The 144,179-nt window shown below is 43.8% G+C and overlaps 1 protein-coding gene and 1 pseudogene across 3 annotated transcripts; both read left to right on the top strand.

Moving 5' to 3' along the window:
- The first annotated feature begins 14,955 nt into the window (after nucleotides 1-14,955).
- LOC109434645 (large ribosomal subunit protein eL8 pseudogene) lies at nucleotides 14,956-15,737 on the top strand (annotated as a pseudogene).
- A 19,467-nt stretch (nucleotides 15,738-35,204) lies between these two features.
- On the top strand, nucleotides 35,205-66,448 carry AZIN1 (antizyme inhibitor 1). Of its 3 annotated transcripts, XM_019711783.3 has the most exons (13): nucleotides 35,208-35,555; nucleotides 40,115-40,252; nucleotides 47,917-48,062; nucleotides 53,383-53,580; nucleotides 55,546-55,719; nucleotides 56,275-56,447; nucleotides 58,918-59,052; nucleotides 60,606-60,687; nucleotides 61,073-61,147; nucleotides 61,804-61,966; nucleotides 63,256-63,371; nucleotides 63,708-63,922; nucleotides 64,125-66,448. In XM_019711783.3, the coding sequence occupies exons 4-13, from the start codon at nucleotides 53,479-53,481 to the stop codon at nucleotides 64,234-64,236; spliced, it is 1,347 nt and encodes a 448-aa protein (XP_019567342.2). In that variant the 5' UTR covers nucleotides 35,208-35,555; nucleotides 40,115-40,252; nucleotides 47,917-48,062; nucleotides 53,383-53,478; the 3' UTR covers nucleotides 64,237-66,448. The 3 variants fall into 3 exon arrangements, with proteins under 3 accessions (XP_019567340.2, XP_019567342.2, XP_019567343.2); XM_019711781.3 differs by lacking the exon at nucleotides 47,917-48,062 and having other exon boundaries at nucleotides 35,205-35,555; XM_019711784.3 differs by lacking the exon at nucleotides 47,917-48,062 and having other exon boundaries at nucleotides 63,259-63,371.
- Nucleotides 66,449-144,179: the final 77,731 nt, after the last annotated feature.

Consider the following 144,179-nt stretch of genomic DNA (forward strand, 5'->3'; position numbering starts at 1 on the left):
CTCCCTTCTTCACGTAATATTCCTTGCTTTCTCTCTTTAATTTCAAATGCATAAAAGAAACAGAAAAACTGCTCTTCTCCAGAGCATTTGAGATCTTGCTTCCTGGCAATTGTCGTCAGTTTTGGCTCAAATAAACTTACACAGATTCTTTACAGGTTTGGGAATTTCTTATGTCATCAGTGATGAGATTTAAAGTGATGGGACTGGAAGAGATGGCCCGTGGAGAAAGTGTGTTTGTGGAAGAAAAGAGCCCAGGACAGAGCCCTGGGCACCAACATCTCCACGTCAGGAAGAGCAGGGGCATCAGTGGGCAGGAGGACAACCGGGAACTTAATGCCAGGAGGAGAAAGCCTTTTAGGAAGGTGGGAATGGTCACAATGTGCCTGAAAGCAAGATGCCATATGAGAGACCCAGAGATCAGAGGAGGGCACCTTCCTGCAGAGGAAAAAAGAATGGGCAGAAGTGACTGAAGAACTGTGCGAATCCATAACTCTCATCACCTCAGCTGGATTCTTCCTGTGTCATGATTAATCATCAACTCCAGACAGAAAGGCCCATGCTTTTCTTTTGGGCCAGTGAAGAAGGTGGAAACCTCAGATATTACAGCTCACTCTCCAGCCAGCCTCAAGTCCAGGAGTGGTGGTGGCATTGGAGGAGGAAAAGAAACAGATTCAGTTCTAGAAACTGGGACTGGAAGGGGAAATATAGGTAGGAAGCTATCTTGGGATTCAGAAATGACCCTGGATGGCTTCTCAGACAGGAGACCTGTGCCATTCTCGAAACTTTTCTTTCACCTCAAAGAAACATCTCTACTCCCATCCAAGAGCAATTCTTCACCCAGTGTTTGTGAGGCCTGGGCCGCCTGCCGAAGCTGAGCCCTGGCTCCACTGGCCGTCTCCTCCCTCGTCTGTATTTTTGATGGTTTCCTCCTGCCTGGCTCCTTCCCCTCAGACTACAATAACGCCACTCTGACCTAAAAGAAAGCTCTGTTCCTCCACCCTTCCTCTCCTGCAGCTACTGCTTTCATTGCTTTTACCCCAAACTTCCTACACTGATGCTCATGCTTCCTCACTTTCTTTCTCATCTGTACCTACTGGAATTTGGCTTCTGTCCCTGCCACTGTCTCCAAAGCCATGGCCAACTCCTAATTATCCAACACAGGGCATGCTCCTCTAGGTCCTCACCTCAGGCCATCTCTCTGCTGCGTTTCAGTCAATGGCCACTCACTCTTTCTGGGAGCTCTTGCCTCCTTCTCTCACAGCCCTCACCATCCCACACAAATGCTTTCCTCTCCTCAGTGTGGCCCCAGGGGTCCATGATCCTCTGAGTTCTGTAACTGGTGGAGGTGCCTCTTTCTCTGCCCTCTCCTGGATGATCTCATCCATAACTTTCCACAACCACCCGGCTATGAACTAATGACGATGACAACTTGTAGGTATTTGCAGCTGCCTAGATGACATGTCCATGTTTTGCAGTCATGTCAAAGGTATCCAAAACAAAACCTAGACCCACAGTTTTCACTTAATAAATGCATACAGCTGCTCCTCAACTTACAGTTGGGTTACATCTCGATAAACCCATTGTTAAGCTGAAAATATTGTGAGTCGGAAATGCACTTGCTACACCTAACCTGCCAAACATCATACCTTAGCCTAGTTTACCTTAATCATGCTCAGAGCACTTACATTAGCCTACATTTAGGCAAAATCATCTAATACAAAACCTATTTTATATTAAAGTGCTGAATACCTCATGTAATTTACTATGCATATTGCTTTCGGATCATTGTAAAGTCGAAAAATTGTGAGTTGAACCACCATAAGTCAGGACCGGCTGTATTAAGTACGTTTGTTGAATAAACTGTTTTCTCCTTGCCCACTCCTGCCTCCTACATAATAAAGAAAAAGTAAAAAACAATAAACAAAACACAAACACCTCCTCCCCTTCTGTCTGGGTTAATAGGATGACCTCACACCCTCCTTTCTCACTATACCTAATTGGTCTCAGAGGCTTGTTGATTCTAGCTCTAAAATGGTTCTGGAATCTTCTTTTTTCTTTTCCATTCCTACTCTGCTGCTAGCCTCATCTCTCCATCCGACTCACTGATCTTAATTCAGTGGTTCTCAAATTTGGCTACACATTAGAATCACCTGGAAGTTTTAAAAAATCCTGACTCCCAGCCCCAACAGACCAAGTAAAACAGAATACCTGGGGGTGAAGCTGGAGCACTGGTATGTCTAAAAAGCCTTACAGGTGATTATAATGTGCAATCAGATTTGAGAATCACGGATAGTTTCCTTCTCCAGTATCCACTATTTCCCTCAAAAAAAAAAAAAAAGTCAAGTCTGATCTTAACACCATCTGCTCTATAATTTCAGATGACTCCCTATATGTTACACAGGATTCTTAACTTGCAATCCAGTGTCAGGGGGTCTGTGAACCCCGTTAAACCATCCACAAAGTATTGTGCATAGGGAGAGGCTTTGTCCATTCTCAAAGAAGCCTGATTCAAAAAAGTAAAGAAATATTAGCCAGGTAGTAGTGAATGGTTATTCAACACTTACTGTGTGCCAGGCACACACTGTGCTAACCACTTTACATACATTCATTCATTAACATTCAAAACTAACCCATGAGTATGAATATTACCCCCATTTTATAGATGATGGTGAAGTAACTTCCCCAAGTCAACAAGCTCTTGGAGTCTAGACTCACACCCGCCAGATCTACTCTACCACTTCCCTGGTTTGCAGGAGGAATCCAAACCCTTTAGCAAAGCAAACAGGCCCTCCACCATCTGCCTAACTGGAGGTATCCCTCCTCCCCCACCCCTGCTCTAGCCACACACTTCTCTCCATTCCCTGAAGAAATCACGTAGTCTCTGCCTCTGTCCCCATATATGCTGTGACAACTCTTACACATATCCTCCCTGCACTTCCCTTCCAGGCAGAATCCTCCTTATACTTCAGGACTCAGCACCAATGTCCCCTACAACTCTCTGAAACCTTCTCTCCCCCTCATACTTTCGCTGAAGACATTATGGCACTTTTGGCATGTGATGATAGAGTTGCTCATGCCCCCCCCCCCCCCCCCCCCCCCCCCCCCCCCCCGCGACAAGCAGAGTTCCTGGAGGGAAGCGACCGTGTCTTGTCCATCTGTGGCTCCCCAGCATCTCACAGCACCCTGGCCCATAAGAGGGGCTCAATGAACATTTGTTGAAAATAATGTACTGTATATTGTCGTGTATAATGCACTCCCACGTATAATGTGCACCCACATTTTTGGCCCAAACTTTCAGGGGAAAAAATTTTTCGTTTTCATTTTTTAATTCAAATTTTTGTTTGTTTACATTTAGGTACTTGTTTCTTGTATTATAAAGGAATTTTAGCATTTATTTTTTTAACATATTATGGTATAAGAAGTTTTATGTAACAAATAATTGCAAAACACAAAAACAGATACAAGGTACAAGAAATTTTATGATAACAAATTTATGGTAACAAATTTGTGATATTTACACATCATAGAAGGCCAAGAACTCTTCGTCGTTACAAGTTCTTCCTAAGTTCAACAAAACTGATTGTCATATTCCAGGGTATTATTTTGCATACAGATATCATTATTAATTTCTAGAGTTACAGTTTTAACTCAAAAGCATAAATAAAAGAATTAAAAACAAGTATATAGCTATGAAATTAGTCCTACCCTTGTATAATGAGAGGTGTAAGTGGGCATCTGAGTGGACATTAGTTCATAAATAGTAACTTCAGGCGTATAAGTAAGGAAGAAGTAAAGTTCATTCTGCAAATATTGAACATCTATTATGTTCCAGGCACAGTTCCAGGTATGCATCCTTATTTTCACCTCACAAATTTGGGCAAAAAAGGACACATTATACATGGCAAAATACGGTAAGTGTGCTTTCTACTTACTAGGGAGTACCCAGGTTCCAAAGTAGGGAGAGTAGGACTTTGTCTTCTGACAATGACGTTTAGGATATTCGTATGTTGTCAGGCTGTCCCTACCAACCTCATAGAGTTATTGTTAAGATTCAATTAAATAATTATTTAGAAGGAATTTGCATTGTTTAACACACTATGAAAAAGAAAGCCTGATTATTAACTAACTCTCTGTTCATGTCCAGTGGGTAATGGTCCATTCTGAATGTCAGGAAGTCAGGAAATGCAGATTTAACAGCCACCAGCTAGCTACATGCTGTAAAAAAATGTCTGTCATCGCATTGGCATCTCCTGCTCTGAGACAATTTCCTCATTGCTGTGGCATTCTGCACAGCTGAAAGAACCACACCAAGAATGCTCAATTGAATTAATACTCACTTAAAATTAGTTTTATAAAACATGTCTTAAGTGGCTTCAGAGGTTCAAACAAAATTGCTTTTACAGGAATGAGAGAAAAGAGGCATCAGGAGTACAGTTGTACATACATGGGCTGTTATGAAGCTTCCTGATTTTGATAATATCCTACTGAGCTAACCAAATAGAGAACTTGGGAATGAATGAGATAAAACTGGTGTTTCAATGAAAATTATTAAATTGTAGCAAATTCATGAAATTTGATCCTAATTTTGACTGTTCTCATATTTTCTAAGTTCTCTAAAAGGTTACCCTACTTTGCCCCACTTGCTAACGAAAGATTGGGGAATTTCATTTGTAAGGAGTGATTTTCAAGCCCAACTATACAGTCTGGTGGCAGAGAAAATTATTTAACTGATGATGGCATAACATACAAAGCATCATAAAGAGTGAGGCTTTTGGCAACTTACAAGCGAAGGAAGGAAGAAAGGGAGGAAGGTAGGAAGAAAAAGGAAAAGAAAAAAGAAAACTAAAACTTGAAAGTCTATAGGGAGAGGATGACAGGAAACATGACCTGATTCCCCATCAATGAACAACGATATCCAAAAACTTTCACTGGAATAGATAAACTACATATTGAGTGTGTATGTGTGTGTGTGTGTGTGTGTGTGTGTGTGTGTGTCTACACACTCGTGCATGCTCATATGCATGTACTCAAAGTATAACAAGAAAGTTTCAAACTGTAGGGAAAGATCAGAACGACCTTCGCAACTCCTGACCTCATTTCATTCTTAGACCACAGTATGATGAATGCAGTGGTTTGGAGTTTTGGCCTGGAAGTCAAACTGCTTGGTTTGAATCCCAGTTCCTCTTTTTTTTTTTTTTTTTTTAACTTTTTATTTATTTTAAGTGTGTTTTTCCAGGATCCATCAGCTCCAAGTCAAGTAGTTGTTTCAATCTAGTTGTGGAGGGCACAGCTCCCAGTGGCCCATGTGGGAATTGAACTGGCAACCTTGTTGTTAAGAGCACCACACTCTGACAGACTAAGCCAACCAGCCACCCCAGTTCCATTTCTGACTGTGGTAGAGATCACTATTTGTCCTCCAGTATCCGTTCTCCCCTTCTTCCCTGAATGGCAAATGGACATGTGGCCAGAATAAAGACTACATTTCCAAGCCTCCTTTGCAAATAGATGTGGCCATGTGACCACATTCTGGCCAATGGAATATGAACACAACTTCCAGGTCATGCCCATAAAGTGGTGGCTGGATCCTACATTTCCTTTCTCTGTTGGAATGCAGTGACATTGCTCCATCTTTGACAAGGTGGAATAGGGTGGCCTGTAGGGAAGGCAGAGAAGCCTAAAAGAAGCAGTCTTGGGCCCGAACAAAGTTGACTGCCTTATCAGCCCTGGACTGCTCCTGATCAGACTGACATGACAGAAAATTACTATCTTGTCTAACCCATTATTGCTTTGGACCTTGTTAGTAGTCAAATTGATATCTATCAACTGAAAAATAATATTGACTAGGTGTTTTGTCACCAAAAAGGATTTATTTGGGAGAAGGAAAGGGTTGCAACCCAATGCATGCAGACATGGCAAGCCACGTGCCCTCTCTGGCCTGCCTGCCAAGGTGGAGGGGTATCATAGAAGAGAAAGGGAAATTAGAACCATAGAGCTTTATTATAAACATAGGGTTCTTCCTGCAGAGTTCTTGCATGTAGAGATAAATGTAGAGTGTGAGAACTTCCATAAGCCCTAGCTCCTCCCATAGACCTTCCCAACTGATTATGTTTGCTTAAAGTTCCAGTTAGTCTTTATCATATCCTAACAGAGTAACTGTGATTAAAAGCAAGGTACTTCATCTCCATGGACCTCAGTTTTCTCATCTATAAAATGTGAAAAATACAAACAATAACAACAACAGCAACAATTATAGCTTCCTCATAGGGAATAGGGAATGTCAAATGATTAGATGAGTTTCTGGCACACGACGAGTGTTAGCTATTATTATTAAAGTAAAATTATTGAATACTGATTACTATATGCATGGTGTGATAGTAGCCTCTGGCAGTTCTAAGTTCATCCCTTATTCAGCCATCCTTTTCTCATTGACATTTGAATATCTTTGTTTAACTATCAAACACCATTATAATTATGTTTGATGGGTATCAAGTTGTATCCCCTGAGCATTGCATGGTGTGTATTTTTAAACAGCTACCCTATATAGATTCCAGAATATGACTTTCATTACTTAAGACAATCCAGGAGATGCTTAAAGATAATCACGAAGGGTGGTATAGACTTGAGAGAATTCAGTGATGGGCAGCTTTGAAACTCCATTAAAATCAAGATTTATGTTTATAATAGGAAGCTGAGAGGTCACACAGATAAACTCATCATGTTCAGAATTGATTTCATCTCCCAGGCCCTTCCCAAACTCAATCCTCCCCCTTATTATCACAATATACTTTACCCACCAAAAGGAACTCAGCTCCAACCATTGAAATCCAAACCTATCTATGTCCCCAAGACCTTGGGGCGGAGCTACTTCTTGTTTGTACAGTGAGGTGGTGCTCCTCCCAAAGGCACCCTTCTTTGCAACCTGCAAAGAACTTACTAAAAGGAAACAGTGAGACCTAGAGCTTCTACTTTTAATGTAAGAGTTAATGTAACCTCCCCGCTGGACTCAAGGTGCGGACTGAAGTGGCTTGGCTGAGCTTGGCTGGCAGGAAAGAACAGCAGTGCCCCTGAAGAGGCTCAGAGTCAGAGTGGCGTTCTTTTCTGGAGAGCTGACTCTGGGAGCAGTGTCGTCCCAGAGCTGGTTGCCTGTGGTCCAGCCATCTGACCCCACTCGTGGGCCCAGGGAAAATGGCTACATGTGAACAGAAGTGTTAGTCACTGCGAATGTGGGCCCTCTTGGGTGTGGAGCAGTCACATAAAAGCATAGCACAGAGCCTGCACTTTCCACTGAATTCAGGGTCTCACCTGGATGTGTGGTGCTGGCCAGCATGTGTGCTCAATTACTGCAGTAGGTCCAGGGATGGAAGGGGCCTCCTGAAGAGATTAGGCCTTGCCTTAGCTGGATGGCCTTCTGCTTGGGACCCTTACATCTTAAGGCACTGCAGAGAAGGGCTTCTCAGTAGACATAATGGTAACCAGGACTGACTCCATAATACTGAACGAGCTCCGTAAGGGTTCCCTAAACTTATCCTAAGAAGAACCCCCAAGAAGAAAATGAAATAAAAAAAGGAAGAGAAGAATTATCATCATATTTGCTTGAATATACATTTAAAAATATCTCTGAGAGGATACATAAAAAAAATAGAAACAGTGGTTTTACTTTCTACAGGTCAGGGTGGGAATCGAGTGGATGGGGGATGGTGAGAGGAACACTCTTCACTATCTTCTTATACTTCTTAGATTTTTGAAGCATCTGTAAAACTGACTCAAAAAGTAAAGCAGAATAAATGAAAATAATAGTAAAATGAAAGGCCATGTCTTCAGATAATGTAGGCAGGTTAAGCAGGGGTGTGCTCGGGAAGAGGAAGGAGAAGGGGCACAGACACAGACCCCATTCCCATCGCAAGGCTGGTGCTCTCACAGCTTCGAGCAAGAAGTGAGCGTGGGAGGGCCAGCTGCCCTTCACGTCTGCAGGCTCACTCCACCTCACTATAAGTCCAAGATGAAAAGAAATGGGACCTCATTTTGGACCTCGATCTAGTACAATAGTTACACAATTATTATCTTGTCTCTGCTGCCTCATGAAATCCCTCTTGAATCTGGGCTTTCTCCATCTCGCAACTTGATTACTTCGACAACTTTCCAACTACAGTGGCCTCCTTGTGCCACACTTCTAATTCCTCAAATCCATCCACTAAACTTTAAATTTCTTTTTGGAAATGAAAACCTGATCCTGCCCCTCGAGGCTCCCTCCATGCTTAAAATCCTTCTGCAAAGGCCCATTGAGCACATGATAACATCTAAATTCCTTCTCTGTCCTCCCAGGATATTGTCACTCCCCACTTACCTTTGCTCTACCCACCCATGGCTGCTTGTGGTTTTCTGAATGGCCCATCCTGTCGTGCTTTGTGGCTTTGCATAGGTTGTTCCTTCGCCTGAAGTTCCCCTTTGTGTTTTGTCACCTGGAAAACTCGATTCTTCCCTCAGGATTTGGCGCAAATGCCATCTTGTTTCTGTGACCCACGATGACCCCTCTTTTTTCCCCCAACCCTGACCCCAGTCACCCCACAACACTTTGAACACATGCCTATTAACATTGTATTGCATCATCTGCATTTTTATTAGACTCTCAGCCTCATGAAAGCAGGAGTTATGACCTATTCATTTCTGTATTTCCAGCACTCAGAAGAAAGTTGGGATAGAAATGGATGAACAGTTTGCTCTGAATTAAATCCTTAGGATTGGATTTAAAACAACTGCTAAGGTACCCTGAGGTTAAACTTGCTTTCCAGAGTTCTATAAACTTGGCTCTGTCCCTGTCTAAATAACGATGAAGTTTAAACACTCCAATTGGCTCTGTCCCTGCCTAAACAATGATTGCAGTTGAAATTCCAGCCAGCAAAATGCCTAGCTCTTTTTTTTTTTTTTTTTTAATGCTTAAGTACTGGAAGGAGATGTGGCCTTATACCAAGGAGCACAGAGTAGTTGCATGCGCTATGTGAATGCTTTGAAAGTCAGGACATGTCACATTCCTTAGTAACAGCACAGTGATACTGTAGCAACAGGTAGGATCCAATAGCAGCCATGTGTGGACAGAGTCACCTCGGGGGAACCCCGAGTAGTGATGTTCTTGGTCCCAGCATGGGGAGCCAAGTGTGATTTTTGCATGGTACTCTTCTCTCTAGGGTAGTTGTAGTGAATGCTAATGAAATTGTAAACTACTGAAAGACTGAAGCCCACAAGACTTTTTGCATATTTTGGCCATTCCTTTGTAAATATATTTGGCCATTTCTTGGTAAAATATACATTATGAATTTTATCATTTTAACCATTTAAGGTATGTAATTCAATGGCATTAAGTACATTTACAATGTTGCATAACTACTATCCATTTCTACAACTTTTTCATCATTCCAAATAGAAACTCTGTACCTATTAAACTTCCCATTTACCCCCTCCCTCCAGCTCCTGATAACCTCCATTTTACTTTCTGTCTCTATGAATTTGCCTTTTCTAGGTACATCATACAAATGGAAACATATAATATTTGTCTTTTGGTGTTTGGCTAATTTCACTTAGCAAAATTTTTTTCAAGGTTCATCCATACTATGGCATGGATCAGGACACCATTCCTTTTGATGGCTGGATAATATTCCATGGCACGGATAGACCACCATTTGTTCATCTATTCACCTTTTGATGGCCATTTGGGTTGTTTCCATCTTTGGGCTATTGCGCATAATGCTGCTATGACCAATGATGTACCAGAATCTGAGTCCTTGCTTTTAATTCTTTGGGGTATATACCTAGAAGGAGAATTGCTGTAACATGTGATAATTCTGTTTAACTTTTTGAGGGACTGCCAGAGTGTTTTCCACAGCAGCTGCACCAGTTTATATTCCCACCAGCAAGGCACAAGGGGGAATACCTTTCTCCATACCTTTGCCAACACTTGTTTTCTTATTGCTGTTTTGTTTTTTGTAATAGCCATTCTAATGGTTTTTGTAGTTTTGATTTGATTTCCCTAGTGATGTGGGGCATCTTTTCCTGTGTTTGTTGACCATTTGTTTATCTTCTTTGAAGAAATGTCTATTCAAACCCTTTGCTCATTTTTTAATTGAATTTCTTTTTTCTTGTTGAGTTGTAGGAGTTCCTTCTATATTCTGTTTAATCCCTTATCAGATATATGATTTGCAAATATCTTTTAAACTTCATCCAAAAGAAAGGAGTAATATTATAATTAATAGCGGTCAAAGTGGTGATATCCCGCCTTTCAAATGCTAAAATGACACCTGTTGCCAGCTGGGAGACAAGCTTCCTTCCTGTCAGCACCTCGGAAATGGGGGCAAGTAACCACCAGCAACAGGTGGCAAGAATGACAGCCCAGCAGTGTTGGGGGAGGGGAAGGACCACCAGAGCTAGAGCCTTGTTTCAGGGACTTGGAGACCCTGGGTTCTCCTTCCCCACGCCCCCATTGCCATGGATGTTGACTGGGAATGCCCCTTCTGATTCTTCCTCCCAGTACCCACCAGAAACATCACTTACTGAGTTTACCACCTTGGGAGATCTTGTGTCAGCTCCTCCCCTCCCGACCCTGTTCCCCAACAGGGAGTCAAGCAGTTATTTCAGGCCAGGCTTTCTTTTTACTTTGTTTCTAGAGCCTCATTCACCTGAGGCTGACAATGGAGCAGGCAATCAAGTGGCTAAAAGGCCACAGCTCTCCAAAATAGAGCTGCGGCTAAGAACACGGGCGCAGGAGCCAGTCGTCGCGCCATGTTGGAGCTCAGTCTTTGAAGCCACTGTCTGCATCTGAATCCTGGATCCCCTGTTTATGAGCCCTGTGATCTTGGGAAACCACTTCTCTGTGCCTCATTCTTCTCAACTGCCAAAGGGGGATAATAATAGGATCCACATCAGAGGGCTGAGGTAAGGATTAATGAGATAGTTCCTGGAATGTGCTTAGACCAGGGATGGCACATTGTAAGGGCTTAATAAACCTTAGCTATTATTGCCCTCCCTCCCTCCGAGTTTCCTCTGAAGCTGTGGAATTGGCATGTTCCTGTGAGTGACCCCAAATGTTGCTCCTCCTATGATTTTCTGCCATGTGCCTTTCTTGGTGGCTGACTGCATGTGCTACAAATAGGCAATGGTGCCGCCAACGTGTCCAGCACCCATAGTCGATAATATTAGAAACTGAATCGTGGTGCCAGATTCAAAGCAAGAGGGTGTCCAGAGGAAGGTGGATCATTCAGAGCCACCCTGCGGAGAGTATTGACAATACTATGTGATGTTTTCCTTGACTGCCTAAAATAGCATCACGCTCACCTGGGAACATGATATCATTTCAGTGTTGCAGCCAAGAGCCAGTCATGGCAGCAGCAACCGAATCATGGATAGGCCTGGCATACCCAGGAAGGGATGCTTGAATGAACACTCTGACTCACTCCAGAATCACTGTGACAGGGCAGCTAAGAGCATGGGTTCTGGAGTCACAGTCTAGATTCCTAAGCTGGCTGTACTGCTTACTCATCAGCTGTGTAACATAACATAAGCAAATAGCTTAACCTCTCTGGGACCCAGTTGTCATCACTTGTAAAATGGACATGCTAGTATTACCTGCTTCATACAGTTTTATGATAGAAAGAGTCCACATGTGTACAGGACGTAGAACAACAGTGCCTGACATTTGGTAAGCACTCTCAAAAAAAGTGTATGTAATATTCGGGATTCATCAACCACCAAAAACACAGTAATGGAAGTGAAATGTAATAATCGAGGAGAGGCAGATAGGGAGAGTGACCCCCAGATCCATCAAGCAGTATGTGTGGCTATGCAGGGAGAAGATAGCTTGGTGCTATGCCCTGGTGTTGGCACTGAGTGACTCCTTCACTGTTACACAGAGACACCTGCAGCCCAGTGGGGTGGGGGCAGGAAGCTGAGGTGAGAAGGATATAGAACCCTCACTGGGGCTCTTTTAGGGAGGTGCCCTGGCGAGGAGCACTCATCACATTCAAAACATCTTGGAATGTTTGTATTTGCTCATGACTTAAGCAACATTGGCTGCTTTATTTTATTATTTATTTATTTATTTATTTATTTATTTATTTATTTACCAGCCTTTAGCTTGGAGGTTACGTTAAAATAAACTCCAAAACCCTTCCATGGCTCGCCATACCTCTGCAACTTCCAAACTGGGTTAGTATCAGGCAGTGTGGCCAACGGTACTGCCTTTTTATGCTTCTGTCAATTGAACTCAAAAAGTCTGAAAGTTTTAGCTAGAAATAAACGATAAAGATTTATGCAAGGGTCTTAGTTAGTTTGCACACTGGGAACACAACCAAACAAAAACCCAGAAGTGTTCCAAAGAAGAAAGAATAGTTAAAGAATTCTTATAGGCAAAAGTATACTCTTGAGAATTACCAGTCCTGTCTTCTTCGCCCTAGGATTGGTCCAGGATGGTTATCAGTCAGATGTCAGGTGGTCTGGATAATGGATGTCAGGTGACTGTCAGGTGGTCTGGATGAGTGAGCCCTTCAAGGGGCATAATCAGAATGTTATCTGGAAGTCTGATCCACAAGGCTCAGATGTATATCTACCTAGGCACTGACACCAGAATAGAAAGTTCAAAAAGTTTAAGTTTCCCAGCCAGTAAGAACAAGAACAGTCTTTCCTCATGCGTCAACCTTCATGTTAATAATTGTAGCAGCTCGGTTAAAGTGACTTCATTTCATATATTCCCTATCTTCACTCGTACTTCTAAACGGGCACGCAGGGTCTGCTGTTTGTGTTCCCACTCAGTGTCCCAGGAACACCTCCACTCCCCCACTGCATGCCCCACACTGGGGTTTCGAGGAGGTGAACTGCCAATTCTCAGGTTTCAAACCCTTTTGGTTTGGCATTTGGCAAGGCTCCCTTCCTGGCTCAACCGGCATTTCCTGGCGCCCACTCTTGTCGGCTTGAAGCAGCAGCAGGAGAGCGTGATGCTTAAAAGCACAGAAGCAGATGACAGTTCAAACCTGTACTTACTGGCTGTGTGAGTTTAGGCCAATGACTCTTTCAGAGCCTTAGTTTCCCCATCATCAAGAAGGGGAATCACCTGCCCTTTCCAGTGCTGTTGTGAGAATTACAGGAGATAAAGGAGCAGTGCTTAGCACGGACCTAGCAGAGTGAGCGCTAGATAAATGGGAGCTATTATTAGCAGGCATCTGATAGCTCAGCTAGGCCCTGCAGCTGCTCTTTTGAATCCCCACTCCTACTTCCTCCTTCCTCCCAGTCACCAGGTTTGAGCAGTATAATTAGCAATGTGTTGAAATTTGGGTGGGGCACAGGTATATGTAAAATTACAAACCAGTTTGTGACAAACCATTTCAGCTGCACAGATTGTAGGGCACCATTTGCTCCAGGCAACCAACTGTTGCTGTTTTGTGAAGTACTCTAAGTTGGGGGCAGGAGTGGGTACACCAGGCCGCCATGGTGGCAGAGAGGAACTGACTCTCCTTTTCACACGGGTGTGGGGACACCATGGCAAGGTCCCAGATGCTGGGCTCTGTTGTTAGCACATCTAGGAAAGAACTCTAATGGGAGCCACCCACGTGAAGAGGAGAGTCAGTCCCTCTCTGTTCTCTATGTTCCGACTGGATTACTTGTGAGGGCTGGGGACAATTGAGCCAGAAACAGGAGGTACCAGGATTTGTTGTTGGCACCAAGGAAACCACACTAAACTGCTCACTCTTGCAAAACAAAACAAAACACATAACAACAACAAACTTTGACCAGTATTAAGCAGAATGTTGACCTCTGAGGCGAGTTCACAGAACAGTTACTATAAGGGGGAGTGAGGTATTTGGTGACCTTTTACAGGACTGACATGAGCTCTACTTGTCTTCCAGTCAGAAACAAAACAAAACAACGAGATCTTGGATCCTCGAGCCCAATGGAAAACAGTCTTTGTCTCTTAGAGGTCAGCCTCTTCCCTTCTCTTCCGGCTAAGTTAATATCAAATGAAGGACACGAAAGGGTCAAAGGTGCCCATGCTTATCTCAGCCAAATCCAGGCTTTCCTTGCTGAAAGCAAGCTTTTAGAACAGGCCCCTCTTCACCAGTTGCAGGTGAACCAAAACATTCTCCCTGGAGTTCCCTGGGGCTGCTGAGCCCCTAAATGTCCTCTTTGGGAGACCAGGAAGTATGAGTCCCAGCCTCCCAGCTTTATGAGAGCTTGTGTAATGTGGTGTGTAGACTGCATCACACTTCCTGTATTGTGTTTGGAATCCAAACGGGAGCTTTCTGCTGAATGGGAGGGGGACAGAGTGAGAGGGAATGGGGGAACGGAGAAAAGGCAAAATTCCTGGTGGCATTTCTAAGTGGGGCTATGATTATTCATACACAGATATATTATCTGCCCTAAAAACTAAACTTGCGGAGGTGTTTTGGTCCTGATTAACCGTCCCTGAACTAGTCCTAAGAGAGTCCTTGGTATTGGTTTCTCTCTCTCTCTCTCTCTCTCTCTCTCTCTCTCTCTCTCTCTCTCTGTCTCTGTCTCTTACTTTCTTTCCCGTTCCCTTCATCTTTCCTAGTTCCTTCTCCTTTCCTCCCCTCCATGGACATTTTTGGAGGAAGGCAAATTGGCTTTATCAGCCAATTGCAGTGCTCGAATATGGAAGTAAAGATGGCGAGATATGCAAACCGTGCCATAGCTCCAAATCTCACATTCTCTGACAGCCACGCCTCAGAACAGAGCCTTCCCAGAAAAGCGAGAGAAGTCTTGAATGACTGGCTTGCGGGCTCTTCGTGTCTTAATCCTCAAGAGCACCAACTATCCCCAGGTCCCTTGGGGCTATCTCAGCTGCCCGTTTGACCCATCCCTCTCTGCTCTGTCCCTCCCACAGTCACCCAGCAGCGCCAGGGGTGTCCTCGAATGTTGACATTGGAGCAGTTAACCTCTCCCCGCCCACTACCCAAGATGCTGAAAGGAAAGAAGGCTAAGGGGAAGAAGGTGGCACCAGCCCCTGCTGTCCTGAAGATGCAGGAGGCCAAGAGGGTGGTAAATCCCGTTTGAGAAAAGACCCAAGATTTTTGGCATTGGACAGGACATCCAGTCCCAAAGGGACCTCACCCACTTTGTCAAATGACCCCCATACATTCGGCTGCAGAGGCCAAGAGCTATTCTCTATAAATGCCTGAAAGTGCCTCCTGCCATTAACCAGTTCACTCAGGCCTTGTACCGCCAGACAGCTGCTCATTTGCTGAAGCTGGCCCACAAGTACAGACCAGAGAAGAAGCAGCGATTGTTGGCTTGGGCTAAGAAAAACACTGCCAGCAAAGGGGATGTCCCCACCAAGAGGCCATCTGTCCTCGAGCAGGGGTTAATACTGTCACCCCTTTGGTAGAGCACAAGAAGACTCAGCTGGTAGTGACTGCATGTGATGTAGATTCCATCAAGCTGGTTGTCTTCCTGCCTGCCCTGTGCCATAAGATGGGGGTTCCCTACTGCATTATCAAGGGGAAGGCCAGGCTGGGGCGTCCAGTCCACAGGAAGACATGTAGGTTCTCACTGGTTAACTGGAAGGCAAAGAAGTGCTGGCCAAGCTGGAAGTTATCTGGACTAATTACATCACCAGATGCGCTGAGATCCCCGTCACTGGGGGAGGGTGGGAGGGCAACGTCCTTGACCCCAAATCGGTGGCTCGCATTGCCAAGCTGGAAAATGCAAAGGCTAAAGAACTGGCCACCAAGTTGGGCTGAGTGTACACTACTGAGTTTTCTATACATAAAATAAAAATTCTCCTTCAGCCAGTGTCGATGGGGCATTTGGGGTTGAAGTTCATTTGCCTTAAAAAAAAAAAAAAAAAGACTGTAGCAGTTACAACACCGTGGGTAAGTGTAAGTATATAAGGCCCCTGGGCCTGCAGCTCCCTAATGACCAGGCCATACATAACGGAGCCCAAAAGGACTAGGAAAGGAATCAAGGGAACCTCAGAGTCTCCACTTCCACAAACCCCTAGGTACCTTCTTTATGAGGCTGCGCTCCCTGCCTTGAGGTCAAAAATCAGTACACAAGAAAGCAAGACCTGGAATTTCCCTGGGGCTTCTCTTGGGTCACTCAGTCTGTCTTGCCTCAGCTTTGGAATTGAAGGGGAGGTACCAGAACAGTGGAAAATCCCTCCCCCCATACCTGGCCCTGCCCAAGAAGGAAAAAGCTTTCCTTCCTTTACATACAGGAGCTTTGAACGTAAGTGATTTTAGTTTATCTGTTTTCTTTGTTTTTCTGTGTGTGCATGGGAGACACACACACACAAAACCGGGAGGGTTATTGCTATTGCTATGGATTTTCTTTTCTTTTTTTTTCTTTTTTTTACAGTGAAACAAAGGCATAAAAGAACTCTAAACTTCGTTCAGAGGACCAAACTTGAACTTCAATCCTTGAAGGATTCCTGGAATACTGTTTAGGTGAGCAGAGAATCCTCACTTATCCCGCAGGGTGTTTGACCTTTGCTGCCCGGCCCCTCCACACATGCCAAATAGACAACGTGTCCTAACCCAGAAAGCTGAAAGTCTTGTGAAGTTCAAGCAGAAAATTTGCTGAAGGAGGCTGAGAAGAAACAGAAAGAATAACAAGGCTGCAGAGAGGCCGTGACGAATCACACCAACGGGAGCTCACACTGTTTTGCTTGCAGGCACCGTGCTCACACTGTGACCCGATTATCCCACCTGAATATCGCAGCAGCCTCCAAAGGAAGCGGTACATTTATGCCCATTTTACAATTCATGAATTAGAGGCAGCACAGGATTGGTGGCCCCATGCTCATTTTCTAGAGTCACACAGCCAGGTGCAAATCCTGACTCCATCGCTACCTGGTTGTGTGACCTTCAGCAAAGTTTTCCGCTGCTATAATCTGGGTGAAATAACAGTGCCTACAGTTGCTGTGAAGAGTGAGATAAGAAACACAAAGTGCTCAGGGTAGTGCTGTGCACACACACACACACACACACACACACACACAGTAAATTGTGTTTTATCCTTGTGACCTTGTTTACCCAGCTGGGCAGCCACAGAGCCAGAATTAGAGCCACGTCTTCTGGCCACCAAGGCCTCTGGTTGTGCAGGTGGAGTGTAGGAAGCAAGAAGCCAGGAGCTGCTGACAAAGCCCTGGGGACATGGCCTTGCTTCTTTTGCTTCAGGTGCCTCCTACTCCCGCAGGTCTTGGTTTTCCCTTTCACCCAAAGGCTGAGACGCAGTTCAGACACCCTCTGACACGTCCATCAGCGGTGAACCACAGACAGACAAAACCTGCAAACTCCCATCTGTCCCTGCAGTGGCCAGTTTGTGATGCAAAATCCTGCTCTGAGAATCAGTTCTGGGAGGACTTTGCTGTACCTTTCAGGCCTGGTGTCCTGCCAAGCACTGTGTTTGAGGCAGAGTCATTCGCCAGGCCTGGCCTCTCTGGCACCACTTGTTTCCATGAACAATTCAATGAACTCTTTCTTCAGCCCAGTCATGCATCAGCAAGGCATGACACGGGCTTGGCTCACCACCTCCAAGCAGTGGGATTGCTGCACTCCAGTCGTGATGGCAGGCCTCCCTTTCCCAGGCTGCTCTTTCCCAGGTATCCCCATGGCTCATCGCCTCACCTTGGTAACCACTCCCAAGGGCCTTCTGTGATTGTTGCTAACACAGCTCTTCAGCCCCACTCTAACACACACACCCATTGTCAGGCAGGGCCTCCCTGAGCTCAGGGAATAGACCCAGAACTCAAACCCATCTGCTGCTTAGTGGAGAGGCTCCAAGGACACCAAACAACTACTGACCCAAATCCCTTTCCCACTGATCAACTTTCCAGCCCAAGATTCTTTCATTACACGCATTCTTTTAGGTTATATTTAGCTTAAATCTGTTGTCCAGGCCGCCAGGACACACCTACTTTACACCTGTTATTCTGCCATAACTATTAACAGGGCTCGTTTCCTTCTTGAAAGTGTCATGGTTTGGGCCTAAACTATCGGGTCCTTGTGTCAGTACATTCTCTCTCTCTGGGAGGTTCCTGTGAAGATGCACGTGGCCCCTGGGCACTTGTGCTAGTCCAAGGTACAGAAAAGTACTTATGGGGACTTGGAGGAATTGCGCTAGGTTTGTTCATTTAGTGCGGGGGTTGTGCTAGGGAGAGCTGAAGGAGGGGAGAGACTTCAGATCACACAGGCATAAGACAGCCTGCAGCTTCTATCCTCGACGCCCCTACCAACCTCCGTCTGGTCAGGTCAGCTGCCATCTTCTGTGTTTTCTTACCTTCCTTGGATCGCAATTTACTCCAGCTGGCAATTGTCTGTTGATCTGCCAGATTCTCCACCAGACAATAAGTTTCCTAAGGTCAAGGACTACACATGTTATTCAGCTTTCTTTCCCCAGGGTCTAATCCCATATTTGTCAAATAGTAAGCACTCATTAAAATGTTTCCCTGAATAATCAATAAATGACTCTGAAACTCAATCTCTTTATCTGTAAAAGGGAAAACCTAGCTTTTCAAGGTGATTGTGAGGCTTAGAAATATTTATATAAACTGCTTAGCACATGCCCGGTGAATTATAAACTTTCTTAAAATAATACCTTAGATGCTGTGTTATTATTAGTCATGCAATCATCCTAAAAGAATCCCACTAAAACCAAGCTATAAGACTGGAACTGCACCTCCCAGAGTGTTGCCATCTTACTGTGATGCACTTTTCCTTCTCTAGGCTGTCTCTCAAGTTCAATGTCAATTGAGTTCTGCTCCAGGGACTTGGCGGAAACACACAAGGTGATTTGTTCCACAACTTACAGCAGTTCTTAGAATAAAAGGCAAATAAGTTGAGTGGGTAGGGAGAAGCACCAGGTGTTTGGGAAGCATCTATAACATTGTTGGTTGCAGAAAGTGGGGGTGAGGTAAAGAAGGGGCAGGGTGCATATGCAAATCGGGAAGGGTGTTCCAAGGCCACCTTCATCTGCTTTGCAGGACTGTGCAGGACCAAGATGACAGCTCCATCCCCTATTTCATGCTCAGAAAGTCCTATTTGGTAGGGCATTATTACCCCACTTCCACTTGAGAACAGAGGAGAGTGGTTAGATAACTTATCTAGGCTTCAACAGCAGTTGAGAAGCAACACTGAGCGCTGCAATTCACCAAGGTCTGCCTTGAGCTTACACACACTCCTCCCAGTTTGCTGCCTTTCCCACAGTGGTCCTGGGGTAGGGAAAGAAGAAAGATCTGGGATGAGGTCCCAGCATAGGGCTTGGCACACAGTAGGCTCTCAGCAAATATTGAATGGAGCCAATGAGAACTGAATTCAGGTAAGTTCTTGCCAGGCCATGGCAGTAGGGCAAATACCCAAACTGGAAGTATCATTTGCGTCATTCCTAGATGCTGTTTATGTCCTCCACAAGGATCTTGAATCAGGAACCAAGAAATGTAAGTATATGTTTTGCTTAGAAACCATACTTTTAATTTTATTAAATAGGAGAAATAAAATAAGTGCCCATTAAATGCCTATAAAAATAAAATTGGCCTAAATCACGTATATATAATTTACAATTCATGCTTAATGACTTTTCATTCTAAGACATTTAAAAATTAGAATTTATACTTACAATATTTTGGAGCTGGAAAGTATCTTGACATTTATCTGACTAAACACCCATTTTTCAGATGAGAAAGTTGAGACACAGTACGTATCACGTGGCTTGTCTAAGGCCAGGCTCTATCGAGCTAGTTAGAAGGACACCAGAAGTTTTCAAATTGTGGAGTGTGAGCCTTTCGTGGGTAGTAAATTCAAGTTTATAAGTTACAACTAACTTCAATTTTTATTTTACTTTTTAAAATATTTTTTAATAAAGTTAATTTTTTAGTGTAGTTTTAAGTTAGTGCAAACATTGTACAGAGGTACATCTGTTACATTGATGAACTGATACTGATACATGAATATTAGCTGAAGTCCATAGTTTATGTTAAGGTTCACTCTTTACGTTGCACATTCTATGGGTTTTGATAAATGCATGTCATGTGTCCATCATTACAGGATCATACAGAATAGTCTCATTGACCCCAAGGTCCCTGTGCCCCACCTATTATTCACCCCACCCCCACATCTCCTGGACCTCTGGTTCAATTTTTTGTATTTAAGATAGAATAGAATTTTTTAAGGATAGAATTTTAAAAAAATCATAGCGTATGCTAGGCACTGTGTTAAAAGCTTTACATTTTGTATACATAATGTACATAAAGTAATTAACATAAGGTTTGGTATATAGAAAAGATGTCAGTGTTACTATATGTAAATATATGTGTATTTATATTGAAATGTAAAATGTATTTCTTACTGTGGACTGAAGGAAAAAAAAAGTTTGAGAAGCACTGCCTTAAACTGTCTCTTTCTTAAAATTCTAGGGAATCCAGAAAATGAATACACAGATGAAACATTTCATATATGAAATCAAAACAAGAAAAAAACATAACCAAGAGACATTAAGAAAATAAACAAGCATATAAAAATTTTCTGAAGAGGGAGTACAAAGAGGTCAGAGAGTTTTTCGCTAAATTACTTTTGATTTTAGTTTCCTTGTTGAGACAGCAAATCACTCAGATTCAAAGATTTTAATGTTCTCAGAGTACAAGATATGGAAAGTTTGGGGGGGATTGGGGGAGCAAGGGTTCCATCCCTGCAAACTGATTCTGTTCAAAGTTTCCAAAAATGTTATCTCTGGATGGTAATCAACAAAGAAAAATGTCTTTTCAGGACTGTTTTTTGAGGCTTGGCTCTACAGCTTCACTTTTTTATCAGAAATATCACGGAAGTAACAGAGATGCTGTTGTATTTAACTTCATGTCATGCCAAATGTCTGAAGATTTCTAAAGGATTTGAATTTACGCTTGAGTTAGATTCTTGTATTCTTAAAACTCTCCCATGTGTATTGATGCTTCATCTGTCCAGGGGAGATGTGGAATCTATACACACCAGTGTATCTCAGAGAAATCTTGATTTCAACCTTTGAATTCATTGGCCCATCGTATGGCCTAACTAGGGTCTGAATCCCAGCTTCCAGTACCGCTCACTGTGTGAGCCTGACAAGGGATTGTTTTTAAAGCCTGATACATAAAAATTCCATGTTAAATGATGCTAAGATCATATTAGAAGCTTCTCCTGTATGAGTAGCATGCTGGGCTAACCCCTTTGCATATGTTTAGTCCTATCAACAATCCTATGACACAGAAATTATTGTGCTCTTCTAACAGTTGAATGACTCATCTAACAGTTGAACTCACAAGGCTTAAGGAGCATGCCCAACGTCACCCAGAAAGATAGTGGTTAGCTGGATTGAAACCCATGTCTGAAAGAGCCCGGGCCTATTCTTATGAGTGTCCCCAAGTCCTAACATAGTGCTTGGTACATGCACAGTAGAGGTTTCCTGAAGGAATGACTGATGGAAGAGCAAAGGATTAGCAAAGATGAGGATACATAAGATACTACTACTACAGTACCTGTCACTCATTGAGCACTTAATTCGTGCCAGGCACTGTGGTAAAGGCTTTGCATGTTTTGCATACAGAATGTACATAAAGTAATTAACATGAGGTGTGGTATATAGGAAAGATGTCAGTGTTTCTAACATTATTATTTGCCACTATCACGGTAGCTGTCATCATTATTGCAAAAGAACTTAACATTATGAACACTTCCAACCCACACATCCAGTGCTTCTCTCTGAGCTGTACTGAATAGGCCCAACTGAGGGTCAGCCCTTTCAGCAGCGTACCAGCCCCAGCCTGGTTTCTCCTTCCATCTCTATTTCACACAGGTGTAATTACATTGTGCTGTGTTGGTTGACCCCTAAATTACATAAGGAGCCCCTGGTGTGCTTTTGGTGTGAGGGTGGAAGAGGGGGCTGTGTTCTCGTGCTTGCACCTAGTTTGCAAGAGAACAATATGTTCTCTTTCGGGGTGAATTGAGAAAGAAGCCATGTGGTCTGGTGGTGGCAACTGGGAGGTAAGTGTGGTGACTCAGCCGTGGCCTGCACGGAACAGTGCAGGACAGCTCTGAGGAGCAGCACCCCTGAGCCACGATGGAGGGGGCTGCATGCTCTGAGCGGAATCAGCCCAAGAGCAGCCCTGGCAGGGAGGAAGAAAGCTCTTGTGGTGGGACCTGGTCGGGCTGTGTCATTGGTCTTGGGGACACTGTGAAGAAGCCATGGGGAATTGGATGATGTGGTATCATCCTAGTATCAAAAGTTCTTTGTGACCTGAGCTAGCATATTTTAAGGTGGAGAAGTACCAGGTATTGCCCGTGGTCTAGACAAGGTCTTGAGCCCACAGTCCTGAACTTGGCCAACTTCCAGGTGGCAGCTGGAATCCTTCATGAAGCGCAGGCCACAGACATATTATGCATATTTTTAGAAATATAGCACGTTATTATAACACTAGATCTCTAATCTAATGGTCCAGCTATTAAACTGAGTATCAACATATTTTGAAGCAGGATTCATGATATGTAAAATGTAATACCTTTAATGACTTGAAAGTCTTTCACCAAAAATTCTCATGAAGGAGATCCTAGAGTTTATTCAATCAGTCAATTTGCAATTTATCACCCTTAAAAAATATATTTATGTTCTCTGAGGTAGAGTCGATGGGGACTTGAGCAGATAACAATTAGAAGACTGGTGTTTGAATCCGATTTTCACTAGTACTTAACTGTGAAATCTTGGGAAAGTTTGTAAAAGGTGAATAAAAATTCTTTGCCTGTATTCTAAGAACGTTTTAAAAATTCACATGCAATAATGTATGGAAAGTGATTAGTAAGTGGTAAAGCACCATATGAAATTATGGCATTTTATCTATTAAAGAAACCAAAACATGGAGTGAACAAAAAAATTGCCCCAAATCATAATCAGCTAGTAAGGGAGGGTCAAAGATGAGATATAAATTTGGGTGACTGAACACATTACATGCTGGAGTTATGATTCAGCAAAACAATTTCCTTTTTGCAGTCAGGATGCATGTGACTGTAAGAAACAGTCTACTGAAGTATAAAGGGGTTCTCACTGGGAGGTTACAGGGATCTCACAGGATTCAAGGACAGAACATTAAGTGTGGCTGGGCCTCATTCTGATTGGCCAGAGGCCTGGGAGCCCTCAGGAACAGGGTGGCTCTTCCCTGTGTCTGTGTCTCTGCTTCTGAGCCAGCTCTAGCCTTTCTTCCATTTTACATGCTTTCCTCTGCGTGTTCATTTTGCACGAGGCACAACATGGCGGTTCATCCAGCACCTACACCATGACCTCTAAGCTCCAGCACCCACCCTTAATTGGCAACACACACTGATATTCTAGAGAGGAAGGAACTAGCCTGGCTCCTCTGCGAGTACTGGAGCCACACAACATTTTTCCTGAACAAGTGATTGATGCCTCCTGAGTCAGCTGTGTGCTTACCCTTTGTCCAATCGGCTCCAAGTGTCCCTATCCCCACCAACGCCATTACCCATCCCTAGAAGTCACATTATCGCTATTACCTTGTGCAGCTATAGCTTCCAGACAGCTGTGGGTGGCAAGGGTGCTAAATTGCCAGTCTGGATGTTACCACATAAATAAAGGAACTACCATAGGGAGAGTGTACTTGGAATGACTTTATGATGTATTTCAGTTATGAAATTTAAAACCAAATTTCCTGGTCAAAAAAAAAATCTATTCAATTTAATAAATACTGTGTTGGGTTCTGAAGACAGAACATATGTCCACAAGATATACCTACAAATAACTGTAATATAAAGACAGTCTATGAAAATTTCTTAGAACCTTTTAAATTTTCATAAAGTCTAATTTGTTTTTTTTCTTTTGCTGCTGTGCCTTCGGTCATATCAAAGAAATCATTGCCAAATCCAATGTCATGAAGATTTTCCATTTATTTGGTAAGAGTTTTATTGTTTTAGATCTTAAATTTACATCTTTGATCCATTTAATTTTTGTATATGGTATAAAGGTCCAACTTCATTCTTTTGCATGTGGATATAGTTTTTCCCAGAATCATTTGTTCAAAGACTGTCCTTTCTCCATTGAATGGTCTTGGTCCCCATGTCAAAAATCATTTGACCATCCATATTTGTGAGGGTTTATTTCTGGGCTCTCTATTCTATCCCATTGATCTATATGTCTGTCCTACACCAATACCACACTGTTTTGATTACTATGGCTTTGTAGTAAGTTTTAAAATCAGGAACTGTGAGTCAGTCCTTCAACTTTGTTCTTTTTCAAGGTTGTTTTGGCTATTCAAGGTCCCTTTAGATTCCATATGAATTTCAGGGTAAGTTTTTCTATTAGTGCAAAACAAACAAACAAAAATTATTGATTACATTTGAATCTGTAGATTGCACTGGGTAGTACTTACAGAGCATTATGAATGCACTAAATGCCATTGAATTGTACGCTTTAAAATGGTTAATTGTGTTATGTGACTTTCATCTCAACTTAATAAAGATTGGGTGATTATACCCGAAGTGCTGGTATTGGGGTGGCATGAAGCAGCTGGAAGGGGAAAGAGGCTGTGGTGAGCAGAGGGCGCAATGCTGTGCTTTAAGATCTCTAACACAGAACAGTTTAGGGGAGGTAAAGGAGTTGAGCAGAGTAAAAGGCTGGGAGGGTAAGGTACTCCGAGGTAATCCACAAAGTCTCCCACTTCACAAGGAGAGTCAACACTGCCGTTTCAGGGGGATGCATGCCGAGCTGGCAATTGTGGTCATCACTGGAGTGAGGCAGAAATAGGATTATAGGGGGATTTTATTATGATAGTATGTCTTTAAGGAGAAAGAATGATGAAAATTGTTTTAAAGTTGTAATACAGAAACTTTAATTTAGGAAAAGAAGACAGTGAACTAGGTGCCTCTCACTCTCTCTCTTTAAATCATTGTGAGAGTGGCAGAAAGGTGTTAGATGACACAGGCACGGATAGGGGGTGGGCATGCCAGCTGGCTTAATCTCTTTATTTATTTTCAGTGTAATAGTCTGGCAATAGCATTGTGGAATTGGGAGAAAACCAACCCTGCCTCTTGACCCTGAAGTGTATGAGGCTGGGTAGAATAAACACCCCTCAATTCAAGACTGTGGCAGAGGAAGCCATGTTCTTGTAAGACAGCCAACTTTCAGTTAAAGCAAAGAGGAATGTAGAAGGGTTTGTTCGCCATGAAATGGAGGCTCCCCAAGGAACAGAAGGAAGGTGTGAGAAGGAAAGGAGTCGCAGGGGGAGGCACAGTGTGGGCTGGGGACCAGTGTGCCCATAAAATCTAAAGGGACTTACATTTTATGTGCTTCTGCTTCCATAGTATAGGAATAGGGGAGTTCTGTGGGAAACACTTGCCCGAAGGGCCCAGAGAGACCTCTGATGTCAAATCTGGGAACAGTGGAACAGGCCTTGGGGATCTGAACAGGATGTTGTACTTGAGCTGGGATACCATGGATGGTAGACTTCAGGTAGACACAACCACAGCACTGAGCTCCAGAGGCAGACACCAGCATGGATAACTCAAAGGCCCATGAACAAACCAGACAAAGCGAAGCTGAAGGGTGGTGTCAGGGATTAGAAGGCTGGCTCCCAAGGGTGACGCCAGGTTCTGGAGAGCCTTTTAAGCCAGCACAGGAGTCAAGGCATGATTGGTAAGAAGCAGAGAGGTTCATTATGGACTTTTACTGGAGGGACATATGAAAACAGCATTTAAGGAAGATGAGTGTGAGAAATATCCATGCAAAGTGGATTGGGGCAGGAAAAATTACACTTGTTGCGGATTCTGCAACTATCCAAACATGATGTGGTATAGGATTGGACTAGGGAGGAGAAGAAAAAGACAATTTCAAAATAAAAACAAGCAGAATTTGTTTTATACATAAGGGAGGTGAAGAAACAAAAGGGTGAACATTTTTCAAAATTTTGAACCTGGCTGAGAGTTATATCACGAACACGGGCAGGGCACCTGCAAAAAGAGGATCAGTTTAGGAGGAAGGAGTAGACAATGAGAAATTTAGTTTAGGACCTCAATTCCTTTGAATCTTACAGCTAAATGATACTTTGCATCTGACCATTTGGGCAACTACCGTATTGCATACATGAAGAAATCTTGAGTTTGCGATGACACAGATCATCCTGGTAGAGGTGTCTTAGAGGTAGCTGGCCATTCATAGCGGGACTTTAATGACAGAAACTAGCGATACCAATTTTGGAGTCATAGTAATAGTCTTGTCAAACAATTCTGTAAGGATGGACGAGCTATCCAAGAGAGCGGGGACAGAGTGAGAAGAAAAGACTAAAGACATGGAGGAGACAGCAGAGAATTGAAACAAGAGGCAGAAAAAAGATAGGAACTTTGGTTTTGCTACTCGTATTTGCTAGCTATATAAACTCGACCATGTATTGACCTTTTCCGGGTCTCAGGCTGCAGTCATAGCAAGGTTTGATAGGAGGGTAGGGGATCTGGGTGGGGCGGAGAGTATCTGTTTCCAAACTCATGCACATGGCCGCTGGTCCTTGCTGACTGTTGGCTGGAGACATCAGTACCATGTCATGTGGAACTCTCTGTAAGGGCACTCACAATGTGGCAGTTGGCTTCTCTCATGGGGGGGGGGGGGGAGAGCAAGAGCACTTAAGATGAAGCCCCAGTCTTATAACCTAATCTCCAAAGTAACATCTCATCACTTTTGCCAAGTTCTATTCATTAGAAACAAGTCAGTAAGTGCGGCCCACATTCCCAGGGAAAGGATTATACAAGGGTGTGAATACCATGAAACAGGATTATTGGGGGTTATTTTAGAGGCTACCTGCCACAATATTTAACAGTTATAGTCTTAGACACTTGTTTCTTTATTTTTGTAAGTAATTCACCTAAATTGGGCAATTAAAAATATTGAATCCAATGAGCTGGACACAAGCACAGTTGGGGCACAAAGAAGGCAAAAACCAATTTTACCTACAAGGAAAAGTCACAAAAATCTCAGAGAAAAATTATGCTTGCGTTGATTCTTACAGAATAAACATGAATTTAGCAGGAGACGTGATGGCCAAGTTAAAAGTTTATTTAATGTTTATAATTTGGATTGTGGATTTTAAAGCTGAGTCAAAATATGTCAGACATCAAAAAAATATTTTATAATTTAAAAAATCTCCAGTCTTATTAAAGTGTAAAATAGTTAGCAATTCATAGGATTTTATCATTTGATTTCAAATATATCCTTAGAAATCCTAAAAGTTTAACTCAGTCTACCAGATCTTGATAGCCATGTTACTAAATTAGCAGTCCTCAATTTCATCTGATTTCTAGAAGTAATTTATGAGCCCCACCGATCAACTAAAAAACTCACATGAAATAGAATTCTTTAAGATTACAATTTAGAATGCACTTAGAAAAACATGAAGGCTATAATCTCATTTTTAAGGCTATTACTCTATTATGATAAAGCCAAAAGCCTAGTTTTATTTTTCATTGTTAACTTTACTAAATCTGTGAGCTTTGTAGGCAACCCATAGTTGCCCCACATTCTAGTACCTTCTTGCTTTCTTTATCTATAGATTTGGTACTTTGGATGTTTAGGATTAAGAGTATGAGTGAACTTCATATAAGCTGAACTTCAAATAAGATGAACTTCAAATAAGTTTCCCAAAGTGACAAAAATGACAGAACATTTTAAGCAGGATTTTTAAGGGCTTCTCACCACACGACTAGGGCCGTCAATGTAGAATCGGTTGTCCCATATTCTTTTCTGCAAGTCTGGATCACTGTGGGAATATCTGATCACCTCCCACCCGAAGCTAGCCACTCCCTCCCAGATCTAAGCAACCAGAGGGCAGAACAAGCAGCAAAAGGAGGCCCTAAGCAACGCCAACTCATAGTATTTGGGGAAATGATTGGTTTTGATTTTCTGACCATTGTTCTCTATCAACTATAAAGTTTGGTTCATCATTGTACTGTCGTATTAGCTACCAAATGTTGGATCCCAGTGTTCAATAGTCATGTAACTCTGCTGCCGTGGGCACGGTGCCTGGGAAGCAGGAGGCAGGCCCCAATACAGACCCTCCGCATTAAATCATCTCCCATTCAAGGGCTGCTGCTGGAAGCTGGAAATTTGATTTAGGTATCAATACGTTGTTAAGCACCATTGTTTTTGTGTACAAAGAACAATGACTGAGACCTTTTTTAAGCATTCTTCTTGTTACACTATTGTAATGTCCCTCATTTTCTAGTCACTCACGTTCTTTAAATAGCAAACACTCTTTTCTTGTTAATTAGGAACACAAGTAAACATCAGACATCCCAGTTTTTGTTTGACAGTTCATTCCCACTTTTATGATTGCAATTTAAAATTTATAAAAAATGCTATTCATTCCTCAATTTTTAATTTTTTTTATACTGTAGGCTATTGATTTCCCTAGGAAGGAGGAGGAATCAATAAAATGGCCAATCACAGATAAAAAGCATCCTAATTTTAGTTTAAATACGTAAAGAAGTACAAAAAAATAGAACTTCTTTATATGTTAATAAGCAATCATTATATTAAAGTCAAAATAATGCTAAATTCTGCTGGTTTTTAAATAATATATAATGAATAGAGATACATATGTTTCACCTCTACACCGTGGTTAAGGAAAAAAGTGTCTCAGAGATCTCTCTAGTCTAACATTCTCCCAGGACAGACATCTCCTCTGTATCTGAGTAAATCTAGTGACAAGCTCCATGACACATCCTATGGCGTTGCCAGTTACTACACTGTCAGGAAGTTATTAGGGTCTATGAGCAAGACACTGTACTGAGTGTTCTATGAGAGTAAAAAAAAAAAAAAATTAAAATCCTTGCCCTAAAGAAGCTTAGTATCTTGTTCACAAAGTTCAGACAATAGTTATAATAACATAAGAAATGAAAAGGGACATAGAAAGGCATAAACCAAACCTCATGGAGACACAGGGAGGGAAAGGCAGCATGTCCAGCCTGGGAACCCACTGGTCCTAGCTTGGTCACCTGGACTGACAACTGTAGTTCCTCTCATTTACCTGTACAACTTGACATACCCTATAGACAAAAGTTGTCCAATGAGGCAATATAGGTGAGAGATTTGAACCTGGGGCTTCGGCATTAGGCATCTTTGGGTATGAATCTGGACCTTGTCTTTTTATCTGGGTGACCTTGAACAAGTTCCTTAACTTCACTCTACTTGTTTTCTCATTTGGAAAATGGACATAGTAAGACCTACCTGACAAGCTCATTGGAGAATTAAATAATAATATAAAGGATTTAGCATAGTGCCTGGCCCTTGCTTGGTATGTAAAAAATAGTAGCTTTGTTTTTAGAATATTCCCTCCATCTTTTTCCTCAGCTATCTCTGGCATTTTTAACATTCCTAACTAATAATATGTTGTTTTCTAGACCTCCTCACCTTTATGGCTATCCTCTAAATTGCACAGTTTTCATTCTCCTGTACAATGTGCTACCTAGAACTTGACAACAAAACTTACCCCCAAAACAGAAATCTACATTTGGGGTCTGACCAAAATTAAACCAAACCACTACCTCCCCTCTGACCTGTACTTTTCTTACTGCAGCCCCAAATTACTGCATTCGAGTTGTTTTGTTTTGTTTTGAAGTAATTCCGTGCCTTTGTTGGTTCATGGCAAGCTTGTGGCCAACTATTTAGATAGTGAACAATCAGGCCTCTCCTGTCTTGTCCTTGTACAAATGGTGTTTTGAAGCTAAATGAAGATCTTTTCCTCTTGCTTGTGTAGGACTGTAGGACTGGATTCTTGGTTGCAAGTGACAGAAAGCTGGCTGGAACTAACTTAGGTAAGAGACGAATTGTCGGTATAACTGAAGAGCAAGGAAAGTGGAATGACTGGAATGCTGGCTCTCCCCTCTTCATGATGAGAATTGGCTTCATTTCTCACAGATTTCTTCTGGGACCCCGGTTGCTGGCAGCTCCTGGCTCATATGGTCCTAATTTGAGCCACAGAAGAAACGATTACCTTGTCCAATCCTCCTTTCCTCCAACAAAGGAAAGTATGATCTGAATCAAACATGTGCCAATCATTACAGAGCTGCCCCTGCCTGCAAGATAGGGTGAGAGGCTGTCGACTTAGACCAGTTACTGTGGCCTGGGAGGCCAGGGTTAAGATGACAGTTGCCAGCAAAACTCAGGGAATGGCAGGGGAGAAGTCCTTCCAAAGGAATAAGGAATATATTTTTAAAAAGAAATGGAGATGACTTAGAATTAAGGGATTTAACCAGGTAGAGCCAAGACTAAATGAAGGCTTTTTTGGTGGGGGGGAATCACACCATTTTATTGAGGGCTGTCGGGGGAGGGTCGAAGGGGTGGGAGGACTGTGAGATCAGATGTCTTTGCCCAGCTGGGATCTTTTCCAGCTTCACAACCACTGAAAAAGCTAAATGAAGGTTTTTAAATGACACAAAAAGATTATTTTTGTGAAAGCAAATAATTTATGTTTTCTCTCCCTATTTTGCTAAAGAAAGAACTAATCTTTTATCGTCTTTATTGCATGGACTTTTCTCCTTCCAGTTAAATTAGATAAAGCAAATTCAGATTGATACAAATGTTTATAAGAGAACTTGTATTTAAAAACTTCAAATTAAATGACAATGTTATTTAAAACTTCTCTTTAATGTTATTAAATAAAATGTAGCCTGCAGTTGCTGTTATTAACAATCACTTAGGTGCTCTTATGACAATAGGTTAGGTTATTTATTAAAGAAAATAGAACAAACTATAATTCAAACAGGACAAGATTAGATTTCAGAGATCCTATTTTCTACTCCCTTAACCAAAAGTTTAGTATTCCCGCCAGGCAAATGTTTTGAGAAAGAGAGATACAAATCTATCTTGCTATATATTACTCAATAAACAAAACACTTGTTATCAGATAATGCCTGGCAGCAAAGTGAAAATGAAATTAATTTTCTAAGTATTTCCTAACTTCCAAGGAGTAGATGAAGACGTAAAGTCATGTATTGTGTCCATTGATTATTTTAGTCATGTAAGTTACATTTAATTTGTAAAACTGGATTATTTCATTGACCTTTTATGTAAGTTTATAAAGCAGTCCTCTTAAATTAGCAGTGAGTAATTTGTTATTTCTTAAAGTAATAAAAGACGTCAATGCACTGCTTATGACTCGCTTATTATCACAGAAACTGTCCAAGTCACTCGGGAGAGGTGAAATGCTGACCTACATCTAATGACATACACAGACACTGAAATTTGAAAAATATCCTTTCTTTTCTCTCACACGTGGGTTTGTCTCTGGGCTCTGTCACCCTTTGCTTGCCAGGCATACCATTCTATAGGTTAAATCATCCTGTGGAAAAGCTATGGGTGATGGACATGATCAACTTCAAGTCAGTGCTGGGATGCAGGGCACCTGGATTAGAATTCTAACCCCACTTACCTGGCCCCTAAATTCTCTGAGGAAAAAATGTTAAAGATGACAATAAAAAGTCTTTCCAAATTCAGTGATTTCTCATCTGAGGTGAATATCAACCTTAGTAATTATAAATCTAAAGGATCTTTAACAACACATACTCAGCAAAAAAACATTTTGTATCTATTGCATTCAAAGAGAGAATGGTATAATCTGAACTTTGTACACAGCAAAGTAATTTGGAGACACTTTTACCTGATTTTACTAGTCTATAAAAGACATACCACCAAATTCTTGATAAGCAAATTAGCTTTTTAGAAGGTTATCAGTGCACAAAAATGTGGGGACAACTGAAATACCATGTTTTAAAATGTGAATGTTTTAATTATGTGAAACCTATACATTTTGGTTTTCTATATAATAAAGAGTACTCTAAGAATACACCTCAGCAACAAAAATTCTTACTGAGCTCTCTTTAAACATTCACATTCAGCTGGGATTTTTTACTCAGTTATTATTAGTCTTTACATTTGTCACATTTTTATATGCAACTATATTTCTATTATAGGCTCATGATTTTAGGTTTACCTCTTGTTTTTAGTGATTTGTCTTTATCAACAATCTAATTCATTCAATCTTTTGTATCTATTGGCACAAAAGTAAATGAGTTTGAATCAATGGACCAGGATGATCTAAGTGTGAATGGTTATATCATTTTATCTTAGGGCTCTCTATTTAATGATAATACTTTCTCTGGCACTACCTGTGTATTTGTGTATGAGTAACCTGACTTGGTAAAAAAACCAAAACCTCAAACCCCAAACACAATTAAATATGCTGTTCTCATTAGGACGCTATCGTTCTGTTAGTTACATACTATGCTGCCTATTTCACTGCAGTAGTTTTTAAGGTTCTATTTTATTCATTAAAAGCTAGCATTATCCCTTAAATTTGAATACAGAAATACTAATCATGAGGGCATATAGTTTGAATAATAAAAGTTGTTGAAGTGTTTCATGGTATAAATGATGTTGGATTAGGCTTTAGTCCAGTACCTTCCACTTGAAAGAATGGTCAACATTCACTGACTTCACTTCAGCTGCTCCTCACTCAAACCTCTGTTTGTGCTTCCCACTCCACTGAAATTGTTCAGTTAAAGGTCACACATAACTTCTTTTCAGGCCCTTATCATTCTTTTCACTGGATCACTACAATAGCTTTCCAAGCTATTGTTCTCCCTGCCACACACTTACAGTCCTTTCTCTTCCCATCCCCACATTTCCCCCTTTTCTAAAATTCACATCATTCCCATGATTGAAACTTTTTCAGGATAAAAATCCAAACAATAACATGAGATTGGATTTACCAGTGATTTGCCATTTGCCAAAATCAGCACCCTCTTTTCATCCTGTTTGAAGGGTATGACATCCTGATCACTCACCCCATCTTGAATGGCTTGACATTGTACTACTCCCCTCCTACTTCTCCAGCTGGTCCTCTTGGTCTTCTCTGCCAGCCTCCCTTCTCTCTGGCATTTCTCTAGGTCCTGCGTTCATATCCCTTCTTTCTGTAGACCTCGACATTTGCTTAATTACTATGTCTGTAGGACAGGCTCCCAAATTCACAGCCAAACCGGCTCCAGATCTCCCTATTTCCAGGGGTCTTTGCATCATTTTTACATGGGTATTTCATCAACAGCTCAAACTATGCTCAAAGCAGGCTCATCTTCTTCCCTCCAAACTGGGTCCTTTCTATTTCTACCCATTATGATTCTAAAATTCTCAGTGTTGATTAGCTTAATATATCCAAATCATTTGACACCTTCTCATCTCCCTTGACACTCAAGATTACTTCTCACCTTTGTATACCTTTTTCTTCCCATCCATTCTGAATTTCTTAGTACTTATCTGCTGTAAGAGTCTCCTTCACTGTTTCTCTCTTCCAAACTTCCCATTTTCAATCCCACTGATGCCAATCTTTTAAAAACATGTTTGCTTATATCATATCCATTTAAATGGTTCCAGAATAAAGTCTAAGCTCTGATCCCTTCTTGATCTCATCCTAACCTACCTTTTCAATCTCATTTGCAACCATGCCTCTATGTTGGAGCCAGAGAGCCCACTCACAGTTCTCCGAACTGGTTCATTTCTGTGCCTTCTTTCACCTGTTTCGCTTGCATGGACTATCTGCTCTCAAAATCAGTTGTTTTCCCATGTCTGGAAAATGTGCTCTCAAAAATCTATCTTTTCCCAAAAGCCTTTCTCTCACTTACCTGCAACCATTTCCTCCTGCCACTAGGTTCCATGCAGCATTAAATCTATTCATCTATCAACAATTTAGTTATTTTGTGTAGTCGTCTTATTTCCCGATAGACTGTAAGCATGATTTCAAGTGCATTCATTTCTTGCCTTCCTCCCTCCACCAGGGGGTCTAGTAAAGCGCTGTGCTTATAAATGTTCTGAATCAAAAGGAATTTTTTTAATGAAAGAGAAAGCCAAGATAGCAGAGTGAAATGTGGAAAAGAGTTCATAGCTTCTAATTTCTACCCAATTTCATTCAAGAGCCCACATTTCAGGATTGCTACCTTTCCACTCAGGAAGGCTCTCTCTCTTGCTTTTCATTTGATAATTTATCAACTACCCACAATACTGCTCACAAAGTAAGTAGACGGTGGGGAAGAACGAAAGAAAAAAAAACAAATCAGGATCTTAATCTCAAAGATCTTAATTTTGGAGGGGTGTGTCAATACAGATTTCATTTGTGTCATTCAGTCTGAGTTGCAAGGCGTTAGCAGGCGAGGACTCAGGGTTTCTAACCACTAATGCGAAGACATTTTAAAAAGATGAGACTAAATTAAAAGCTATGTAGGTCGTCCTAGGTCGCCAGGAAAAAAAAGTTTGTTATGGAGTAGTAACATTAAAATGACCGCAAAAACGAGACGTGGGGGGATTAAGGTAAAGTGCACTTGGAATATCAGTAATCCCTTCTACAACACTGGTACTTCACTAACAAGAGCTGAGTCTGATTGTACCAACACCTTTTTAAATAAAGACATTAAAGCCACATCCGTTAAAAAATATTCCTACTGCACCATATTGCACCGTACCAGCACTGGGGTCGGTTTTACGCGGTCACCAAGCTTCTGCAACCAACCCTATGTCGACCGGTCCTAGCCACTAGGAATTCGCTTCCATAAAGGAGCGCCGCAGCCTGCGGGGGCTGGAGCCTCACGCGGGGAGGGCGGTCACCTGGCGCAGGCTACAGAGACCCCACAAAGCGGAGTGCTCTCAAAGAGGGAAGCTCGGGAGATGGCCCCCACAGGCCTCCCTTACGCCCCCTCCAGGCAGTGCACGTGTTGCGCCGCCCCAGGCCCAGAACAACGCTCCGCGCCGCGGGCGCCGGGAAGCCGGGCCCAGCTCCCAAGGCGCCGGGGCCAGCCGCGGGGTGCCACTGAAGGTACCCAAAGGGCGGAGGCTCAGTGCAAAGCGCGCTCCCGCCGAGCCACCTCCCTCAACCCCGCCCGCCTACATCTGCGCGGCTGGCCCTCTGACAGCGGGGAAGCCACGGACCGCCGCTCGACGGGAAACCGCCAGTGGGTCAGCACCTGCACCGCGGGGTCGCTCCGCCCCGCCCCCTTTAGCTCCTTCCACGCCATCCCCCTTTCTCTTCCGTCCCCTCCCTTCTCCCCGGGAAGTAGTTCGGCTCCGCCCCGCTCGCGCGGCCGCCGAGCCGGCTGTGACGCCACCAGGCCCCTCCCCCTTGCTATAAATATTGGCGTCGCCGGCGCCGCCTTCCCACACTCTCTGGGTCTTCGCTCGGCTGCAGTGTTTCCTTTTTTTCGCTTTCTCTGCTTCTTTTCAGTCTTTCTCGCTCTTCTGCTCTGCGGTGTGACGAGGCCGAATCCTCTCCCCACCCAGTCCTCGCCTTTCTTCTTATTTCCGCGCTGTTCTATTTCTCTCCTTCGGCTGCCGCCGCCACTGCTGCACAGCTGGTGTCGGTGCCGCGCTTTCCCCCCCACGTCGTCCCTGCAGCTTATGGCCCAGGCCGCCTTGGGTATTTCTGCTCAAGGTAACCACATCCCTCTTTAAAAATTCCGCCGAAAAAGAGAAGACGCTTTACCCGACTCTTTGGGCCGTTATCTCACGTGAGTACCGCCCCGAGGGGTGCGAGCGGGCCAGCGCGTGGGGAGGGCCTCGGGGGGCGGTCGGGTGTCTCCCAGTTGGGCCCCGCCGCCTGGCCGGCGTCCCCGCGGCGCCCCGCGGCCGGCCGCCTCGAACATGGCGGACAGCGGTGTGTGTTGCGGCTGTCGGTTCCTCGGCGGCGGCGGTGGTGGGCGTTTCGGGGCCCTCAGGCGCCCGCCGGAGGCTCTGCGGAGCCGGAGCCGCCGAGGTTGGGGCGAGGGGGCGTGTGCGTGTGGGGGCGCGCGTGGGGGTCTCGCGGCCGGCGGCCGGCGTCGCCTCCGGCGGCGTGCGGCCTCCACCCCTCTCCCGTGGTGCATTGCTGTTTCCGGGGAGGGGGCCGGGCTGCAGCCCTGAGGGGCCTTAGTCCCGCAGCCCAGGCCCTGAGCGGCGCCGCACATTCGCCTCCGGGAGCCCAGCGGGCGGGCGACGGACAGCAACGGCCGGGGCCGTTATGAATGGAGCAGGGCGGGCCCGGCGCAGGCCTGTGACAGCTGCGGGAGGAGACCGGGTTCTTAAGGGTGTGGGGAGTGTGCCCCCCACCCCCCCTCCGCACACACACACGCACACACACTGGTGGAGGAAAGTTGACGCCGCTCGGGGCCAGCCGGAGGGGAAGCCCCGGTGTCAGGTAGCGAGCGAGAGGCCTTTAGCCCGTTCTGGAAGCCTCGGGGCTGCTGCTCCTCCCCCTGCGGCGCTCCTGATTGGGCCAGGTTGCTTTCACTCACCAGAGTCACCTCCTGGAGTCTGAAGATTAGTCACTATGGCTTCGTTTGCCCATCCGCGCCACGATTCCTGGGCACAGAGAGGGAGAACAGTAACTTGGGTGGCTTATCAAGTACTATTTTGACTGCCAACAAATAATGGTGGTGACGTGTTTTAACCCTTACCCAATATATATCCTGAGCGTATGTTTCGTAAACTAAACTGCTGGTTCAGAAACCTGAAACGGTCGGGGATACAGTTTACAGCCCCATAATGATTTCAGCAGATTAAACTGCATTTTGTGGCATCTTGGATACATTAAGTTGTCTTGTCCCGTCGTGTTTCCACCCTTGAGCTTTTGGCTTGGGTGGGAACCAGAGGGCACTTAAGGCAGAGAATTGCTGTATGGTCAGGAAAGGCTGATGTGGACAAGCCTGGCAGAAAAACGGCTGATTGTCGGGCAAAACCCTAGTGATCCTTTAATTTCTTTCACAAATGTAGCAGTGCAGTTGCTGGTCATGAAGACACATGAGCCCTGAGGAGTTTACATTTTGTGGGAAAGATAATAAGCTTCTAATGATTTACAGGTGATACAGTGGGTGCACTAATCTCCCTTGCCACCCAGATTTAACTTAAAATTTTTCAAACGTACAGAGAAGGGGAAAGAACTGTATCCTCACCTAGATTCAATTAACATTTTGCATTATTTGCCATCTCACCATTCATTCATCAGTCCGTCTTAATTTTTCTATTAAACAGTGTTCAATACTGTTTTTAGTCTTTAAAAAAACTTTGGATAAAATTTACATAACAGTAAAATGCACAAATCTTAAGTATACTATTTGATGAGTTTTTTACAAAAATAACAGCTATGTAATTTAAATCTCTATCAAGATGTGGAACATTGCCATCACCTTAAAAGTTCTTTTAGCCGTTCAAACTTCATACCCCTCTCACTGCAGAGGCAACCATATTCTGATTTTTTATTTTAAACCATAGTTTTGCCTGTTCTAAAACTTCTATATAAATGGAATTATACTGGATGCATTGTTTTGTGTAAAAGGCTGTAACTCAGCATATTTTTGATGATGATCATATGAATGCTTTGCCTGATTTTTAAAAATAAACTTTTGGGATATTAGATTTATAGAAAAGTTTCAAAGATAGTACAGGAGGTACTGCATACTTCTCACCCAGCTTACCTGCTTATTAACATCTTACGTTACGTGGTACATTTGTCAAAATTAAGAAACTGACTTGGATACATTAGTGTTATCTAGACTCCAGACTATCTTTGGATTTCACCAGTTTTTAATGTCCTCTTTCTGTTCCAGGATCCAATCCAAAGTACCATGTTGCATTTACTTGTCATGTCTTCCCCAGACATCTCTGATCTGTGACAGTTTCTTAGGCTTTCTTTGTTTTTCACAGTCTAGAGAAATGTTGGCCAGATGTCCAGTAGAATGTCCCCCCATTTGGGTTTGTCTGATATTTTTCTCATGATTAGACTGCGGTTTGCAGTGCTTGGAAAGAATACCACAGAGCAACTTTAAAAGTCACTGGTACTAACAACTGCTGTAAACCTGAAGTTAATATAAAATAATATTGACTTTCAACTGTAATTGAAAAATTGAAAAGGGGCGGAAAAGGTGAAGGGGGGAGTAAGAAGTCCAAATTCCCAGGTATGAAACAAGTCATGTTGATGTAATATACAGCACAGGGAATATAGTCGATAGTATTGTTACAGCATGGTACAGTGTCAGATGGTAGCCGGATTTATCATGGTGATCACTTCTTTAGGTATATAGATGTTGAATAATTATGGTGTACCCCTGAAACTTATATAATATTGTGTGTTGGCTATATTTTTCATAAAAATCTTTTTTAAAAAGTCATTGGTAAAGGCAATGTGACTTGTTCAGAGAAATAATAACTTGAGGATACTAGGTTTTTGGGTAGTTACTGTCAAAGAGATAGAAGTTTCTTTGTATCTTACTGGCCTACTGAGTCAAGTTGAGTTCTCCCTCTGCTGTTCAGCCAAGATGAAGAGACAGTCTCTTTAAACAGTTGTTAAGGAACTTGAACGCAATGTTGTACATGATCCAACTGATTTACACACACACCATTCAAAATGAGAATAATTTATCTTCTTCTGTAACTCCATTTCTTCACGTTTTAACTCCATTTCTTCACGTTTTAATCTTAAAATGTGCCACTGAAATTTTGGGGCCTTCATTTCCTACTTGTATCTTTTAATTAGGTGGAAATGTTTGAGAGATGGGCTAAAGAACAATCTTAAATGTCTGAAGTTTAATGTCCTTAAGCTTCACATCACTGCTCTTGGGTTGCTTTAAGCAACAAAATAGCTGTGGATATATAGCAGGGGAAAGGTGAAAAGTGTCTTGCTCAAGATAATTATCCTATTCCTTAGGATAATTGAGAATAAACTTCTGTCTCTGTCTCCAGCATGAGTCTTAATTTATTTTTAAAATTATCTTGGTATGAGAAGAATCAGAACCTTTGTTTTGGGGAGTACATTATTTGGAGTCTACTGTAAGGTTATAATCACAGTTACATGCTGGTACGGGTTCTTGCCTCATCATCCATAAGTGTCATTGAGAGTGAGTAAATTCGTCTGGTAGATTGAAGGAGCATTTTACCTCCTGCATGTGTGACCTCCATCCTGGTTGAGATGAGATAGGCTTTAGATACACCTAGAATGCTCCTGAAATCTCTCAGATTCTTGTCCTTATAATTTCTAGTTTCATCATTTTTCTGGTTTCCTTCTTACCCTGTTTCCCCCAAAATAAGACCTAGCCAAACAGTCACCTCTAATGCGTCTTATATTAATAAGACTGGGTCTTAACATTAATTTTTGCTCCAAAAGATGCATTAGAGGTGATTGTTTGGCTAAGTCTTGTTTTCAGGGAAACACGGTATCACCCCTTTTCTATAATGGCAAATGCTGTTAGGTTATATTACTTTAAAATAGCAACCACTGAATTATGAATGGAAGTATGTATAGGTATAACAGTTTAGCTTAGGTTGTATGTCCAACCTATCAAACCATAATAAGTAATAACCATTGCTAAAACTTATTTAGCATTTTTTAGTGTGCCAAGCACTTTCACATTCATATGTTGTTCCTAGTGCAGTAGAGTAGCCGTAAGTCTAGAAAGGTTGAGTATGAGGAGGAGGTAAACCTTTAGAGGTCACTTGCCCAATGTATAAGGCAGTTCTCAAAAGTTATTTCACATATATAATGTATTAGCTAAGTCATAAAATCTTCTTATCTTTTTGGTATGTAGTGTGATTTTACACTTTAAGCAAGGAAGAACTTGGAATTTGGAGAGTAAGAAGTATTCTGGGTAGTTCCAGACTATAGATTATGTGAGAACATTATGCATATAAAGTCTTACCCATCAGGTGGGCAAGGGTACTGGAAATTTTAAAATTTTAGGCCACTTAGAAATTTGTGTTTTGGGGGACAAATAAAAGCAAAAATGAAACTAGACGAAGGCTGGATGGAAACTGAGTAGGTAGGTAAAGCAACTTGTAAGATGACCATGACATCAGGTTCTGTGAATTTTGTTACTGTAGCAGCTTGGAAATGCTTACTGTTTAAAAAGTACTTCTTGATAAACCCTTTGAAACCCAGTAAACATTTTGTGGATTTAATTAAACATTTTATTAAAACTTCATAAAATTTAAAAAGATGATTCCCACATTAATCTTAGATTCAATTTATCCTTCTTGAAGCACAACCTAACATTGTTTTTAACGTAGAACTGTATGCTACTACTTTTATTTCCTTTTTTAGGGCGTACTTTCTGACCAAGTATACAACTACCCAGAGGGCCTAGGAGAAGTGCTGTACAGAGAGCAGTTCGACTTCAACGCTGAGCCACCTTGGGAACCTAGCTGATGATAGGGGGGTTCCATCTCCTAACTTGTCCATGTAAGTATTTTCACATCTGTGTTGGGGGCCTTGTAAAATTGAAGTAGAGTTCTTGTTGCTCAGTCTTTTTCAAAACTTGAAATCATACTTACCTCTTAAAGTTCAGTGACCCTTAAAGATCTTTAAAAGTTTTAAAATAGAGGAGTTACAGGTATGCTGATTCAGTTATATACATTGTTTACCAATGACTGGATTGATCAGTTAACATTTATTTTAAATACATAAGTATTAAATATATATTGTAGGCTAAGTTTTAGGAAATCGTATTAGTCTGAATTTTAACATAAGTTGTAGGGAGGTTTTTGTTTAGTTTTTCAATTTAAGGTGTGGGCAGTAGTTTATCATATTCAACCACTTCACTTGGTGGGTTCAATTATTTGGGCTTAATCAGGAAAAAAAATCAAAGACATTTTTGAATAAAACAAAAGATACTGCTCTCCATGCTACTCGCTGAAGCTAAGTCTCAGAGCATCCCATCTGAGAGGCGAATCTTCTTGTTTGTCTAATTATGAGTAACTTGCCAGACACAAAGTGGTTTCTAGAGTTTATGTTCTTTTTCATAAAATGACTTTATATAATGCCTAACTGGTAGTGGGAAATGGGTTGTTTTTAGAGTACTTAGTGAGAGATGAAATACGTATGTCTCCCAACACACTACCTTCCGAACAGATTTTCAAGGATCATTTTTTACTATATTTGATTTTCTATGTATGGATTTGACTTTTGCATTAAATCTCTGCAAAAGTAATTCCACAGTAAATTCTTTGAATTTGTGTTGTTAGGTTTGTGTGGTTCATTTTTTAAATTTATTTATAGATTTCTTGTTATTGAAATTTGGGTTTTGGTATTGAGGTTTGGATGTTTTTAAGTTGGTCAGAGACTTGGAGAGAGTAACAGTTGAAATTTTCAGGAAAGCTTAGGGTATCGATTTAGTGTTTCTTTAGTCTGATCTTGTTTAACAGATTTTATCAGAAGTGTTTGCTCTGTCAAATTAGGTAGCGTATGTTAAAGCAAACCGTTTCAACACATTTGATGTTACCCTGATACTACAATTTAAGACTCAGGTTTTTTCAAAGGCTAAAGAGAGAGGGCAAAAACAGTTTAAATAATATTAGGGTTTCTTGAAAGTTTCTGACTTAAAACCTATAGTGGCTTTCTCCTAGCTATGTGAATTTGAGCAAATTGCTTATTTTTTAAAAATCACATTTGTAAAAGTTGAACTACAGCAGTTCCTTTAGTCCTAAACTGATAAAATGATTTATCTTTGAGTGTATTAACCACCCCTTGTTAATGTAATGTGGTCTTTGGAAAAGCAGCATTAGCATCACCCAGAACAAAAATACAGAATCTAGGCCCCACCCAAACCTGAATCAATCTGCATTTTAACTAAGTGGCATGTATGCATATTAAAGAGAAGTACTGTTGCCAGCATCTCAGTACCAAAGTCGGTTATCTTTTAAATTTTTTTTTTTTTTTTTTTTATGATTTTATTGGAGAAGGGGAACAGGACTTTATTGGGGAACAGTGTGTACTGCCAGGACTTTTTCCAAGTCAAGCTGTTGTCCTTTCAATCTTAGTTGTGGAGGGTGCCATTTAGCTCCAGGTCCAGTTGCCAATGTTAGTTGCCGGGTGCCCAGCCCACCATCCCTTGTGGGAGGAGAAGTCAAACCGGTAACCTTGTGGTTGAGAGCCCACTGGCCCATGTGAGAATCAAACCGACAGCCTTCGGCGTTAGGAGCACGGAGCTCCAACAGCCTGAGCCACTGGGCCGGCCCCATCTTTTAATTTTTGTTAGTCATCTGTTCTGCTTCCAACATATTTGATGTTTTCCCCTAAGTTGGCTGGAAATTTAAAGCTTTCCTGGAATGGGGTCTAGTTGACATTGTAGTCAAAAATAGATGGAAATTTCATGTTTTAAGGAAGACCATATTAAAAGATAGGCTTCTTTTCATTCAAGTCTCTTGCTTTAATGGAAATGTCACATTGCATTATTTAATATTTCTAGCGATGTTTCCTCTTAGACTTGAAAAACTCATATCAGAGCTGATTAATAAATGATTCTGCCAAATCAGGCGAAAGTAGTCTTTACTTAGAATATTTAATAGTATTGTAAAACTTGGGAAGTCTGTAGTTTCCTCCTCTTTGGCAGTGGGTGGGCACAGATAGAATGAATATGCAAAAGATTATTTATTCATGTTTTGTCAGCCAGAAGGACTGATTTTTTTTTTTTTTTAATTTTTATTGGGGAACAGTGTCTTTTTCCAGGACCCATCAGCCCCAAGTCATGTCGTTGTTTTCAGTCTAGTTGTGAAGGGCACAGCTCACTGGCCCATGTGGGAATGAAACCAGTGACCTTGGTGTTACGAGCACTGCGCTCTAACCAACTGAGCCAACTGGCCGCCGCAGAGTGACTGATTCTTATTTATTATGCCCAAGTACAATATATATTTTGTTAAATGAAACTTGAGTACTTGATGCTGTGCTATAAAGCAATGGGTCCACATGTGCCTTATTCACATAATTCCAAAATCCAAAAAAATGAAGGAAAAAGTATTTTATAGATTCCTTGATATGACCTAAACTGATTTGGGAACAAAAACTTGACCTGAATCTGAGCTGATTTTTTTTTTTAATCTTGATCCCATTTAGTGCTCATATTCCTAAACTTTGATGCAGAAATACTGTGATTACAGGGTGTTGTTGACTCATAGCCTGGAGAGTGATACATAGTACATATGAAGTATATGTACTCTATACTACGGTTCTAAAATCTGAGCAATATTAAATCCAGAAAAATACCTAGCTCCAAATGTCTCTTGACTAGAACAAGTAGAAATGGCAAGAGAAAATTCTACATTCAAGAAATGTCCTTAGATATCAATGGCAGTTATATTGGACATTGAAATCCTGAGATTAATTTTCTGTGGAACAACAATATTGTTTGGAAAACTTGAAGTCATTAATGGGACTTAACACACTGGCCTTCGTGGAAAATACTTGGCACATAGCATTGCAGAGCGCATAACTATATGAACTGCTTAATACTCCAGTAGGATTTCTGTGCAAGTAGTCTAAGCTCTAGGACTTGGCTTCAGAATTAGCTTTTTAAATCAGACCACCACCTAAATTTTGAGATAGTTTATTTCATTAACTATTTTGGAAACTGAAAGTTTCGTACATAATAAATTTTTTTCGTTCAAAACTTTTCCTCAGAATATGTGTATGATGTATGTAATATGTGACCACTATAAAAATATCTTGACAAATACTTTAATGCCAATAATATCTCATTAACGAAGGACCTCTAATTGTGGAAAAGTTTTTTCCATGCCTTTTTAAAAATTCCTTAGGGCTCTATACTGGATTGATTTTGTCAGTGGGCTAGATTTTCAAGTTGTTTTAGTTATAGGTCTGATTGTAATTAATAAATTAGCCTAGTGGAAAATTTTAAAGACTAAATTCCAGAAAAGAATCTCTTTAAACCAACTGCTTCTATTAGCAGATCTGGTGATGAAGTCAGATTGAATTAATCATTAGCATATAACTTTTCATGTGGTGTGGTGTCAAAGTATAGAAAAGGGATTAAATTAATTGATTTGTTTAAATGGACTTCTAAAATTTGCTTGAAAATTTTAACTGGTTGTCATCAGTTGACTCTGTTGTTCATGTGGAAACTTTATAAGAGCATCAGCATTTTAAATATCCATGGTCTATCTCCTGGTGGTTAATATTTACATATGTTTTAATAGGACTTGCTGGGCCTAAATGGTAGTGTTATTTTAACTAGGGAAACAATGTTCTTTATGAATTTACCGTTCCTCATGGTTTGCTGTTAATTGTTAGTAGGAAAGACAGGTTTTTAACTCCTGGAGAAAAGAAATTTTAGTTTTGGTGATTTAAGATTCTGTGATGTAAGCAAATTCAACAGTATATTCCTTAATGGTTGTTGGTGCTCTTTGAACAAAAAGCTGAACAAAACTATCATTGAAATAAATACACAGATTAGGGGCCAGTTTTTAAAGTATGGGTATCCCCTTGGCTTATATATGGTGGTAGTTGATGGTTCCTCATTGCTTAGAAGTAGCAAAAATGTATTCACATGTACAAGCACAATGTGAACAATAGCATGTTAATGGATAAAACAGTTTTGGGGGACATGGTATTCTTTCTTTGGGCAAATTTAGACTCTTACCTGGGAGGGCCAAAAAGATTGGACAGCAGGGTAGACCAATTTTTAAAGGGGATAAAATAGTTCTTGTGTTTATTATAGGAGACAGTTGAATCTAGAGAATTAATAGTGACTACCAATCTGTGTGTTCATTACACTCCATTTGCCTGGTCTTAGTTCAGAGTTTTTCAGTTTGTGGTTCCCTCCCCGCCAAAAAAGTAATTTTTGAGACACTTAATTCCAGTTAGGAGTAAATGACGTATTGTATAAAGTGTATCTTGTAAACCATAACATCTAGGTAAATGTTACTTGGCTGCTGCCATTCTAGGCTGACCATTGTTAAGGCTAAGGAGGCTGTTGCAAGTGAAGTACTCTCGTGTACTGATAAGGCCTGGGAAACATTTTTGTTTCTATCCCAGGGTCATACATACACACTTCAGCAATTTGTCACAAGCTAACTGGAGTAAAGATTTGGTAATTTTTTCTCAAATCCAGAGTTAGCCATCCTTTTCTTTAATCCAGTGAATAATGTGAAGAACACGGCATGAACAGAAAATACTGTACAGCACACTGAGTTGCAAGGATTAGGCCAATGAAGTTCAGCCTGCCCAGGCCAAACCCAGCCCACATGAGGTCTTCGATGCCTCTGACTGACTCGCAGCAGGAGTCAGTATAACAAACTATTGGAATGCTCTGATCTAAAATTTTTGCCTTTTCTTCATTATGTAAATACATTTCAAATCTCTCTTCAAGACTTCCTTGCTATAGAGTTTTGTTACCTTTTGTTCCCTTAATATCTGGCTTTGTAGACTGGCATGGTGAATTGGTCTTTGTTGTCTTGAGCAAAGGTAATTGGGGTGGGGGGTGGAATCTGTAACATGTGTGGCCCTGATCCTTGGTTTAAAAATTTGTTGTAAAAACAGGATCCTCTAGAACTACTCTGTTCAATACATACAGTAGCAACTAGCCAGATGGCTATTTAAATTTTAAAAATTAAACTAAATAAAATCTAAAATTCAGTTCCTCAGTTGCATGAGCCACATTTTGAGTTCTTGGGAGCGATATGTGGCTTATGGCTATTGTTTTGGACAGTGATAAAGAAAATTTCAGTCACCACAGAAAGTTCTGTTGAACAGCTCGCTCTAGGATAATTGTTTTTGTGAATGTGAGTAATATTGGCATAATAATCTTAAAATACCTGTTAATAAGTATCATCAGAATTACACATTCTCTTTGTTCTTCGTAGATTTGTCTAATAAAACAAGTGTACCTTAACTGTAGGGACTTCCCGGTTTTATATTCTAATTGAATTCTTTAGTTGCCTAGCATGTTCTTAGGATACAATTCTATTAAGACTTTATGTGCTCATAAAAACTGAAATTAATATTAGGCTTATGTTGAATATATGACTAGTTTGGTTTGTCTTTTTTTTTTTTTTTTTTTTTTAACTATTTCTTGGTTCTTACGGCAAGGATCCTCTGATGGCCAGTTTATAAAGAGCTTCTGAATAAGTATAGTATCTTCTTAGTTCATCATCTGGGTTCAACATGTTTGGCACGACCAAAAATAGGATTGGATATCCTAGTATGTTCAACATGGACACAAAACATGTTCAACAAAACTCCCCTAAATAAGCTGTCCTCAAAATGAGCAGTATTTACTACCTTATATTCATGAAGAGCTCCTTAAAGGTGAAGAAGAAAAAGGAAAACAAGAAAAGACTTAAAAACCATTTTTCACTAACTTAGCAATTCTATTCTCAGGTATGCGGACCTAGACCCTGGTGCCTGGACCGATGCTACTTAAACTGCCAGTCAGCAGGATAGACTCTTGTACCAGAGTGTAAAGTAGCACACTGCCCTTTTTTACATAAATAATTGTAAGAAATTATATCATAAATACAGGAAAAAATGGGAAATAATTCCTAGGTCTAGTTTGGATAGATAAATGTGATATGTCTATACAGTGGAATACTAAACAACAATGGAAATTAATGGACTCCACTTACATCTGTCTGCGTGGAGGAATTAATGCTAATGTTGACCAAAAGTCAGTTATGGCAGAAAACAGTAGTGATTCTATTCATAGTTCAAAACCAGTAAAGCCAAGAATAGAACTTTCAAATGATAAGGGAATGATGATTAGAAAAGTATGAAAGAATATGGATAGAACTATTAAATAATAAGGGCACGGAAGAATAGAACTATTAAATAAGGGAATGATGATTAAAAAAGTATGAACATGCTTATTCTAGGGTAGATGCAACCACTGCCACCTGGGAAAATGTATAGGGGCTTCTAAGGTATTATTCAGTCTATTTCTTAACTTGGTATTTGCTGCAGTACTTGTATTGCACATGTGTTATGTATCATAAAAATAAGTTTTCCTCTTGGAGAGGTGACATCTGCTCTAAGGTAATCAAAATAGTAATTAAGTGCATTTGTTTAAAGGGTTATTCGCTTTGCTGCACCAAGAAAATTAGAAATTAATATGGTGATATATTTCCTGTTCATGTTGTTTTACAATAGTCATTAATGTTACATCTTAATTATCAAAAGGGATTTTTCTCCTCCAGAAAAAAATTTAGTCTTCACATCAAATACTTATATTTTTAAAGGGAGCCCAATCTGGTCAGTTCCACATGCAGAAGTATACTGCTGTGAAAATCCCATAGTTCGTTTTCTCATTAAGGTGTATTTTAGAATTTATTGTGAGGTGTTTCATGGGGCAACTTTATACGGGCGCTTCAAACTTAGCCTGTTGGGCTCATTACCTTTAGGGTCTTTTTTCCCTTTTATATTTACCCTGTTCATTCTTGTTCTCATCTGTCTTTTAAAATAATTCTTGAGCAGTCACTTTTAACATTCTTCCTCTAGGGTTTCTCAAGTTTTTTCCAACCTCATCACCTGAAAAATAAGTTTAGGGGTGTTTATTGCCACTAGTGACTTTCTTCTTACTGTCAATTGAAGCAAACCCCATCCTGATTATCCTCAATGTAGGTTATTACTATTATCCATCACTTATTTTGGGTCCAATATGGCAAGACTGGGACTTCTTACCTACCAGTTCCAGTATGTAGCTTCCTGAAACGACTTTTTTTTAGTGGTTTAAACCTGGCGTCACATCTGTAGTGCGAAAGTCATCTTTTAAAAGCCTCTCTTAATACTCTTTTGCCCAGTTATTTCTAAAGGTATTCTGTATGGTAAGTAACATTTTTCTGTTGGAGGTAGAGTGCAGAGGTGACTTGGATAGCATTGTGTCTATTTTTAAAACAGATGAGTGCTAAGTCATCAAATGCTGGTGTAAAACAAAAAGGTAGACATGCCCTTAGGCTTCTTCAGAGCAATAGTATAAATTTCCAAATATCTCAAGTTCTCCTTTTTAATAAGTAAAAGTCTTTTTAGAAAAGTGGTTGGTGTATTAAGGTTGGGTTTCCTGCTTAGATGTCTCTGAAACAGTACTCTCAACCTTTCAGCTCTCCCTGTTCTACTTCCAGGGAGGTCTTCACTTCAGAAATCCAAGACTCATATTCATCCAGCCTGGTGTCAAGTGGGCTGTTGCTGCCAGAATTATCTTGTGATTATTTGAGAGATGTGTCAGTTTCTTCTGAAGTACAATCAACTATAGAAGCCTTTGTAGCAGGTGTGTAACAAGGCAAGTGCCCAGCTGCTGCGGCCATTACTCTTGGAGCTACCTTCTCGATGAACATGAGGACTCAGCGGCCTCATGAAAGGCTCCGGGGAGAGCAATGTGCAGTTCTTTGGAGCCTTATATATCTTTGGCAGCTCTTCATAAAAAATGTATTATCAAAAATACCAGTATGGAGGTATATATTAGGAATGTTCAATATTTTTTTCTTCCTAGTTATAGTGTCCAAGAGGAAATTACTTACAAAAGTAGTATTATGATTATAGCAGTTGTACTAGTGTAAAGTACGCTGAGCTTTCTTTCACCATATATTGATAAGGTGTTGGGATGTGAAAATAGCTGAAAGGCTCTTGTGAGTGGAGAGTGCTTCCTACTTCCTTTTTTTTTTTTTTTTTCCAAATTATTGGGGAACAGTGTTTTTCCAGGACCCATCAGCTCCAAGTCAAGTCGTCTTCAATCTAGTTGTGGAGGGTGTAGCTCACTGGCCCACGTCGGAATTGAACCGGTGACCTTGGTATAATGAACACTGTTCTCTAACCACTGAGCAAGCCGGCCGCCCACTGGCAGCTCAGCTCCAAGTTCAAGCCACTATTTCTCACTGACCCATGTGGGAATTGAACTGGCGACCCCGGTGTTATGAGCACTGCATTCCAACCACCTAGGCAACCAGCTGCCCTCCTACTTCCTATTTTATCTTTTCATAAAAAAAACTTCAGAACTGCTGTAAAAAATTTGCTTTTAAGTTTTAAAGCAATTTGGAGAGAATGTAACATTTACATAAGGTAGAGTTTCTGCAATTTAAAGTAAATAATTCAATGTCCACCAGCACCAGACTAGGGTATGTAATGGTCCATAATGTGTTGGAGCCAGTAAGTCAGTCCTGGTTCTGACTTAGCCATAAAAAGTGGTGCGGTGTCTTGATAATTTTACCCAGGATGGGAGCATTGGGCAGCTTGGCATTACCACCTGGGTCTGAGTCTGCGTTCGTGATGGAGAGGTTGCTGGAAATTCCTTGTGGTTAAAATTGAGATGGCTTAACTTGGCAGATCTGGCATACAGTATAAACTCTGCTCACCCCCAACATGTGCACACTTCATTCTGGCTTTCTAGAACTTGTGCTACAGGTTTTAACATATCATTGCCAAGTAACTTTAAATGCCTCTTGAAAATATTTTAGCAAAATATTTCTTTAGTGCTTTTAAGTAAGGCAGACATGTAGAACATAAATCTTCCTTTGTGTGACAGTGGAGCTTTAAGTATTTCAGCTAAGAAATACTTAAAGCATGTTAAGAAAATTGTAAGCAAATAGTCCTGGAGGTATGATTCTGACTGCTGCTTGGGACTTCTTGGCGGGGTGGGGGGGGGGGTGAGATACAACATTGGGGATAGGAAAGGCTCAGTAAAGATCAGCCCACCCTTAGCCACCTACTTAATACTTAAGCCTTTTCAATTATTGGAAATACTTGGTTTCCAAGTGATATTTCATTTGAACAAAAGGGATTGTTGTCTCAGTATATTAGAAAACCTCTCTCCTGAGGGTCTTTCTGTTTTGCAGATTGTTCTGAGGAATTAGTTTTTTCTGGGCATAGCTTTTAGTATTTAACAGTATCTGACAGTGAGCTTTGTATTTACATATGGGTCACTTATGTATCAAGGTTTTGGGCTCCCTTTAAGAATGGAAGATGGACGATGTTTTTCAACAGACTTCAATGGAGTTTATTGCTGTTACCAGTATCCCTAATTTTAAAGAGGTGTGAAGTCTTTGTCTGTTTCTGAGCATCTGCTCTAGGCTAGGAATTATAGGAATGTCAAAACCTTCAGGGAACATCTAAGAAGATAAGTTGAGATAGAACTCACTTATTTTTACATTCACCATCTGTTAAGTATAGGCTTTATTAGTATTGGTTTTAATCAGCTTATTGCAGTGTTCAGTATAAGGAAGTCAAGTAATACTATATTACTACGTCTGTTTTAGTGATTTAAATGTGTTAGTCCCTTAAACCTTTTTGCTCTTTTTCCATTAGAGTCCTTTTGTGAATCAGCTAGGGATGGGTAAACTAAACCTATGGTTACTTCCGAATTTAGAGTTCCATTTCAATGATGATAATATAGTCACTCCACAAGCACTGTATCTTTTAGAGCAGGAAATGCTTTCTAATATTTTTATTCATGTTGGTAGTGCCATTATTTGTCAACTGTTTTAGCTTGGCCTTCAGTTAATGCTTAAAATTATTTCACTTCTACAAAAGTCAGATTAAACAGAAAGCAGATTAACAGTTAGCTGAGGTGGAGTTGGGGGTTTAGGGCAGAAGGGAGTGGGGGAACTTTATGGTGGTGGTGGTTACCCAGGTGTACACATTTGTCAAAATTGGATGCACATTATTGCATAGAAACTGTTGATAAGGTTGATTAAAAAAGGAAAAATAATTATTTTTCTTTAAAGTTTATTGGGGTGACAATTGGGAAAAAGAATTTCAATTTTGGGATTTACCTGAGAATTAGTCAAAAGATACGGAAGGAACAAGGTTAAACTAGAAAATAGTCATATGAGAAAAGGTTAAAAGGCTATGAATGAGTAGGTATGATAGGGTATTGTTATACCATATTTGAATAAACTTAGTTTACTAACAACTATGGGAATTTATGTCTGAGAAATGGTTAATAGATAATAGGAAAATTATAAAGCTCTATCAAAGAAACTGATAGTTGGGTTTCCAGAGAAGGAATCCTGTGTTTTCTAGGGATGGGATGCTGGGGACACAGGTGTTTCCTTTTATCTGAAACATTTCATCAGCATCTCTAAAGGCTAGCCTAATTAGTTCTGTGCCTCAGTGTATTCAACTGAAAAATGGGGCTACTACTTAACAGTGGTTTTTAAGGGTTAAGAGAATTAATATCATATAGATGATGTACTTAGAACACTGCTTGGCACACTGCTATAAAAAATATTGTCTGTGGATTTAAGCTCATTTAGCAGGCAGTGAGAGTTGAACCCTAGAGATTATGTAGATTGAAAATAGTTAACGGGAAAGTCTTTATCCCTGTGACCATACTATAGAAAAAGCTCTCTGAAGAATGGGCATTCAGCAGGTACGATTGGATGGAATAGGCGTGGCGTTTTTCTAAGTATTGAGGAATCGGATGTTAGAGGACAGTTACCCTTTCGTAAGCACTGTAGCTATAGGAAATTGAGATTGATCTTGTCCTGACTTTAAAAGCTAGACTTCTTGAATTTAGCAGCAGTCAGTGGTCCATAATTGATAACCCAAGGTCCCCAAGTAAGTACTACATATATAGTAGAATATACTTAGGACTCTCACGAACTAAGAGACTAGATTAAAGATCTTGATTAAATTATTTTTTATCATCAATAGGGTAAATAAGTGAAAGCTGTTTTGCCAGAAAGTTGTGATGCAACTTAACAAAGTTCCTACCATACTCTTTTTACAATTAAATATTTGTGTTGCTTAAAATAAAGATGTATTCTCAAGCCTAAAATACCTACTTTCTAGACATAGATTTACACCAGTCCTGCTGTATACAAACTTTAGGGAAAGTCCAGGCTACCATTTGATTACTACATAAGTATTAGGTCTCATGAAGTAAGCTTAAGTTAACTCCTTTGGTAAAATAAAAATATCTTCAACTTTTCAGTTTCTGCCATTTCATGAAGGAGATTGATGAGCTGAACTGAATGTAATCGGCTTTTTGGGAAAGAAGTTAGTGTTTTAAAAAATGAAACTAAGTGTTTGTATTTCATGAAACTTAACTAGTATTATTATGACTTATTGATGAGCTCGATGCAACCAAAAAACTGACACTTTGGGAAACATTGAAATGGTGTATACTTTTAAGATGCAGGATATTACCCAGGGTGAACACTAGTATAGAACGGGGTTTGGGGGATGAAAAAGAAGAGTCAAAGACAGGAAAGGCTGCAAGTTTTAAAATAGGTTGCCAAGAGCTGGTCTGTATCCCTTGTTAATGTGGCAAGCAGAACTCAATGAGTAAGTATCCTGTCTGGGGGACTTGCTTTGTTTATGGACTTGATCTTAAAAGAAATTCTTGCCTAAAGGAACATAAGGACCAGTGAATTCAGCAAAAAAGATAAGGCTTTATCTCTGTGTGTGATGCTCCAAAGGAAAATGGGAGATGGGGGGGGGGGGGCAGGGAAGGGTTGATTGGAAAGGGGTTGGATTTAGTCTGATTCCTTTTAAAAAGCAGTTCTTAGTAAATAGTTTAGGATGTACAGCTTATATACCTAGTTTCAAATTACCTTGGCATTTTTATGTTCATAGCAATTGGTAACTTAATTTTAATTCTATTCTGAGCCAACACTTAAACCTTTTTTTTTATTCATTTGCTATATAATTTTTAACCACAACTTTTCGAGAAAGTTAAGATAGTTAACTTTAGAAAAATTGACCTGGGATCACACAGCTGTTAAATAACACAACCAGGTTCTGACTTTTAGTTCAGTTAATGTTTTCACCAAACCAACCCATCTCATAAGAGACATACACGGCTAACTTGACCTGCTGTGTTTCCCTGAAAATAAGACCTAGCCGGACAATCAGCTCTAAAGGTGTCTTTTGGAGCAAAAATTAATGTAAGACCCGGTATTACATTTCATTTTATTAGACACGGTCTTAAGACTGGGTCTTACATTAATTTTTGCTCCAAAAGGCACATTAGAGCTGATTGTCCAGCTAGGTCTTGTTTTTGGGGAAACACAGTAGATAGGCAGTCTGTAACAAAGCTACGTACAGATTGTCCCCTAAAGTTACCCTCCACCCCCACCTATTTCTATTAACTTTCATTTCTTGAATTTTATTTAGAAGACATACACCTGCAGATACCTGGTAGTGTGCTGTTATATAGCTGGCAGTGTATTGAAGTTTAGTATTTCAATTTTGGGACTGCAGATACTCAATTCACTAGCTTTCTTAAAACTGGTAAAATTGTATGTGTTATGGAAGTGAGTAAATTTGTACGTTACAGAAGAACCACAAAACAAGATGAATACTAGGTCTGCAACTCTATGTAAGTAAGGTGACCATATTGACTTGCAATAAATTGTGCACATATGTAGCTTATCCTCTCAGAATTATATATTGAGCTTTTAAAAAATGTGTAAAATACACATTCACTTTAAAGTAGACACTAAAGGATATTAATGATCGAGTGTTTCTGAAACTGGTGAGTGGTCACACCCATTCACTAAATTAGGCACTTAGCACACTTTCATTGACAGCTCACCTTAAGTTTAACTAGTGAAATAATACAGATTTTGAAATAACTTCTATTTTGGCAGTTTGTTGCATATTCTAAGGACCCAGACATAAGGCTTGGTGGCCCTTCTCTTGTTTTTCCTGGTTTATGACTTTCGGCTTTGTGGAATACGGCTGAGATGAAAGGATTTATTGACGATGCAAACTACTTCATTGGCCTGTTGGATGAAGGAACAAACCTTGGAAATGTTATTGATAACTATGTTTATGAACATACCCTGGTAAGTGCACCGTCTCACATTTCTCAGATATTTGAAATCCAAAACATCAGTTCCAAAATGTTAATCTGATAAAAGTACCTTGTCAGATGTTACCTTTTCCAGGTTATCTTGCTTTCTAGGTTATCTTAACTCGACACTCTCCACCTCCCTTTAAATTTACACTGACTGCTTACACTCTACTGCCCCAAGTGTCACCTTCTATAGAATCATATTCACTGCTATTTAAGATCATTATTTTCATTTTGTACTTATTGAATTATTTTTGTTTATCGCCTTACTGATAGAATTTGTTTCTTTTTTGGAGCTTATTTCCTATATTCCCCAAATTGGTTGGATTGTTTTCATGTTACTCTGGTATTCAGGGATAGGATACCAAAAAGACTTCTCTCCTCTTGACCTTTACAGATTTGCTCATTTATCTACCACACCCCAGTAAATTTCCTTTATTCCTGTCTTCCTCTGCCATGAAAATTCTTGGGGGAAAGAAATCTGCCACTTGTCATACTGTCGAATCAGTGTTATGGTCAAACCATTCTTCAGTTAATTTTCTCGTGTCACTGGGAACTTCCTCCTGGAAGTGTGCTGACCTTTCTCTTAGTTACTTAACTTCCACAACATTCTTGGGTCAACTATGACCTTTGAAATACTCTTTTCATCCATTCTTGTCGTATAGTCTAAATTATCACACCTTCGGTAGCATTTATTGAGGATTAGGCCTCAACTCTGTTCTCTCCTAGCAATCTTGACCTAACTCTGGCCCGAGGGGAATTACAACTGAATGTCTTGGTGGTTTTTTTGTTTTTTAAATCCCAGTTCTCTTGCTGGAACCTGTAATTGCCTCATTTTTACATTAAAGTAAAAATAAAATTTCTGTCTCCAGAACATTAGGAATAGCATGTCTTGTAAGGATAAGGTAATTTCAGTATAACTCCCATATCTGCCACACATAACCTATAATTTCCAGTCATATCTATGGGGGATGACAAAAAAATGTATACATGTGACTTGTGTTCATCTTTTGTTAACGGTGGATATTGAGTATTACAATTTTAATGCAGTTTTTTCCTTTCTTAAAATGTGTATACATTTTTTTGGCACCCTCCATATTTCCTGGCCAGTATGTTCCAGTAATGTACATTTTCAAATAATGTGTTCAAAGAGTAGGAAGCAGTAGAATTGTCTTCATGGCTTTTTAAACGGTATTTGAATGTTGTATATTCTAAATAAGATTATTTTGTCTTCCGATCAACATTGAGTAATTGACATATTACAGTCATCTCTCTACCCCTAGAGTAGCCACAACTTTAAAATCATTACAGATCTCTCCCAAATCGCTACTTTAATTTTCTTTTGAGGGAAGAGTATTTTTACTAAGGTTTATCTAATATTTAGTACCTTGTGTATTTAAAATTTTATTTTGTCATTCTCTATGCACAACTTTGTCTCCTTAAAAATAGGTTCCCAGTATAGTTCCTCCCTTGTTTTACCATCTTGTCATTAGGTACAACTTATAATGGAGATATGTAGCTTGTTTTGTTTAGCATTCCTGATAACTCACTGTGTTAGGAGATTAGATCCTGAACTGCTGATGTAGGCCTATTTTAAACAGTAGCAGAGAGCATGGATAGAAACAGGTGATCTCCTTCCCTCTATTCCCAAAAAGTAAAATGGAAGCAATTCTAAAATAGAAAGTCACTATAATATTTTCAAATCAAAGTAGAGATTATTTATATGCCAGCATAGCACAGCAAAAAGTCAAGTTTAAAATAAACAGATGTGTTTAGATTTTCCTTTGTCATCTGCTCAATCTAGCTTAATAACTCTTCACATACCTTAAATGTAGTAGTGTATATAAATGTATGTTTTGGCTCATTTGTGGAGGTAAAAGGGAATTCTTTCCTACTTATTTGGTACTCTATTTTCAATAGTTCTGATTGTTTTCTTTTTTTTTATAACCATAATAAGACAGGGAAAAATGCATTTTTTGTGGGAGATCTTGGAAAGATTGTGAAGAAACACAGTCAATGGCAGAACGTAGTGGCTCAAATAAAGCCATTCTACACGGTAAAATGCAACTCCACTCCAGCTGTACTTGAGATTTTGGCAGCTCTTGGAACTGGATTTGCTTGTTCCAGTAAAGTAAGTAATTTCTGTGTTTTTTTAAAACTATTTTGTCCCTCAACTGCAACATTTTAAAATTCAGTTTAACTTTGGTTACCCACAGCAATAGGAAAATTGCAAGGAACTTTTTTTGGATGAGTTTTTTTGTGTGCGTGTATTTTTTTTAACTCTTATTTAAATTGGCAGCCTAATGGAAATTTATAAACTTTTAAAGTGTACCAAAGAAAGGAAAGTTTCAGTGATATGAAACTTTGAAAAGTTTTCTTTATCTTTAATCAAAAACCATTCTTAGGCTACAGCTAGCTAGACCAAGTTACTTCTGATGACAAGCAAAATAATCTAAACTATGAAATTTCTCTAATGGTAATATACCATTTTAAAGATTGTTAACACAGTGGTGTGGTATGTCTATGCTTACTACAGAATGTGAACTGTGACATTATGTAACCCTAATTGAACCTCATATAATTTGAATTTTAACCAAAAAATAAAAAGAATAAGATAGTCATTGAATGAAAAGTAACCGTAATTTTGACTGTTAGATGACACTGTTTAAAATCTATTTTTTTACAGACTGAAATGGCTTTAGTGCAAGAATTGGGTGTATCTCCAGAAAACATCATTTATATAAGTCCTTGTAAGCAAGTGTCTCAGATAAAGTATGCAGCAAAAGTTGGAGTGAACATGATGACATGTGATAGTGAAGTAGAACTGAAGAAAATTGCACGTAATCATCCAAATGCCAAGTAAGTGTAAAACTAAGTAACTGAGGAAATTGTTACTTGCTTAGGCTTTGGGTTTGTCTTTAGCCTGGGGAAAGGAGGCATTTATGTAGAACAATGATGTGTATTATTATTTTATTTCAAAGTTTCTATGTGGCTGCCTACTTCTGACTCTTCATGTGGAGTTGAGATAGGATAAGGGCAGTTTGGGGTATGAATTTATAATATTTAATTCAAGGAAGAGGATGTGGTTGGTAATAATCAAATTAGGGCCACAGCTGTATTTTCATAACCACATTAACCCTGCTAGTTACTTGTCATGTTGGGAATAGGATGTATTTGGTCAGCTTTTCTTCCTGGTTAACTTAGTGATTTGAGGCATTTCTTAAAGGCCCACACTGCTCTTTGAGCAGGAAGTATAAATTTTTTTTTACTTATTGCTGTATGCATCCCAAGATTTTTTTAATAAAATGTTTTGTTTTGAAAAGAAAACTTTTTAAAGGCAAAATTAATGTCATGAACTGGTATGTCAAGAGGACTTCAGAATATACTAAAAGTGTACTGTATTAGCATGACATTGCTTGCTTTGAATGAGTTATTGTATATGTTCTATATTCCTGAAAATGTATGTCACATCCATATTTTCTTTGTATATCTACAATTTTCTTAGTGACTTTAATAGTATTCTTAGAACGGTGTTCTGATAGAATTGACTACCCTGAAATTTTTTTTCTTTTTTTGGATAAAGGGCTCTTGGGGAAATTCTAGGGAAATACAAGGTGTGATCAATAAATACTGTGAATGTTTAAATTTTAAGAAATGTATTACAGGGGTGGCCAGGTGGCTCAGGTGGTTGGAGCGCTGTGCTCCTAACACTGAGGTCGTTGGTTCAATTCCCACATGGTCCAGTGAGCTGTGCCCTCTACAGCTACATGGAGAACAATGGCTTGACTTGGAGTTTGCAGGGGTGAGGGGGGATAAATAAAATAATAAAAAAATCTATTACTGTAAAAAGACACATTGCCATTAATCCCCCTCAAAATACTCCCCCTTGCTTCGAACACACTATCGCATCATTCTTGCCACTTTCTGAAGCAGTTCTGAAGTCCTCTTTCCTGAGTGTCTTTAGTTGCGCTGTCATGGTTGCCTTGATGTCCTCAATCAATTCAAAACGTTTGCCTTTCGTGGTCATTTTGACTTTGGGGAAGAGCCAGAAGTCGCATAGTGCCAGATTTGGTGAATAAAGTGGGTGAGGGTACACCGTAATGTTTTTATTTGACAGAAACTGCCATACCAGAAGCCATGTGTGACACGGAGCATTTTGTTGTGATTAGAATAATAGTGAATGCTGCTGCCGAGTGCCATCCAACAGTAAGGCAGGGATCTTCAATACAGGAAGTGGTTCATCGAACCTTAGTAACAGTGTGTGACAAGTTTCAACTTGTTCGCTGCAGTCAGTCGGGTGTGAGCTACGGTTGAGAGAAGGTGTGTTTGAAAGTGTGCTGTAACTCATCATCATGACAACGCTCAGAATCACACATAGCTTCTTGTATACAGCAATTTCTCTCAAAAACATTACAGTCTTTTACTGGAATAATTTTTTTTATTTGAACATTCATTGTATTGTTTGATCACACCTCATACTTGTCTCAAAAAAACTCTTCCTCTTTGATCTTCTGAAGATAAGCCCTGATTTGGAGTGTTTGCTGTGTTAAATTGTAAACTGAATGGTACATTCTTGGTAGAGTTGATTGTAACCATAGGTACAATAATTTTGCTTTTATCAGACTTGCCCCCTCTGATCATCAATCATTCATTTAGGACTTCCTTGGGAAAACTGTTTTACAAATAGCATTTGTATATTTACAGTTTTTAGTGGTTTGTAATTACTTAATGATCTCCTGACAATCTTGATCGTTTTGTCTAGATTGTCATGATTTGGAAGGAAATACCAAATAGGTTATTATCGGTAGTCTAAAAGGCTGCTGTTTAAACATAAAATAACTCAGAGGTGCCCAGTTTTTTTTGTTAAATGTCTGATTAATAGGAATATATAGAATAAGTGAGTGAAGGTTAGCTAGCTAGAACAATTTGGGAAATTTCAAACATGTAAAGCCCTGATACTTTTTATTGAAAGACAATGATGGCATTGCTATTCAATTTAGTCTTTCTAGGTGGATTTATAGACTGATGGACTTCATTTGAAAGTAATGTCGTCTTTCATTACAGAGCTCTACCGACTCTTGCTGCTACAACAGTCTTAACTTCCTGCATTTTTCCATATTCCCATCCTTGTAAGCTTCATGCTTTAGGCCCTAATTGCTAGTTTCTTCTCTATACAGGATTGTTTTTCATTAGGTTCACTTGATTCATCCGTCGCTGGATTTGGGAGCATTGGCAACATAATCAACACACTTCCTACAACCTTCAGGCTTCACATGTGCTGATGATGATGTAAACCAACTGTGCCCCAATCATCTTCCCCTTCTCTTAGGGTCTTACTACATATTGCAACAGAAGATAATATTGGAGGCGAAGAGGGTAACATGAAGTTTGGCACTACCCTGAAGAACTGTAGGCATGTTTTGGAATGTGCAAAGGAACTTGATGTCCAAATTATTGGGGTTAAGTGAGTATTTGTCTTAAACTTCATTTTATGGTGATAATCTATATCTTTTTAATCAAAAAGATTAAAAAGATTTAAGATACTGATTTAAGATTTCATTTGTATGAACTCTAATAAATTCAACTTTCAGTTTAATATATATATATATATTTTTTTTCTTTATTTAGGAAGAACTAAATGTGCTTTGTCCTTCATACTATTTTATACCTGTACCTCCCCTTTCCCCATTAAAGAGATAAAATAGTAAATAAAAGTTTCTGTTAAGTTAGTCATTTAAATCACCTTTTAAATTTTACTAGAATTCTAATGAATACCATAATGGCATTCAACTTGTAAGTTGTAGGTATCATGTTTTTTCTTTTTCCCATCCTTAAGACTTTTATCATCTCTTAATGACGGGGGGTAGGGGGGCACTTGAATAAATCAGCACTTTGTTTTACCCTCTCAATTTCATATGTGAGGAAACAGACCCAGAAAGATTTAATGATATGATCATCTCAGAAAGCCCCAAATTTTCTGAGTTGCCAGTCTATTGCTAGTCTCACTATAGTACAAGATTTTGCTTTTTAAAAAATTGTTCATAAGATTAATAAAGAATCATCACTATTAAATCACCACTTTGTGATTTAATATATATTTGAGAGTTTTCATATTTCAACTACATTCTATTTTTTAAGTTAACAGGAAAATTCACTTTCAGGGTGTGTACTATGAATTTTAACGGACTTGTTGTGTAACCACTGCCACAATCAGGCACAGAATCATATTTGAATTAAATTTAAATATTCTATTCTGAATCTTTATCACTTAAGTAATGTTAACAAGTATCAGTAATAGCTGAATTAATGTTCATTTATTTCGCAATAAACATTTTTATATTTTGTCAGATAAAATCATACATTGAAATTAAAGGTTTTGTAATCCAGTTTTTTTTTCTGCCCTTCCCCCCATTCAAGTCTTTGTTTCTAGTCTAGTTGTGTAGGACACAGCTCCCTGGCCCATGCTGGTATTATGAGCCTTGTGCTCCCACCAGCTGAGGCAGTCAGTCGGTCGGTCGGCCACTCACGGTGGCACATGGTAGCTCGTGGCAGCACTCAGCAGCCCACAGCAGCTCACGCCAACCTCCAGCTGCTCATGGTAGCGCAGCTCACTGGCTCATGTGGGAATCAAACCGGCAACCTTGGAGTTAGGAGCACGGCGCTCCAACCACCTGAGCCACCAGGCTGGCCAGATACCCAGTTTTCTTGGTGGTGCTTGTTACTTTACCATATATACACAAAAGTATGCCTCACCCCAATCTGATAGCTATGAATCGTGACTGATAGCTCATTGTTTAAAAATTGGTTATAAAATTACAGTATTATCCAAACACTGGCTTTTCTAAAAAGCCCAGGTATTATTACTTGATAATTAGAGGCTAGTACTTCTCATACTAAATACCTGGTATTAAGTTGAATACTTACTGTGTCAATATGGTGAATGAGAATTAAAAGGAATTATAAAAAGGACCTCTAAAACTTGCTGCTGCTTTAAATTTATTACTCTCTTTCTTTCAGATTTCATATTTCAAGTGCTTGCAAAGAATCTCAAGTATATGTACATGCTCTGTCTGATGCTCGATGTGTGTTTGACATGGCTGTAAGTTTTTCCTTAAATTATTTTTAAAGCCAGGATGTTGTTTAAGACTACGGTTCAGTGTTTTTCTACCTCTGAAGTATTCTCATTATAGTAAGACACATTATTTTTTATAATGTAAGCAGAGTTGCATACTGTCACATTTTTTAAGTGGGTGAAGGGATGAAAGAGTAATTTACTTATCTATAAGATAGTACAAACAATATCAGAAAGCTAATATACATAACATTGAATTAATCTGCTTCTGTTAGAAACCAAAAACTTGGCTGTACTAAAGGTCAGAACATATTTACCTCCTTGGGAGGGTTTTTTCCAAATGTCTCTGTATCCATTACAATTTGGAAAAGCATTTAAAAGTGTTTTTGTTTGTTTTTTTCTCCATCTCTAGGAAGAATTTGGCTTCACAATGAACGTGTTAGACATTGGTGGAGGTTTCACAGGATCTGAGTTTCAATTGGAAGAGGTAAACTTTGCTCACTGGGTAGACATACTGGAATAATCTCTCTTCTTTGCTACTTAAGTGGTAGATGCTTTAACTAGAGTTCTTACAGTGGCAGGGGCTAAAAGCCTGTAAGATTTGTTTAAAATTTTATTCTGAAAAAATGAATAGGCAGTGAGTAGCTAACTTTGAAAATCCATTCAGTTTAAAAATATTTTGTACTCTATAGCATAATTTTATCACAAAGTTTCTGTTCAGTTGTGCTTATACTTATATGGGGTGGTACTTCATGGCACAAATGAATTCATAACTTGGAAATCTTTACACCATGTTATTAGCCAGATGTACTTCACTCCTTACCTTCCTGCCCTGTCCTCCTTCCCACATTCTGTAATATCTAGAAACTGATGTGAAATTTTGCGCCTTTGTTGCTAGTGATAGAGACAGAAACATGACTTTAAATATTTAATCACCAGTAGGTATTTGCCTTTGGAGTTGTGATTTTTTTTTTTTAACTAATGCCATTTTGATAGTTACAAAGTAAATTCTGATGATTTGCAAGTCTGCTTAATTGCTTTAAGATAACTGCTAAATAGTAAACTTATTCTCTTTCATTTAAATTATCTGTGATTTAATTTAACCCAATATTGAAACCATACTGTGGGATTTAAAATCCATAGGTTAATCACATTATCAGCCCTTTGTTGGATGTCTACTTTCCTGAAGGATCTGGCATTAAGATAATTTCAGAACCTGGAAGTTATTACGTGTCTTCTGCATTTACACTTGCAGTTAATATCATTGCAAAGAAAGTTGTTGAAAATGATAAATTTTCATCTGGAGGTAAGTTTATAGTTTTGTTTCTGTAAATAGATAATTCCAGTTAGTTTGAAGATGAATTATCAGATTCTAAAGTGTAAATAATACTGTAGGACATTTTATGAATTACAAAGTTATAGGTGGTCTACAGGAAACTAGGGAGCTTTTCCAAATGCCAAAGCCAAGGTCCCACTCCATAAGACTTCCTGAATCCAGCTCTCTTGGTGCTGATGTTTAGGTAATGCATATTTTAGATACACTTCCCCCAGGTGATTGATTTTCGTTTGTTTCTCATTTCTGTTAAGAAAGAATGTTTTATTGTGATCTCTCTGTCATGTTCCTCTTAGTCAGACGAGTCACAGGGAGAATCCGCCCCATACTTTCTTACATAACAAGGGCCACAGAATCCTTTTAATCTGTCTTTAGTCAAACCAAAAAAAAAGCACTAGACGGTGTACAAGTTAAAACTTTTTTTAAAATGTAGGAAGTACTATTCTACATTAAGGAGACATATTATTTCCTGTATTTTTTCTCTTAAATGAGCAAGAGTAAGTGTTTTTTTTACTCTTCAGGTTTTTAATTTCTTAAACATACCTGTATATCAAAAGATGTGAATGCAGTATACCGTGGAGTGCATTCTGTTTTCCTGCAGAAAAACCATTTTAACTAGACTGTTTTAGGTTTAAGACATCACAGTAGAATATCTGAAACACTTTGTTTCTTGTTTATTGCTAGTAGTATACTGTGAATATACAGTTTATCCATTCTTTTGCTGATGAATCGTTCACAGTTTGGGGCTGTTATGAATAAAACTATTGATATTTTCTTAATACAAGTCTTGTGGACACTTCATTTCTTTTGGTGAAGTGACTAAGAATAGAATTGCTAGATCGTAGAACAGATGTTTTCAAAGGGGTTGTTAACCATTTTACCCTCCCACTGGCAGTGTGTATGTGCAGGTTCTGGTGGTTCCCCACCTTCATTGATTTCATGTTGTCCATCTTTTATTCATTCAATAGGTGGTGGGAGTGGTGGTTGTTCATTGTAGTTTTAATTTGCATTTATTTGGTGACTAATAAAGAGCACTTTTTTCATGTGTTCATTGGTTATCTTCCTTTGAAGTGTGTTGAGCTTTTTAGGCTAACAGTTTTATTTAAGGTATGTCAGTGTAATCAACTTTTTTAAGTTAAATATTTTGAGATGTGAAAGCTATATTAGTCCAATAAATATTCAATGTATTTGATATGCTTTACATAATAACTGTATTATACATTTTACTATAAAGTACCCTTCATTTTTCCCACTTATTTCAGTAGAAAAAACCGGAAGTGATGAACCAGTCTTTGTGTATTATATGAATGATGGTGTTTATGGTTCTTTTGCAAGTAAACTGTCTGAGGACTTAAATGCCATTCCAGAGGTTCACAAGGTAAGTTATTTGATATTACAAATAGTATCAAAATTGCTCTTTTGGCAGTTTATAAACAGCTGTTATTTTTAAGGTGCACCCCAATTTTTGGAGAAATATTTTAGGATGGGGAATATTGCCCTTTTTTGAGGATTTGCATTCCTCTGGCTTTAGTCTGAACCCTTTAGTCTGTTGCCTTAGATGGAGTTAAAAAGGAGCACCACTGCCTCTGGCTCTAGAGCTGCCTTCCCCGGGCACATTGGATCTGAGACAGTGAAAAATGCTCTTATCCACCCTCAAATTCAGTACCTGCGTGAGTTAACAACTTAATCTTTGAAAGGCTTTCCTTTCTTACAGAAATACAAGGAAGATGAGCCTCTGTTTACAAGCAGCCTTTGGGGTCCATCCTGTGATGAGCTTGATCAAATTGTGGAAAACTGTCTTCTTCCTGAGCTGAATGTGGGAGATTGGCTTATCTTTGATAACATGGGAGCAGATTCTTTCCATGAACCATCTGCTTTTAATGATTTTCAGAGGCCAGCTATTTACTACATGATGTCATTCAATGATTGGTAAGGTATTGTTCTTATTTTAAAGCAGATTGGATATTTCAAGTGACAGAATGTTGGCTAATTATAATTTTGTAATGACTGCATAACTTACTAGTGATAGAGAAATGTTCATCTTTTAAGGGTTTTCATAGTCTATTTGTTACGTGGTCGTGTGGTCTTGTGCTTAAATTGGAATTATGCTTATTTTTTTCTTTTTGTGTAGGTATGAGTTGCAAGATGCTGGAATTACTTCAGACACAATGATGAAGAACTTCTTCTTTGTGCCTTCTTGCATTCAGCTGAGCCAAGGAGAAAGCTTTTCCACTGAAGCTTAAGCAGGCATTAACGCTTCTTTAGATCTGAAGTTGCAGGTTAAGCTTGTCTGGTCTACATTCCAGTGTGGAAAAAATTCGAACAATCTTATTCTGTCAATTCTCTGAAACAAACTATTAGTAATAGCTGTTTGGGACCAGACAAAATCAGCTTTCATCTATAATTCATTGGGGGTAATTGGGAGATTTAGATAATGTATCCAGATTTAAACTTAATAGGTTGTCCCGCCCCTTAAGCGTTTAAAATAAAATATGCAACAAAATGGATGACTTAGTGGAGATGGAAGCCCATTAATTGGGTTCCCCATTAAATCGTTTACATACAAGTACACAGTTTTTATACTAAGGATTCATGTTTGAAAGTCTTGTAAAATTAATGTCTTTCACCCAGATATATCAAATGTCAGTGGAAGACCAGTGTGACTTCATTAGATACGTTTAGTGTATTTAGAATGTGTAAATTTGTGCTTTGAACTGTAGTTTAATAAATGTAAAATTGCATCATAGTATTTGTTGTATTTGACCTAATGTAACCCTTGTATGATTGCAATAAAATTTTGTGTAGATTTTACTGTTTTTTCAGGCTAAAACTGGGAAAGGGGCTAGCTAGCAAAGGTAGTTTTGAAATAGATGTGTATATGGACTGTTTGAAAGATATTTTCCTTTATAGCTCATTTAAGTTTAGTTGGCTCAGTACATTTTTCAGTTATTTAATTAGTAATTTAAATAAAATGTTTGGTAAATCATTGTGATGTTCCGATGCATCATGGAGAGTTGATGTGCAGTAAGCATGATGTTTAACAATTTTAACACCAAAAATGTTAATCCTGCATAAACCAATTGTAATGATAGGTGTTTCTGTATAGATAAGAATGCATAGAGTACCTTAGTAAATCTTTGAATCACAAATCTTTCGGCTGAAATGGAAGATTTTGTTAAATACTTTGAAAAAGCCTGGAGGGAGGGAAATAAACTTGCAGAAAACTGTAGCGCATTAAAACTTACAGAAGGGCTACATCTATATCCAGAAACCTGATGCTCTTTTGCACAGAATATTTAAATTCAGAGTTGTAAGGGAGGGGTGGGGGTGAAACACACCTATTTTCAATTATACAATTGCAATGATTTCAAACTTTAGGGGTTTGTTTTGTTATGTAGCTGCTTGCTTAGTTACTTATTATTTCCCATTTGTTGAGCTTAGTAACTACTTTTTAATTCTTTTCATACTGAAATTTTATGGTGATTGGGGGAAAAGGGAATTAGCGGCACTAACCTGACAGTTGTTGCCAGGAATTTGCATTGTTCACTGCTAGTGTATTAGTAATCCTAGATCTCAGAATCACAATAGTAATAAAATAAATAACAGGGGTCATTTTTTTCCTAACTTACTCTGTGTTCAGATGTTGAATTTCTGTCTCCCAAGAGGAAATGTGACTTCACTTTGGTGCCAATGGACAGAAAATTCTACCTGTGCTACATAGGGAAAGTTTGGAATGCACTTAATATCTGGTTTTTACACCTTGATTTCAAGGTGGGAAGAAATTGATCATGAATCTCAATAAATTTCAATCTCTTAAACCAGTAGGTGCTTAATATTTTTTGATTTGATTAATGCCATTGGAATTTTATGGGATCTACTGATAAAAAAATTTATAGGACCCCAATCCATTGTCATCTTATACCTTGGACTTTCCCAAGGTATATAATAGGGGTTTTATGCAAAATTCGAAGCTACCATGTAATTTTTTAACTGTAATGTGGAAGGATTGTTCCCAGCCTTCTTTACATGTTGTGCTTTGTGGTCCAGAAATGCCAGATCTTTTAAAAGATGGTACAATTTTGAGTCCTTGGCTTGACTATACAATTTTGAGCTTCATGGCATGTCAGTTTTGCCATATTCAAGGAGAGCTGTTCTGTGTGTAACAGCTCAGAATGATGAAATCACATGTGAATGATATGGTAACTTTAAGAAATGTCTGTATTGTATTTGAAGACTGTTTGCCATAAATCTGATGTTTGAACTTACGTATTTCAAATTGGTATGCTAAAAAAAAGTACTGAATTAATGTAACAATCTTTTTAATTTACAATATTGTAATCTCGGTTCAGAATTTAACTGAAAATATAAAACCCAAATGATTTCTATATAGTAAATTGAACTGTAAAGGTAACTTGTGTGATTCTGAATACACAGATAAAATGTTTTTATTCCTCATGTTTTATTTTGATGGCTTCTATTGTGAAAAAATTGAAATTGTATGTATCAGCTTTGTGTATATTAGCTTGCAAGCATTCTTGCAGAATACTATAGCTTTATTACAGAGCAAATTGAATCTGGTAAAATAATGCTGGGCATTACATACGGAACAAGGAAGGTTCTGAATATGTGAGCTCTAAAGTGTTTCTAGGGCCACATTTTCTGGACACATTAATTCACCAGCCTCTCAACAACTTGAGATTAAATGAAACTTGGATTAAATGAAATGATCTATGTAAATTAAGCTAGATATTCCAGGTAAATATGGGCACTGATCCCATTCAGTACAAATATTGGGTTGAAAAAGCCACACTGCAAATCTCTTCTGTCATTTGTTTAGGGGAGTTACTCTATTTTCTCATGGTAGTGTTAGCAACTTGACCAACAGCATAATGAAGAATGCTTGTTTAAGTGGCTTCAAATTTGAAATAAAAAGTCTTCCATATATATATATATATATATATATATATATATATATATATATATACACACACACACACACACACACACACACACACAAGTTGTGAATCCTACAAAAACATTTCTAATTCCTTTCTTACCCATCCTGAAGGCAGAATAGAAATACGGTATAAAGTATTCTCAAGTGCAGGCTTTCATAATGCGAATAAACCTGGCCTAGGAGTAAGAAACAGAAAAACAAGTTTGGTCTTTACTGACATTTGCTGGAGGCTGATCTCTATTAAAGTAATAAGCCACCATCTTTAAGGTGGCTGTATTTTGATAGCAAAAGTTACACCTATGATTTCTGAAGACTTTTCCCTGCTGAGACAAAATCAAATTTGAGTCATGGAGGGTATGGGCTGGACAATTTTCTAGTTCTTTGTGTTGCTAATTTTGGGCAGGGAGAATATAGAAATAGGAAAGTGCTTTATGTTTTATGTTTGGGCAAGTTCAAGCTAACCTGAAAAGGAGCATTTCCTACTCAAGTGTAAAAAGGAATTGTTTTTCATTTGCTTCCTACAGATTGTGGGTGCTGCATGTATCTCAGTCATAGTATGTCTTCCCGGAAGGGAGTATAGATAGGGGAACAAAAAACCACTCCAGGTTAAAGGCACTCTGACCTGATGTTACACAGTTGGATTTGGGTTTTATCAGAAACAAACTAAGCTAAAACTCCTTCGATCTACCCAACATACTCATTTTGTGCGTTGTCTTGGCCTTCAGCTTCAAAAGCAATTCCATTCAAATCCTGATTGTACCATAATAATGCTGTGCCTGTCAACACCCTCTGCAGTGGATCTGTTAAGGGAAATTGGAAGTTAATCTGCAATTGACAGGTAAAGTGATTACGCATTGGCAATACAAAAAAGGGTTGCATTAAAGTGCAAAAGGTGATCTTGCAGTAAGCTGGTAGGATCTTAACTGTTAAATGTAGTCCCAAGTAATAGTTACAGCTTTTCCTAAAGGTGCCAGACTCCAGTGTGTGCCTGTACCTACAGCTTTGTCACCACTCAGTTTTTTAGAAGCAGTATGCAGAGAAGGGGATACTTGGCTAAAGTTGAGGAATTTTAATTCTCTGTTTCATTGATTTCCTCCATCTTTTATATTTGGTTTCTCTAATTCTTGGAGATTTTCTCAGCTCCATATTCCAAGTATATTTTTTCACTTCAACTTTTAGTTTCTAAGCTAAGGGTGTAATATCTCTTAGATACTAGTATTTTGAAAGTTTCCCCCTCCACCCCTCCCCAATTCTAGACAGCCTGTTTTCTCCAAGATTACTTTTGTTTTTCTAATTAGTCTGTACCGTGTTTCCCCGAAAATAAGACCAGGTCTTACACAGTATTTCCCCAAAAATAACACCTGGTCTTTATTAATTTTGTTCCAAAAGACACGTTAGGGCTTATTTTCAGGGAATGTCTTATTTTTTCATGTACAACAATTTACAGTTATTTGACTACAGTCACGTCTTCTGGAACATCGTCATAATGTACTAAGTGCGTCCATCTATCTGGCTGATGATCTTAACGGGCTTATTTTTGAGGAAACATGGTATCTTTCAGTATTAGAGGTATCCCACAGGTGACTGGTAACCCTTGTGTCTAAATTGGGGACTGAAGAGATAATAGATAAAAGCTGTCAGTGCAGTTTGTCAGCTGAAACAATGTGGTTGTCCTGGTGGATTCGGGGAGCCTCGCATCACTTTGAAGTCTGCCTATTTCATGTCTCCTGCCTGAAGAGTGATGGGCCACGTGCCAGTGTCCTAGAAGTCAGTGGGGTAAGAAGGTGTCCATTCCAGAGGCCCATTTACCCTCTATAGAGAACAAATAGCGAGTCTCACTGAATGAGAGGCCTCTTGGCCAGCTGTGCAGTGTAGCAAAAAGGATCTGGGATTTGAATCAGACTTTCAGGAGATCCTAATTTGCCAAAGGCCAGGACTGCGGCCAGTTCCTGCACCTTTTAGAATGTGAGCTCTTCGTTTTCCCCACTGCTTGTGATTCTGTTTCCTCCAACTTCTAAGTAATTTACTAATCTGTCCATTTTCCAGCTTCCATTTTTTCATCTCTCCTGATCTCTATTGTGAGTTTTCGCCCTTGTAAATTTCCTTTTGATTCAGGAAGAAAAGAGACGTGTTTCCAATCCACCATTGTTACTGTACCTCGTATATGCCACATGCATAATCACTGGTGTCAAATTAAGATCCCTTTTGGATTTGGGGAGACCAAACTGTCTCCATCTGCCTCATGGAACCTAATTTGGGAGGAATTTTAAAGATATTCTGGTATCCAAAATATAAAGTTTTTACACAAGGTTACAGGAATAGGATATAACAGCGTTTGAACATTTGACCTGAATTGTGTGGGTTGTTGGTGCACATATACCAACAATCAGTTACCATAGTGACATACAAGAATAGAGTTTTAATTTCTGCATCTATCTAAAAGGTTCTTTTTAAACTTGAGTGCGATGGTTATAAGTTGTAACTTACGCAATACTTGGTCACGTATACCTGAGCTTTCGTTGCTACAAAGCAGTCTTAATGCACTTACGGGACTTTCTGTATGTCTTAGTAACGTCCCTTAGCATTACTTACTTGTTTATGACTTAAGCCTACCGTTTTAAGATACTCCTTACTATTCAGTTCTCAGCAAAACTAAAGGAAGCGAGAGCATTTTCAAAGTTTGGTTTCCTCCTTTTCTATTATCCTGAAAGAATGTAAACAATACAAAGAGCTTGCTGGCAGAGTGGTTCCCAAAAGAAAGGCATCATTTATAAATATTTCTTAAGAATGGGTTTGGCTTATATACCTTCATGTTGCTCCCATAAGAACTAGGTTTAGAGTATTTTAGATGGAAAGGTCAGGGAAAGGTATAAGAATGTAGAGCTTCCCACGTGGCATGATGCTACTGCCCCCTCTGAAGTAGTTTCGCTATAACAAGATCTGCTTTCCTGAACATCATTGCACTAAGTGAAGTACAATGAGCTCATGGGGAAAATGGGGTTCAGAGCAAAACACTGTCATTACGTTACAAATCGCTGTAACCAAACGTCAGAAGTTTTACACGTTAAGTGAGAAATGCATAAATACTACAATCACTAGCATTTTACCTTGAAAAAGGCCCACAGTTGGTGGAAGTGGAGGCTGCAGCTTGTGAGTTCCTGTGAGTGGAAGGAGGGTTACCTGAAATTGGATGGAAAGTTGTAACCAGTTGTGGGATGGTGTAGTTCCTACTACTTGGTGAACTGAGGTAGCTGGTAAGTAAGTAAGGAACGTGCATTTTGTATATTCCTGAACAGCTTGATTCAACTAGGTGCAGCTTTGTGTTTTCATTAGTGTTCTATAAGACAAAAATATATTGGGAGCCATGAAGTTTGTTAACATTATTGATCCCTAGTAAACCAATCACCTTGGAACAAAGTGGTTTCAAAACAGAGCTGATTTATTTCACACTGTTGGCAGTAGGGTTGAAGAGTGTATCGATAAAGGATTACTCTCAAGCCTTCACTATCAGCAACCTCACCCACTCTTTTTTTTTTTTTTTTTTTAAGATTTTATTGAGGAAGGGGAACAGGACTTTATTGGGGAACAGTGTGCACTTTCAGGACTTTTCTCGAAGTCAAGTTGTTGTCCTTTCAATCTTAGTTGTGGAGGGTTCTGTTCAGCTTCAAGTTGTTGTTCTTTCAGTCTTAGTTGTGGAGGGCGCAGCTCAGCTCCAGGTCCAGTTGCCATTGCTAGTTGCAGGGGGCACAGCCCACCATCCCTTGCTGGAGTCGAACCGGCAACCTTGTGGTTGAGAGGACATGCTCCAACCAACTGAGCCATCTGGGAGCTCAGCGGCAGCTCAGCTCAGCTCAAGGTGCCGTGTTCAATCTTAGTTGCAGGGGGCACAGCCCACCATCCCTTGCGGGACTCGAGGAATTGAACTGGCAACCTTGTGGTTGAGAGCTCACTGGCCCATGTGGGAATCGAACCGGCAGCCTTCGGAGTTAGGAGCATGGAGCTCTAACCACCTGAGCCACCGGGCCGGCCCTGCCCACTCTTGAATGACAGCAGTTTGATGGAAATAGAGCAAGAAAAGCAAAAACAGAGGACATAGACATTGGAACTAAAAGCTATTTTAGTCAAGGACCAATATCTCAACAGCCTCATCACACACAGAAATAAGGAGCTGTAAGTATCCTAGAGATTTTCTCATCTAATTTCTTTGTTTTATATTTGAAGCAATGGAGACCCTGATAGGTTAAGGAATGTGCCCCAAATTTTACAGTTAGAATATGTTCAGAACAGGGACCAATGACTTGATAAACCTCAGTCACCATCTGATTGGGTTTCCTGAACACAGAAGGAGACAACTGCATGCAGAAGGCTGAATGGACGTGCTCCTGGGAGATGGGAGGCAAGAGTGGGCAGAGGGAGAAGCTGGTCCACAGCACATTTCCAAACGAGGCCTTAGCTGATCCCTACAGGGAGTTCTGGAGCTCTGGCTGGCCCTTCAGAGTTGAAGCAAATTGAAAAGGGGAGCTGGGATTTGTATCCCAGTATCAGCCAGTCTGGCCACAGGCTGCACTTTGTAAGGAGGCTTAACCTTGGGCAAGCCGTTCCCTGTGGCTGAGGGCAATTATCAGTGATGGACAAAATTGTGAGCCAATTCCCAGTGAAGAATGTAGCCATAACTTCAGCAGCTGATATTCCTGGTAGCCGGGGAATAGCTCCATCAGCCCTGCAGAGAACCTGGGTGTAACACCACTGTATCCAGTCATTAAAAAGAAAAAGGCTATATCGTGTTTAATGTCTGTTTACGAAGGTCAGAACCACAGTTTCTGTTAAGACATGCGTATTAGTTTGCTAGGGCTGATTAACATTACCACAGTGGGGGGCTTAAACAACAGAAATTTATTCTCTCTCAGTTCTAGAGGCTTGAAGTCCATGATCAAGGTGTTTTTCCCCTTCTTCCACCTCTCCAACCTCCCACTCCAGTTCAAGCCATTGTTTCTCAATCTTGTTGTGTAGGACACAGCTCTCTGGCCCATGCTGGTACAATGAGCCTTGTAGGCTCCCCCCAGCTGAGGCAGTCGGTTGCTGGTCATCGGTCGGCCACTCACAGCAGCTCACGGCAGCTCTTGTTGGCTGCCAGCCGCTCACGATGGCTGCCGGCCACTCATGTTGGCCACTGGCCATTCATGGCAGCCCACAGCAGCACTCAGCAGCCCACGGCAGCTCTCACCAACCTCTGGCTGCTCACGACAGCCCAGCTCCAGGGAGAGCTGTTGTTCACAATCTTAGTAGAGGGCGCAGCTCACTGACCCATGTGGGAATCGAACTGATGACCTCGGCATTAGGAGCATGGCGTTCCAACCACCTGAGCCACCAGGCTGGCCCTGATCAATTTTATTTTTTTTTAATTTAAACATTCACTGTATTTTGTGATCATACCTTGTATCTTTACAGATAAATGTTTTCAGATTTTCTGGGTAGATACCCAGAAGAAGGATTTCTGGGTTGGATGGTAATTCTATTATTAATTTTTTAAGGAACCTCCATACTGTTTTCCATAGTGGCTGCACCAATTTACATTCCCACCAGCAGTGCATGAGGGATCCTTTTTCTCTACAGCTTCTCCAACGTTTGATATTACATGTACTGTTGATGATAGTCATTCTAACAGGTGTGAGAGAGTATTTCATTGTGGTTTTGATTTGCATTTCCCTAATACTGTGTTTCCCAAAAATAAGACCTAGCTGGACAATCAGCTCTACTGAGTCTTTTGGAGCAAAAATTTATGTAAGACCCTGTCTGGCTAGGTCTTATTTTCAGGGAAACAGGGTAGCTAGTGAAGTTGAGCATGTTTTCATGTATCTGTTGGCCGTTTGTATGTCTTCTTGGGAGAAGTGTCTGTTCAGGTCCTCATTTTTAAATTGGATTGTTTAGGTTTTTTGTTGTTGTTGAATTGTATGAGTTCTTTATATATTTTGAATATTAGCCCCTTACTGGCGATGTTGTTTGCAAATACCTTCTCCCATTCAGTTGGTTGCCTCTTTGTTTTGTTGATGGTTTCTTTTGCTGTGCAGAAGCTTTCTAGTTTGATACAGTCCCATTCATTTATTTTTCCTTTTACTTCCCTTGCTTTTGAGGTCAAATTCATAAAATCCTCTCTGAACCCAAGGTCCATAAGTTTAGTACCTATGCTTTCTTCTATCTTCCATTTTCCTACAAAGTTATGGATTCTTTGTTTTTTCCTTATTATAAAATTCTTTTTAATTATAAAAATTCCAATAATACAGAAAAGTATAAAGAAGACAGTATTTTTTTCTTAAACCACCTGGAAGTTCTCCAACAAAGACAATCACTTTTAATATCCTGTGGCACTGCCCTCTAGACACCTGTTTTCATGCCCACATTCCAGCCCCCTTTTCTCCTCCAGGGAAAAGTCTGACTTCATCATTAACACTGAATGTCCAGCATTTCACTTCTGCCACTTCCAATCGTTTTAAACCTTTGTTCTCGAATAGTGCTTTGAACAGCCTTCAGGTACTGCAAGGGCACTGCGACTCTGGAGAAGAAAATAAGGGAGAAAACCTGAAGTCAGTGCACCCCTCAGGTACTCCGCAGAGTGATTTGAGAGCCTGGAAATAGTAGATACAATTTGTACCTTCCAAAGGGATATGGCATTTTGCAACCCTCCAGATGGTTCTCTAGCAGAGAGTGAACCCCAGCACTTAAATCTCCATGGCCCCACCCCAAGGATAACTGATGGTATGAGATTCTTCAAAAACAACCCTGAGTAGCCCCTTTTTATTCTCAACGTTTTAAACTCTCTCTTCCCATAACTCAGCCCCCAGACCAGCAACTCAAAAGGCAGTCACCCATTTCTTTGTACTTCACTCACCTCTCCCAACTTCAGCCTGCTGACCACTCACACTGCAACAAGAGTATATGCAGCACCAAAGCCACCCAACACCCTGGATATGTGGGTGGGGGTGTGGGGTAAGAGGGTCTAGACCATGCCTGGTTCTAGAGCTTTGCCATTTGACACACACCCACCTCCTAGCTCTTACCTGGACTATTTCAAAGGTTTCTAACTGGTCTCTCTGCCACCAGGATCTCCCCTCTGGACACCATGCTTATGACTGCAAAGTGAGCTTCTGAAACTCGTCTGATTAAATCACTAATCTACTTTAAAATCTGTGCTTTCTAGGCATTGGTCGGCTTTCAAACAGAAGGCACTGTCTTGCTACTCATCCCCTTGGATTCCTCAGCACCTCTCAGCTTGACTCCACAGAGAAGTCTGCAGGAGAGTTCAACTTTATCACCATCCATTCATTTGATTGTTGACTTATTCTTCAAAAGGTATTTTTTGATATTTAGAAGCCAGGCACTATTCTAGCACTGGGATAGCAGTAAACAAAATAGCCCCAATTCCCTGCCAACATGTACCCTCCATTTCAGGGGACCAACTCAAGCCTTCGACTGATTTCTAAATTCCATCTGAGAAACAGGCCAGCCCCATTTGGACTTTAAACCTGGCATAGTAAGTGGTCTGCCCCTTTAGGTTCCCCATCTCCCTCATCCAGGATGCTAGGTTGGGCAGGAGTCAACAGCCGTGTACTGTCCACACAACACCAATCACATACCAACCACTGCAGATTGTTCTATGCCACACAGTCCCCCAGCTCCCTCTGCTGCTGAGGTCGTTTTCCAGCCTGTGACACTGAAACAGAGCCCCTCTTTTCCCTACTCTGGCCTCCACTGATGCCTGAATCAGCTCATGAAGCAGGAGTAAAGCCTAGTGATCAAGGACATGGACTCAGGCATCCTAACTCCATTCCTACCACTTACTAGCCATGTGACCTTGGACGAGTTATTAACCTCTCTGAGCCTCAAGTACCTCTTCCATAAAAGGTGTGTGTTATCTATCGCTGTGTGATAAATGGCCCCAAAACTTGACCTGCATTTCCTCACCTATAAAAATAGGATTGTAGGAATTCAGAGTTTTTATATTGAAAGTGCTTAGAACAGTGTCCAGCATATAGTAAAGGTTCAATCTGTGTTAGTCATTTGTGTCTCTTGGGTTCCTACTCACTGAATCTTAGCTTGATGCATCCGGGGCTCTGAACCCTCTTGCTCCTGATGACTCTTGAATAAGATGTTTTGGGAGATAATGGAGACTCTGTATGGAATTATTGATGACTCTACCTTCTTCCAAAAATTCTTTGAAATATTTTTCATATAAGAGAAATTAGATAAGAAAAATGTCAGTGAAGTGGGGGGTAAACCTTGAAAATGAAATAAAACGGGGATGAGGTTAGTACAAAAGTGATCGTCATAAGGTCCTGCTAAAGGTTGCCCCATTTTGGCTCTGAGGTTCCCAGCAGCCAGGGTTAGAGGGAAATACGTTTAATTCAAAAAATTTAAAAATGTTACCATAATTCTAAGCATTCGTAAGACACGAGTGAGGCTTTGTTTCTGTAGTGCAGAGCACAGCTCCAGAAACAATGAAGCTCAAAATGTTTTCTCTGACAAGGGCCCCAGGCGATCGCTGGCCTCCCTGTTGGTGCGAATAGCTCAGACATTTCCGCGGCCGGCTGCCACTCAAAAAGAGCTCAGGGATTGGGCGGCAGTGGCAGATTTTCCCACTAGATGGCGCTCATGGATTACCTTTACTCAGTGCCTCGAAAGTTGCCGCAAACTGTTCTCAGTGTATTTAGCTGATTTCACGTAGTATTAAATTCGTATATTCTATCATGTTTCTCAACGTCCCAAGTGCACGCGCTTCTCTGTCCTTTGCATGGCTGCAGTGGGTTTTGAGGTGGGGAGGAGCCAGGACGAAGGGGATTCCTACCACACCGCCACCACTCGCCCTCCCCCCAGCAACAGCCTTTGCCACAGCAAATCCCAAAGCGCAGGTTTCCAGAGCTCTGATCCCAGTGTGAACCCGTGTTCCTGGGTGTGAGACAATGAAACCAAAGGTGTTAGACAATGGAACCAAAAGCTAGAACACCTGGATGCTCAAGGGATGTGTTTTTCTCCAGGTGGATTTTAAACTCCTTCAAGTTGGATTATCAGGCCCACCAAAGCCATACCTATGGCCACACAAAGCCAAGGTTACTTAGCTTGATGCATCCAAAGAGCCCACACACCAGGTAAGCCTTCAGGGCCTGACAATCTGAGAGGGCTGGGATGGGCTTTTTCTTTTTTTTTTTTTTTCTTTAAATTTTATTGGGGAATATTGGGGAAGAGTGTGTTTCTCCAGGGCCCATCAGCTCCAAGTTGTTGTTCTTCAATCTAAGTTGTGGAGGGCGCAGCTCAGCTCCAAGTCCAGTCACTGTTTTCAATCTTAGTTATAGGGGGCGCAGCCCACCCTCCCATTGGGAATTGAACCAGCAACTTGTTGTTGAGAACTTGCGCTCTAATCAACTGAGCTATCCGGCAGCCCCTAGGATGGGCTTTTTGAAGGGTCACATGGTTGAGGCAGCTTGCAAAGCTGGGAAGGATTAGTACTCATTGGTTGGGAGAAAAGGGACATTTGCTGATTGGTTCAGGCTCAAAGAAGGGACATTTTTATCTGTGGGGAAATCTCCCAGTGTGGCTGTGCCTTTGCTAGATCCATGGGTCTGTCTTTGTGATTTAAAAATTAACATCTTGAAGGCAGTCAGTCAACTCGTTTCTCAGTCTGCCATCTTTCAGTAGCTCCTGAGAACACGCGCTGCATCTTTTTCATAGTTCCCGAGCCTGGCACTTAACAGATACTCTTTGTTGGGTGGATGAATGAACTCACGAACACCCGCTCTTTTCTATGCTTCTGGTTCTCCTCGTGGGCTTGTCCCAAGGCGGGTGAGCACAACACACATTATCCTAGAGGCAAGCAAACAGTGTAGAGTACTCATCATTTGTTCACCCACACATTCATCAAACCCATATTTATGAAGCACCTACTTCATGCCAAGTGCTGGTCCAGCATGGCTGGGCACACCATGATGGGCAAACCAGACACAACAGTGTCCTGAGGGATAGATGGATTCAACAAATACACGTAAGACCATGAAAGTGTCACAGCTGTGAAGGAGGAGCACGTGGTGCTGACGAGCTTTCGCTTGATCAGGAAGATTTCCTGGCAAAATGATAGTTGCACTGAGATGTGAATGAAGAGCGGGAGTCAACTAGGTGAAGAGCGGCAGGGAGACTGTTCCATGCAAGGGGGACAGCACGGGCAAAGACCACGGGATGGAAATTCAAGGGTTTGAGAAAGAAGGCCAGTGCCCCCGGAGAGTCATAACACAAACATGAGGCAGGACTAGGCCAAACCAGGCAGGGCTCTCTGCAGGCCTTTTCATGGATTCTATCTCAATCCTAAGAGAGATGGGAGAGGCGTTACTGCTTGTATAGTCAGGGGTGGGGTGTGTTTTAGAGCTGTCAAACAATTTTGCAGGTCCTGCACTGCAGAAGCCTAGGTGAGGCCATAAACCTGGACAGCTGCTCTTGGTGTCCCCTGGGGTATGTGTGTGTGACATAATTGACTTTGTGTTTCAAAGGGATTCATTAGGCTTCATTATGAAGAAAAGACCTGAGTAGGGCGGGGGTTGGAAGTGGAGGCTGGTTAGGCTATTGCACTGGGACCAGATGGTGGTGGTGGAGGTGGAGAGCAGGAAGGGTTGGAGGGCTGTTTCAGAGGAACATGGGCAAGACTTGAGATGAGTTGGATAAAGATGGAGGAGAAGGAGGTGGAAGCTGCCTCTGCATTTCTAGCTTGTGTAAATGGATAGCAGATGGGTTCGATCACTGACATGGGTCACCGTAGAAGAGTACCAGGTTTGAGGGGAGGTTTATGAGTATGATCTTGGACATGTTGCACTTGAGGTGAATTTGGGATGAGAATCAAGTGGGGACATCAAAAGAGGCTGGATATTCTGTCTAGAGCTTGAAAAGATATGGTTCTGTGCGTATGGTAACAGCGCAACTAATGACTGCTAGTTGAATGAATGCCTTCGTTCCCATACTCTTCAACAGTGGTGCCCTTTGGGTCACAGTAGTGGGGGTATTTGGGGGGAGTTTTGGGGGGGTATTTGGGGGGAGCTCTCTTTCAGAGTCCTCAGGTGGGGTCCACAGGGACAAGCATAGTCTTGGAAGTGAATCCAGGAAAAGGAAAGTGCAACCACAGAAGTGCTGACGTCTACTCATTTGAAAGTGGCAGCTGGGAGTAGGGAAGGAGGTGTGATCACATCCAAAAGTCAAACCCAACCAAATCCGACCCTTTCACACCCTTTGCCCTACATTCATTCATATCTAATGAGCCAGCACTTCAGTTACCTGGAGTTACCGTGCACCCCAAGTATGTAAGAGACTGAGAAATGGGAAAGCACATCTCATAGCAGAGATTCAGTCACATCCTCAGCCCCTTGGGTGTGCCAAGAGGGTAGGGCTGGTCCGCAGTCTCTTGGAATTTAAAATTCAAAATGCTCTGGAAACCCAGTTTTTTGTTTAGTTTGATGAAAACCCATTTGGCCTCAAAACCTGACTGAACTAACATGAAGCTGTTTATAGTGTTTATGTATTCTACTTGGTGTGACTAGTCCTAGTGGTACATTTTGTGGCAGGAATGTGGTGTGTTTGATTACAGGGTGTTGCCCAGACCCCAGTGGAGGGGGGTTACCTTATATAACTCCAGGTAACTGAGGTGCCCGCTAATTAGATGTGAATGAATGTGGGGCAAGGGGTGTGAAGGGGTAGGATTTGGTTGGGTTAGACTTTTGGATGTGTACTCTGAATAATTCGGAATTCCAAACACATCTGGCCTTCAGATTCTAGCTAAGAGGACTAGTTGTCCATTTTACCATCAACTTCCTATATATGGGGTCAGGGGATCATAAAAGAAAATTTTAGCATGCTAAAAATTATGATATTGACAGTGTGTAAAGAGTGATCCCTTGTCGGTAGAAACAAATGGTTTTGAGCACCTGGAACACTGCCAGCAGTGTTCTAGACACTGAGGATGGAGCAAGAAGAAAAATAAGGCTTCCGCGTTCAGAGCTGACAATATTGTATTTTTATTCTGTAAAGAATGCATACACACAGATTTGCAGATATTAAGCACTGAACGGGCAGACAAAAATTCTGAGTGTTTATAGATACGGGCATTATGAGTGATTTTTTTTTCTTCTACACATTTGCAAATTTTCCTGCAATGTTCAGAGCTCATTTTTGAAATAGTTTAAAGAGAGAGAGAATGACGATCTTTTAATTAACTAGTAATTTCTGCGGACCAAAACCCGAGCCGCTCTCGGCTTTCGCAGCCGGGTCCCCGCTGTAGCTGTGGGTGGGGTCTCTGTGCAGGGTTGAGGCTGGATCAGCAGAGGGCGCTGCGCCCGTGGGGCTGGGGCGGGGCGGGGCAGGGCCGCGGCCGCGGTGGCGCTTTTCTTCCCAGCAACGTCCGCCCACGCCACGGGAGGGGCGGCCTCGCGGCTTCCCCCGCCGGGCCTCGGATCGCCCTGTTCCCCGCCAGCGGATCGCGGAGTAGGGGCGGCAGCCGCGCTGCTGCGGCCTCGCCCCGTGGGCCGGGCTGACCCGGGCGCGGCGGGCGGGGCCCAGCCTCTCGCAGACCCGCCCGAGCTGCGCGGGAGGGGGAAGGGGGCCATTTCCCTCCCTTCCCCCCCTCACTGGCGCCGCCTTGCCCTACTACCCCCACCTTTCTGCGGGGTTGGCTGGGCAGCGGCTGACTCGTACTTTGAGCCGGATGGGGAGACGTGACCGCCGAGTCGCGGGCTGCGCCGGGAACAGGCGCGGGTGGTGTGGTCGCATTTCTGGGCACCTGGCGGCCGCGGTGGATGGGGGGCTAGCAGCGGCCGCCTCCTCCCCGGTGCTCGGGGCCCTGGCCCTTGGCCTCCGCGTGTGGGCGCGCGCGCCGAGACCGTTCGTCCTGCTCCTCTGCCCTGCCTCGCCCGGGGCCGCCCTGCAGCGGGAGCGCCTGGCCCTGGCGGACGGCCAGATTGCCCGGCCTGTCTGCAGTGGGTGGTCCGGCCTCCCCCAAGACGGGGGTAGGAATTTACACAGTCCCATCCACAGCTGAATCCCAGTGGTACCTCTGTCCACCCTCAGTTTCCTAATCTGTAAAATGGTTAAATGAACCTCCCAGTAGGCCACTGGGCTTCCACACCAGGAAGCTTGTGATGCTGCTAGGAGAGGTGCTGGGGGAAATCCCAAGGGAGAGCAGAATCCCTAAATCCAAGAAACAGCCATTTCCTGGCGCCTCTTCTGCATTTCCCAAGACCTTCGACAATCTCTTGCTTGCCCTCATTTTGCCCAGGAAAGACCTTCAATGAACACTGGTTACCCATCATAACTTCCTTTTCTGCGACGGGGATTCTGAGAAGAGAGCACACGCATATCATTGACACACTTTCCCTTTGGGTTTAATGCCCAAACCGTAGGATTAAGGGCTTTTTCTAGGGCTATGACTGCAAAGTATTAGATAAACTCAAAATCGCAGGATTTTAGAGTCAAAAGGCCCTAATTTTAACTGCTGCTCTTTCAGATTCCAATCCCAGCTCTACCACTGGGGCTACTTCACCAAGTTATTGAATGCCTCTCAGCCTCAGTTTTCTCAGCTGTCAAATGGGAACAAGACTGCATGATGGTGACAGGGTCAGGTTCTCAGTATGAGTCTCCCAACTTTCGCAGAATCTCATGAGTCCGTTAGGCAACACTATCATTTGTCAGGAAATCTTTCCTATAGTTCTAGATTCTCCTCAGGCTCAAGGCCATCATATTTCTGCTTTTCAGTCTTGGGAGAAGACAGCTCATCACCCCCTTGTTAATCCATGTCATTCCCCTTGCAGCAGGGAGCCCACTGCCAAGTTCCTCAGCCTGACCTTCCTTATACATGGTCTCAGATATGGCTTTAGAATCCTCTCCAAAACCTGTAGATTGGGGGAGTGGGGGTGGATAGATGCTGGAGAGTTGTGAGGGACAGACTTGGAGATTTTCCCTCAATTTGTGAAAGGAGTTAATTAGCAAAACAGAAGAAAGAATGCTCACTGAAAACTATCCCCATGCTGAGGTGCTATATCTCAAGACATTCACAAGAACCTTTGGGGCAGGACTCGTCACCTCCATTTTGCCAGTAAGAAAGCAGAGGACCTGTTGCTCAGGTCCCCAGTCTGTCCTTAGCTGGGTCCTCCTCCCCTTCTGAGAGCCAGTGTTGTGGGAGATGGTCCCACTTCCATCTAGGCCCCCTTCCAGGTACGCAGAGTTGATGGGAAATGGCTGCAGTTCCCTACTGACGCTTGGTTTTCCTGCAGTGAGGTTCGTGGTGTTATCACTGGCTTGAAAGGCCAGTTGGCTCTTGGGAAACCAACAGAAGCGTCACCCTCCCTTCCTGTTGGAAACTTTGGCCTCAGCTGCAGAATGGATGTCTGGGAAACACATTTCTAGTCCAGCCTCAGGGAGTCCAACTGCTCCTGGAGATCTGCCAAGGCCGCTCTCAGGGAAGTCTGAAGGCCAAAAGGCCCCAGCTCTGAGTGTGGGCCTGACCCTGACATTCTCGATGGTGACCATCTGCATTAGGGGATCTCATCCCTGGGTGCCCATTGAAAGAATGCTGATGCCTGGGCTCCACCACAAACCAATGAAATCAAATTTCCAGGAGGGGGCCCATGCATCAAAATTTTAGTTTTCCAAAGTACCCCCAGGTAATTCCAATGTGCTGTAGGGGTTGATAAACACTGAGGGAGATCAATACAAACAGTGACCAAAGGACAAAATAGGAAAATATTTGAAATCTGAACAAAAAAGGATTTGTATTAGACACCAACTAATATAAGCCATGCAAGGCAGGGAGGCTTCTGCAGCTATGACTGAGCAGGGCTGTGGAATTCTTGGAAGGACTCATCTGTCTGGGAACTGGCATGACTTGGTGCCCAAGGGCAGAGGGCAGAACCCCATGGCTCCAGGTCCCACTGGGCCACTGTGTCTATTTCTGAGTGGCCAGGCCACTGATGCTCCTGTGAACCTTAGTTCTTCCAGTCTAACTAGATTGCTTGCCATTCCCAGAACTCACCCTGCTCTTTCTTGCCTCTTAGGTTTGGTTCCAGGCATTTGTTTCTGCCTGCAATGTCCTTTCCCATCTGTTCAAATCATTCTTCTTCAAGGTCCCTGCCCTGATGCCAGCTCCACCAGGAAGCCTCCACAAGGGCTGTGTGCCCCTGCTTCCCCCTACCCCCTTCCCATTTTGTCACTGCTCAAGGTATGCCCAGGGTTGTTTCCCTGGCCAGGCTGGAGATAACAGGAAGCGTGAGGACTCATCAAACCCTTCTGTGCCTCTTCCTCCTCCACCTGTCACTGGGGGTGGGGGGCACCTTTCATAGAGGAACCTCACACGTTTCTTGAATGCAATAGAATTTGCCACCGGCCCAGGACAGAGTTGACAGTCACACAGAGAAATCCTTTCTGCTCATGTCCCATCCTCACAGTTCTCTGGCCTCTCTGTTCCATTTCCTGAGTACCAAGGGACCTTGTGGTTACCCAGCAATGATAGGAAAGAACTGGGGCCTGGCTTTGACCCAGCACCTGGTGTCTACAGTTTCTTCTGGAGAGGGGCAGGGTAGAAAAAGTGAGGGCGGGAATGAAAGCATCTAGGCCCTGGATGTTGCTGCGGCTTCTTCCCACAGACCCTAAGTCTTAAAGGGAGGGGGAAAACCCCGCGACTTCGGGTGCCACCGAGGCCACTGCTGATGCCGCCTACTCCCGAGAGCAGTATGTGCGCGACCCCGGGAAGGGTAGCTTCTCCCCACTAGCCACCCCCGGCTTGGGCCGCGCTGCACAGCAAGATTGCAGAACAGGAGTAGTAGGCCCCGGTGGCTGGGGGTGGGGAACTTGTTCCCTCCTTTTGTCGCCCGCCGCCCGCCCGCGCGCTTCAGGTGACCCCGGCAGCTGCCAGCCGTTCCCGCCCCACCCCCGGACGTGCCGGCCTCAGCGCCCCCGCAGCGCCCCAGTCGCCTTCTTGGGGTTTTCCAGCTCCGCGCGCCTCAGCGACCTGGGCCGCCAACTGCCCAGCCTCCCCCCGCCCCGCCCCGCCCCGCACAGCACGGCTTTCTGATGAGTCAGCGGGAGCCGGGAGCCCCCAGCTGCTCCGGGTTTCTGCCCCGGTGACGCAGCGTGACTCACGGGCGCCCGGGCAGCGGCAGCCGCAGAACCGGGAGCGCGCTAGGGCAGCCTCCCGCCGCGGCCCGGCACCCCCCAGGTCCTGCTGGGCGCCCCGCACCCCGCGCCCGGCTCCTCCGGCACCCTCCTCCCTCCCGTCCCTCCACACCCTGGGCCCGATTCCAAGCTGACGTCAGACGCTGGCCGCCGGGCCACCCTCTTGAGTCAACAGTTTCCGAAGTGGAGCATGCTGCCAGGGGCGGGGAGAAAGCACGGCCTCCGGGGAGGCGCTGTGGGTGGTGGGCGGCTCCGGCCTGGCAGCGGCGCGAGGGCGGGAGGGCGGAGGTGGGGGTGGGGACGAGCGGAGCTTTTACGAGAAGTCACGGGGGGGGGGCCAAGGGGGGTGTCGAGGGAAAAGGGTGAAAACCACCCTGCTGAGCAGCCTGGCAGAGAGGAAACCTGCCGCCCCGGAGCCACGTGCTGAAGCCGGCAGTGGGCTGGACCGCCCCAGAGTGGCTTGGGAGGGGTGGAGGAGGGGGAGGCCCTTGCTGGGAAAGGACCCTCGGCCAAGTGACTGGGGGAGGAAAAGAACCGCTGGTGGACACACTCGGCCCCAGGGCACCAGGGAACTTTGTGTCTGGATAATTCGGCCCAGTTTCCTCTAATGGGAGCAGCTCTGGCCAAGCCTGACAGCTGGCCTTGCCTGCTTAGGGTTGAACCTGAAGAAATGCACTGGTTTAACCTAACTCTGGAAACTGCCCCCAACCTCACACCCTTCAAAGAGGATGTATGTTCAAGGGTAAAGGGGTTTGAGAGCCTCAGGAAACCAAGGGTAGGTGGCGGTACAGTGAAGGGGGCAGGGTGGTAGGAAGAAGGAAGGAAGCATAAAAAGAGGAAAGAATTTTGAAAACATGCGAAGGACATAACGAGTTTTTGGAAAGGTGAGCTTCCTACTACCTGAGAATTTAGGTTAAAGTTCCCTGATGAAAAAAAAAAAAAAAAAAATGGATTAGCTGTAGGAAGGAATGAGGTGTTATGGAGTCTGGGCCCTTCCTCTGGGTAACAAGGCTAGAGCATCTCCGGGAGATGTAGACTGCCACTGAGTAGGTGTTCAGTAACAACTTGGAGAGGCTGCATCCTGTGGTTCTAGGATGCTCAAGGAGGGCAAAAGACCCTTTAAAAAGCACCCACCTGAAGTGGCCTAAGTGGAGCCTGAAAGCTTCTTTAACTCTGCCAGGTTTCTCTGCCCACATCAGAAGAGAAGAAAGGGAGAGAGAAGCCAGGAGGACAGAAGAGCAGCAGACCTCCACAGGCTCTTGGTTTTCTCCCCTCCCACTCCACCCCACCTCCATCATCCCGTGACCCGTGGATGAGCAAGACACAACTGTCATTGGTGGGCATCCAGCTGGAATTCATTCTCAGTCTCTTTCCGGGATTTGAATGCTGTTCTTTCCAAAGCCACTGCTCAACGAATGATGCCAGCCCAGGGAGGGGGTGTCTGTGTCTCATCTTGCAGGCAGAAGTAGCACAACAGCTGGGTGAACAAAACCCGTCCGGATCTGTCCAGAGCTGCTTGTCAGCACAGCCTCCACAGGGACCATGTGAGCTGCTTCTTGCCCCATATGACCCTCATTCAAACTCATGCAGAGCAGTAGCTCTTGGGCCCCTATCTCCTTGGGCAGCCTTTCCCCAAGTGTGCGGGTGGGCGGCTTGTTTCTGCCAATCTAATCCAGCTCAAAATAGCACTGAACCAGATTTCTGAGAAACCCTGTGCTTCAGGCCTCTGTAGAAGAGTGAAAAAAATGACAGCTCTTGGGAAACAAAGGGGTCTAATTTGCTGAGATGGGACAAGATGCAGAGCCCTGTGACATCAGAGGGCAGAAATAGTGGCCAGGGATTGGTATGAAAAGTGTTAGTGGTGGCAGGTCCAGGGCCCTATGTGGTTGCCCTTCAGGGAAGTTGGTGGGCTGGACCAGTGGGGATTATCCTGGGAGCTAAGGCCAGGTGAAGAGGGGGCTGTGGCCGGATACTGAAGCCACAAACACCGCAACCCTCAACTTCCACATTTGTTTTTCAGGCTGAGAACTCGATTGGTGGGGGTTGCCTTCTGCACTGTTTCAAATTCTGATTTCTCATATTTCTGGCGTGGGCCTGGATCAGGTGCCACCTTCTCTGTGAAGCTGCTTTCTCCCATCCCATCGTCTGAGTGCCCTTAGGCCCCACGCACCTCCACGTAATCCTTACCATACTTTGGCCTGAGAAATTTTGCTGTATTCAACTTCCCTCTCCACCCAGAGGCCCCTGGGAGGCCCAGAATTTTATCTTTGCAGCTCCTTCTCAGTGGAACTCCTGGGGCGGAGCATTAGCTGTCAGCTCTTCCCTTCTCTGCCCCATGTGTGGCCTGAGCAGGCTTCCTTTGTGTCTGTCAGGGCTTCCTGTTTGCTGTGTGTGCCTCCATGACAGCTTCATCTTGGGTTTTGACCCAGCCTGCTCTTTGCCTGACAGTTCAGCCCAGGCTTTGGGACCCTGACGGACTCCCAGCAGCCATTTGGCAGGAAGAAACTTTGTTCCCTCCCTTAGCGATTGGAACTGGGGGGGGGGGGGGGGGTCAATGGAATATGTAGGTGAACCTCACTAAAGCTAGCCTGTTTTGTAAATCCACACTAACACGTCAGGTGTAAATGTACTTTCATACAATCAACAAATCAGGGGCTTCACAAAATTTTTTCAAAGCAGACCATTGAATATAAGATTCCTCTCATGCATTTAGAGGACACAGTTTCCTTGCAACTTTTTGGGAACAGATGTATTGAAGGTGGGATACAAGATTAAGAGATGAATTAGCAGGTATCAGACTATTTTCAGGGGTCATGTAACAAATTTCTGTACTATTGCAGATGCCAAAAAAATTGGAGATGAATGTGAGCTGGACCAGGTACATTTGCCACAAACGGTTTGGCATACGTAACTCCCCAAAACATCTGGTGTCCCTTGGTAGCATTTATCACTCTGCTGAGAAGATAACCTTCTCAAACTGTCCGTGACCACATTATGGAGCAGAATGAAGGACTGCATCTTACGATATTTTGGATGCACCTCTGCTCTGCCATGGCTGAGTTCTGCTACCTTGGGCCACCTGCTTACCTGTCTGTGCCTTGGTTTCTTTACCTGTAAAATAGACATCATTGTACCTACCTCTTAGGGCTCTTGTGAGGACCAGAGGAAGTGACAACTGGTGGGCACTCAGTAAAGGGTAGTGTAACATGCTTTAGACTTTCTACCTATGGGGATAATAACTTCCTACACCTATATAATCTTCTCCTTCTGGGGTTCTTTAAACGCAGGTTCTGTCCAGGGTCAAGAAGGTCAACCTGAGAGAGCAAGTCATTCTTTCAGATTCCACTGGAGAAAAGACCAATTTCTAGGAGAAGTAAGGAATTCGATGGCAGCACAATCTGCCAACCAGTTGTGGCTTTAGGGCCTGAGAGAAATCTGATAAGGAATCAACCTGAGGCCTAATCAGTGACAAAGATGACCTTTGCCCAGATCCTAGGCATGTATGAGCCCTTGATTGAGGCTTTAATCCAAGAGGTGTTAAAAGAGCCTAATAAATAATTATCCCATTGAATCAAATCCAAGAGTTTGAAGAAAAATGCAAAGTTTATGTTTTGTGTGCCCTTTACCATGTGAGATGGGACCCAGAAGGAAGACACTAAACCAGACCCTGCTCTAATGGGTGATGGGACCCAGAGCCCCGTGCGGGGCCCTGGCCTCTTGCTCCTGCGATCGGGAGCAGGAAATGTTCCCAGGAAGGACAAGATTAACCGGCTGCATTGGACACCCTTCTGAGAGGGAGCACAACTTGCCTTTGCACTGCAGCTGTTTCTGGCCCAGCTGACACCAATTCAGGGAACATATGGTATGTTAGTATCCTAAGTCTACGTAACCACGAACCCCAAACTGGTATAAAACAACGGAAACTTATTCCTCAGAGTTCTGGAGTCTAGAGATCTGAAATCAAGGTGTCGGCAGGGCCACGCTCCCTCTGAGACTGGGTAGAATCCTTCCTTGTCTCTTCCTAGCTTACTAGCCTCAGGTAGCTGGCAATCCTCATCGTCCCTCGGCTTGTAGCTACCTTGCTCCAATCTCTGCCTCTGTTGGCACATGGTATTCTCTCTATGTCTCTGTGTATTCAGATGGCATTCTCCTCTTAAGTCATAGTAGATAAGAGCCCACCCTAAGTACCTCTTCTTAACTTGATTACACCTGCAAAGACCCTGTTTCCAAATAAGGTCATAGTCACAGGTACTAGGGGTTAGGACCTCACACTCTCTCTTTTAGGGAAAACAATTTAACCCATAACGTGATAAAAGTGATACCTTTGATAAACAGGCTGCAGCACAGGTGAGGGGGTAGTCAAGAGAGAGGTGTGCCACTGTATGCTGGGGAGGGGGCAAAATGAGGCGGCAAGTAGGTAGGCCATCAGGAGCCTCAAAAACGTTCATATCCTTTAATCCAGTGATCCACTTCTAGGAAGTCATCCAAAATGCTGATAAAACGACGCACAGAGAAATTCATCTCAATATTGTTTGTAATAATTAATTATTGGGAACAACCTTAATGTCCAACAGTTAGGGATGGTTATTAAAATAAGGCAGATCCCCATGAGGGGGATATCATATAGCCTTTAGAAAAGATATTTCCAGAAAAAAAAATTAGTAACATGAGGAAAAGTGAAATAAAATGATATATTCAGTATGTTGTCAACTTTATAAAAAATATACAAAGAAGTAAAAAAAGCGAATATAATGTTAATGTCTCCATCCCTTTTATGGAGGGGTTACGAGTGATTTTTTTTTTTCATTATGGCATTATGTAAGTTCTCTGCATTAGCTTTATAATCGAAAAGAAAAAACACCAATGATGTTTAAAATATATAAATAGTTTCCTGGAGTATAAATTCCAGGAAAGTTCAGGAGAGCAGCAGCTGCTGGGTGTCCATCTTATAAACCACAGCCATAACCCCTGCAGAGTTTCTCAACATGTAGTTAGTTGGGTGGCTACTTGCATCAGAATTACCCATGATGTTTATTTAAAAATGCAGAATTCTAGGCCCCACTCCAGACCCACTAAGTCATGTTCTCTGGGCCCAGGGCCCAGGAATTTGCATTCTCACAGGCTCTGCACATTCGAGACAGAATTTCCCCTGCCTCTGGACAGCCCACTCCTCAGTAACCCAGTGTAGTTTGTCACATCGGTCAGCTATGCCCTCTCAGCCTACACTGTGCTTTGAAGAGTAAAACCAAATAAAAAATTATTTTTATAAAATCCATTCTTGATTTTACTACCTAAGACGTGAAGCTGCAAAACACAATATTCAAAAGAATAGAACATTCGTAATTTTGTTCTGTTTTGGAATTCAGTGGCAGCAGATTGTATTTCCTCATTTATGCTAGGCTAATAATTAAAATGAGTTAACATTCCCAGATTCTGCCCTAGTTTGGAATTAAGAAAGTTACAGGAGGACATCAGCCCACAATGAAAGGTTTGCCCATTAACAAGGGGCTGGCTATTCCATGTACAGGTAGTTGAGAAACGTAATTATAGATGTGATTTCTTTTAACTCCCAACCTTTTAACTCCCAACCTTGAGGTTACCTTTATTGCCTGGATTAGGGGAGCGATATCGAAGGACAGAGGATGGTAGGAAGTTCTCCACCTTAAGGTGTGTCCTGGCTCGGGGCAGGGGTTGGCCGAGAGGCCCTTCCAGCCCTGTGGTGCTGCGACTTGTCAAGACCAAGGGGATTCGTAGTTTGCTCGGAGAGGGCCCAACAGCTGTGCAATTAGCCAGCTCATCAGTAGGTGAAATTCAATTCTGCAAAGGAGGCAAAAATTCAAGGTATTAGTCCACACTTGTTGCTTCCGGAGTTGGTCATAGGCTCTTAGATGAGCCATCCTGAGAATGAAATACCTGTCTACGTGTGGGAGCAATTAGAAAAAAGTACCAAGAAGAACAGCAACTGTGAAATTGTGAATCTCACCTCCTGGAAGGGGTCATATTCCCTTTCTACAATTTCATACATAATGGCTTCAGGATGTTTCGGGGAAGGGGGAGAGGAGGGCAAAAAGGTAGGCTCCAGAGGGGTGAAGTGCTGGGCACCTAAATAACACCTTCCATTTGTGCTTCGTCATCATCCCCAGCCCTCTGGCAGGAGTAGGAGCTTGTGCGGTTGGAAAGGAGACCGGGATGGGCAGAGCTGTGTCCTGCTCAGCAGCACAGAAAGGTCCTGAGCAGTCAGCAGCTGAGAGCCTGGCTTTGAAGGGCACAGGGCCAGAGGTTAGGCCAGCTGCCCCTCCCAGATGCCCCTCTTTCGGGCAGCACAGGGAGGAAGCAGAGGAAGGCAGCCCAAAGGGTTTTTTCTCATCAAGAAGAAAAAAATGTAAAAGGAAGCCCTGTATCTTTCACACAACATGTAATTAACTCTCAGCAGAAGATGCCACAGATTTATAATGGGAGCCGACAGCGGGGGAGGAAGGCTCTGACAGCATGAGATTTTTTTCCTGGGCTTTTAAGAAAAAAAAAATAATTTTTAAAGGAACATGAACAGTTGCAATTATAATCGTGGACCTTCAGTGAAAGTATCCCCCCAGCAACAAGCCAAATCATGCTGTATCCAACCCCGACCCAGGCAGGGTGAACAGGAAGGCTTTTTTGCCTCAGAGCTCTCTTTTGGCCCTGATGGCCAGCCATTTCTCGTCCCCGGTGTCTCAGGGTGGGCCTGTCAGCAGCCCCTGCTCTGTCAGCTTGTCGCAGCATGCCAGCAGGCCCCAGAGCCCGCCCTCTCCCTGAGAGCCGTCCTTAGAGTTACCTTGGTCTCCAGCCAAAGGCTCTCTGGGTCACACTTCTGGCAAAGCCCAGGCCTTCTCCTGAGTGCCCCGCCCTCATGAGTGAGGGTGGCTGCACCCTGCGAGGAAGGGAGGTGCAGCTGGAAAGGTGGGGAGCCCCTGGGCAGGTGGCTGCAGGTGGGCAGTGCCTGGACTTCCGCCAGGACAAATGGGGCCAACCCTCTCCCAGGCACAAAGGGCTCAGTGTAAGGGGCACGCCCAGCCCCGTGTGCAATCTGGAAGGCTTGTGTTTCTTCACACAAAGGAGGCCCATTCCCAGACCTACCTAGGTGTGGCCTGTAGGCTGAATCCTGCTGGGCAGGGCCCCATGGACTCCTGGTGACCCATCTGGGTGACTTCAGTCTTTACTATGATCTGGTCTGAACATGAAGATGGAGAGAGGCCTGGGCAGGCAGCTTAGCTTCACAGCTGCCCCTTCTTCCTCTGGGAAACAGCCTTCCTAGGTCCACCACATTCCATCTATCTATCATCTGTCTATAATCTATCTATCTATCTATCTATCTATCTATCTATCTATCTATCTATCTATCTATCATCTATCATCTTTTTCTCTCTCATACACATACACACACTCACATGCACACATTCACACTCAGAGTCCAAATGAGAAGAAAGAAGTTCCCCAACTTAACCATACTTAGACTAGTCAACTATGCTGTGCAGGCCCTTACCCCCACCCCAAACCCTTGCCACAGAGAAATGAGACTAGGCCCCGAAGAAATCAGGCTAGGAGGTGTGTAACAAGAACCGCCATACTGACCACAGGCATAATTACCATTTTCTTCAGAATTCACTCTCTCCCTGCCACTAAGTGCCTCCTGCTATGGATAACCCTGCTATGCAAAAAAATAAGAAAAAAAAGAAAAAGGCCTTTGGGTATGCAAAATAGTATGGAAGACATCCTGAAAGGGTCCATGCTATTGTATCTTTCAGCAGAGCTTGAGGTACACCTGGGGTGGCCATGCCATGGAAAGGGATGGGTCAGATAGTTACTGAAACCCTCAGTGGGACTTGTGGGCTTTGTGTTTTAAAGTGAAAGAGTTGGAGTAGGATTTCTACGGTCTCTTCAGCAATCAGTAATCGGTTCAGCCACAAGGCCACGTCACCGTCCACCAGAACCTGCTGCCCACACAGGTCCTGAGACCCAGTTGCATTAGGTGGCCTCTGCAGATGTCTGCAGGGGGAGTGGCACGCATGTTCCATACCCGACCGCAGCTGAAATCCATGGTGATGGATAAGAGTGCAATCTTTGAATGTAGGAACTTTCTCTGTCCTGCAAGCCCCGTGCTGTGAACTATGAAGAAGATACTTATTGAACATTTATTTCTTGAGTACCATCTATGTGCCAGTAAATAAAACAGACAAAATTCCCTGGTCTCAGGAGCTTACATCGGACACACAAGCATAGGAGCTTCCCCTCTGAATTCATGTCCTAGAGCTGCTGTAACAAAGTACCACAAACTGGGTGGCTTAAACAACAGAAATGTATTTTCTCCCCGTTCCAGGAGACTAGAAATCTGAGGTCAAGGTGATGGCAAGGTTTGTTCCTTCTGGGGGCTGTGAGGGAGAATCTGTTCCATGTTTCTCTCCTTGCTTCTGGTGGTTTGCTGGCAATCTTTGGCCTTCCTTGGCTTGTAGAAGCATCACCCCATCTCAGCCTTCATCTTCACATGATGTTCTCCCTGTGTGTCTGTCTCTGTGCAAATTTCCCCTTTTTATAAGGACACCAGTCATATTAAATTAGAGCCCACCCTAATGACCTCATTAACTTGTTTATCTCTGAAAAGACTCCATCCACCAAAAAGATCACATTCGGAGGTACGCGGGGTTAGGATTCCAACATATTTTTCCCCCCCTGGAGGTTGTGGGATGGTGGTGGTAGACACAATTCAGTCTATAGCACCGTTTTTAGTTAAGTATAGGAAGGTATGGAGGAGAGGGCCTAATGTCTCCTGCTTCCTCAAAGTCTCATGTGAATGCATCTGATTGGTGAAGCCTAGTCATGTGTCTGTTCTCCACTGCAAGGAAGTCTGGAAAATCAAGTTTCTGGCTTCTATCTTGGCGAGGCAAGGACCTCTACTGTGGGGTTTTCCCCAAACGCAGGAAGAGCACCTTCAAAGGATTCATGCAAAGGTGGCCACAAAACACAACAGATATCTATTATGCAGGTGACTTCAGGTTTTCTCCAAGGGGACCCAGAGCAGAAAATGAGAACCATGGCATCCATTTCTTATGTATCCTCTCTAGTGCCTAATATTGTGTGCTGCCAATTGTCAGTGACCAAATGTTAGTGACCACAGAGGACACCTAGCAAATCTAGATAATAGCCAAGATGTAACATTTAGTAAGTACTCATATCTGCGATGTGCCAGGCATCTTTCTAGACTCTTTACATGCATTGTCTCATTTAATCCTCACAACAGCTTTATGAGATAGGGATGATTATTAGCCCCCTTTCGCAAGTGAGAAAACTGAGGCACAGAGAAGTTAAGGAACTTAACCTAGTAGGTGGGAGAGCGAGGATTTGAATCCAACAATTTCAGTCTGAGACTAGAGAGCTTAACCACTGCGTTTCCTAAAAAATAGACAAAGATGCTGGAGGACGGAAGAAAAACCTCTCCAGCCAGGGCTCAGGGACAGTAGGTGAGTGCCATTAAGCTGTCGCATTGCTGGCAGAACTACCCTGAGGAGGCACGTACATTATCTCACATTCTGAGCCCAGGTGGGTGTGATGTTGGCCTGAGGCACCCTGACAAAGTCCTTGGGAATCCTGGGAGGGAGGCGTGGGAAGAGGTGGGAGGGAGGAGGGAGGAGAGATCCTGCAGCTGGAGCAGCAAGGCCGGCCCAGGAGGCTCTGCCTGGCATGGCTAAGGAAGGCCTACGTCAGAGGACTGGTTTCTGGCTTCCGGACTGAGAGGCTGTTTTTTCTGAGAGGGGAAGGAGGGCCCCAAGCTGGTCCCTTGCCAGGGTGCTGCCTGGAGAGGGCCAGGATGTTCCCAAGGGTTCTTCCGCAGTGACCTAGAGCAATAGCTGGCCCTCAAGGGGCCAGGTGGCTTCCAGGGTAGACCATCCAAGCTGAGGTGTATTTGGAATGTGGCTCAGGTACCTGCTACGTGCCCAGCGGCAGAGACCCTGGACCTGTGTGCCTGCCCTGGAGGAGTCCTGGCCTGGAGGAGGCCTGGCTGCTTCCTACTCCTGTAACCTTGGAAGCTGAAACTTTGTTATTTCAATTGCCCTGGGGGGAAAAGGTGGGAAAAGGAGCAAAAGGAGGCAAAAATAGAGGGGATACCATTCCCATAGCCCCAAACATACCCAGCTGGAGATTTCCCTGTGTCCCTGGCCCCTAGGACTGGGCTTCAAGCTTCCCACACTCCAAGTCCAGAGCACAATGTTAAGAGTATGAATATACCAGGGGTGTTTGTCACTTACCAGTGAGCCCCCCTCCCCGGAAAGCTGGGACCTGCCCAGCCCTTTCCAAAGGGAAACAAGGTGCAAGGTGCCTGGGCTTTTCTTAGAAAGAAAGTAAGAGAAAGGTAAAAGTCTTTTCCTTTAATAGCATTGATAATAAGATAAGAATAGGGTGGTTTCTTATAAGAAATCGGGCAATTAAGTTTGTGAACTTTCCACTGTGCACTTACAGGGTGGAAAGTTTGCGAACTTAATTGTCCAACTTACTAGTAGGACATTTCAAAACACGTGGGTAACAAAAAAGAGTGAAGGAAAAGAAATTATCACTGTAGGGTTTTATAACAATAGGTAGGTGACTATGAAATACAGAGCTAATAAAAAGTTCAGTTTAAGAAATGTTTGCAAACATCAGTAGTGTTCCAGAGGTTTGAAACCAGATTAATATTTGCAGTAACATGAAAAACACGAATCCCTTACCTGTGCCCTAATGTCCGAGTGTCTCCCCATAGATAAGAAGCAGAGGACATTCTTAGAATTTGAAGAATGAGGTGGGGCCAGGGTTGCCAGATAAAATGCAAGATAGCCTGTTAAATTTGAATTCCAGATAAATATTTTGTTAGTACAAGTTTGTTCCAAATATTGCATAGGTCCTACCTATACTAAAAAATTATTCATTGTTTATCTGAAATTCAAATTTAACTGGCTATCATGTATTTTTATTTGCTCACTCTGGCAACCTTATATCCATCCCAGTAGGGGAAGGCAGAGAACCAAATTCTGGAAAAGAGGCTGGCAGGCCTATGTCATGTGACAGGGACTCCAGGGAGACCAGGCCTCAGGCTCCGGAGCTGCTCATGGTGGGGCCCTGAGAAAAGGCTCTGGGAGCTCTGTCTCCCTGGAGGGAGCAAGAGGGGCTCCACAGCTGCAGAAGGAAGCCTTGCAAGCAATCTGGAAGCAATTCAGGTTTCTCTGGGCAGGTGCCAGCACAGGAGAAGCCAGTCTCAGAGTGGCAACATCTACAAGTGTACCAGGTTTCCAGACCACTGGCCTATCTCCCATGGATTAGAGGGGTCACCCTGACCTCCAGGGTATAGTAATACTGTGCCATGCCTCAACCGATCCTGTAAACTCCCCAGCCTGAGTTGACCTCCTCTTCAGGCCTGGCTGTGTCAGCCCTGCCTGTGTCAGCCCTGTCTCACACTGAATTCCCCCACATTCTCTGGGGCTGAGGTCATTGATTCTCCCCTGGGCCTTTCCTGCAAGGCAGATGTGCCAATCCAGGGGCATTAGCTGGTCAACTATTTGTGTACTGCCCAAAGGTAACCTGGGAAGTGGAAGGTAAGCAGGCACCTGCTCCCGAGGAGCCCTGGGGAAATCACGGAGGGGGGTGGTGGTGAGAGTCCAACAGTGTCTCCCCACGAGAAGAGTGGAGCCTGCCTGCTTGAGGGCTCCTGCTGAGCTGCAGACCCAGTATCATCGAAGGCCCCCTGCTGTGCTAGCTCTGATTGGGACAGGCCTTCCTCCCAGGGGGATGTGGGAGCTGCTCTGTGTCCTTTCCCAGTAAACAGGAAGGGAGAGGGATGTAGAAAAAGAGACAGGCCTGCCCTGGGAAGTTTCAACCTGAATGTTGGATCAGAGCCTTTGGAGTGCTAAGAAATGAAGGACAGCCTATGAGCAGAACATCTTGTTTACAATCTTGCGAGGTTCTTTTAGTCCCATTTTTACAGAAGATGAAACTGAGGCCCAGAGAGATTATGGAACTTTCCTCAGATTACACAGTAAGTAGTGGAGTCAGAAATCCCATCCAGACCACTCTGACTCTAAAACGTGGGCCCATTCTATTCCTCTTCGCTGCCCAGGAAAATTCTGGTCTAGTTCAGGAGGAAATATCTACTGTCAACTCTGTTATTCTATTATTGTCAGGTTCCTGCCTCCCCAGGTTCCTACCTCCAGCACTTGGCTTGTGTGACTGTGAAATTTCCACCAGAAAAATGACGCTGAAAGGAAACAGCTGTACTTCTGTCTGCACGTCAGGAACTCGTCTCCTGGGCTCTCAAATCTCCCTCACAGAGCTGAGTGAGCACAGCGGGGCGAGGCGGTGGTGGTCTCAGTATGTTGGGCATTGTCCCCAGTCCCTGCTCTTACATGTCCCATTTGGTAATTACTGACAAACTGAAAATCAACCTTATAATACTGGCCTGTGTGGTTGGTTAAGTTTGGTAAAGCTGTGGTATATAGGCCCCCATAATGTCACCTCCCCACCTCCCAAGGGCTGCTAGGTGTTGTCCCTGCCCCCTTAGCCCTCCTCAGATCTCTCCCACAGAGAGGGTCAAGTCTTCCTTATCTTCCCCTTTTGGCCCTGGGTATTTCTCATGCTGACACTCCAGTCACCTTGGGTCACTATTCCTCCCCCTCAACACCTCACAGCAGTAAGATGACAAGAAACTTTCAGTTTAGTGTGGTGGGGAGAGATTGGGCACTGGAATTGGGAAAGGCATGAGGAGGGAGAGCTGGGAGGGAAGAAAGAGCATTTGCTTTCTTCTAATTGTGAACTTCTGTCATGCAGGGTCTCAGCTCCCACTCTCCACATAAGAACGCAGGATATGGTGAGGCCAAAAAGGGACACCCACGGAGCCATAGGTAGGGGAGTCACACCACTATATTCTCTCTGGCAGCTGGGTTGGAGACATAGGGAACAGGAGCCACACGATCTGCAATCCGCCATCCACTTCTCTGCCAACCAACCAACCCCTTGCTAACTGCAATCCACCCTTGCGAGCTCAGCCACGGAGGTTATATCAGTGGCTAGTGGCTAACTGGTTACAGCTGACGGCCAACTAGTCACAGCTGATGGCCATCCACTACCCGAGCCAGCACCTTTCCATGTGAGGCCGAGAGCCTGGAAACTGCTCTCCTGGCTCAGTCCCTACAACTTCACTTGTGTATTCACTTATTTGCTCATCTATGTATGTGGGCTAGATGGGGAAACATGGAGATGGAGACCTGATGTGATGATACCAGCCAGAGTTCCACACAGCCCAGCTCTGTGCTCAAATCTATGCACAGAGGCACAGTCCCCCAACCAAAAACCATTAAAAAGGAATCCCAAGCTCTACTTGCACTTCCTGTGCCGAGGAGGGACTCTAGCATTTCTCAGAAGCACCTTTCTTCTGTCACATCTTGCAGCAACTCCAAGTTTCCAGAAACATCCAGCCAACACAGTGTCTTCTCTTGATTAGAGTATGGATTTCAGAGCCAGACTGCCTTGGTTCAAATCCTGGCTCTGAAATGATCAGAGGTGGCACATTACTGAATCCCTCTCTGCCTCAGATCCCTTCCCTCTAATGTGGGGAAAAGAGCATCTACTGCCTGGAGTTGTGAAGATTTGTAACGTTAACAGTCATAAAAGAGTTAAAATGGCACCTGGCACATGGTAGGCACTATGGAAGTGTTAGTAGCTCTCATTATTATTGCTATGGTATTATGATTATTCTCTCTCCCCTTCCCTTTCCTCCAGTCCAATCTTTTTTAATGTATTGCCCTTCCAAAGCCTTGGCAGGCTAGCTGAGCATGCTTAGAGGGTGGTGTGGGCGGGTTGGAAGACTGCAGACTAATGAACCTGTGCCTGAGGTTTGAGGAGGTGTGGGGACCCCTACAGATGATTCTCTGATGTGAAGGAACAAGTTGGCCTCCACTGTGCTGGAATGGAGGAAAGACTGCATGCCTGTAGCATGGGGAGTGTCTCCCGGTAGTGAGAGCGTCTGCTTCAGGTCCAAACAGTTTGGTTTAGAAGAAAACCAGTCAGTCAGATCACTACCTAGTGTGTCCAGACGGAGGTTGTAATCTGGACACTCATGCAACAGGATCTAGTGGGTTGACTGCTGGCTCCCCAAAAGATATGTCCATGTCTTAGCCCCACAAACCTGTGAATGTGACCTTATTTTGGAAAAGGGTCTTTGCAGATGTAATTCAGTTAAGAATCTTGAGATGAGATCATCCTGGATGACCCAGGTGTGTCCTAAATCAACCACAAGTGTCCTTATAAGAGCAGCAGATGAGAATTGACAGATACAGAGGAGAAGAGCACGTGAGGGCAGGCAAAGATGGGCAGCTGAAAACCAGAGAAAGTCTAGAGCCACCAGAAGCTGGAAGAGGCATGGAAGAGAGACTCTGGAGCTAGTGCAGCCCTGCTGACACCACAGCTTTGGATTTCTGGCTCCCAGAAATGTGAGTGAACACATTTCTGTTGTTTTAAGTGACACCGTTTGTGGTAATTTGTTACGACAGCTACAGGAGAGTAATACAAGGACCAACTGCAACACCCACCCCTCCTAAAAGGAAAAGATAAGGGGGCTACAGTCTGAAGTGGCGAAGACAGAGAGAAGTGAAGCCCAAGGGATCAGTGAAGTACTTTCACCAGCTTGCTCTATATGATGACGCAGGCTGCACACTGCACAGTGGGCTGTCATTGGCAGCATGGGTGTAGATTTGAAGATTTATTGCTCTGCTTTTTTCCTGCAGGGGTCAGTAAGGTGTCTTGAGGGACGGGTGCCTTTTCCTAAAATATACAAAACATCCCTTTGGCCTTGTTAGTTTTGGGATTAGAAACATATAGACTGTGTTGTTCAACAGAATTTTCTGCAAGGATGGTGTGGGGACAGAGTCCCAGAGAGCAGTTTCCAGGTTCTCGGCCTCACGTGGAAAGGTGCTGGCTCGGGTAGTAGATGGCCATCAGCTGTAACCAGTTAGCCATTGGCCACTGATATAACTGCCGTGGCTACGCTAGCAGGCGCGGATTGCAGCTAGCAAGTGGGGGTTGGTTGGCAGAGAAGCGGACGGCGGGTTGCGCATCGTGTGGAGCCTGTTTCCTGTGTCTCCAACACAGCCGCCAGCGAGACTACAGTGGTATGAACCCCCCATCCATGGCTCCATTGGTGTTCCTTTTTGGCCTTGCCATATTCTGCGTTCTTATGCGGGGAGTGGGACCAGAGACCCCACATGACGAATGGAAATGTTGTGTCTGCACCATCCAATACAGTGGCCACAAGTCACATGTGGCCCTTGAGCACTTAGAATGTGGCTTGAGCAACTGACTAGCTGAATTTTTTAATTTATTTAATTTTCATTAATGTAAGTTTAAATAGCCACATGTGGCTGGCGGCTGCCATATTGGGACACACAGCGCTAGGACAATAAAATAGAAGCTCAGAACTGCTTGATACAGAATTTAGTGACCAAAAGCATGGCAACTATTCATCTACTATTGTTCAGAGGCCCCTGTGACTGCATGTCTTGTTGAGTGGGGGTAAGAGGTCAAACTAGGACCAAGGTTGTAGAGGTGGTGGCACTCAGCAAGGAGTACCGGAGAGCATGAGAAATGCCCAAGTGGATCCAAGCAAAGGTCCACCAGCGGAAGGCGGAAGAGAGAGGGGCTTGCCTGAGTAGGTAAGAGGTTACTCTCCAATTTGCTGGATTTCCTCCCTTAGTAACCCTTTATGAATGTCAGTCATGAAGTTAGCTAAGTTCTTTTGAACTTATTTATGTTTTCATCTCTCAATTTGAAATAATTTGAAATAATAAACATTTATATGGAGGTAATTATAGAGATGGGCAGGAGTGCCATCTGGGGGCTATCAATCCTTGAAAGGGGGGCTTTTTGGGAGAAAGGTCTGTTTAAGCTCCCAGTCAACTCTGCTGTAACCGGACCTCCAGGTGAATTGGGTACAGCAAAGCTTAAGAAGCACTGATCTACAACAAGTCCCATTGCCTGGCATTAATTTAAGGGACTTAGTTAACAGAGCTGAACTGACCTTGCTGTTTCAGAATTTTGTTGGCTTCACGGCCCTGGAGAAACTTCCTATGAAATACAAATCTGCCAAAATGGTTTTCAAACACTATTATCCCAAATGGAATCCCCTTTCACGCAGTGGATGTTATTAAAACTGAGGGTTAAATGTGTTCCACATCCCAGTGGTAATGCTGGGACTCAGCTCCCGACAGGTGAACGCAGGATATGGTAAGGCCGAAAAGGGACAACAATGGAGGCACATATAGGGGGTTCATATCACTATATTATATTCTCCATGGCCGCTGGTCAAGACACGGGAAGCAAACATCCGCCAATACCCCAAAGGGGTCTTCCGGTACCATAGTCTCGATGGCGGCTGGTTGAGTCACAGGAAGTAGGATCCACAAGGTCCACATCATCCGCATGTGGTAACCTAGCTACGGCAGTTATGTTTATACAAAACAATAGTGGTTAATGGGCCACTGGTTACAGCTGATGGCCTACTAATAACCGAGCCAGCACCTTTCCAAGTGAAGCCAAGAGCCTGGAAACTGCTCTCCTGGCCTTTTCCCAACACAGTCTTTGGGTGGGTGACACTTTGGGGGTGGGGTGGAATCGAGAACCTCCTTTCAGGGCCTTCTGTGAAGCTTGGCTCTGCATCCATGCCCACTTTTCCTGCCACACCTGAGAAGACATGCCGTGCCCCATGGAGAATGGCTGTATCATCTCTACCCTCACCGCTGGGTTCCCCACACCAAAGCCTGGTAAGGAGGTGGTCCCTTTCAGGATTTTCTAAAAGGAGCCAGCAGCTCGTGGCCAATATCAAAAAAAGCAGACAAACTTACTCTCAAAAAACTTAAAGAAACATAGCATTACACAATTAGAAAGTGGTATTAGCGAGCCTGCAACATCCATACAGCAAGAGATGGGCTGTTTAAAATGATAATTTTCTGAAGAGATTATTAACTGAATAAAAAATAGAATGCAAAATAGAATTTTAATGTCTTCTCTCTCTTTTTTGTTTAATAGAAGTATATCTCTATGCATAGAACAAAACAATGCCTGGATAGATACGTTCCCAGAACGATCGTGTCTATGCTCTTTAGCCACCAAGAAGACATGGAGTTGGGTTTACAGGCTTATTGCAGGGAGGAGTGGTGCACCCCATGGACAACGCAGGGCATCACAGTCAGAGGATGCTAGCTAGAAAGGAATTCATACCAGGTTTGGCTTGTGGTTGGTGCTTTGGGGGATGGTTCAAGAAAGCGGGGCTTTGTTCTGGATTGGAATCTGTCAGGAAGTAAGGGCAATTTTAGATTGGAAATCTTAATTCTTACCAGGATGAATGGAATGAGGCCATGATTCGTAAAAATAAAAACAGAAACAACGGTCACTCATTAGCCAAGATAGAGGGATGTTTGGTTATTTTTGTGGTTTGGACAATGCTTTTGTTTGTCTCGTTCAGGCGTGATTACAGAATGGTTTTGTTTTTGTTTTGAACTTCACTGTCACAGTGGCCTTGGCTGATGTTGGCGTCTGTGGAACTGGTTATGCGCAACAGGAGAAGACCAGGCCCCAGGTGTGAGTGCCAGGCCAGCTCTTGGTCGTCAGGAGCTGCTTTGCTATTTCTCAATACGGTGCGGGGGGAGGGGCACCTCTGGGTGTTGGGATTAAGGGTGATTTTCACTTTTCTCCTTCAGATTCTAGAAAAAAAATTTTCTTGTACAACAATCATACATTACATTTATCTTTAGACAAGTAGCTATTTCCTTTCTGGAAAAAAAAATCACCTATAGAAGAAAATTCTAAACTGAATAAATCTTATGCCGGTGTGTTTGGTGGGAGGGGCAGACAGCTGAGCATGTTGAGTGCCCAGGAACAAGAGTTGCAAATGGCTGAGCAGCTCCATGTCCTGCAGAGCAACTTCACGCAAACATTCTCCCAGGAGGCAGTCTGGGTGTACCAGCGATAGAGTTTACATTGGATGGACGTTAGTGTTGCTCATGACCTCATTCCAGGGTCCAGGCGGTAAGAAACATGGCTGGCTTGTCAGCACTGGATGCAGGCCACCTGGCACCTTGGACACCTGCTTGGTGGGGCTCCCAGGCAAGAGGCTGTGGCCTGGCTTAGAGCTCTGGCTCTCAGCTTAGCCTGCCCATTAGAATCACCTGGGTAGTTTGACACCCCCTCAGCGACCTCCAGGGCTAAGCGGTCTGGACCAATTAAATCAGGATCCTTATGGAAAGTGCCCAGGTCTGAGCATTTCTTTCCATTTCCAGGTGATACCTCCAACTTCTCCTGTTCTGTCTTCACCCTGCTTCACCCTTGTTCATTCTACTTCTGTAATCTCTACTCTCGTCTTGCCTACTCCCATCACCTCTAGCCTGGGTCAAGCCCTCACTTCTGTCCCCTGAATCATCTCTGTCCTCCATACTCCTTGACTGATCTTTGTAAATAAAAATTGGGGTCACTATTTCTCAAGCCTTGGTGTATTAGAATCACCAGGGGAGATTGAAAAAGCATTCCCAGTGCCTTGGCCCCCCTCCAAGTTTCTGATTCCACTGGTCTTGGGTGGAGCCCAGGCACTGGTATTTTGAAAACATTTCTCAGGGGATTCTACTGGGCAGCCTGCTTTGAGAACCACAGCTTTAGGTGCTTTTACTCCTTACCCTGCCCTGTAAACTGAGGAACAAGAGTTCTATAGGGCTCCTTTTGGGGAGTGTGTCACAAAGGGGAGGGGACCTTCTCTTCCACTATGCCAGAGAAGGCCACGTAGCTCTGTCTGTTCCTGTCTGGGGCCTAGGTAGTGTGGTGGGGGAGGGAGTCAGCAGCTATAGCGATAGGACCTGATGAGGAAATGATCCCTGACGAGAAGGCCTGGAGAAGGAAAGGGGACAAAAGATGGGAATTTGGTCCCAGCTGATGTCCTGATACTCCTGAGGGGAACTTTGCAGTGGGCTGGCTCCTGCAATAGCAGATGGCATAAGCCGAGCAAACAGCATGCATCTCTATGAACACTTGACTGCAAAGAGCTCTGAGCCCAGGAGGCCAGTAATGGATGCTGGGGGGCTGGCAGATACCACTTTGGAAACAAGGTGCTCCAACCTCAGCTGCAGGAGTGCTGCCTACTGACAGCTTATAACTGAGTCCTTCCCAGTAACTGCCCGCAACTGAAGGGAGCTGCCAAGTTCAAGGCTGTGCCCCTTCTCTGAGGTAGCCTGCATACAATGACTAGTCAAGGAGAGGTACAAAGACCCAGGCCTGTTGACATCCCAGCTTCAGAGTTCCCCAGGGGATCAGCTCAGATATCTTGGCAAAGTGTCCCAGTTCAGTCCCTGCGCCTCCCCAAAATGTGCCATTTTGGCAAGTGAATTTGGCATAATTTGAGCTGAAGGCAATCAAGACCCTGTAGGCTCACAAGAAATTTTACCTCTCCCTCAAAGAATTTAAATTAGGGGTCCTGCCCATAAAAAGAGCTATCACCAGAAATAACATTTTTGGATCTATCTCTGTGGAAGAGCAAACTACTAATTACTGAACATCTGCTTTTTATCATCCTGCAACGACCTTCCCCTCTGAAGCCCCCAGTCACCTTACCTCGTCCTTAGCTCAGAAGGTCATATACGTGTATAGCTCATTTTCCCTTTCTGTCCCTGAACCTCTCATGCATGCAGTGTCCCTGACTTGCTCGTGTATGTGGGGTTTTCATGCATACATATGTAATTCAATTTGGTTATTTTTTCTTGCTAATCTGTCTCATGTAGATGTAATTATTATACCAATCAAAAGTAGAGGGTAGAGGACAGCTTCTTCCTCCCCCACAACCCAGTCCTACTTCCTTCATTCTGCCACAAGTGTTGCTCCAGTGTTCCCCACATTAAGTCACCCCACGTGCAAATCTCAACCTCAGAGTCTGCTTCCAGGGTACCTGACCTATGAGAAAGGCAATTAATATGTGTATGTGATTGAAGAACAAGCAGGACCAGAGGGGTGTGAAAGGCAGCTGCATTAATGCTACTTTTGGGGCCTCATGGAACATTTGCACATTCAAAGGACACGAAGATTTGCAAATCTGATCATATAACTCCTCTGTTTAAAATTCCTCAGTGACTCCCTACTGGCTATGGGATAACTTCTGAGCTCCTTGGCACGGCTTGTGAGCTCTTGTAATCTGGCCTGACCACCACGGCAGGTACCTCTTCCTTTCCCTTGCTCTCCAGGTAATCAAACTATCTGCCGTTTTCCAAACCACCAAGCTGTCCCCCCACCCCCACTCCCCAGCCTTCACACAACCTGCTCACGGTTCCCCTGGGTCACTTGCACTACCTCTGCATTGAGATTATCTGTCTCCTTGCCCCCCTTCCGGCCTGGATATTCTGTGAGGCTCAGGCCATGTTTTAGTCGTCTGCCTCTTCAGGACCCAGTACAATGATATCTTATGCTACACAACAATACCATGGTAGTGGCTGATGCATTCATTCATTCATTCGATAACTTTTTTATTGTGACAAGATACACATAACATAAAATTGGTTGTTTTTACCATTCAGTGGCATTTTACAATTTACATGTTGTACAACCATCACCATTATCTAGTTCCAGAACATTTTCATTACTCCCAATGGAAACCCCCTATCCATTAAGCTGTCAATCTTCATTATCCTCCCCGCCCCTGGCAACCACTAATTTACTTTCTGTCTCTGCATTTGCCTATTCTGGATATTTTACATAAATAGACATACAAAAGACCATACAAAGTGTGGTCTTTTGTGTCTGGCTTCTTTCATTTATGATGTTCATCCACGGCATAGCATATGTCAGTACTCCATACCTTTATCTGACTACATAATATTCCATTGTATGGGTGTATCACATTTTGTTTATCCATGCATCGGTTGATGGACATTTGGGTCCCCTTAGCTACTGTAAATAGTGTTGCTATGAACATTCACGTACAAGTTTTTGTTTGAACACTTGTATTCAATTCTCTTGGAAATACCTATCATGTTTCCCTGAAAATAAGACCTAGGCAGACAATCAGCTCTAATGCGTCCTTTGAAGAAAAATTAATATAAGACCTGGTCTTATTTTACTATAATATAAGGCCGGGTATAATAATATAATATAATATAATACCGGGTCTTATATTAATTTTTGCTCCAAAAGACGCGTTAAACTGATTGTTCGGCTAGGTCTTATTTTCGGGGAAACACAGTAGAATGGCTGGGTTATATGGTAACTCTATGTTTAACTTTTTTTATTGGGGAATGTTGGGGAACAGTGTATTTTTCTGGGGCCCATCAGCTCCAAGTCAAGTCATTGTCCTTCAATCTAGTTGTGGAGGGCATGGCTCAGCTCCAAGTCCAGTCGCCATTTTCAATCTTAGTTGCAGGGGCCACAGCCCACCATTCCATGCAGGAATTGAACTGGCAACCCTGTTGTTAAGATCTCGCGCTCTAACCAACTGAGCCATCCGGCCGCCCCTATGTTTATCTTTTTGAGGAATTGCCAGACTGTTTTCCACAGTGGCTGCACCATTATACATTCCCACCAGCAATGGATGAGGATCCCAATTTCTTCACATCCTTACCAACACTTATTTTCTGCTTTTTGTTCTTTTTTTTAGTATGGCCACCCTAGTGTGTGTGAAGTGGTCTCTCATTGTGGTTTTGATTTGCTCAATACATGTTTCTGACTCCCTACTGTGTGTCAGTCACTGCACTATGCACTGGGGATACCACAGAGAACAAAACAGGTGAAGGCTCTGCTTTTGTGGAAGTTCCATGCTAGTTGGGGGATGACACAGATGAATGGAGTTAGAAGATCTAACTCCATCAGTTAGTAGGGACATTAGTACCACTTGGTTGCAGTTGGGGAAGCAGGAAAAGAGAGCTCTTTGGGCTGCTTCTACCTCTTCTTTGCCCTTACAGGGCAGAGCAGACATTGCAAACTCAAAGGCACGGCCAGAGGAGAGAGACAGAGGGGTCTGTGTGTTGTGTGTTGCTGTCTGTGTGTTGAGGGTGGGGCACTAGCCCTACCTGAAGGGGCAGATGCTGCTTAGCAGGGGTGTCTTATTGCCGAGTGGTAATGTAGACCTGGGCCTGGCCCCACTCTGGATGGAAATACAATTTTTACATGAAATCTTCCAATTATTACATCATGGCACAGACATTTTTAAAACATTGCCCAGGGGCCAATTTTGACCACCATTTTGTGATTCTGACCTGGATTAGTCTCAGATGCAGAGTCTCATTCATAGGGTCAGAATGTCGGGGGTGGGTGGACCTGGGAATCTTCCTCCTTCACAAGGCTCCCCTCTGACACGTCCCTCTCACACCTGGTGGTCTGATACCCACTGGAGTTTGAGAACCACCAAACCAGAGTTGTAAGGAAGGCAGCTTCCCACATAGTAGTGGAGGGCAGGGCGGGCAGGATCATGTTCCCTGTTTGTGCTGGCCAGAGGGCCGTGGCCTGGTCCCAGTTTCTCAGGGCACACAGCCATCCAGAGTACATACTTTTCCCCATGTGCCAGGAACAGGGAGGGGCAGAGAGGGGCCTTGCAGGAAGAGCATGCCCCCTCCCCAGCCGGCTCTGGCTCTGCACATGCCCACGTGCCCGAATGCCCGGCCTAGTGGCTTTTACCCTAGTGGGCAGTTCAACAGCAAGTCCTAATGCCTGTAGCCTCCTGGTGAACTTTCTCTGGATGGAAACCCTTACCCTGGAGATGGCCCAAATAGACATGTCAAGTTCTAGGAGAAGGCAGCTACAGCCTACAAACAGCCTGGGGGCTGACACATGGGTGTTAAGCAATATGTTTGTCAGTCTCTTGCTTAATTGTCACAACTGTAGCAGTTCTCTGGCAGGGGAGTAGGTACTGAAAATCCCCAGGGTCCTCTTTCACAGCTGTGAAACCCCTGGCCCCTGTAGGTGTTTATTCTGAAGGCATTGCAACACTTCACCTGACAACTTGGCTGCTCTGTGGGGTTAGAGTTCCAACCCCACATTTACAGGTTCCTGTAGTTCAAGAACTCCAGACAGGCTCCTTCCCGCTCTGTGTCCCGTCAGCTCTTGAGAAGAGAGGCATATGGAAGAAGCAAGTAGGTTTGTTGGTAAAGAGAGTGACATGGAGGACAATAGAAGTCTGGGGTTTGTCTTTATGGGGATAATGATCAAAGGGATCTATTACATTCACCCCACCAGCCCCCAAATACTTGTTTACATGTTATACCTAAGGATTGAACTGTGGTTGATTTCCCCAACAAGTAAATAACAAAGAACAAACTAATAAGCTATGTTTCTATGTGTGTTTCTTTTTTAAAATTTAAATTAATTAATTTTTTTTATTAGTTTCAGGCGTACAAAACAGTATACTTGTTAGACATTTCACCGCTCACAAAGTGATAACACCCCTCCCCCAATCTATTGCCCCTCTGACATTGCATATATCTATTACAATTCCATTGACTCTATTTCCTATGCCGTACTCCATATCCAGTGACCATATATGTATAAAATTATAGTTGACATACAGTATTATTCAATTTCAGCTTCAGGTGTACAGTGCAGTGATCAGACATCTACACTGTCCATGAAGTGGTCTCCCCAACAAGACATGTTCCCATCTGACACCCTACAAAATCCTTACAACATTATTGATTATATTCCCCAAACTGTCTTTCATATCCCTGTGTCTATGTGCGTTTCTTATCTGAAGGATCTATTTAAGTCTTCTGCCTAGTTTACTATCAGCGAACATTTTCAGTTGTTAAGAACCATAATCAACATAAAATATAACTGCTGTAAAGCTATATAGTAGTTTTCATACCTGTTATAAACTATCAAACTTGAGATTATGGGCAATAACAAGAGCTAACTTTTACGAAGCACTTACTATGGGCCAGGCTCCTGCTAAGTGCTTTACTTGAATTATTTCACTTAATCTTTACAACCCTATCAGATTTAATCCTCAAAACCACACAGCCAGGGAAGCAACATCACCATTTTTCAGACAGAGAAACTGAATCTTAGTGGTTAAATGTGCTAGATGGCTTACATGGCAATCCTTAGGGCAATCCTGTCAGATTCCCGTCCCAACAGTACTATGGGAAGGTATTATTACCCTTTTAAGCATGAGGGAACTGAAATGTGGGGTCATTATGTATGCCCATGAGGTAGAAGAGATGGGATTTGAACGGAGGGAGATATAGTTCCAGACACACCCCTTAACGTCTAAGTTAAACCAGGCAAAGAAACACAGCTTAGACACGCAGACACATGCGAGTATGTTCATTCTGTCAGAGTTTGTAAAGGGGAAAAAGCTGGAAACCACCAAAATGTCCTTCAATGGGGGAAGGTCACACTAGTTAAGGCACACACTCCAGGTGGTACAGGCAGATATTAAAGAGTGAGGAGGATCTTCTATGTGCTGGTGTGGAATGATACACCTGACATACTAAGTGAAAAAGGTGAGGTGCTAAATAATATGTATAGCATTATACCACTTAAAACATGGGGCACATTATTGTATCATTCAGGGCACACTCATATTGGGTAATTCGAGGAGAGTTTAATAAATGGAGTATCTATAGAGTTGTGGGCAGGATAGAGAGGAATCACCAGGCATGGTGTCATAACCCTGGGCGCTCTATTACCACTTGCTGGAACCCAGAGGCAGAAAGACCGGTGTGGAAGGTCCCCCAAGAGGAGCTGAGAGGCAGCCAGGGAGGGAAATGGGGAAATCAGTCCCCTGACCTCACTCTCCTTCCTCCCTGTCGACTGGCCAAGAAGGAGCACGGACTCAACAGGCCAGTCAGAGCCCTCTTCTGGAAGGTTCCAACTGGGGGCACAGAGAGAGGGCCATTTGTTTCTCTGTGGGGACTGAATGTAGCTCTGGAGCTGCCCAGAGCCAGGTTCTCTTTGTGTGTGGAGGAAATCAGGCGGCTGTAGATGAGAGTTAGTCCAGCCTACAGGAAAGGAAGAACTAAGACCAGGAAGGGGAGTGGGGAGGGATCCTTGCTCCTGTCACCTGTCTTTGAGCCCCACCTGCATTCCACTTCCATACAACCAGGGGGACACAAACGAGCACAGACCCCTTTTTACCTGTTCGATCTCAAGAGGCAGGAAAGGGTAAGCATTAGGAGGAACCACTAATGAGTTTTAATCCTGGTTTGCCAAGCTGTGTGACCTTGGGCAAGTACTTGGTGACCTCACGTGTTATATGGAGATAATAATAACTCCTTCCTCATAGAGTTGTTGAGAGGAAGAAGCAGTTAAGGTATAGAGGGCTTACAAAGGACCTGATGCACAGTAAATGCTATATAATGTCACCTATTACTACTTTTACATGAGTTGAATTTTCTGTCACTTCAGCTGGAAGAGTTTTGATCCAAACTAAACCTTCCTCACGTGCCTCTGGGTAAATATGTTCCCAAGAGCCCATATGTCCCAGGAGTAGGAAATTGCCAAGCCATGCGGATGTACCAGGAAATGTCAGTCAGGAGTATTTCCCCCTTGTCCTGCTCTGGCAAATGGCATCCATCGCTGAAGTGTCTGTTCCCACACCTGGAGAGGATTAAGTCTACACAGCTCTTCTCCCTCATCTTTGGTCTGCTCAGGCTGTTCACAGACTTCTTCCTTCCGATCTGGAAACCAGACCCCCTCCTTCCTGGGTGTTCGCCTGGGCTGCAGCCTGGCCCTACCTGGGTCTCTGTACCTACAGGAAACCAGACGTGAAGCAGGCTTATGGAGGAGTGGGCAGAAAACAAAATCTCTCAGGATGTTTGTTTCAGTTTCTTTCCAACTCAGCTTATCCTGTCACTTGGCCTCCATTAAATATTTGTGCTCACCACCATCCAGGTAACAAGGGGACTTCTGGGAGGAGAAATAATAATGAAAGGAATTCAATTCAGTGAGGATTTTCTGGGAACCTACTCTGCATACATCATTGTATGGGAGAGGTTGGAACCCATGGAGGCCCTCATAAAGTGGTGGTGAATCAACAACTTCTCGTAGAGTGACCTCCTTCTACTCCCACCCTCATCTCTGCTGCCCCCTCTGACTTCCAGGAGTGGCTGGGGGTATTCTGTTTGGCTTGGGGCATTCTGGGAGGCAAGGTTAGGGAGCAACCAAAAATGAGAGGCAAATGCCAAGGCTAACATGGTGATCCCAGGAGAAGTCTGGACAATTGCGCTCAAATCTAGATTGTGACCTGGGAGCTATAGACTAGTTACAAGTGTAGATCTGATTTGAAAGAGTAGAATGGGATCTGCGCTTCCAACTTGTGGTGTAGACATGATATAAGAGTCAACAGGCTAAGCTAGGAGCCAGGTTGCTAGAGTGGGAGCCCAAGGGACCCCAGCAGGAATGGCTCTCCAGGCAGCCTGGCCTCTCACTGAAATATTCTGGAATGCCTAGAATACGGAGAGACTTGTGACTGTCTAGGGACAATAGACCTTGGGACTATAGTGTCAAAGTCAATCTTTCCAAACCCCATTAGCCAGTGGGGAGAGAGGGACTCAGATTCTGCTTGGCTATTTCAGGGATGCCCAGGGATAGGTAGGGCAGTCTACAGGGATCTGAACACACTGGTGGGCTATTGGGCTGGGCAGGGGCTGGGAAAGGGTTTGGCCTTTGCTTAGTAGATCTCCAAATTTGGTTCATAACCAAAAAGAGGGATACAGAATTCTTTTTTTTTTTTTTTTAATTAAGATTTTATTGGAGAAGGGGAACAGGATTTTATTGGGGAACAGTGTATATTTCCAGGACTTTTTATTGAGGAACAGTAGTGTGTTTTCCCAGGACTCATCAGCTCCATCCAAGTCAAGTTGTCCTTTCAATCTTAGTTGTGGAGGGCACAGCTCAGCTCCAGTTCCAGTCACCCCTGTTAGTTGCAAGGGGTGCAGCCCACCATCCCTTGCGGGAGTTGAGGAGTCAAACTCAGCAGCCTTGTGGTTGAGAGCCTGTGCTCCAACCAACTGAGCCATCTGGGAGCTGAGTGGCAGCTCATTGACTTCATTCTAGTTGCAGAGGGCGCAGCTCGCTGGCCCATGTGGGAATCGAACCAGCAGCCCCATTGCCCAGAGCTCGTGCTCTAACCAACTAAGCCACCTGTCCGCCCCTAGAATTCTTTATTTCTCAAGAAGCCTGAGATGAGTGAAGTCCACTTCACTTCTCTTGTTTTCTTTGGTCAAATATTTGGCTTGGGCTAATTCATCTTGAAGGTCCCTTTCATCTTTATTGATCCATGCGTCATAAATCGTGATGATTCAATCATCATTCATTCATTCGTTCATTCATTCACTCACCCAATATCTCTTAAGCTCCTATGTGCAAAGCGCTGTACTAGGCACGAAACTTCCATTCATAGAGTTTTACATGCATCATGGATTATCTCATTTAACCATCAGTTCAATTCTGTAACGTAGGTGTGCAATTCTATGACAATCTGTATGTGATCATTTATTCAAAAAAGGCTTCCTGTGTGCCACTATGAGCAAGGCAGTGTTCTAGGTGCTGGAAACAGGACCAGGTCAACTGTGGTGCTTGCTCACTGGGGAGAGATGCAATTAGCAGGGGACAAATACATAAGTGAGATCATTTCAAGTAGTGTTAAGTGCTCTGAGGAAAGTAACAGGAGTTGTGCTGGACATGGGTGGGTAGTGATTGATGACAACCATGTCTCCTGTACCTCTACTGTCTTCCTGGATGAGTAAGAAGGAGGCTAGAACACCCGGGCCTCTGCTACGTGGAACTTTCAGGTTAGTCAAAGTGTGAACTGGGCCAGGAGATGCAAGAACCCACTTGTACTGCTCAGCCAAGGTGGTGACAGGTTATTATTTATGACAATGAATTCCCAAAGCATGAAGCACTTGGCTGGTTCTGGAGGCTGGCAGGTGTCACATGGGCTCGTGCTACAAAAAGCATGTACTGTGGGTCAGTTTGGGGTCATAACCCCTTCTGAGTACCTTTTGGTAACTTTTTAAAAAGCATCTGTTTGATTTTTTTAAAGGCAAGAAACACACAACATGAGATTGGAAAGAGATAAAATGATATCTATTGCACAGTGTGCCTCCCCGCCCTGGCTTGCCTGTGAAGGCCACTGCCCTGTCTAGGCTCAGGTAACCTCAAGTGGTCTGTGTGAGTCCTGTGCTGCTCTGAGGGCTTCTTACATACCTCGCATACAGCTTGTTATTCCGCAAACGTTACAGCCCTTGGCCGTCCCCTCCTGCCAAAAAATATGCCTGCTACCTGGAGAGAAGGCCCAGGGGAGAATCTCAGAGACCTTCGCGAGGCTCTTACAGGGAGAAATAGAAGGAAGTCCTGTCTAAATGGGGGCAAATCCTGGCATGGCTGAGAGCGTGGGTTTGGAGTCAGCAGACGTGGGCACAAATCCTGGCTCTGCCTCTTTCTAGCCAAATGACTTGGGTAAGTAAAGGGACCTCCCCATGCCCAGGCTCCTCCTTTGTAACTGGGGATAGTTATTACTCCACTGAGATGTGGTGAGGATTATATGAGCTAATGCAGGTAGGCACTCGGCCCGTACTTGGCACCTAGCTAAATGGCAAAAAGTGGTTGCTGTGATCATTGTGGAATGGATTCCAGGTACCGCTTGAGCCCACGTTTGTATGCAGGTATACTCAGGTCAAAGGGCTCTCTTATTGGGGTGTGGAAGTCACACAAGGGTCACCTGCAACCTGTGTGTACAACCTGTTGGGAGTGAAAGGTGAAGGTCAATTCTACTGTTTTTGCTGTGGTGGGGCCCAGGTTCTAATCCTAGTCCGGCCACCCACCCACTCTGATGTTGAGCATATCATTTAGCATCTCTGGGTCTCAGTTTCCTCATCTATTAGATGTCAGGGTTGGTCTTGGTCATCTGTAGGTGACTCCTGTCCTCACATGCCAGGATTCTTTGCTCAGGAGAGTAAGCTAGGGATGTGCCCTCACGGCTCTGGCCTTCAGGGACAAAACTCGAGCTGGAAGGAGCCTTGGGCTGCCTTTGCCCACTGGCACGAGGAATGACAGCTCTGACTGCCTTCTCAACGTTCTCCTTTCTCCTGGTTTTACGTATATCTTTCTCTTCCCTGGCTGAATTCCCGGGGACAAGTGTGTGTTCCCTAGGCCCTTGCTTAGACTGGGGAAGGTTCTGAGAACTCAAGCCAGGCCGGGCTCTGCAGGAAGTTGAGTCAGGGGGTAGGGATCAACCGGACTCAGACTCATGAGGAACAAGAACAAACATGCCCAGTTGGCACCCATCAGGGGTGGATGGGACAAGAGCTGCTGTGGCAAATCACTGACTGTACATGTTGTCACCCCGGAGCTGGGATATAGGCCCCTGTTGTCAAGAACAGGGAGGGTTGCTATGAAAATAAACCCTCCACAGCTGGCAGCTGTGTGATGCGGACCCAGCTGTGCTCGCGGGCACGTGCAGACCTGAGCTCTTGCTTGACAGTTTGCCTTCAGCAAGGCAGTGAAGGGGAAACTTCCCGGCAAGCACAAAAATCTCCACAATGCTTCCAGGAAAAGGAGCACCGTGGGGAGCTCCCTATTTCAGCGGCGTGACAGGAAACCACGTTCGAAATAGCTTTATTGTGACTGCTCCTGCACTGTGAAGTTCACTGAGGGATGTGGGAACGTGCTCTGTGGACAGCAATGAACTTCATTGTTCTTCCATAGTTTCCACGTAAACTGAGAGTTCAGAAAGCAAGACAACACTTCAGTGGTGTGTTCTTCCTGCTGTGGCCATTCTGTGTGTGTGCCTTGTGTCCTCAGATAGATGGAGCCACAGGGGCAGGAAGTAAAAATGATGCCTCTTGGTAGCAACCGCCCCAGCCCACTACTTTGCTTACAGTCTTCGGGCCTCATGTGAAAGGTGGTATAAATGTCTGTTGTTAGGGAAAATAAGGAGGAGGAGAAGCTGGCCATGCAGAAGGCTAAGCTTCTCCAGAGGAAAGGGACCAGGAGCCTCCTGTCTGCCCCTCTGTACCTCCACACTCTCCCCCAGTGACCCCACAATGCTGACCATGCATCTACCAAAACCACCTTAGCTCAGTCCCCAAACCCTCGAGGAAGACACAACAAAGCTGTGCCCGCTTGGGTCTTTCACTACAGGTTTTCTACCCCTTCTCCCTGGACCATGTCATGTATCCCTTGGCTGCTGAAATCTGAGGGACCCCCGTGTGAGCGATGCAACGCCCAGCCAGACTTCTTCAGAGCTTTTGCTTAGTACTTGTTGTTTTGGGATTGCTGTCTCTCTGTCAGTTTTCTTCTGGAAAGATAAGCCCTACTAGAAAGGCCCCTCCAAGCTGGCCCTGCTGAGCCAAGGGCAGGGGCACTATTGGAAGGCTGTCTACTTTGCCCCTCAGGGGTCTCTCCCCTTCTCTCCTGAAAACTTAGAAGCCCACTGGGCCCCACCAGCCACACGTGAGAAGGAGTTAGGGAATGGCTTAGGCATTCACAAAATGACCTCTGCCTCCTTCCATCCATGTGATGGATTCGTTGTCCAGGCCCTCTTCTACCTTTTCCAGGGGTAGGATCTCTTTGTAACATGTAGTAGCCTGAATAACGTCCCCTCAAACATGGCGATTTCCATATCTTTGGAACCTGGGACTATATAACCTTCCATGGTCAAAAGGACTTTGCAGATGAGACTTAGTCAAGGATTTTGAGATGGGGAGCTTTTCCTGGATACCTGGTGGCCCCAATGTAGTCACAAAGGTTCTTATAAGAGGCAGGGAGGAGGTCAGAGTGGAGAGAAGATGCTTATGCTCCTGGATAAAAGAACGGGCCATGAGCCAAGGAATGCAGGCGACCACTGGAAGCCAGAAAAGACAAGGAAACAGATTCTCCCCTAGAGCTGTCAGGAGGAAGGCAGCCATGCTGATTTTAGACTTCTGACCTCCAGAACTGTAAAAAAGTAAATTTATGTTGTTTAAAGCCATTACATTTCGGGTAAGGTGTTCTAGTAGCAACTGGAAAAGAATACAAACATGAACAAACACCATGGCTCCTCCTGTGATTGTTTGTTTAGCATCTACTTATGAATAGAATACATAATGACAAAAAGCCACCTCGAATTCAGTATTGCACTTACGGTTTTTTTTACCACACAACAGCTACAAACATTCGAGAAGAAATATCATTCACACCCAGCTCATACCAGGTGATGGATTCATTAATTCATTTGTTCTGAATGTGACCTTTGACCCAGACTGTCTGGGTTTAAATCTCAGCTCTATCACGTAAAGCTATGTGACCTTGGGCACCTTCTTGGTTTCTCAGTAAGTGGGATTAATGATAACACCACGCGTATTGTGAGGATTCAATGACTTAATATGTAGAAAGCATTTGGAAAAATGCTTGGCACACTGTAAGTGCTATAAAAGTGAGTATTATTATCATTTTTATTAAAACATAGGATAGCTGTGAGAGACATATTATTTCTCTTTCTAATACATAATGTATAAATAATTTTTAGTCCTGCTTTACTTCACTGTACTTTTTTATTTAATATGTCCTAAGAATGCCTAGCCTTGCAGAGAGGAAAGTACAAATGCTCACCTCAAATCAATGCAAACACATTGATTCTTTCCTAATGGGTTCTCAGCCTGATTACAAAGCCCAGTTCCTTAGATATTCATTACTACCATTATCCAGACCTGGAAGACAAACTCTACCCCCAGTATAACTTTTCTTATGAGGACCCTCCAAATCTGACTGGGTTCTCCAAAGCACTGAGTAGCAGAAACTATAGGTGCCTGCACAACAGCCATTTACCTCTTCTCTGTTCAGGTGTGAGGCAGCAATACCACGTTTCCCCGAAAATAAGACCTAGCCAGACAATCAGCTCTAATGCGTCTTTTGGAGCAAAAATTAATATAAGACCCGGTCTTATTTTACTATAATATAAGACCGGAATAATAATAATATAATATAATATAATATAATATAATATAATATAATATAATATAATATAATATAATATAATATAATATAATATAATATAATATATATAATATAATAAATATAATATTAGATCTTATATAAGACTGGGTCTTATATTAATTTTTGCTCCAAAGGATGCATTAGAGTTGATTGTCTGGCTAGGTCTTATTTTCAGGGAAACATAGTATGCCCAACCTTGGGGATATGAGTCATGACTGGGTAAGCCTGTTATGGTAATCCATTTACCTTTGCCAATTGGCTGGGGTTTGTGACCAGGTCTAGCCAATTAAATGTGAATAAATGTCTGATGGTAAATTTCCGGAAAAGTTTTTCTGTTCTGATAAAAAGAAAATGTTCAGTTTTGGTTCAGTCAGGAAGACAGACATCACTCTAAGTATTTTAAGCAGGAGGGCGTTTAATACAGGAATTTCAGTGGTTACACAACTGCTGAAAGGGCGGGAGGAACAAAAGTGAAGGTTAACCAGCCCAGTTCTCAGGTCGAGTGCTAGTTTTCAAAGAGTCAAGAAGCTATAAGAACTGCAGGACACTGCAGTGATGACTACAGCTCTCTGCAGACCATAGCAGGTAAATTTTGGGCAAATTCCTAAAGACCACTGTAAAATCTCATGTTCTCTCTTCTCTTCCTCCTTCCAAATCTTGCACAGGTACCTCTCATTGGTGCACTCTCATTGGTGCACATCTAACCCAGAGCCCTGCCAGCAAGGGATTCTGGGATCTGTAGTTTCCAGGCTTTCAGTCTCCATGGTGAAGGGGATGCATAGAGAATAGGAAATGGTACAAAGATAGAACCTTTCTGTTTTCACTTTTGTTCTTAAAAAAAAAAAAAAAAAATCAGGAAAAGAACTATGTAACTGATATAGCCAATCTTGTGACTACAAAGTGAAGAGTTAATTCACTCATTCACTCATTCATTCATTCATTTAACACACATGCAAAAAAGCTCTTCCTAGGCAGAAGCTCTGGTCTTTGACTCTTACTGGCTATTTTGACCAGCTACACTGATGCACTAATAAGGACAACAACAGCAATTGGAATATTTTGAACACTTAATGTTTTTTGTTTTGCTGAACACTAAGTATTTTATGTGTGTTATCTTATTTCATCCTCATCTATAACAAGTGATTCTATACTCATACATACACATTCCATACTTGGATCATAAAATGAGCACTAACAGGAGGACGTACACTGTGTATTCATGATGTTGCAGGCACTGTTCTGAACTCTACACATTTTAATACATTTAATTCTTCCAACAATGCTGGAGGTAGGTCCTATTATTACCACCCTCTTCATGTGGTTGAGGAAACGAAGGCATGGAGAAGTTACGCTACTTGCCCAAGAAGACCATCTAGCAAATGGTGGAGCTGAGATTTGAATCAGGCAATTTGGTACCAGAATCTAATCACTGAATTTAATCACTACTTTATGCTGGAAGCTGATGACAATGATTGCCTTTTCGGGAGGAGGGCACTGTAGGCCAAGTTGTATTGGAGATTTACTTTTACTGTATATCTTTTGTATTGACTTTTTCATTTGTTTTTCTACAGGTAAAGAAAGGTATTTCCAAGCTGGAGAGCTTAACTGGAAAATTCCTATTTATCCTTCAAAACCCAGCTCTTCTGGGAAGCTTTTCTTGATCCTTTCCCCAGATCTTTGATCTTCTTTTCGTCTCTGTGTCTATATCTAGTACCTGGCATATACTGGGTTCCCAGGAAATGTCTATGAAATGAACATCCCCTGAAAGCCACCTCTGTACCTTCCCAGCTCCCATTTCTCCTACATTCATCCTGGAATGCCACCTTCTTAGAACACCACCTTCTCAGTGTCATTCCTTTGCTCAGAAACCTTGATGGATCCCTATTTGCTGTCCCCATGAGATCTGAATTTGGCCTGATTGTCCTGGTTGTCCTCAGGTTGACCTTGCCCTAACTCATTATTCTTGTTCAAATCCTACCCACCCCTTGAGACTCAGCATTCAGGAGGCTACACATGATTACTCCAAGCCTCAGTAAGAGCTTTCTCCTCTGGCTGCTTTCCACAGGGTCTGTACCACCATGATTTAGCATGGATATGTCTGGGATTGTCTGTTACTATCCCATCTCCAACGAGTGAGCAGGCAACATGGCAGCTCTCTTTCCTCTCCTGTCCCCCTTCTCATTGGCATAGGATAATAAATTCAACCAGCCTCCAGTAGTATGACAAAAAAAGCTTTACAACAAAGGTTGGCAATCACATGGGTACCCATATTTACAGACTGTGATTGGTGGGTCAGCTTACGGATTTCCTTGCTTCCTTTAAAAGTCCTTTTCTCCTCATGTCTAAGAATCAAGGCTAAACTGTTTAACAACATATATGAGGCTCATCTCAAACAGGTCCTCATCTCCTCTCCAGCCACTCCCTGTCATGTACACTATACTCCTGTCATGCTGGACTAAACGCTCCAAAACTGTCAAGTGCTTTCCTACCCTCATTCTTTGCTCAAGCTGTTCTCTCTCCTGGAATGCCCTTCTGTCTCTGTGAAATTTCATATGTGTTTCCAGTACATGAATGCATGTCTATGACTTGTGTTTACCTGCGTATTCACTTACGGGAGCAAATAAATATGGGATAAGTATATTCACATTGTACTCTAGTTATCTTTGTAATTGTTATCTCCATTGTTTTATTTTGAGTTCCCTGAGGGCAGGAATCCTGCATTAGATAGAACCCTAAATCTAAACAATCATAAGAGATAGGAATGCATTCAAACTTTCTAGAGACCTACGGAGGGGAGGATTTTGCATAAAGAGCTGAGTACTGTGATTGGCCCAAGCTTGGTCTGGTGTGAGCCCTGCATTGATCCATTAGGACAGGATGTCAGAGTGGCTTTCCTGGGAACCATAGAGATGTGAGTGGGGCGGTGATGAAGAGGGAAAGTTCTCAGAAGTGGGGAGGAGTGTGGGGTGTGGCTTATACGGGCAGATGAAAGGCTAGGTGTCCACTAACCCTACACTCACACTGAGCTCCAACCAGGTGTATTTCCTCCCTACCTATTTTTTTTTATCTATGACTCATTCTAACTCTTTCCTTAGTCATTCAGCTTCCTGAATTTCAAGGCTACCTTCTCTTCTCCTCACCTGCATGGGGGTGTCTGCAGTTTTACCCACCAAGAATCCCTTGTTATTCCACCTGATTCTAGTGAAAGGTCCCCTCTTCCTTTCCTTTGGGGTATTAGCCCCTTCCATCAGGCTGCCAATCACAGGCCCTGCCCCCAGTGATTGTATACACACACATTCCATACTTGGAGCATAAAATGAGCACTAACAGGAGGATGTGTGCTGTGTATTCATGATGTTGCAGGCACTGTTCTGAACTCTACACAGAACAGTTACCACAGAACCCCTTTTCCATCCACACTACCCTGCCAGCCCTCTGCCCATCTTCTGCTCCATGTAGGGGGGCCCATGGCCCAATCAGTTCTCTCCCTAAGAATTTGAGTCCAGGGGGATACACCCAGGTGGCCACCTTCTAGAGACCTCCAGAGTTTCCACTCCACTTCCCGGAGCTACCTGTTCTTATCCTTCTTGAGGGCAGCCATTCCTTCCACTCATGAGCTTCCCTCAGGAGATTATTTTGGATTCCCTCAATCAGATGTGAGCACTTCCTTCCTCACAGCATTTTGTTCAGACCTTTCTTTTAGTATTCGTCACTTTCTGACTTGCATATAGTTATTTGCTAACTCATCTCCATTCATTCAACCTATATTCATCGTTATTCACACACTGATTATATGTGCCCAATACATAACTTGTTTGCTCAAGTTAGGATTGTATTTTGTAGCTTGGAAGCAAGAAAAGCTGAGCTGATAAGCCACCCCATGCTCAACAGAGCCAGCAAGTGGTCTGCCGCTGCTGTGCACCCACCCTCTCTGCTCCAGCCATGGTCATGCACTACTCAGTCACAATGCGGGGTCACCCAGCGGCCACACGAGCTGTGCTGCTAACCGCTATCTCTTCATGTCTGTTTTGCCCCTCAGCTCCATCATGAGCAGCGGAGTGCAGGAACCGTAACTTTTGCTCACTGGGATCATCCCTTTCCAGAAGGCTTCACTGACTTCCCATTGGCCATCAAGGTCCAAACCCCCACCTGGCCAGCAGAGATCCATCCCTCCCCCCCACACCCCCGCCCAGCTATATTAGTTTCCTGAGCCTGCCACAACAAAGTATAACAAACCAGGTGGCTTAAACAACAGACATTTATTCTCTTGTGAGGGTGAAGGCTGGAGGCTAGAAGTTCAAGATCAAGGTGTAGGCAGGGTTGGTTCCTTATAGGGGCTGTGAATCTGTTCCATGCCTCTCTGCTTGCTTCTGGTGGTTTGCTGGCAATCTTTGGTGCTTCTTGACTTACAGACACATTATCCCTATCTATGCCTTCATCTTCACATGGTGTTATCCTTTGTGTACAGGTCTGTCTCTGTCCAAACTTCCTCCTTTTTACAAGGACACCAATAATATTGAATGAGAGCCCACCCTAATGACCTCATATTAATTTGATCATCTGCAAAGACCCCATTTCCAAATAACATCACGTTCACAGGTACTGGCAGTTGGTCCTCAATATCTTTTGGGGGAATACAGTTCAACCCATAACACGAGCATATTCCACTTACCCTTTCCTCCCACTGCTCTCCAGCATGCTGCTGTGTTCCCTCTAAACCACAGCTGCAAGCATACTCTGTGCTTGGGCCCCTCGGCCTTGTCTGTTCCCACAACTGACTCCCTCCCTCCCTTCTCCTTACGCCCAGTGTGGAAGCCCATGGTTCAGACCAAATACAACCTCCTCTTCTCTCAGAAAAGCTTTCCTGATTCAACAGCCAGATATGACCACTTCCTATTCCAAAACCCTTGTTTTTCTGTTCAGATCCCTCTCTAATGTTTGCTATAGTCTGTCTCATGTATTGTTATTTGTCTGCTTATCTTCATTCATTTATTCATTCATTCAACATTTATTCAATATTAGCCAACATTTATTGAGTATATTCTACATACCAGGCACTCTGCTAGGCTCTGGAAATCCAAAGATCCAACAGAACACTGACATCGCAGAAGTCCCAGTCATAAACAGTGGTTTTACTGGAATGAGGTATGGCCCAGCACTGCCAGATGTGCCAAGGGCAGAGGGAACTCTGAGCTTGAATCCATTAACTGCATCTTGGGGCAGTGAGCCTTTCTCTTCCTGGGTGACGTTAGAGGCTGCTTGGTAATGACTAGGCATGGAGTCAAGTAGCCCTGGTTTTGAACCCAGCCCTGCCACTTGCAGTTACCTGTGACTAGTTGTGCCAGCTTCAGTTAGCTCATCTTTCAAATGGGTGCTAATAATACCACCCTTTGAGCTCCTCTGAACATTCAGGGGGTAATGGATATGAAAGGTTTAGCATGGAGCTGGTACTTACTAAATCCTCAATAAACATGACTTATTCATAATTCTCAATCTTAAAGTTGGTACCTCTGGAGGTGGGGGTGGAGAAGGAGGAAGAGCATCTAAGCAGCTGGAACAGCATGTGCAAAGGTGTCCAGGCACGCAGTAGTGGGGCATCCTCGGTGGCAGGGTGTCAGGAGGTTCACATGGGCAGAAGATGGGAAGAGGGCTGGGAAGGTAGTGTGGATGGAAAAGGGGTTCTGTGGGAAGTAACCTCACAGCATGATCTGATCCTAAATTCCCAGCTGGGTAGGTCATGGTGGGTAGTCGCACTCTAGGCCTGTAACTTCTTTTCTTTTTTCCGATATATTGTTTTTTGATTTTTCCATATTCTATTTTTTTATTAGTTTCAGGTGTACAAAACAATGCAACAGTTAGACATTTATCATTTATATCCCTCACAGAGTGATAACCCCCTCCCCATCTACTACCCCTCTGACTTCGAATACAGCCATTGCATTTCCACTGTCTCTATTCCTAATGCTGTACTCTGCTTCTTGTAAGTATATATATATACATATATGTATATATATACACATATATGTATGTGTGTGTATATATATATATATATACATATATACACATATATATACACACACATATATATATACATATATATAATTGTAGTTGACATTCATTATTGTTCAGGCCTGTAACTTCTTTAGTGAGAGGTTTAAAGCCAGTCCTGTCCCTTGTTCTTGTGCATCTAGGTTAACACACCTTTGAAATGCCAAAAGTAATACCCCTTGAAGGGGGTATTAACCCTCAAGAGAGCACATAATCTTGTTAACTATCCTGTAATCCAATCTCAACCTTTCCTTAATTTCAAATGCATAAAAGAAGCTGCAAAACTGTTATTCTCAGGAGAATTTGAGGTCTTGTTCTCTAGCATATGTCATCAGTTTGGCTCAAATAAACTCACAAAAATTCGCTACAGGTTTGGGCATTCCTTACATCGACAGTAGGGAGCCTGGTCTCCCTTGGTGCAAAGGTAGAATGTTTCTCCCTCTGTACCTTCTACCCTGAGCAAGCTCATAATGCCTCAATCAATATTTATTAAAATGAATTCAATGGTCAGATCCAATTCCCTCTAGGGCCATAGTCACTCTTCAACTGGGAAAATGAGCCAGCAAAAAAAAGTCTTCAACAAGCTTAGGCCAGAGAGAAGCAGAGCAGAGGCAGCATACCAGGGCTGTGGGAGGCCTTAGGGGCTTGGGCTGGGCAGGGGGGCCCCTGGCTGTCTCGGCCCTCCTCCTGCCCTCGTGTCCCTGTTCCTGTCCTTAGGGGACCCAAGCAGCTACAACTAGTTTTGGGTATGTTAGGAGCCAACTGTGCCACTGGACCCCCTTCTAGAGGTCAGAATCCAGCTCTGGTTCAGTCAGCTGAGGAATGTGGGGGGCCTGTGGGTGTAGGAGCTGCCTCTGATATCCTGGGAAACTGTCTCCTGGTTTTCCAGCTCTGCTCTCTACTTTTCCTATTTCTTTGGCCTTATAACAGTCCTGTTTGGCCAAGACAGGTGAGTCAAAACCCCCTGAGGACCTGTGGCAAGCAGAAGTTATCCTGAGTCATGTGCTGCCTAACACATGGCCCACCCAGAGTTCTCACCCTGCAGAGCCCAAGCTGGTTTCCAACCACATCCCTTTGAACAGGACAGCCTCACCTTGTCAAGGTCACAGGACAAACCAGAGGGTGAGAGCACATTCTCTGCCAGGCAGGAAGTTTCTGACATCATGCCACTCTGGCCCTGCCCTTGGTGGCCCCATGACAATTGAATGAAATTGTTGTTTCAAACTAAGAGACATACTGTGGGGACAGAGCCAGGAGTGCAGTTTCCAGGCTCTCGGCCTCACATGGAAAGATGCTGGCTCAGGTAGTAAACGGCCGTCAACTGTGATTGGATGGCCATCAGTTGTGGCTAGTTGGCCGTCAGCTGTAACCAGTGAGCCATTGGCCACTAATATAACTGCTGTGGCTACGCTAGCAGAAAATGGGGGGCTAGCAAGAAGACGGTGGCTGAGCTAGTAAGCGGCCGAGTGTGGATTGCGGATAGTGTGGCTCCTGCTTCCTGTGTCTCCAACCCAGCCGCCAGCGAGACTATAGTGGTATGACTCCCCTACCTATGGCTCCGTGGGTGTTCCTTTTTGGCTTCACCATATCCTGCCTTCTTATGTGGGGAGCGGGACAGGAGACATCCTGCATGACACATACATACAGGTCTGCAATTTAATCCTGAGTTCAAAAACATTTTTTTCCCCACTGAAGCTTGAACTTGCCAGATAGTGTTTGTGGGGACAGAGCCCCAAAGTGCAGTTTTCAGGCTCTTGGCCTCACATAGAAAGGTGCTGGCTCAGGTAGTAAATGGCCACCAACTGTGATTGCATGGCCATTAGCTGTGGCTAGTTGGGCGTCAGCTGTAACCAGTGAGCCATTGGCCACTAATATAACTGCCGTGGCTACGCTAGCAGCAAATGGGGGCTAGCAAGAAGATGGTGGCTGGCAAGCGGGGATTGCAGTTAGCACGGCGGAGTGCGGGTTGCAGATTGCAGAGAAGTGGACATCAGGTGGCAGACAGTGTGGCTCCTGCTTCCTGTGTCTCCAACCCAGCCGCCTGCGAGAATATAGTGATATGACTCCCCTATCTATGGCTCCGTGGGTGTTCCTTTTTGGCCTCGCCATATCCTGCGTTCTTATGTGGGGAGCGGGAGCAGAGACCCCGCCTGACACCCTGCACGACAGTGTTTCCTGATTTTCGATCTAGTAGGGCACACAACACTTGCACAACATAATAAGAATCATAATAAGCAACACTTGTGTTGGCACTTACATGCCAGCATTTTTCTAAGTGCTTTTCACCACTGAAGGGCACCTCTGTCCCGGACCGTGCTAAACTGTGTTGCCTGCTCTGTCACCAGTTGTGGCTTCCTCTAGTAGTGCCAGGTTCTCCCAACCCTGATTCAGACAGAAAAGCTGGATTCTAGTCTCCCTGGGCTAATTAATTAGCTCTGTGACCTTGGGCAAATCATTTAGCTTTTCAGAGCTTTAGTTCCTTCCACTGTAATGTGAACTTAATGATCATTTCTGCCGGGTTCACCTTGTGGTGTAGGTGTGAGGACCAAATGGGATAATGTGGGGGAAAAGCTCTGTAGATGCTAAGAGCTGTACCAAGTGGCAGCTTGTTTGTAACAGCTATCGTGTTTCCTCGAAAATAAGCCCCAGTTAAGATCGTCAGCCAGACAGATGCATGTAGTACATTATGGCAATGTTCCAAAAGAAGATGACATGACTGTAGTTGAATAAATGTAGATTGTTGTACATGAAAAAAAGACATCCCCTGAAAACACACCCTAATGCACCTTTTGGAGCAAAAATTATATAAGACCCAGTCTTATTTTGGGGGAAATACAGAATAAGACCTGGTCTTATTTTCAGGGGAAACACGATAGAAGTCCCTCTGGCCTTTCTGATTAAGAAGTGGAGTGTGCCTTTCAGAGAGTGTACTGGGGGACTGAGGGAGCCAGAGTGATAGCCTTATACGACAGAACCCAGGGTGATCCCAAATGGGGAGGCTTTGTGTGTTGGACAGGGAAAGCTGGAGTTTTGAAGTCAGATCTGAATTCTCACCACACCTCTGCCCCTTAGTAATGATGACAACTCGAGTTTGATAACTGTGAGTCCCTTAACATCACAGAAACTTGGTTTGTCACCTGTTGTATGAACATAAGCATACTTACTTTGCATGGCAGTGAGCAGTTTCTATAGTAGGGGCCCAAGGAATGTTAGTTTTCTCCTCCTTCACCCTTATGTGGTAGGCTGGGCCTTCGGTGGTTTTCAGTTTGAGCTGCTCATTAGAGCCACCTGGGGGACTTCTAATAAATTCTGCCGAGGACCCACCCCAGAACCTCTGGGGCTGGGCTTGAACTGCTATTGTTTTCAAAGCTCCCCAGGTGAGTCCTGAGGCAGCCAGTGGGGAGAATAGTGGGCTGGGGGATAAAATGCATCTGTGGGCGGAAGGGTAGCTCAGTTGGTTAGAGCGTGAGCTCTGGGCAACGGGGCTGCCGGTTTGATTCCCAAACGGGCCAGCGAGCTGCGCCCTCCGCAACTAGAATGAAGTCAATGAGCTGCCGCTCAGCTCCCAGGTGGCCAGATGGCTCAGTTGGTTGAAGCGTGGGCTCTCAACCACAAGGTTGCAGGTTCGACTCCGGCAAGGGATGGTGGGCTGCACTTCCCCTCCCGGCAATTGGACCTGGAACTGAGCTGCGCCCTCCACAACTAAGATTGAAAGGACAACAACTTGACTTGGAAAAGTCCCGGAAGTACTGTTCTCCAATAAAGTCCTGTTCCCCTTCCGCAGTAAAATCTTTAAGAAAAAGAAAATATATATATATATATATAGCATCTGCCGTCATAGCTGAGTCTGACACACCCAGGCTGGCCCCTCCTCAACCATGCTTCTCACCCTTCCCTCCCATTTCCTCCTGTGCTTCCCTTTAATGGAAGTTGCATAAAAGCTGAGCAGTGCAAGAGTCAACCCATAGTTGAGGCCACAAGCACGGCTTTGCCCACCCAGCCTAGTGGTGGAAGAAGAAGAGTTCCTGTAGAAATGGGGCTCCTGCTTTGGTCTCCGCTGCTTTCCTTTCCCTCCCTCCCCATCTTTGTAGCAGTGCAGTAACTCTCCCCTCACCACCTGCCCCCACATCCTCTCTTCTCTCATTCATTGCAAATTTATCAAGGACCTGCTGTAGGTCAGTTACCGTGGTAGGCACGAGGAGTTCCAACCAGGTAGTTAGCAGGAGGATCCCCTCCATTAAGGCTGAGCCAGCGAGGGAGACAGGTAGAGATTGGGGGAGAGTAAGGGCCCTTGAGTCAAGCAGAAACAGCTCCAGTTCTGGATCCACTGTGTGGCCTTGTCAGTGTAATTTAATCTCTCTGAGCTTCAGCTATTTCATCCACGAAATGGGGCTAATTGTGCTTCCCCGCCCAGGTTTGCTGCGAAAATCAAAATAAATGATGGAAGTAAAGGGTCTACATATAGTAAGTGCTCAGTTATTGTAAGATAGGAGGCCAGTGCATGGAGACCAAGGCATGAGAAAAACCCAGCGGGCTTCCTCCATCCTCTCATTTCATCTCCTCTCACTGACACCACATTTTCCTTTTTCTCTCCTGGTCCCTTTCCCCTCCTCTTAGATTCTCTCTTTCCTTTCCTCTAACTAGGTGGGAAATGACTGTTGCCTCTTTTCTGCTAACACTGTATTATATAATTGTCAAACCTTTATTGAATATCTATTATGTCCCTGCTTTCAATTTTAAAAACATGTGATTAGAATTTGTTGCCCTCAGCTAAGTTTGGGGTGCGTGTGCGTGCATGTGTGCAGGCATGCGTTCTGGGGTTCCTCCTCTCTCAGTGCTGCTTTCTGATGCGACATCATGGTTTTCTTTCGTGAGGTCTGAGCAGCTTCTGGGCAGGCAGACTTAGAGACTCGTCTGACCCTCTTGGCTGCTGGGCCGCCTGTGGGTCATGTCAGCGTAAGAAGGAAGGATGAAGGGACTAGTTAGTGAGAAGGCCAGAGGCATGGGGATGTGGAGCTCTGAGCTAGTTCACTGTTTGTCTTCTGCTGCTGGAGTGAGGCAATCACGCAGGCCTGGGGGTGGCCCCCATCTCAGGGCACACCAGCCCTTTTCCCCAGATCACAAGGGAGCCCATCCTTGGGGCTGAAGGCTGGGGCCCGCTTCCCAGTGACTGTATGGAATATAAACTGTTACTTGGGGTGCTCCCAAGTGGGCCTCACTCTATATCACTCCTACAGCCACTGTTCCTTCCCCAGCTGCCTGTCTTTGCTCTGGCCTCACTGATACTACCCACATTCCGCATGCCTATGTAAAGGCCTACGTGCTCCACACACACCCCTGCCCCTTCCCAACCCTGAGGCCCAGATTTCTGTGCAAGAGAAAAGTGGCAGCGCTTGGCCACCAAGAAACCACAAGGGGAGACTTACCTGACCAGCTGGCAGTGTGCTTCTGAACTGCTGGCCAGACAGACAGATCTTTGCTCCTTTGACACTTAAACTGCTAATCCATCTGTCAAATGTACCCCCACCTTATTTACTCCCTTGTTAACTTGGAGGATTACAAAAACAAATACAGTAACTGTGAGAAATGACAACACACAGTCCTCAGGAATTAAGTTCGTAGTGGAAGACTCCCAGACAAATCCATGCCTAAATGATAAAGCAGACCTCTTTCTAGAAACTTTGCAGCCCTGTTGTAGGGGCTGAGTGGCTGCATGGAGGAGCACAGACAGAAAGTGGTCTAGCTCACAGTACTGGCTCTTTTAACCTCTCACCAAGTGGGCTCTGAGTTCTTCTACCACAAAAAACTACCTTTGTAGTTATTAGGTTGGTGCAAAAGTAATTGCTGTTTTGCAATTATTTTTAACATTTAAATTGCAATGACTTTTGCACCAACCTAATAGAATGTGATGGAGTTTATTTTGTTAATAGCTGAAGTCAAAGCTTTTTCTTTCTTTCTTTCTTTCTTTCTTTCTTTCTTTCTTTCTTTCTTTCTTTCTTTCTTTCTTCCTTCTTTCTTTCTTTCTTTCTTTTTAGGATTTTATTGGGGAAGGGGAACAGGACTTTATTGGGGGAATAGTGTGTACTTCCGGGACTTTTCCAAGTAAAATTGTTGTCCCTTCAATCTTAGTTGTGAAGAGCGCAGCTCAGCTCCAGGTCCAGTTGTCATTGTTAGTTGCAGGGGACACAGCCCACCATCCCTTGCGGAAGTCAAGGAGTCGAACTGGCAATCGTGTGGTTGAGAGCCCGCACTTCAACCAACTGAGCCATCTGGCCACCTGGGAGCTCAGCGGCAGCTCATTGACTTCACTCCAATTGCAGAGGGTGCAGCTCGCTGGCTCATGTAGGAATCAAACTGGCAGCCCCATTGCCCAGAGCTCGCGCTCAAACTAACTGAGCCACCCGTCCACCCCAAAGCTTTTCCTTTTTATAACACATTTTGAAAATAATCATCTTGGAATAAAACCAAAGAGGTGTGAAGGAATCTTTATTTTAGATATTTAGGGCACAGGACACAGGACCATTCTGGCAAAGGGACCAGACTCATAGCATGTCATAATAAACAGGCCGATGGCCTCCTTGTGTTGACGCGACTCTTCAGCTTCCACATTGGGGAGCCAATTCTCTATCTCTCCAAAGTTCCAGAGGTCCAGCCACCATCCCTGTTACTGTGTCTTCCAAACATGGCTCTACATGTCCTGCCTGAGACTTCTCAGTGACTTTGGCCCAGTAGTCTTTTCCTTCTTCACTTGCACGTCCACTGTAATCACTGATTACTCGTGTGATTTTCTGTTTAGCTGAGGTCTCCTTCACATAGCCAGCAAGTTTCAGGAGGGCAGACGCTAATCCACTTGCTCACTGCTGTACCTCTGGTGCCTGGCGCAGAGCCTAGCAAACAGTCAGCACTCAGTAGCTAGCTGCTGAATGACTGAGCTGAACGACCACAGCTCTGCATCCCAGTTCTAGTTTTCTGTGGATGTTCTGCTTCCACAGCCAACCTGGTTCCTGTAGCTTTTGATTTGACACCCCATCAGAGAGAGGGTAGAACTTCAGAGAAGCTCAGCGAGTGGGTAAGCAGAGTCCCTCTCCATCTCAAAGGGATATCGTGAGAATTAAATGTGGTCGTATCTGGTGTATTAGAACTTAAAGGACATTAGAAGACTGTATTTGTTTATTATTTCTGCACATCTCTCAGACCTTAGATCTCAGCAACAGCCTTATTCACTGTGAGGATAGGATCCTCCAAGCCTTCCTATGACACTCGGAAAGGGTGCAGAATCCAGGTGAAATCAGAGACCTACAGGGATCTGTTGCCACTGTTCATTTCATTAGTGGGATCCAAGCTAGGCTACTGTGACAGAACAACCTCCCGATACAGTGACTCTAACAAAATAGTTTATTTGCCTGCAGGTCAGTGATCCAGAGCTTTTAAGGAGACTCTACCATTCTCCTTGCACAGATGCCATCTCTGCTCCAAAGCTGCTTTAGCTCTTGTGATGTATCAGCTGATGGGAAGAGGAAAATACAGACAGGGGAGCACTTACCCAATCAAAAGAACAGAAATCATTTCTGCTTAATCCCATTGGCCAAAAGTGTCACATGACCACACCTAGTGGCAAGGAAGGATGGGGAATGTAGTCTTTAGCTGGGCAACCATGTTCTCACCTAAAACTCTATTATTATCGAAGAAGGGGAAAATGGCTATTGAAGAACAACTAGTAGACTCTGCCACTGCAAGGTTATAAAACCTGGTAAGATCAGAGTCCATGTGTCTGCTTCAGTTGCTTATGTTATCTGGCCTCACATACAACTCTGTTTCCACCATTGAACCAGTCAACAAGCCTATTTCATGTGCCACTGAAATCTGGAATTGCAAAAGGGGAAAGAGAAAAGTCAGTTTTGAAATAATAATCACATAAATAAGAGTGGATTGTGGAAAAGTCCATAACCATTTGTGGGGAACCCTCTAGATCAGTGCTACTCAAGTGTGATCCATGGATTCATACTGGTCTGGGAAGTGTTGCCAGTTTGCACATGAAAATGAAAGGAGATTAAGAGTGAGCTTTTAAAAAAAATTTTATAGCTATATGACAGAATAATTTCATGTTGACTGAATATAATAGTAAAAATTTAGAGCTTGTATTTTGTATATCTTTTTAAATTTAATTTTTCAGTTATAATTCATCTTTATTGTATGTTACTCAAGTACTGGTCAATGACAGAAAAGAAAACAACCCAAGCTGTTCCTTCTTCATAGATAGTTTGAGAAACACTGATCTGGGCCCCAGAAACTCTGTTAAACATTCACATGTTGTTTCATTTGGCACTGAGGAAGGCATTACTAACTCCATTTTGTAGATGAAGAAATGGAGTCTCCGAGCTGTTGATGTAAGAAGCGTCCAAACTTGTAGAGGACTTTACTGACTTTATTTGAGCCAAACTGACAACAATTGCTAGAAAGCAAAATCTCATCGGATTGAGAAAATGCTCCATAGGATGGCAGTTTTGCAGCTTATTTTATGTATTAGGCTCAAAGGAGGAAACATAAAGAGGGTTACATGAAACCTATTGGTGGTAGATTAAGGGGGTAGGAGAAAGCAAAGCAAAGAAATCTCTGGGATTGGATAAGAAGTAAAATGGAGAGACACCTATTTCTTTTACATTGGTGGGCACAGGATAGTTAACAATTAACATTTTTACAGCACATAGAGATGGTATTCTGGGAACAAGATAACAATGAGAGGCTCTGTATTCTCCCTGCTCTGGTGCAGTGGGTTGTGCCCTGAGGGGTCCGGAAAAGGGATTATCTGACATTCCAAGGGTAGGTGCAAAAAGACAACAGACAGGCAGGTTCACTTAAGGAAAGATGGATCTTTGTCGAGGAAGCTACAGGACAAAGATGTGACTATGGGCCGCGACCTGCTCTTAGTTAGGAATTTTATGTTCAGACCATCCCATGTGGGTAATTTAGGTCTCTGAGTTTCTAGTGCCTGTCATGCTGGCCTCCCCTGAGCTTGTCAGGTTTAGTATGTGGCCCCTTTTTCATCCACAGAGCTTAGTGACCAGTTCCACAGCTAGAGGTCACAAAGCTGGTCTGTGCTGTCCTGTTGGCTGAAGGCCAGGAGCTGCCACAGAGATCTTTTTTTTTTAAACACCCTTATACATTAAAGGTGGATATATATATATATAAATTTTGTTGGAGAATATTGGGGAAGAGTGTGTTTCTCCAGGGCCCATCGGCTCTAAGTCATCCTTCAATCTAGTTGTGGAGGGAGCAGCTCAGCAACAAGTCCAGTTGCTGTTTTCAATCCTGGCAACCCCGTTGTTCAGAGCTCGTGCTCTAACCAACTGAACCACCCAGTCGCCCTCCCCCCTGTCTCCAACCCCCCCTCCCCCCAGCCCAGAGATCTTTATGACTAAGGGACCAGTGTTCAGGCTCCTTAGGACCCAGGCTGCCAATGCAGTGCAGCCAGACCCAGGCTCTCTGGAGCATGCCCTGGGAACACAGAGACTGTGCTAGGCATCAAAATAAGTTCATGTGTGATGGTGATCATAAAGGGCTGCCCACCATGCAATGCAGAGCCCCTTAGAGAACAGGCTTCCAGTTAGAAACAGGACAGGCCTGCAGCTGAGGGCAGTGCCAGCAGAAGCCTGCATGTGGGTCAGGGAAAGGGGACATGAAACCATAGCCTTCTACCTCGCCTCCGCCTATGGTCTTGGTTTCTTGAACAGAGGAAAGCACAGTTCAAGACCACCTTGGAGCTTAAGGAGAAACGGGGGCAGTGCCTACCTGCCGCTTGCCTCTGCGTGGCCATTGCCCTTTTTCTGACAGCGGCGCAATGATTTTGCTTCAGGGGATCTCTCCCTGCCTCCTCCCTCCCTGTGTTTGGTTTTCCAGCTGCATGATTTGTTCAGAGAGCAACAAATGACCCAATTTGAGCCAAAGAGACACAGTGAGGGTGGAGCCGAGGCTTCCCTGTGCATTTAAAGTTGGAACGGTGCGTTGCTGGAGCTGGTGTGGCCAGCTTGCTACCCAGCAGAGGGGCTGTTTGAGAAAGGAAGGAACCCAGAGGAAGTCAGCTAAGAGCTGGAGAAAGAGACACTGGGCCTTAGTGATATCATCTGAGCCCCTAGATTCAGGGTGAGTGGAGGAGTAAAATGAGATGTGCAATATCTCTTTTTGTGCTTAACTCAGTGGGGTTAACGGGTTGTCTGTCGTTTACAACCCAAAGCCTTCAGCCTGATACCAGCCCCCCATATGTCCTTCACCTCATTCCTCGCCTGGCCAAGGCTATTCTTCAAGCCTTGACAAGAAAAGGGACATGTGGTCAGTTGTAGGCTAGTTGGATTTGGGAATTTGAGTTCTGCCCTCCCCCTTTTCTCCCCCCCTCCCGCCCCCGCAGGATTCCTCCAGTGCATTCCAGAAAGCTTTGATGCTGGAGGTGCTGCAGCCCAACCGTTCATCTGTAGAATGGTAACCATCTTGCTCTTGTGCAGTTTCAGACCCACCCCATTTAATCCTCACCACATGCCCAGGAAGGCAAGTATTATAACCCCCGTACTATAGATGGGGAAACCGAGGCCAAGGGAACCCCAGATCTTGGCCTGAGTCCATGAAGCAGGACTCCTCATCCAGTGCTCCTTCTACCATGTCCCTGTAGTCTGTTTGTCTTTGTGATGTTCCAGCAGCTCACACTAAACGTGGATCCCCCTTCTCCCTCGATTCATCCCTCATATAAGCTGATCTCAGCAAGGGACTGCCCTGCTGAAACCCTTCCAATGGATTCGATTGCCCTGGAGATAAAGCCACAGCCTCTGTCCCAGCTGCACAGAAGCACTTTAGTCTCCCATGTGTGTCTTGCTTTTGCTCACCTGAGCTGGACATGAGTATGCTATTCCTTCCACTTGCTCTTTTCCTCCAGGGCCTGCCCTTTCTCTTGAACCTCCCTCCTACGTACTCCCTTAGGCCCCTTCCCCAGATGGCCTCCTGAACTCCAGGCTCTTGTGTATAACTGCCCCCGGGTCATCTCCCATTGGAGGCCCCACAGGAGCCTTATTCCCAAATCCCAAACGAGATCATCATTTCTCTTCCACTCATGCCTGCTCTCCTCCTGGACCCTGAGAATAACCACGCCTCTGGTGTGTTTCCTGGTTCTAGTTCTAGCTCAGGGTCTAATTCATAGAAGATGTGCTCCACAAATGATTTAATGAATGAATGAATGATGCCAGGGTTCCCAAACTATGCAGCCACCTGAGGGTGCTGTGGACTGAGAAGGCCTGGGGACCGCCACCCTAATCCCTTCACTGCTCTTCCCCACAGCCCTGGGCTGTCTCACCTTAGGACTGGATTGTGCCATGGTGGCAGCAGGGCCCTGCCTAGGAGAGTCCTTGGTCAGGAAAGGCTGGGGCAGTGAAAGAGCATTTGACAGCAGGGATAGGTGGCTCATTGGGGGGGCAGCAGGTACAGAGTAGCCCTGGGAGGACTGAGGAAAGGGAAACTGAGGTAAGGGGAGAAAGGCCAGCTTAGACACCCCCAGGGCTCACAAAGCAGGGGCTTTGCTTCTCAAACATGAATGTAAGGCAGAGCCTCGGGTACAAGGAAGAAGTCCTGGGGAGTTGGCACAAGGCCAGAGCAGGCCCCTCTCTGTGTTCTTTGTCCCAGATGGGTCCTCAAGGTGGTAGACTTGGAGCCTCGGTCACTGGCACCATAGGTCTGCACGTCAGGGAGCCAGGCAGCCCCTTCCGGTGGGTCAGCTTGCCCGCCTCCCCCTGAGCCTTCCCCCATTTCTCAGGACTCGTGGCTGCAGACCAATGCCAGAGCTCCAGGACAGTAATGAAAGTGACCACGGGTTAGATACTGTGTGCCAAGCACCCTCCTCAGTGTCCCTGTGTAACAGAGTCTATATGACGTCAGTCACCAAACCAACAACGATGCTGTCAAGATTGCGATTGTCCTTTGTAAACCAAGAAGTGTGATTTCTAGGGCCACACATCTGGGACGTGTTGGTCTGTCTGACCCCACAGTGCAGCTCTTTCTACAGCCCAGGCTGCTTCTGTAGCTCCACCCTCCCCAAGAAATCAGGGCCTCTCACAAAATCCCAGGCCATCTCGTTCCCTTCCTCAGGCTCTTGGAACTCCACAGGCCACCCTCTGTGGCTTTTAGCCAGGACAAAACTCCTGTCCAGCCTGTCCTGTGACCAGGCAAGGATCGACAGGCTGACCAGCCCTGCCCAAAGCCTGGGCCAAGGCTACTGCCTCTGGCTCTATCATCATCATCCCACAGCTCAACGTGGCTCCCATGTGTCCCCTACCACTCCAGGACACAGCAGTTTCCTTGGAAACTCCAGCCTTGCCTTTTTTTTGTGATGACCACACATTTACCCAGAGCAAAAGGACTTTCTAAAGCGAGGGCTGAACCTTCTTTTTCTCAGGAAAGAAAGAGGTACTCCACGCTTAGCTCAGTCCCTGTCACGGAGGAGGCTTGAACCCTTACTAGTTCATTGGCTATGTGACCTTAGTGGGTGATTTAACCTCTCTGAACCTCAGTTTGCATAGCTGTAAAGCAAAGGTGATAAAATTTAACTCATGGGGGCTGTAGTGAGTGAGGCTTAAAAGAGGCCACATGTGGAAAGTGCCAGAACAGTCCTGGCAGTTAGTAGGTGCTCAATCAATGGTAGCTCTCACTGTTATGATTGTTGACTTTGTTCCCTGTGCCCATCTCATGAGATTTCTGTCCTCCTGACCGAGGCATCAGCTCTCTCCTTGGCATCTCTCTCCTTTCCCTTTTTAAGGGCATTTCTGCTGCCCAGCTGCACAGTCAGCTCCAGTTCAGACCCTCTCTGAGTCCTGAGCTCCTGCCAGCAGTTATGGCTCAACCAACCCCAGTCCTCTGCTAGCATTCCTGTTAACTGTAGTCAGGGATCTGCCTGAGGTCTGTCTGGGTGTGTCTGTGCCTGAGAGGGAGGGGGCGAAGGGAGGGGAGCGGCAGCTGTTCTTTTGTCAGCCAGTCACAGCAAGGGTGAGGCCAGGGCACAGCCTGTCCAGGCCAAGAACAGGAAACAGGTGGACTTTGCTGAGGCCCCGATGGGGGTGGGGCCTGAGGAGGCCCACGTCTGGGCTTCAGGAGACACATGGTAGAATAAAGAGGTCTCACTTCTGAGCTCCCAGGCTGGGGAGTCCCGAGGCCCTCAGCTGGGTTTCAGGTTGCTTTGGGACAAGGAAGTCAACTGATTCATGCAATTGCGTATTAAAAATTGTTTATCACCGTCCGCCTCTCTGTTAGGGTGCAGGATAAGTCGCTATAACAAAAAGACCCTAAAAGACAGTAGAATTAATATAAACGGGACAGAACTTGAATTCTCTCCCCCATCACAATCTGACAGGGTGGCTGTGCCTTACGTGGTTATTTGTGAATATGGTTTTCTTCTGTCTTGTGCTCCTACCATCCCAAAGAAGATATGTGAAAACTGGAATGTTCTAATCGTTCTAGATGTTTTAAACAAGGCTGGCCAGAACCCAGGGGCTCTCTGCATGGAAAAAAAATTACATCTTGATTTTCACCAAGGTCTATCTGAAAATTAGCATTTCCTTCCAGTAAGACTGCAGGCCACACACACAGGAGTATATTGGCAGTACCTGTGGCCTTACCTCCAATAGAAATCATGGACATTTTCATGTCATGTTTAGTTGTTGCAGATATTGTGAAATACTGTTTATTCTCATTACCATTACTTTGAAAGCAGGGTAGTCATGCGTATTAGATCCATTGCTAGATTGTTCCTTAATGCCTTAATGAGGAGTATATATGTACTATTAGATCATAATTCTTTAATATTTTTATAGCATCTCAGTATAGCTGTTTTCTTTTGTAATCTTATGATTTTATTTCATGAATTTAAGGACATTATTCTGAAGAGGGTTCCTAAGCTTCTCCAGATAGCCAAGGGGTCCCAGGCTAATCCTCCTTCTGCCCAAGAGCCCAGCTCAGCTCCAGAGAATCTCTTGTCCCTCTCCTGCACCACAAATTCCTCTCTCTGTTGAGTCATTCCCAACGTCATGTAAACATGCTGGTATTTCCCCATGGTCAGAAACCTCTTGACCTCACCTCCCTCACCAGCTCTTGTCCCTTTCTTTGTCCACCTTCATAGCAAAACTCCTCAGGAGAGTGGTCTATACCTGCTGACCACAGTTCCTCGCCTCTGCTTCTCTCTTAGACCCACTCCAGACAGCCTTCCATCCCCACCACTTCACAGAAACTTCTATTGATTGGCAAGATCACCAGAGATCGTCCTGTCATTAATTCAGTGATCACTCTTCTCATCTACCTGACCCACCAGCAGCACTGGATCCAGATTATCACTCTACTCCTGGAAACACTGTCTGCCCTTGGCTTCTCGAACACCATGCTGTCCTGGTTTCCCCCTGACCTCGCTGGTTGCTCCTTCAGTTTCATCTCCCTGACTTAAGCACTAGCAAGCCCCAGAGGTCAGACCTTAGCCCCCTCCTCTGTCTCTTAGTGATCTCACTCAGTCTCATGGCCTTAAGTACCAACCATACGTGGGTGGCTCCCAGTTTTCCCAGAGGGGTCTAGTCTGGACCTCTCCCCCAACTCGTCTCATGTATCCAATTGTCTACTTGACTTTAAGAAACAGTTCAAGCTTGGGGCGGCCGAATGGCTCAGTTAGTTAAAGCACAAGCTTTTAACAACAAGGTTGTCGGTTCGATTCCCACATGGGCCAGTGAGCTGTGCCCTCCACAACTAGATTGAAAAACGACTTGACATGGAGCTGATGGGTCCTGGAAAAACACACTGTTCCCCAATATTCCCCAATTAAAAAAAAAAAAGAAAGAAAGAAAAAGAAATATCTCAAGCTTAACGTGTCCAAACCCCAAATCCTGATCTTACCCCCAAAAGTTTTTCCTCCCATAGGCATTCCCATCTTTCTGGTTACTTAGGCCAGAGACCTTGGAGTCATCCTGACTCCATTCTTTCCCTCACATTCCACTTACCACACCTGTGCCTTCAAAATCACTTGGAAATGGGGCACTTCTCACCCCTTCACAGCCACCAACCTCTTCCATGTTGCAACCATCTCCCACCTGGATTCTTGAAGTAGTTTCTAACTGGTCTCCCTGAGCTAGCTTAGCCTCCTACAGTTTATTCTCAACTTGGCAGATGGAGGGATACTTTTAAAATACAACTCAGATCAGGTCACTGCTCACCTCCCTCCAGAGACTCAGCTCCCATCTCTTTAAGTAAAGTCCAAATTCTTCACAATGGTCCACAGAGCCTCTCACATTTGGCCCCTGTCACTCAGCTGACCTACAGTCTCCTGATATTCTTTCCTCACTCACAATAGACCTTCTTGTTGTTCCTGTCACTCATCAGGCAAGCCTGTGCCTCAGGGCCTTTGCACTTGCAGTTCCTTCTGCCTGGAAGGCCCTTTTCCCATGGCCACATGTGTCACTCCCTCACTTTCTTCAAGGATTCCTCAAATGTCACTTTCTCCATGAGGCCTTCTCGCACACCCAACTTCCCCCAGCAAGACCTGATCTCCTCTCCTGCTTTATTTTTCTCCAGAGCACTTATCACCATCTGTTAGGCAATGATATTATTATTTATTTTGTTATGGTCCATTTCCTCTCAATAGTATGCAGGGATCTTAGGGGCAGGGATATTTGTCTATTTTGTTCACTTCTGGTTCATAGGGCTTAGAAGGGTAAGTAATACACAGTTGTTAAATACAAGGTTGGACAATTAAGTTCATGCACTTATCCTAGAAAAAGTACTACATACCTCATTGCTGAATATCACTACAGTCACCTTCAAACTACTCCCCTTGGGAAACTATGCACCGATGCCAGCACCTAGTCCACCCTTCAAAGCAATTTTGGAACTCTTTTTCTGGAATGACCATCAGAGTTGTCGTTGTATTACCCTTGATGTCCTGAATGTCATCAAAATGTATTCCTTTCAATATTTCTTTTATCTTCCGGTAAAGAAAGAAGTCATTGGGGGACAGATCAGGTGAGCAGGGAGGGTGTTGCAATACAATTATTTGTTTACTGGCTAAAAACTTCCTCACAGACAGTGCCGTGTGAGCTGGTGCATTGTCGTGATGCAAGAGCCATGAATTGATGCCGAAAAGTTAAGGTTGTCTAACTTTTTCACGCAGCTGTTGCAGCACTTCCAAACAGTAAACTTGGTTAACTGTTTGTCCAGTTGGTACAAATTCATAATGAATAATACCTTTGATATAAAAAAAGAAAAGGTTAGCAACATCATTGCAACAAGTTCACTAACTTAATTGTCAGACCTCATATATGAATTGATAACCTTCTTCTGTAGCCCTGTTTAAGTCCTATAGGAAGGGAAGTTTTGTTTCTTTGCTTCCCTCTGCTCCCTAGAAATTTCCCCAAAAACATTAAACTAGGGCTGGGAACCCATCAGCAGGAGCATGAAACAAATTAGTTGGTGGAGACCAAAGGCACAAGACAGAGAAGGTGGAGTGTGTACATTTAGCCAACATGCATTTATTGAGTGCCTTCTATGGGTTACCCCAGGGGCAAAGATGAATGAACTCTGTCTCTGAACTTGAGAAAAGCTGACATTACAATAGAGATAGATGGGTAACTAGTGTCACGCTGTCACAGGGTAAGCCCTGAAATGGAGGGATGAGCCTGATGGCCATCTCTACCTGTCAGGGTGAGCAGGGGATGCTTTTGATTGGATAATAAGAGCGTATTAAGCACTTGTGATGTGCTGCTATGGTATTATAAGAAATCTGTTTGGTCTTTGTTCCCGGTTTTTGGCACAGAGCATCTAAAACTTATCGTCTCCTGAGTGATAGTGGTGCTAGAAGCATCTTTTGTTGTTATATTTGGTTTTTGGCCCCAATTCCTGACACAGAGCTCCTAAAACCCTTGTAGTTTCCTGAGTGATGGGGTGATAGGAGTGTCTTACACAGAGCCCCTAAATCCTTTGGAATTTCCTGGTGACAGGACTGTCCTTTATTCTAATGAGGTGACTCTTGGTGGGCTCCTAGATGGAGCCCACTGGAGAGAACAAACATGATTGAAAGTTTGGAATTTTTGGCCCCATCCCCCATTCTCTGGAGATGGGAGAGGGGCTGGAGATTGAATTAATAATCAATGCTCCCTCCATGATGAAGCTTCTGTAAAAATCCCTAAAGTACAGGGTTTGGAGAGCTTCTGGGTTGGTGCACCTATGGAGGTGCTGGGAGGACGGGACACCCTGAGAGTGCATGGAAGCTTTGTGTCCCTTCCCTCAAACCTTGCCCTGTGTTACCTCTTCATCTCTATTGTTTATTATATAATAAGCTGGTAAATGTAAATAAGAGTTTCCTTGAGTTCTGTGAGCCATTATAGCAAATTATCAAACCTGAGGTGGGGGTTGTAGGAGTCCTCCAATTTAGAGGCAGTTGGTCAGAAACTCAGGTGACAACCTGGGACTCGTGACTGGCATGTGAAGTGGGGGGGTTTCTGTGGGACTGAGGCCTCAACCTATGGGATCTGTACTAACTCCAGGCTGTTAGTGTCAAAAGACAGTTGTAGGACACCCAGTTGGTGTCCGGACAGTTGGAGAATTTTGATGACAGTTGGAAAATCATCCAGACAGTTGAAAAATCTCCATACATTCTGTGAGTGTAGAAGAAAACACAGTTTTTTCCCTTTAGCCATTCTAAATGCTTCCCCTGCGTTAATTTATTAATCTTCACAATAAACCATGAGGCAGATTGATGCTCAGAGGTACAGAGAGATCTAAGTATCTGCTCAAGTTCTCACAGCTGCACAAGGGCACAGCTGTCCTTGGAACTAGCAGTGCAGCTTCAGAACATGGGGCCTCCACCTCTACTGGGCCTGGCTCCTGTACGTGACTCTTCAAGTTTCATTTGCCGCCACTGGCTTCTGGTTTTCCTCCGTGCTCCCAGAATGGATTGTCTCCTAGTGGCCCTCACTTCCCCAGGGCCCTAATTCATTCTCAACTGCCTGCCTTTCAGAGATTGGGGCTGCCCCCGCCACCCCAGTCCCCGGCGGCCCACCCCCGGTGGCCGATTGCACAGAAGGAGGCAGACACTCTCCACCACCCCCAGCCAGCAGCGCCTGCCACAGCCCAGCCCGCCGAGGGCGGGGGCGAGGCAATTACCCGGAAAACGCAGGCAAAACTCCCACGGTGCCACAGCGCGTTCTTCTTCTTTTTTTTTTTAAAGGCTCTGATGTGACAGTGTGGTGGCAGGAATCTTATCCAGTCTCATTTCCCAGCTCCCATAACAACCCGGCCCCTGAGAACCTGCCACTGAGAGCTCAGAACATCAGTTTGCACCATGTGAAAATGAGAGCGAAACCCCTGGGAGCTGGCTTAACACAGTGTGCGCAAAATGAAAGCACATAACGTCCCCCACTCTCGCCCCTTTTAAAATCGGCAAGACACCCAGATTTCAGTGCTGCCAGAAAAGAACACACGGTAACTGCCTAGTCCCTGGACCCTTCCAAAGAGATCATTGTTTGACTAAGTCAAAGCATTGAACATATACTGTCCATTATGCGACATTTGGGGACAAACATGGCTTCCCTCATTTCCCACCCTCTAACGCCTGCAGCTGACTGGAGTAGAGAACAACAACAAACTGCATAGAAATAACCAGAATTCCTTGCATGTGGACAGTATCTTGCAACTTAGAACATACCATTGACCCATTAAACGGTTTTGTAGACAAGACTGTAGGGACTGGGAGAGATTCATAACTTCTCGTGGGCACTGGGCTGATAAGAGGCAGAGCTAAGACCCACACTCAGGGCTTCTGGTTCCAATCCAGCTCCCTTCAGGGAGCAATGCACATGGACACACAGCCCTGACTCTGTCAGCCCCCTGGCAGTGAGGAAGCAGAGCCCATGAGGTGGCATAGTTGACAATTGCTAGGTTTAATGTGGCAATTTACTGTGGATTGGGGTTATTGCCTAGTACATTTTTAGACCATAGCCATGGGTTATATTTGATCCAACAGACGTGAAGGGTGATGCCCAAACACCACAAAAGACCCCATCTGGCAGGGATCCAAAACCCGCTGTCTCCAGGCTGCAGCTGGCCAGCAGCTGTGTTATGTTTGGTCCCAAAGTATTCTTTAACATGTGAATCTTTTGCTAACATTTAAAAATTAGGAGAATCCACATAAGCATTGGTATTGCTGGCATTTCTTAAAAATGTGAAGATCGGGTATGATGAGGCTTGCTGTCCGAGCAGCTAAGCTGTGCTGCTCCTTCTAGGAGCTCTCCATGGCACCACGTGCACGGCTATTCCCAACTGCTCGCCTCCATGATGCCACCAGTCTGGACCCTGTAGACACTGGGGCTTTTGACCGTTGCTACAGAAGAAAATCTCTTAACATGTTAAAGGTCATGGATAGAATTCAGGGGGTCCAAGAACTTGGATAGCTAAAAATCACATTTATTTTCACCAACCTCTACATGAAACAGCATTTCCGTCCATCATGACTGTAGGCAGTGACCACACTAGTAATGGGCTCTGTGACTTCGTCACCAGAAGAAATCACAGACATTTTCCTATTACATTCGAGTTTTGCGGAGAGCTCCAAATGTTGTTTACCCTCATCCCTGCTCTACAGCCGTGGCCTATTGTTAGATCTTGTTCTTTAATGTAGTTGGTAAAGAAGCACATGTATTGCGATTTTAAAAGTTTGGTTTTACAAATATACTTTGATACTTGTTTTTCAATATACGTAATTAGTTTCACTGGTAATTTCATGTATTTTATTTTATGTATTTATTCTGAGAAAAGGTCGATGGCATCACCAGCCTGCCAAAGGGTCCAAAGCACAAAATCAGACTTACATCTTCAAAATATGGTTGTCAGATCCCATGGGGTTGGGAAGGTAATTCTAGAACTTCTTGGAGAAGTGGCAGGAGAGGCACTGTACTCCCCTCATCCAGTCCTGCCCTGGTGGCGTCACACTGGACTTGCAGCCCAGGGCGTGGGACCCTCTGAGGCAGGAGGCCGTGCTGTGACTCTGCAGTGGCCTGAGGTCTGGCTCTCCAGGGTCCTCTCCAAAGCAATCCCAGGAACACTTGGAGAGAAAGCTTAGCTCTCAGACCCTGGCCTAGATGCCTGGTGAGAGGAGCGACTGGAGCCACAAGCTGGTCTGTGGTGCCAGCGTCTTCTATCTCTCACTGACTTAGCTAATTGGGTGCTGACTCATCCTTGGACTCTCCCTGTCAGGCCGGGTGCACACCCACGACGTGCCCTTCTTGTTTCTTCACTGCTTCCTCCCAGGCTCTTCCCAGGCGCCTGCAAACCCATGTGTGGCTCCCCTGTCCCCGCTGTCCCCATCGCCCCTCCTAGCAACCACTCTCCTCTTTCCCTGCCAGAAAGGAAATGCGTGGTCTCCTCCAGTTTCCTCCTGAATCCAGGAAGCGCCCACTCAGCCTCTACCTCATCCGCCAACTTCCATGCAGCTTGCTGAAATCACTCTGCTGAAACTAAAAGAGCTGGCCTTCCCCGATAGGTGGCCCCGGGCCTCCCACTCCCACCCCTGCCCTGCAGCTCCTGATGCTCCCACAGCTGCCTCTTCCTGGTTAGATGTGCTCACTCCCCTGGTTTCCATGACACTGCACTTTACCACGCCTCTGGGTTTCTGACAGCTCGGTTTCCTAGCTGACATGGCCTCCTCCTGGCTTCTCCCTTGGGCGTGCCTTTGGCTCTCCCTCCTGTGTGTGCCTGAGGCTCCCCTGGAGGGCTGGTCCCCCTGGGGCCTGGAACCACCTCCCACCACTGCGGCCTCTCTGGCCTCTGGCCACTCACTCTCCCCAATCCCACATGCCAGGGTTTACAGAAGCTCTCGCCACCACCCCCACCCCAGGATGTCAGACTGTTGGGCCCCAGAAGAGATGTTCAAACATAGGCTGGCCAGCCAACCACTTAGTGGGATGTCACTCTGGAGACAAACATGCCCCCTGTACCTGCATTGCTGCATGGCTGTGAGAGGCAATCTAGTGTAAGGCCATGAGTGTAAGACTCTGTAAACCCACTGCTCAAGTTCAAATCCTGCCTCTGCTACTTTCTGCTGTGACCTCAGGCAAATTCATTTGTTTGTTCATCTCTTTATTTAGCAAATGTTAATTGAGCCTCTACTGTGTGCCAGACTGCTGAAAATCGAAGTAGCTCCCCACACCGCTGAAGTTTAGTCAGAGTCCCGGCATGAATCAAATAGTATCCAAACAAATGCTAACTTGTGACTGTGACAAGCAATGAGAGGAAGAGGAGCAGGATGCTGTGACACCCATCACCGAATGGTCTTATCAGCGAGGTCAAGCTGCCTCCAGAACATGACCTTTAAGCTCAGGTCTGAAGGATGAGTGTGTGACAGGCTGAATAATGACCCCCAAAGATGTCCACATCCTAATCCCCTGAATCTATGAACATGTTTCCCTTACCTGGCAAGAAATATGTGATTTAGTTAAGTATCTTGAAATGGGAGATTCTCCTGGATTATCTGGGTGTGCACAATGTAACCACAGGGGTCCTTATATGAAGGCGACAGAAGGGTCAGAGTCAAAGATGTGATGGTGGAAAGAGAAATCAGAGTGATGACATTGCTGGAAGGAAGCCATGAGCCTGGAAAAAGTAAGGAAATGGATTCTCCCTTAGAGCTTCCAGAAGGAACACAGCTCTGCTGACCCATTTTGGAACTTTGGACACCCAAACGTATAAGAGAAAACATTTGTGTTGCTTTAAGCCACTAAGTTTGTGGTAACTTGTGACAGTAGCCATAGGAATCTAACAAACTAGAAGAATGGAAAAGCATGTGCCAAGTCTAGGGATGGGAAATGGGTACCTGGGATTGAAAGAAAGAAGGTGTGGTCGGAGTGTGTGTGTGTGTGTGTGTGTGTGTGTAATGAAGCTGGACAGCTGGGCAGGGGCCAGAACATGATCAACAAGCAGCTATAATATTTCAAGCAGTGATTGATTGATTGATGTTATTAATTCCTCTAAGCCTCAGATTCCTCGTCGGGAAAATAATGACTTCATAGGTTTGTGAGAAAAATAAATGAGACAGCAAATGTACTGAGTGTAGCTCTTCGTAAATTCTCATTTAATATCAAATCCTATTATGATCCCATGGTTTTCCCACTGGGCTCTGTGGAGCCCTGGGAATTCTGTGAGGTTCCTCTGGAGCTGTGGAGGACAGGGAGGGAAAGAGGAATGGGGTAGGAGGGCAGTTCTGCCTTTAGTCAGAGCAGCTGAGCTTGTATTTGTTTGCACATTGGATTTAGCTTAAGGTCATGTTTAAATGAAAGGTTCCTCAGTTAAAACATAGTTTGAGAACCACTGCTCTAGTCTGCCTCCCCTTCTTCCAGTACGGAAACTCTGGCGTGGAGGGGCCACCACGACTCATGCTGCATGGAACCAGCTGGAGAACCCAGGTGTCTGACCACTAATGACTACTCCTTTGTGGTCCAGTGGTCTGGGCCTTGGAGTCAGACTGGGGGCTTCATAACATGGAGTCCATTTTCATTTATGGCACTTCCTGTGATCTGTGTTGTATATTTACTTGCATCTTTCTTTGTTTCGTGTCAGTCTTCCTCACAGGATGCAAAGGTCTATGGGGGCAGGAATCTTGTGTTTTGTTAACCACAGTATCTCCAGGGCTTGACACTGTGTCTGGCACATGATAATAACAGGAAACACTTGGAAAATGCTTGCTTTGTCCCAGGCACTGTTCCATGTCCTCTACACACATTCAAGTACTTTATACTTAACCCTAATTCACATAGTAGGCTTTCAAGACATGCGTTGAATTCGTGCCTTCATATCACTAATGCCCCATGAGTTTCTTAGCCTCTTTGAATCACAGTGTCCTTGTCTGTAAAATGGGGAATAACAACACGGACGATGGTGATGGTGAGGATGGAATGACATCACCCGACTTTGAGTCTGGCCACAGCAGGCACTCAAGAAGGGGCAGCCGTTATAATG

The sequence above is a fragment of the Rhinolophus sinicus genome, chromosome 6 (genome assembly GCF_057876585.1).
Source record: "Rhinolophus sinicus isolate RSI-liver-muscle chromosome 6, RSI-T2T, whole genome shotgun sequence".
In the NCBI taxonomy this organism is placed as follows: domain Eukaryota; kingdom Metazoa; phylum Chordata; class Mammalia; order Chiroptera; family Rhinolophidae; genus Rhinolophus; species Rhinolophus sinicus.

Excerpts from the sequence above, each read along its gene's own strand:
- AZIN1 (XM_019711781.3), top strand. The coding sequence starts at position 53,479 with ATGAAAGGATTTATTGACGATGCAAACTACTTCATTGGCCTGTTGGAT. Across the intron at positions 56,448-58,917 it reads CGTAATCATCCAAATGCCAA|GGTCTTACTACATATTGCAA; the intron begins GTAAGTGTAAAA and ends CCCTTCTCTTAG. Across the intron at positions 61,967-63,255 it reads TGATAAATTTTCATCTGGAG|TAGAAAAAACCGGAAGTGAT; the intron begins GTAAGTTTATAG and ends CACTTATTTCAG.